Below are 114,190 nucleotides of genomic sequence, written 5' to 3'. Positions count from 1 at the left end.
GCATTTTCCGTGTGTGGTTTTTCCAGCTTAAGTAGCTCCGGACAGATAATCCTAGCACTTGGAGTTCGTGATAGCCAAATGCGTAATCAATCGTTCTTACAGGGTTTTTCCGAGATACGTGCATTATACAGATTTTATCAACGTCTTTGCACCAAGCGTTGATCTCTTCAAGTTTTCCTCGCCCTCAGCGAAAGAGGCGGCTCCGTATTTAACACAATCCACACACATCCAGTACGACAGTTCTGCTTTAAGCATGCAGGCGCTGGAGACGATGACGCGTCATTCATCCCGGATGCACTGGAACACGCTTTTGTAGTAATCGTGCTACCGAACCAAATACACTTTCGGCTTTATGAGTCACTAGTACTAACTAGTACTAACAAGGGGAGGCCGCCAATTGTGAAATTCAGATTCGATTCATACTGCGCATAATAAAAGCTCATGGCCAGAGGTGTAATGTGGCAAAGCACCAAGAAGATGCACTTCTCAGCCGTTGTCGAGAAAATCAACAGTTAAAAGAAACCGTTGCGCTGAAATACTCTCTACGATTTATAACTTCCTACAGCGTCGTGGCGCAGCGGTAAGCGCTCCGGTTCGTAATCCGAATGTCGCCGGATCAAATCTCTCGCGCAATACAATTTCTTTTTAATATTTGTTTTAGTAATTCAAATATATATATATATATATATATATATATATATATATATATATACTCCTGGAAATGGAAAAAAGAACACATTGACACCGGTGTGTCAGACCCACCATACTTCCTCCGGACACTGCGAGAGGGCTGTACAAGCAATGATCACACGCACGGCACAGCGGACACACCAGGAACCGCGGTGTTGGCCGTCGAATGGCGCTAGCTGCGCAGCATTTGTGCACCGTCGCCGTCAGTGTCAGCCAGTTTGCCGTGGCATACGGAGCTCCATCGCAGTCTTTAACACTGGTAGCATGCCGCGACAGCGTGGACGTGAACCGTATGTGCAGTTGACGGACTTTGAGCGAGGGTGTATAGTGGGCATGCGGGAGGCCGGGTGGACGTACCGCCGAATTGCTCAACACGTGGGGCGTGAGCTCTCCACAGTACATCGATGTTGTCGCCAGTGGTCGGCGGAAGGTGCACGTGCCCGTCGACCTGGGACCGGACCGCAGCGACGCACGGATGCACGCCAAGACCGTAGGATCCTACGCAGTGCCGTAGGGGACCGCACCGCCACTTCCCAGTAAATTAGGGACACTGTTGCTCCTGGGGTATCGGCGAGGACCATTCGCAACCGTCTCCATGAAGCTGGGCTACGGTCCCGCACACCGTTAGGCCGTCTTCCGCTCACGCCCCAACATCGTGCAGCCCGCCTCCAGAGTCGCTTCTGCCTTGGTGCCAATGATGTTCGTATGCGTGTTTGGCGCCGTGCAGGTGAGCGCCACAATCAGGACTGCATACGACCGAGGCACACAGGGCCAACACCCGGCATCATGGTGTGGGGAGCGATCTCTTACACTGGCCGTACACCACTGGTGATCGTCGAGGGGACACTGAATAGTGCACGGTACATCCAAACCGTCATCGAACCCATCGTTCTACCATTCCTAGACCGGCAAGGGAACTTGCTGTTCCAACAGGACAATGCACGTCCGCATGTATCCCGTGCCACCCAACGTGCTCTAGAAGGTGTAAGTCAACCACCCTGGCCAGCAAGATCTCCGGATCTGTCCCCCATTGAGCATGTTTGGGACTGGATGAAGCGTCGTCTCACGCGGTCTGCACGTCCAGCACGAACGCTGGTCCAACTGAGGCGCCAGGTGGAAATGGCATGGCAAGCCGTTCCACAGGACTACATCCAGCATCTCTACGATCGTCTCCATGGGAGAATAGCAGCCTGCATTGCTGCGAAAGGTGGATATACACTGTACTAGTGCCGACATTGTGCATGCTCTGTTGCCTGTGTCTATGTGCCTGTGGTTCTGTCAGTGTGATCATGTGATGTATCTGACCCCAGGAATGTGTCAATAAAGTTTCCCCTTCCTGGGACAATGAATTCACGGTGTTCTTATTTCAATTTCCAGGAGTGTATATATATAATTCCCGGCAATCAGTTGCAACAATTATGCATATAATAAGTTGTTGAAAGTCGTTTGTCGTGGAAAAACTGGCGACTTCGAACATGATTAGTTTTCCGCAAACAAAGTTGTATTTCACAAATGTTGTTAATTGTCTTCATAATGTTTACATGTGTAGTTAGCGGAAGACGTAGAAACGATATTCCGAAACGAATACTTATAGTGTAAGTCAAACGTTCGAATTAGAGTAGAGACCCCACGATATATATATATATATATATATATATATATATATATATATATATATATATTTTAATTACAAAAAACAAATACTAAAAAAAAAACTTCCATGGTGAGAGATTCGATCCGGCGACCTTCGAATTACGAACCCGAGCGCTTACCACTGCGCCACGGCGCTGTAGCAGACTATAAATCGTAGAGAGTATTTCACCTCAACGGTTTCTTTTAACTGTCGATTTTCTCGACAACGGCTGAGAAGTGCATCTTGGTGCTTTGCCACATTACACCTCTGGCCATGAGCTTTTATTATGCGCAGTATGAATCGAATCTGAATTTCACAATTGGCGGCCTCCCCTTGTAAGACACGAAATAACGAATGACACTAATTAATGTCTAACAGAAGAAAGATGAGAAAACTTCGGGATGTACACAGTTCTGGAGGCGTTGGCGGTCACATCTTGGTTTTGTTGCTAGCTGGCGCTCGTCTCTAGATCCTCGGCCTAATGCCCAGAGGAAGATCTTCAGTCGCCGGCGCGACAGGTACATGTAACCACCAACCGCGAACCAGGCGCCAGCCACCAGCAGAGGAGCGTGAACATTGGACAGTGACAGCCACTTGTGCTGAACAGACATCAGCTATAACACTGTACTAACATCGGCGGAAAATCCTGGAGCTGGCCATCAGGCAAATTTCATCTTCGAGATGCTCGAATCAACATAAGGCGTGCTGGTAATGAATGGACAAAAACCTGCCTCGGTCGCATGTCAGAATGAAGTGGATAGAAGTTGTGGTGGAACTGTTTCTTGAGGTCGTCGGCGTCGTAAGTGAGGTAATACAGGCTCGACCTGTGCCAGTATCTTGCGCAGCCATACTTCAAAACGAACACGAAATAGCAGTGCCTTTAGTATTAAGAAGTACAGCGATATGTTCCTTCAGACATGCATGCGTGATTGCTTCGTTCTTCTTAATAACACAGGTATTACTGTGTCGTAATTGTCTGACAATATTAGACGCTCGACTCTCGATAAATACCGGGTGATCAAAAAGTCAGTGTAAATTTGAAAACTGAATAAATCACGGAATAATGTAGATAGAGAGGTACAAATTGACACACATGCTTGGAATGACATGGGGTTTTATTAGAACCAAAAAAATAACAAACGTTCAAAAAATGTCTGACAGATGGCGCTTCATCTGATCAGAATAGCAATAATTACAATAACAAGGTAAGAAAAAGCAAAGATGACGTTCTTTACAGAAAATGCTCAATATGTCCACCATCATTCCTCAACAACAGCTGTAGTTGAGGAATAATGTTGTGAACAGTACTGTAAAGCATGTCTGGAGTTATGGTGAGGCATTGGAGTCGGATGTTGTCTTTCAGCATTCCTAGAGATGTCGGTCGATCACGATACACTTGCGACTTCGGGTAACCCCGAAGCCAATAATCGCACGGACCGAGGTCTGGGGACCTGGGTGGCCAAGCATGACGAAAGTGGCGGCTGAGCACACGATCATCACCAAACGACGCGCGCAAGAGATCTTTCACGCGTCTAGCAATACTTTTTTTTGTTCTAATAAAACCCCATGTCATTCCATGCATGTGTGTCAATTTTTACCTCTCTATCTACATTATTCCGTGGTTTATTAAGTTTTCACATTTATACTGACTTTTTGTTCAGCCGGTATATGCTCCCGTGGATGGGAATATACATAAAGTACGAGTCCAAGCTGTGACACATGGACAACGACCTATGGAAGTTGGGTCTGGCCATGATTCGTGCAGTGATAGCCGAAGCGGCTAAGCCAACCCCTCGTGTAAAGAAGGGAATCGGGTTCGAGTCCAGGTGTGGCACAGATTTTCACTGTCGTCATTTCAATATACAGTCTGTGGCGTCACCTGGAAACGTATGTAATGTACGAGGTGCATTCAAGTTCTAAGTCCTCCGATTTTTTTTCTAATTGACTACTCACCCGAAATCGATGAAACTGGCGTTACTTCTCGACGTAGTCGCGCTGCAGACGTACACATGTTTCACAACGCTGACGCCATGATTCCATGGCAGCGGCGAAGGCTTCTTTAGGAGTCTGTTTTGACCACTGGAAAATCGCTGAGGCAATAGCAGCACGGCTGGTGAATGTGCGGCCACGGAGAGTGTCTTTCATTGTTGGAAAACGCCAAAAGTCACTAGGAGCCAGGTCAGGTGAGTAGGGAGCATGAGGAATCACTTCAAAGTTGTTATCACGAAGAAAGTGTTGCGTAACGTTAGCTCGATTGGCGGGTGCGTTCCTTGATGAAATAGCACACGCGCAGCCCTTCCCGGACGTTTTTGTTGCAGTGCAGGAAGGAATTTGTTCTTCAAAACATTTTCGTAGAATGCACCTGTTACCGTAGTGCCCTTTGGAACGCAATGGGTAAGGATTACGCCCTCGCTGTCCCAGAACATGGACACCATCATTTTTTCAGCACTGGCGGTTCCCCAAAATTTTTTTGGTGGCGGTGAATCTGTGTGCTTCCATTGAGCTGACTGGCGCTTTGTTTCTGGATTGAAAAATGGCATCCACGTCTCATCCATTGTCACAACCGACGAAAAGAAAGTCCCATTCGTGCTGTCGTTGCACGTCAACATTGCTTGGCAACATGCCACACGGGCAGCCATGTGGTCGTCTGTCAGCATTCGTGGCACCCACCTGGATGACATTTTTCGCATTTTCAGGTCGTCATGCAGGATTGTGTGCACAGAACCCACAGAAATGCTAACTCTGGAGGCGATCTGTTCAACAGTCATTTGGCGATCCCCCAAAACAATTCTCTCCACTTTCTCGATCATGTCGTCAGACCGGTTTGTGCGAGCTCGAGGTTGTTTCGGTTTGTTGTCACACGATGTTCTGCCTTCATTAAACTGTCGCACCCACGAACGGACTTTCGACACATCCATAACTCCATTACTACATGTCTCCTTCAACTGTCGATGAATTTCAATTGGTTTCACACCACGCAAATTCAGAAAACGAATGATTGCACGCTGTTCAAGTAAGGAAAACGTAGCCATATTAAGTATTTAAAACAGTTCTCATTCTCGCCACTGGCGGTAAAATTCCATCTGCCGTATGGTGCTGCCATCTCTGGGACGTATTGACAAGGAACGCAGCCTCATTTTGAAACAATGCGCATGTTTCTATCTCTTTCCAGTCTGGAGAAAAAAAATCAGAGGCCTTAGAACTTGAATGCACCTCGTATGACGCTATTTATTCAACTGATACGAAAGTAATTCAAAACAAGAACCATAATGCCTGTAATATTATGAGTCATGTTGTCGAGTCTGATAATATTTTGTGACAAATAAAGAGCTATGTTGCTCGCCCCTGTCTGTTCTCTCTTTTTCGCCTGTTTGTTTTCTATCTCTCTTGTGGATCGATGTACGTGTAACTAGCTGTCTGTGTGAGCTTTAAGGTTACGATATATTGTTAACTGAAAGTATATTATTTTTCCTTTGAAAAATACCTTTCCCTCGTTGTGAAATTTATTTAAAGATAATGATAAAATTGCTGTCGATTGTCCATCCGGTTTCGACTGTTTCAGTGGCGCTGAGTTCGTCATTCTGGTAGTACAGAATATTTCAGTTTTTGCGAGCTTCACTCATAAAGGAAAATAATTCTGAGTGTTTATATGAATTTTTACAGTCAGTTTTCAATACTTAAGTTAGTTAATATTTTTGATAACGAAACATATTCAGAGATTTAATACTGCAAGGCTAGGTTAGGCTTCACCTCTGGTATAAGATATCTTCAGTTATTTCAAAGGATTAAAAGTTTGTGGGAGTCGCCAGCAGAACATCTGTAGACGCACAGTGAAGGATAGCATTTTTCTGTGGCGGCGTGCACAAGGGACAGATTGTTTATTCTTTGATTATATATAATAGTTCTGTTGTTATTGATTAAATGTTAATATGAGCTTTTCGTTGCAATAAAAAAAATATTATAGCCTAACTACTTCGTGAGTCTTTCTGAAGATTGTAATAAGTAGTACGTGGCTAAAGTGGTGGCCCCGTATAAAGAATTTCGTTGTAGACGAACAAATGCAGGCCAGTTCAATTTCGTCTACCAGGAGATCGGTGAGTCCGCGCGGCACGCAGAGTGTTACGGATCGGCGCGACGTTTTGCTAAAGAACATTGAGGAATTACGACGCTACTCAACAGAGGAAAGTCCACTGGACCTGACGGGATACCAATTCGATTCTACACAGAGTACGTGAAAGAACTTGCCCCCCTTCTAACAGCCGTGTACCGCAAGTCTCTAGAGGAGCGGAAGGTTCCAAATGATTGGAAAAGAGCACAGGTAGTCCCAGTCTTCAAGAAGGGTCGTCGAGCAGATGCGCAAAACTATAGACCTATATCTCTGACATCGATCTGTTGTAGAATTTTAGAATATGCTTTTTGCTCGAGTATCATGTCGTTTTAGGAAACCCAGAATCTGCTCTGTAGGAATCAACATGGATTCCGGAAACAGCGGTCGTGTGAGACCCAATTCGCTTTATTTGTTCATGAGACCCAGAAAATATTAGATACAGGCTCCCAGGTAGATGCTATTTTACTTGACTTCTGGAAGGCGTTCGATACAGTTCCGCACTGTCGCCTGATAAACAAAGTAAGAGCCTACGGAATATCAGACCAGCTGTGTGGCTGGATTGAAGAATTTTTATCAAACAGAACACAGTATGTTGTTATCAATGGAGAGACGTCTACAGACGTTAAAGTAACCTCTGGCGTGCCACAGGGGAGTGTTATGGGACCATTACTTTTCACAATATGTATAAATGACCTAGTAGATAGTGTCGGAAGTTCCATGCGGCTTTTCGCGGATGATTCTGTAGTATACAGAGAAGTTGCAGCCTTAGAAAATTGTAGCGAAATGCAGGAAGATCTGCAGCGGATAGGCACTTGGCGCAGGGAGTGGCAACTGACCCTTAACATAGACAAATGTAATGTATTGCGAATACATAGAAAGAAAGATCCTTTATTGTATGATTACATGATAACGGAACAAACACTGGTAGCAGTTACTTCTGTAAAATATCTGGGAGTATGCGTGCGGAACGATTTGAAGTGGAATAATCATATAAAATTAATTGTTGGTAAGGCGGGTACCAGGTTGAGATTCATTGGGAGAGTCCTTAGAAAATGTAGTCCATCAACAAAGGAGGTGGCTTACAAAACACTCGTTTGACCTGTACTTGAGTATTGCTCATCAGTGTGGGATCCGTACCAGATCGGGTTGACGGAAGAGATAGAGAAGATCCAAAGAAGAGCGGCGCGTTTCGTCACACGGTTATTTGGTAACCGTGATAGCGTTACGGAGATGTTTAGCAAACTCAAGTGGCAGACTCTGCAAGAGAGGCGCTCTGCATCGCGGTGTAGCTTGCTCGCCAGGTTTCGAGAGGGTGCGTTTCTGGATGAGGTATCGAATATATTGCTTCCCCCTACTTATACCTCCCGAGGAGATCACTAATGTAAAATTAGAGAGATTCGAGCGCGCACGGAGGCTTTCAGACAGTCGTTCTTCCCGCGAACCATACGCGACTGGAACAGAAAAGGGAGGTAATGACAGTGGCACGTAAAGTGCCCTCCGCCACACAGCGTTGGGTGGCTTGCGGAGTATAAATGTAGATGTAGATGTAGATGTAGACATTGCAGACCAAGAAAACGCTGTGTTAAATTTTTCTGCGACGTCAAGTAACGGCCTTTCGACAGAGAAAAGTAGGAAGATGAAATTACGCCCACCGCAGTTCATACCTAATAAACCTCAACTGTGGCTTGCAATGCTTGATCTGACTTTCCAGCATCATGGCACTGTAATCGAAGAGACAAAATTTATAATCGCCGTTAGTGCGCTTGACGGTAAAACAGCAACGATCAGCGCAGATATAATACTTCAGCCGCCCGCTATGCAAAAGTATACGCGTTTTAAGCAGTTACTCATTGAGCGACTACGTCGGCCGGTGGAACAACGTACCTAGCAAGCATTGCACGGTGAAAAGAGAGGAGATAAGTCACCTTCGGAATTTTGGCGGCACCTGCGAAGTTTAGTCAACGACACCGAGTTGCCAGATACGACACTGCAACATGTAAGGCGTGCGCCAACGAGTTAAAATTTCATAGAGTGGCTAAGATACTAGTTACAGCGCTCCTAGCGGCAACCAAAGCTAACTCGGCCGCCATGTTCTCCTTAGTCAAAACATTAGGAAAGCGTTACTGTTGTTTGTGTTGGAAGTGTGTCAGCTGTTGTAATATTACTGCAATATTTATCTTTTCTAGTTGACTTTTTTGTTACAAAATATAAAGTCAACATGCCTGCAGTGTGTTCAGCGTTCAACTGCACAAATCGCAGCGATAAAACAACAAATATTTCATATTATAAGTAAGTATATTAGTACCGAAATACGACACACGTTTTTTAATGTTTATTAAAGAGTCATTTGCATTGGAACTGTAATTATGCTTAAGACAAATGCAGGAAAGTAATTTATTTATCGTTGATTACAGATTTCCTTTAAAAGATAAGGGAATTACAAAAAGATGGGTTATAAATATGAAGCGAGAAAACTGGTTTCCTACTACAGCCAGTTACCTCTGTTCAGCTCATTTTGAAGAGAAATATATGTACCACACAAATGTCCAGAGGCGCCTTTTGTCAAAAGCAGTACCTACTATCTTTAACTTTCCACCACATTTACGAAAGCAAGGTAAAGTATTACGACCACAACCCAGAAAGCGATCTTTCGACAATTTGCAAGATAGTGCTGTTACAGTGACATCATTAGCACAAAGTAAGTCGATAATTTAATTTTACTCCGTGCTCTTATTACTTTGAATTACATGCTTTCTATTATAATCTTATGGTGTAACTGTTATAAACTTATGATGTAACTGCATTCTTTCAGTGCCTGTCGGGACCCACATCTGTTTCTGCTGACCCAATTACTGTCTACCAAGCCCTAAGAAGCTGAAAACACAATATAACAGAGTACAAGCAGAGAATGTGCGACTAAAGAAGCGGATAAAGCAAATGAAGCAACTTAGTGTACGACACAAAAGAAGAATAGTGCAGTTACAGACTTTAGTTGCTGAGGCTATGTAGTTCAGTTTCTGATACGTTAAACAGTGAACATGTAGTTGGTTTGTTGAAGGAGCTATTGGAACTTCAGTGCAGTGCTAAAATATGCCATTATTCTCAGCAAATAAGGAAATTTGCCCTGACCCTACACTTTTATTCTGCCAAGGCATACAGCTACTTACGAAAATTTGTGAAATTACCCCACCCAAGAACGCTTCGCCGTTGGGCAATGTAACACATATTTCAAATAAATTCTCGTTCACAGTGTACTGGTTTTTGAGGCTTTGACTGTTTACTTTGAAATAGCGAAAAAAATATCGCATTTCTGCGCCCGTTACTGTTTCTAATAGTTAACCACAGCATGTTTAGAAGTTTCACCGTAATATTCTGGTGGTACCTGCTCTAATTGCATTAATTTATGGGCAACAAGTAACGTTATAGTGGATGGACAGACTTATTTGAGTTGTCTTGTAGTGTTATCTACATCGAAAAGTTTAGCCATATTTCGACAAAAACATCCATTTCTGCTGTCAATGTACACTGAAATCACTGCTGTCTATTGCTTGTTTTAGAAAAAATAAAGCTAGTATGGGCTATTTCAAGTAAGTAAAACGCAGTTACAAGGGGGCGGGACACAGCAGACGAATACCTTGACTAAAGAAAACATGGCGGCCAGAACTTCAATTTGCTTCAAACATGGCGGACCTATAGCCACTCTATGAAATTTTAACTCGTTGGCGTGCGCAGTTGCCAGAGGCAGTTAGAACGGCTGTGGCGCTCTCAGACGCACAAGATATCTCGTCGTTGATCTCATTAGCCGCAAGGTCTACACCTCGTTAGACGCAGTGCATACGTAGACGGTGATGTTCCGACACAACAGTACAGACTCCCAGGAAACGGCGGCGGTACAACGACGCCAACAGCCGGACGTTTCTCAACAACTGGATGACCTACGAAAACAAGTTGACGGATTGAAGCAGCAGATATCGACGTTGCTCGGAGGCAAGACAGGCAGAAACAAGAAGAGCAAGGAAGATGACATTGTGTCTAAGTAGCGTATCTGCTGGTACCACCGACGACTCGGAAGCGAGGAGACGCTCTGCACGTCACCCTGCAATCACCCAAATGGCGACAGCGGCCGGCGTTGGGCGCCGCCGGTCGCGAGTTCGAGCACCAGCGCCTACTGTTACGAGGTGAGATCGACGAGGGGCAGCTACGGGTGAGTAACTTCTCTTCTTTACGTTCACCGTCCCATCGGCTGTTTGTTACAGACATTAAGTCCGGCGGTGCTTATCTAGTCGACTCAGGCTCGGACATTAGTGCATTGCCTGTTAGAAACTGTGATGTGAAGCTCCCTCCATCTCAATCGAAACTCACAGCAGCAAATCGGATGTCGATAGCGACTTATGGAAAACGTCAGATAGAGGTAGACCTCGGGTTCCATGAAACTTTACCATGGGCTTTCGTAATTACCGATGTGTCAGACGCAATATTTGGTGCAGATTACGCACTTGAGGTATCTATTAGCTCAGTGAGCATTCGACGGGGGACAGAGTGCATTAGAGGCACCATAGGACGAAGCCCTATGTCCACGTCTGATTGGAGACAAGTAGCAAATGGTTAGTGCTGAGCACTATGGGACTTAACATCTGAGGTCATCAGTCCCCTAGAACTTAGAACTACTTAAACCTAACTAACCTAAGGACATCACACAAATCCATGCCCGAGGCAGGACTCGAACCTGCGACAGTAGCAGTCGCGCGGTTCCAGACTGTAGCGCCTAGAAGCGCTAGGCCACACCGGCCGGCGACAAGTAGCAAACTGCGAATCCATGTCTGGTGGGCAGAAGATAGAGCACAATACGGTACATCACATCAGGACTACACCCGGTCAATCAGTGTCTCAACGCCCACCCCGGTTGGCTCTGGATCGTTTTGCTGCAGTGAAGGCAGAGTTCGAAGAATTATTATGCTCGGGAATCGTCCGTTGATCCGACAGTCCGTGGTCATCGCCACTTCACCTCATAAATAAGAGGTGCATTCAAGTTCTAAGGCCTCCGATTTTTTTTCTCCGGACTGGAAAGAGATAGAAACATGCGCATTGTTTTAAAATGAGGCCGCGTTAATTGTCAATACGTCCCAGAGATGGCAGCACCGTACGGTAGATGGAATTTTACCGCCAGCGGCGAGAATGACAACTGTTTTAAATACTTAAAATGGCGACGTTTTCCTTACTTGAACACCGTGCAATCATTCGTTTTCTGAATTTGCGTGGTGTGAAACCAATTGAAATTCATTGACAGTTGAAGGAGACATGTGGTGATGGAGTTATGGATGTGTCAAAAGTGCGTTCTTGGGTGCGACGGTTTAATGAAGGCAGAACATCGTGTGACAGCAAACCGAAACAACCTCGGGCTCGCCCAAGCCGGTCTGACAACATGATCGAGAAAGTGGAGAGAATTGTTTTGGGGGATCACCGAATGACTGTTGAACAGATCGCCTCCAGAGTTGGCATTTCTGTGGGTTCTGTGCACACAATCCTGCATGACGACCTGAAAATGCGAAAAGTGTCATCCAGGTGGGTGCCACGAATGCTGACGGACGACCACATGGCTGCCCGTGTGGCATGTTGCCAAGCAATGTTGACGCGCAATGACAGCATGAATGGGACTTTCTTTTCGTCGGTTGTGACAATGGATGAGACGTGGATGCCATTTTTCAATCCAGAAACAAAGCGCCAGTCAGCTCAATGGAAGCACACAGATTCACCGCCACCAAAAAAATTTCGGGTAACCGCCAGTGCTGAAAAAATTATGGTGTCCATGTTCTGGGACAGCGAGAGCGTAATCCTTACCCATTGCGTTCCAAAGGGCACTACGGTAACAGGTGCATCCTACGAAAATGTTTTGAAGAATAAATTCCTTCATGCACTGCAATAAAAACGTCCGGGAAAGGCTGCGCATGTGCTGTTTCACCAAGACAACGCACCCGCACATCGACCTAACGTTACGCAACACTTTCTTCGTGATAACAACTTTGAAGTGATTCCTCATGCTCCCTACTCACCTGACCTAGCTCCTAGTGACTTTTGGCTTTTTCCAACAATGAAAGACACTCTCTGTGGCCGCACATTCACCAGCCGTGCTGCTATTGCCTCAGCGATTTTCCAGTGGTCAAAACAGACTCGTAAAGAAGCCTTCGCCGCTGCCATGGAATCATGGCGTTCGCGTTGTGAAAAATGTGTACGTCTGCAGGGCGATTACGTCCAGAAGTAACGCCAGTTTCATCGATTTCGGGTGAGTAGTTAATTAGAAAAAAAATCGGAGGCCTTAGAACTTTAATGCACCTCGTAAGAAAGATGGGACTTGGAGACCATGCGGAGAGTACAGGGCACTATATACTCGTACCATCCACGATCGTTATCCGATACCACATATCAGGGATTCTACGCACGCATCTGCAGGCGCGACCATTTTTAGTGTCATTGATTGCAAAAAAGCGTATCACCAGATACCGGTCGCACCTGCTGATATACCGAAGACGGCTGTCACGACACCATTCGGTTTATTCGAATACCTCCGTGTGCCGTTCGGGTTAAAAAATGCGGCACAAACTTGGCAGTGTTTCATTGACGAAGTCCTCAAAGGTTTACCAGACTGCTTCGCGTACCTCGACGACATCTTGGTTTTTTCGTTGTCTGAGGAATTGCACGAACTAAATCTAAAGACTGTTTACCAACGTACTGAGGCATATGGCATTTCGGTCAATGAATCAAAGAGTTTACTTCGACGACGTCAGGCGCCATTCTTGGGCTACTCAGTGACAGCAGCCGGTATCAGCCCACTGCAAGACAAAGTCGACCTTATCGAAGAGATGACTCGCCCCATCGACTATCGCCAACTACGCCGGTTTCTTGGAGGAGTTAAGTCCTACAGACAACATCTGCCTAATGGGGCGGCCTTTCAAGCATCTTTGACGTCAGCACTAGTCGGCAAGGATGCAGTAGGCAAACGACCTTTACAGTGGACATCAGAGATGCAGATGGCATTCGACAAGATCTAAACCTGTCTACGTCAGGCAATAATGTTGGCACATCCGGTTCCTCAAGCTCGACTGGCAATTGTTGTGGATGCGAGTCAGCAGGCAATAGGTGCAGCTCTACACCAGAAGGTGGGAAACAATTGGCAGCCCCTAGGTTAATTCTCCCGCAAGCTTACATCATCACAAGTAAACTGGAGAGCCTATGATAGGGAGCTACTGTTAAATTATGAAGCCATCAGACATTTCCGACCGCAAGTAGAAGGCAAACCATTCACTGTTTTCACAGACCACAAGCCAATTACCTTCGCCTTCAGTAAGAACAAGGATGGTTCCTCACCACGACAATTTAGACAACTCGAGTTTATCGCCCAGTTTGCGACAGACCTGCAGCACATAAAAGGAGCTGAGAACGTCGTGGCAGATTTCCTGTCTAGGTTGGAAACAATCTCTCAGACTATTGACTACAAGGAAATAACTGCAGCACACGAAACAGACCAGCAACTTGCTAAATTCTCTCGTGATAGTACGTCCGGGTTACGCTTGCAACAAATACAACCTACGGGTGAACACTTCCGAGTATGGTGTGAAGTATCGCAAGAAAAACCGAGACTGTTCGTATCTGAGAGATTGCGACGACAATTATTTGATAGCATCAATGGACTGGCTCATCCGGGAATAAACGCCAGCGTCAAACTAATGACAGACAGATTCGTGTGGCCCGGTATAAATAGAGACTGCCGTAATTGGGCAAAAACGCGCCTGGAGTGTCAGAGGACCAAGGTGGGACGACACGTGCACAAAGCGGTAGGAAACTTACCACTTACCACACAACGTTTCACACATGTGCACCTGGACGTCGTGGGACCGCTTTTGCCGTCGGAAGGATGCCGTTATCTGCTCACTGCGGTTGACCGCTTCACCAGATGGGCAGAGGCGATTCCGTTATCGAATAGTTCAGCAGAAACGGTGGCACGCGTATTTCTTTCATCTTGGATCGCACGTTTCGGCTGCCCTTTACATGTCACCACAAACCAGGGGGGTCAGTTTGAATCGACGTTGTTCTCAGAATTGGCCAACCTCTGCGTGTTCCAACATCGTAGCATCACAGCGTACCACCCGGCTAGCAATGGGATGGTGGAACGCTGGAATAGAACATTAAAAGCTGCATTAATGTGCCATGTACAATCTCGGTCGTCAGCGTTACCTCTAGTTTTGTTGGGCCTACGCACAGCACTGAAAACGGATTTAGGGGCATCCACCGCAGAATTGGTTTATGGTGAACCATTACGACTGCCTGCAGAATTCTTCACCGATAAAGAAGTGGCACGACAGACCGAATTGCCGTTTGCATTGCAAATGGTACGCGAGCATATGGCCAGACTTCGCCCATCTCCTGTCTCGAGACATGGAGCGGTAAATACGTTCGTGCACTAAGCTCTACGTGCTACGGACGGACGCTGTCAAGTCACCGCTGCAGCCTCCATGTTCTGGACCTTACAGAGTGCTCTCAGAGGATGAATGCAGATAGATCTAAATGGAAAGAGTCAAGTGGTATCATTGGAACGACTCAAACTTGCGCATCTGTTATCGACTGAAGAGGACACAGAGGTCAGGCACCAAGCGCCACCTTCCACACCACTGGACCAGGATGACACCACCTCACCACCACAAGAGGAAGCGGTACGGTCACTACCACCAACAGAAGCTGAAGAAGTTCAACCAATGCCTTTAGTACACACAAGAGCTGGGCGTCGGATGAAATATAAATAACCCTACATTCCCGGAGCTCCGCTCTATCGGAGGGGTCTGTGTGGGAGTCGCCAGCAGAACATCTGTAGACGCACAGTGAAGGATAGCATTATTCTGTGGCGGTGCGCACAAGGGACAGATTGTTTATTCTTTGATTATATATAATAGTTCTGTTGTTATTGATTCAATGTTAATATGAGCTTTTCTGAAGATTGTAATAAGTAGTACGTGGCTAAAAGTTAACTCAATTCTTAAAGAGATAAGGTGAAAGAAATTCTTTGAAATTATTTCAGGTGTCTGTACAATTCTTTCTGTGTAACATTAGATTAGTTTGCTGGGAAAAAGAGATCATTTCATGCTATATATGATCGCTAGGTTAGTTCAGGTTACGTTACGTTGTCGTTCATTGAAAGAGAGCGTAACATTTCCATTAATAATAAATAACTTTTTGCCTGCGTATTGAGATTAAGTCACGTTACTTATATTTACGACGCATTTACTCACGCTCAAAATACACGAGGCGTTCCGAAAACAATATCCAGAATTTAAACTGCTACGTTAATTACCATAGCTGTAAATGAAACTTCCTGGCAGATTAAAACTGTGTGCCGGACCGAGACTCGAACTCGGGACCTTTGCCTTTCGCGGGCAAGTGCTCTACCAACTGAGCTACCCAAGCATGACTCACGCCCCATCCTCACAGCTTTACTTCTGCCAGTACTGTGAGGATATTCAAGGGCATTATTTACTGATCCTGACAATCCCATTTTATCAGTAACGGATATAAAGTACTTGTTAAACAGATTTGCCATACTGTGCCCATCGGTTACTAATGTGTCATCTACCCTTAGTGCTATTTGCTCCTGTTCCTTTCTGGTTCTACCTTTCACTATATCCCATATTGTTTTTATTTTGTTCCTTGACATTGCTATCTTCTTCTCGTACTGCATTTGTTTGTATGTCTGAATTACTTTTTTTAATATTTTACAGTATTCCTTGTGTTTAGCTAAATCATCAGCATTGGAGCTATTCTTGGTCGACAGATACATTTTCCTTTTTGTCTTACAGGAAATCTTTATTCCTTGTGTGATCCATGGTTTTATTATAGACTTCTGTTTAATTTGAGTAACATTTAGAGGAAAACAGTTTTCAAACATTGTTCTGACATTGTTCATGAATGTGTTATATTTTTCATTCATGTCATGAGCACTATAAACATCTTTCCAGTTCATATCTTTGAGCAGTTTTCTAAAACACTCAATTTTTGGTTGATTGAATACTCTCCTGTACTCAGATTTAGCAGTCTTGATAATCTGCTTAGAATTTACCTCTAAAACAAGGAGCTGCATGTCATGATCTGATAGTCTATTTATTACAGGTTTTATGATATGATTTTGTTCCTTTGATTTGTCTATAAAAATGTTATCAATGGCTGTCCTTGAGGATTTAGTGATCCTAGTTGGAAAGTTTACAGTGTGAGTTAGATTGAAAGACAACATTACTAACTGCAGTAAATGTTTACTGGAAGATTGCATTAGAAAATCTGTATTAAAGTCACCAGCAATCAAAATTTCTTTGTTTCTTCCTGTTAAATAACCCAAAAGAGCTTGTAGATGATTTATGAATAGATTATAATTTCCTGCAGGTGCTCGGTAAATAGGTACTATCATATAGGATCTGTTATGGAACTCTACTTCTGTTCCACATGCTTCTAGATGCTGCTCTAAACAGAATTTATTAATGTCAATGTTCTTGAATTTATGGCAGTTTTTAATAAATGTGGCAACTCCTCCTCCATCCATATCTACTCTGCAGAAGTAGGAAGCTAGCTTAAATCCTGAAATGTCTAATATATCTATACCAGTGGTCACTTGATGTTCAGAGAGGCAGATTATGTCAATTTGGTTAGATGAATTCATTTCATCGATACAAATGAGTAGTTCATCAACTTTATTTCTGAGTCCCGAAATGTTCTGGTGTAATAAAGATAACTGATACTGCATACTAATGGGATTATAACTGCTTTGGTGAAGATGAACTGGCAGTTTCTGATTACTTTCTGTTAAACACTGTTTAAATGGAGGCTGTATGCTAAAATCTGACTCCTGTTCATCGGTTTTCTCAAACTGAGTGTGTCTGCCAATCTCTCTTAAAACTCGTTTTCCATCCCCCTTCCCTATCCTAAAAATGGCATCCCTCTGACACCTGTGACCACTGGTATTTTACCACTTGTGACAGTGTCCCCCCTTAAGTTTTCTGCAATCAACCCAGACAGTTTTCCCTTCCCTTTCCTACTGAGGTGAAGGCCATGCCTAGTGTAGTCCCACCTATCAATAGCATCCACAGGAATCAAACCAATATGCGACCCTATCCGGTCGGAGTGGCCGTGCGGTTCTGGGCGCTACAGTCTGGAGCTGTGTGACCTCTTCGGTCGCAGGTTCGAATCCTGCCTCGGGCATGGATGTGTGTGATGTCCTTAGGTTAGTTAGGTTTAAGTAGTTCTAAGTTCTAGGGGACTGATGACCACAGCAGTTAAGTCCCATAGTGCTCAGAACCATGTTTTTGCGACCCTATATCCGTCCCAAGCTGCCACTCCAACTCCAAGTTCACCCTCCCTACAGAAGAGTTCAAATGAGGCCGATCATGGCGTCTCAACACAGACACAAATCCCACAAGCGTATGCTTAGTTGCTGATGCTATCTTCACCAGGTCACTCTCTATGGAATATTCAGAGTCTCTGTCAATGCTCCCAGACCACCCATTATAACCACGGCATCCTCCTTCGTGAAATCCTTGCATAGAGAACCTATATCCTCTGTTACGTGACCCAGATCTGCACTAGGTTTGAAAAAGTTAGTGACCTGGTACTCTGGACCTAGATTTTCCTGCAGTAGTTGGCCAACACCTCTACCATGGGAACTACCTAACAACAGAACTTTCTTCCTCTTTACAAATTTCCCTACCTTTTCCAAGCCCTTGAAAGCTTGTTGTGCCCTTTCTACAGCTTCAGCTACATGAGGCTCATCCGATTCTGACTGAGGCAACAGGTCAAATCTATTTTCAAGATTTATGACAAAGCTGTCTGATGCTCTCCTTTGCCTGTTCCCCCTATTACCTGTTGCCACTTCCCACCTCTGTTCACCCTTCTCCCTCTTTAACCTGTCCAGATCCTCCCTTGCCTTGTCTACGTCAGCTTGAAGAGCTGCAATTTTCCCTTCCTGTTCCAGCATTTTCCTCTCTCTACTGCAGATCCTACAATACCACTGATGAGTCTCATTTATGTCCCCGTTTCCCACGCCACTACATTCGCCCCAATGAAAAAAACTACGACACCCATCACACCATACCCTGGAACCAACGATCCTACGGCATGTCACACACTTCTCACTCATGGCAAAAACCGAAATCGTATAAACTGATTTAAGTACTGACTAATACGTAAACAAAGGACCCTAGAAACTATTCAGGCAGATATAAATAAATTGAAAGAGTAATGAATAAAAAAACTGGTGATTACATATAAGTTTAAGTCACTGTTTACTTACGATACGCGCGCGTGAAATTAAGCCTAAAATCTGTGCTATAGGCGCGAGAAGGAAAATAAACTTCTTACCCCGTTTAATCTTATTTAACATTTCACTAACACTTCCACTAATGTAACAACACTTATAATATATTTATTCCAACTGGAAACGTTTACCTATAAGTTTAATTCACTGTTTACTTACGATTCGCGCTTGTGAAATCGGGCATAGGATTCGTGCTACAGGTGCGAGAAGAAAAATACGCTACTTACACCGTTTAATCTTATTTTACACTTCACTAACACTTCCACTAATTTAACAACACTTATATTATATTTATAACACCTGTAGACGTTTAAAAATAGCTTAATAACAACGCTTTTTATAATTATTTAGTGCAGCAAATACTCGAAGAGTGTTTAACTGTGGGTTGCAGGTGCTTGTACTCAGTGAATCTAACCACTGGTGGAGGCATATTCATCAAGCCACAAAACAAGTTCGTGCCTTCTCTTCCTACACCCAAGCATCTCATGGCATAACACAATCTTGTATTAGCTTCATACGTTTTCCCATGGAGAGCAGAAGTCTTGAATTGAGCATCATATTTGCAGACGTCACAGAAAAGATGTATATTACTTACAATGCCAATTCATCATACAGTCTGAGGCCCTTGGACCCACAATTACCACATGGACATAAAACATTAATCATATGGGCAAGAATTTCTGAGTCAATTAACCTAAATCCACTACAAAATTCGTCTTTAGCACTGTACACTGCATCATTAATTCCTTCACTGATTTTCTTCTTCGACGAACTTGGCGATTTAATCGAAAACTGTTTTTCAGACAGGAACATTTACAATATTCTTATTTAAGCATTCTGTGCTCCTTACACGTGAAATTCGACACTTTCTCACTCTTTTGAATACACGGCCACTGTTACGAACCATTTTAAGCAAAAAAAGCTAATAAATTGCCAAACAACAAACTCTAACATGCACTATTAAAAAACAAATCATGTTAATAGCCAAAGGAACAGGCATGTATAATCTTTGTCACAGCCTTCTAAATAAGTCTGCTGTTCGTTTCGATTGTGTGACTGAAAAATAACACAAAAATATATTTAGTATCAAGAAGGAGTGGAGCACAGCACAGATAAAGGAGACGTGGCAAGCGCAGACGGTCGAAGAAACTTTTTTTAAAAAATAGTTCTAGGCAGATTTCGATTACGAAACTTTCAGATGTCATTCTTAAAACATCATCCTAATAAATTATGTATTAAAAAAATCGATTTTTATCACTATTTTGCCCTACGCCTGCCCTTATACGAAATAAAAAAATTAATTTTATACCACAACAATTACGCAGAAAGTAGGTAATGGTACAAGCCGCTGTTGGTCCATATTAGTAACTGAGAATACATTTTCGGTATACCTCAAAACACCTATCCCCCCTAAAATTACCATTAAAGTATCGGTGCAACAGACATTTATGAAACAGATAAAAAAGAACACATAAAACATCACTTGTAAAACAAATTCTAGGAAAAGCTGACGCCAGATTGGAAGATTCTTAAGAAAATCTAATTCATTCACTAAAGAAGTGGTTTACAAGGCTCTTATTCAACTGATTCGTGGGTATTTTTCACAAATCTGGGACCCTTGCCAGGTAGGGCTGAAAGAAGAGATGGTTAAGATGCAACGAAGAGCGGCACGTACCGTCCCGGCATCGTTCAGTCCGCGCGAGAGGCTTATGAAAATGCTCAACAAAGTCTAGTGGCAAACGCTACAGGAGAGTCGCTCTGCATTACGGAGAGTTTTACTGTTGAAATTTCGGGAGAATGCTTTCCGGGAAGAGTCAGGCAACATATTACTTACTCCCACATACGTCCCACGAAATGACCGCAACCAGAAAATTCGATAAATTACAAGAGGGAAGGAGGGATCAGTTTGTGGTACCACAAGTACCCTTCGACACAGGTCGTCAAGTGGTTTGCGAAATGCAGATTAAGATGTAAAAGTTTTACCACCGTCAGCGGGTCCATTTTATTTTATTAACATCGCATACTGATCTTGTGTAGCTGTCTGTTGGCTACAGTACAGCTGATATTTTGCTGCAGCTGCAGTTGCTCATCTGCAACATGTGTTGTTTCTACGTAATGAACCTGCTAATAAGTAACAACGTGGGAACAACACAACAAATATTGCAGACGACAAACTGCAGCAAAATATCAGCTGTACTGTAGACTACAGACAGCCATGTGAACATCAGCTTTAACCGTTTAGTAATTAGATCAGTCCACCTTATTTTCAACATCTATGACACCACATCTAATACGCCCTAATTTTCTTCAAGTTCTCCCAGAGCCCATGATTCACATTCATGTAATGTTTTGCTCCAGAGGTACTTTGTCAGAAATTGCTTTCCCATAAGAAAGCCGGTACCACTGGAAGAATCCTTCTGGTCAGGAATAACTCTTCCCTTGTGCTAGCCTGCTTGTTGTATCCTCCACTTCTTAGGTAGCAGATCCTTCACCTATTTCTGTTCCTGGTCACCAATTTTTCTCTTATCTCACTTCTGCGATTCCTGATTAGTTTCGTCTTCTTTGGTTTACCATCAATCAATATTATGATCTCGTTAAACTATTCATTCTATTCAACAGGTCCTGTGATTCTTTTTTACATTCAACGAGGATAGCAATATCATCAGTGAATTGTACACTGAAGGCCATTGAAATTGCTACACCACGAAGATGACGTGCTACAGACGCGAAATTTAACCGACAGGAAGAAGATGCTGTGATATGCAAATGATTAGCTTTTCAGAGCATTCACACAACGTTGGCGCCGGTGGCGACACCTACAACGTGCTGACATGAGGAAAGTTTACAACCGATTTCTCATACACAAACAGCAGTTGACCGGCGTTGCCTGTTGAAACGTTGTTGTGATGCCTCGTGTAAGGATGGAGGAGAAATGAGTACCATCACGTTTCCGACTTTGATCAAGGTCGGATTGTAGCCTATCGAGATTGCGGTTTATCGTATCGTGACATTGCTGCTCGCGTTGGTCGAGATCCAGAATATGGAATCGGTGGGTTCAGGAGGGTAATACGGAACGCCGTGCTGGATCCCAACGGCCTCGTATCACTAGCAGTCGAGATGACAGGCATCCTATCCGCATGGCTGTAACGGATCGTGCAGCCACGTCTCGAACCCTTAGTCAACAGATGGGGACGTCTGCAAGACAACAACCATCTGCACCAACAGTTCGACGACGTTTGCAGCAGCATGGACTATCAGCTCGGAGACCATGGCTGCGGTTACCCTTGACGCTGCATCACAGACAGGAGCGCCTGCGATGGTGTACTCAACGACGAACCTGGGTGCACGAATGGTAAAACGTCATTTTTTCGGATGAATCCAGGTTCTGTTTACAGCATCATGATGGTCGCATCCGTGTTTGACGACATCGCGGTGAACGCACATTGGAAGCGTTTATTCGTCATCGACATACTGGCGTATCACCCGGCGTGATGGTATGGTGTGCCATCGGTTACACTTCTCGGTCACCTCTTGTTCGCATTGACGGCACTTTGAACAGTGGACCTTACATTTCAGAAGTGTTACGACCCGTGGCTCTACGCTTCATTCGATCCCTGCGAAACCCTACATTTCAGTAGGATAATGCACGACCGCATGTTGCGTGTCCTGTACGGGCCTTTGTGGATACAGAAAATTTTTTGACTGCTGCCCTGGCCAGCACATTCTCCAGATCTCTCACCAATTGAAAACTTCTGGTCAATGGCGACCGAGCAACTGACTCGTCACAATACGCCAGTCACTACTCTTGATGAACTGAGGTATCGTGTTGAAGCGGCATGGGCAGCTGTACCTGCACACGCCATCCAAGCTCTGTTACACTCAATGCCCAGGCGTATCAAGGCCGTTATTACGGCCAGAGGTGGTTGTTCTGGGTACTGATTTCTCAGGATCTATGCACCCAAATTGCGTGAAAATGTAATCACATGTCAGTTCTAGTATAATATATTTGTCCAATGAATACCCGTTTATCATCTGCATTTACTCTTGGTGTATCAATTTTAATGGCCAGTATTTGATCCCATTCTTGAAGGTTTCTTTTATTTCCTTCATTGCTTCTTCGACGTACAGCTCTACATCTAAATCTAAACTCTGAAAGATAGTTTGCGGTGTGTGGCGGAGAGTACTTTGTGTATTACTGTCACTTTCCCACTCTCTGGTCACGAATGGTTCGCACCACGACTGCCGGTAAGCGTCCGTGTGGGCTCAGATCTCTGTAATTTTATTTTCATGTTATTTTCGTGTGATGTACGTAAGACAAAGCAAAATAGTTAATGTCTCTTCTAGGAAAGCACCGTGTCGGAACTTAGCACTAACTATACAGTGATGCAGAACGCCAGACTTTTAGCGTATGCTACTGGAGTTGGTTGATCATCTCCAGAACGCTTTCGTGCTTACTAAATGAACCTGCAACAAAACACGCTGGTCTTCTTTGGAGCTATTTCCTGTATCAATTCTACCTGGCACGCATCCCAGGCTGACGAGCAGTACTGAAATACTGGTCGAACGAGGGTTTTGTAAGCTGCCTCCTTTGTTGACGCACTGTATTTCCGGAGGATGCAACCAATAAATCTCGGTCTGGCATCTGCCTTTCCTGCGATTCGTTTTACGTCGTCGTTCCACGTAAAATCGCCCGGACGCAAAGTCTTAGATACTATATGGAAGTAACTGCTTCCAGTGATTGTTCTGCAATCGTGTAATCATACAATGACGTCTATGATAACGCAATACTTTGCACCTATTTCTGTTGAAGGTCAATCGCCACTCCCTGCACCAAGCGAAGATCATGTGCAGGTCTTCCTGCATTTCGTCACGATGTTCTAGCGTTCCTTCTCCGTGTGAAACAGCGTCATCTGCCAAAAGGCTCATGGAATTTTCGACGTAGTCTACTAAGACATTTACATATATTGTAAAAATTAATGGACCTACTATACGCTCTTGGGGTACGCTCGAGTTATTTTTACGTCTGAAGACTTCTTTCCGATGAGAATGATACTGTTTGATAGATACTCTTCAGTCCAATGGCACAGATGGTCTGAGATTCCGTATGCTCGTATTTTGTCCATTAGGCGGTAGTGCGAAAGGTAACAAATGTCTTACAGAAGTCAAAGAACACGGCGGTCTACCTGCGCGCTCGTATATTCTGCATTCAGACTCCCGTGGGCGAACAGAGTGGGACTGATTTTCCGACAACCATTGTTTACGAAATTCATGTTGAGGAAATTCTCGGTTTCCAGAAATGTAATCCGCGAGCGTAAGACATGTTGCAAAATTCTACAGTTCACATACGTCAGAGATAATGATCAATTGTTTCATGCGTCTGTTTAACGACCTTTGCAAAAATGTGTATGAACTGAGTTTCTTTCGAATGAAAAGAAACACTTCGCTCCTCCGGATGCCTACGTTAAACTACTTGCGGCTGGGCGGGTTATGTCGGTCGTCCTTTCGTCTCCTTACCCTCTCCCTCGGTCATTTTCATCGAACAGTTCACCTACCTCTATATTTCTTCCTTCCGATGTCCCTCCACCCTGTAGTAGGAGATACGTACTAGGCAGTGTAAAGCAGCGTTGATGAAACCACTACCTGATACCTACCACACAGAGGCCGCGTAACTCAAGTTGCATGCCTGTAGCGCTCTCGCACCAGCTAAGCGATTCTGTGACGATACGTGACGTTCTCCGGTGTATCTTATCTATCTCTCACGGCTGTCGAACCACGGTGCGTCTTTTCTATCCCTCACAACTTTACTCTACACACACTTTTATATATATATATCGCGTATGTTCCTGAACTTAAAGCAACAAGCGGAAATGTTGCAAGGTTGCGTGTATTTTGCCACAAAACAGAATAAACATGTGTAAGAAGGTAAAAACAATGTAAAGATTGCAGAGCGTAAACAATTGCAAAATGCATAATGGTAGACAAAAAACGTCTTCGTTTTTTTCCAACTTGTCGGATCTGCACACACATTGAGACACATGGTTAATGTACTCAATATGGGATGTGACCACATCTATCAGCAATATAGGCCTGGCAAGAACGGCGAAAAGTCGAAACTAGCTAATCACACAAATTAAATAAGGACCATTAATATGCGGGTTACAACGGAACAGTTTGCATTTGTAAAATATTAAATATTTATTGGCAAATTCCTTCTACCTATCTGAGACTGTTAATTTCACATATTCAAAGAAATTTCTAACGACAGCCTAGAGAAACTGTTACTAAATGTGTCTTTTTCTCTGGCTACAGTCTTACGTTTTTGGTCACCTGGAACCTTACCACTCCCAGCTCCTAGCTCGCTAAGGCATATGCGTAAGTTAATAAACACTAGTTTGCAGAGTAAAATACACTGGTACCATTCATTTTCTTTACACTGAATACTATGTGTATCTTCGGAATTATGGAGACGACATTTTTCGGAAATTATGATGATACGTGGCCAGTCTCATGCATTCTATACGCCAAAGAGAATAGTCGTTTTGTTGCCACTTTCCCCAATGATTTTACAGAATAGTACTGAGTAGAGAGTAAGTCGCGGAACATATATTCCGTGCGGGTGCTTGTTGTCGTATGTGCAGACATTAGATGGTAGGTGTGGAATACGAGAAAATGGCAAGAGGTGAGACAAATGAACGGCTTCAGCTGCTATGGGTGGATGGAATTTTCTCTATTCCTTCTGTCTTATTTGATCCTAAGTCGTCCAAGGTGATTTTAAATGATGATTCCTATCCCTCTCACACAGAGGCCTTCAGTGTGCACATTCCATTTATCCCCTCTTTGCTCTGGATTCATAATATTTACGCCTTTCTTTTCAGTATCACCAGAGATTTCTTTCACTTCTTTGTATGCTGTATCTGTCTTCCTGATCGCTGTTTCTTCTTAGATTTTTCACGTTTCTCCTGCAACCATTTCGCTTTCTCTTCGCTGATCTTCGTATTAATTTCATTTCTAGGTGCCATAGACCTGTATTCCTGTCATTTCCTGAATATTTTCTTCGGTTAATTGAAGTATTTCTTCTGTTACTCAAGGTTTCTTCGCAGTTACCTTCCGTGTCCCTATGGTTGTCTCTTCAACTTCCGTGATTGTCCTTTTGAGAGGAACATTTATCTTCTCCTTAACTGCCTATTACCGGCCGTGGTGGCCGAGCGGTTCTAGGCGCTTCAGTCCGGAACCACGCGGTTGCTATGGTCGCAGCTTAGAATCCTGCCTCGGGCGTGGATGTGTGTGATGTCCTTACGTTAGTTAGGTTTACGTAGTTCCACGTCTAGTGGACTGATGACCTCAGCTGTTAAGTCCCATAGTGCTTAGAGCCATTTGAATCATTTGAACTGTCTATTAAGGTATTCATTACCGCAGTATTTGCAGTCTAGGAGAACTCCTCCTGCTAATTCCTCAGTAGCTCAGCACTTCTTAATACAGTGGTTCTACCAGACGATTCCTTTAAGCTTCAGAGTACTCAGGAACACTAATAAATTGTGATCTCAATCTATATCTGCTCCTGGGCACGCCTTACAGTCCACTATCTAATTTCGCAATCTCTGTCTGACGTAATCCAGCTGCAATGTTACCGTGACTCCAAGCCTGTTCCAAGTCTACTCCGTCCTCTTGTTGTTTTCGAACAATGTATTCCCAATTACTAGTAGAAAGTCATTGCAGAACTCAACTAGTCTTTCTCCTCTCTCCTCTTTGCTAACGAGCCTATGTCCTTCTCTAACCCTTTCTTTATTTTCCCCTGTCCCATCCCCAAAAGCACGACGTTCCTGTCCCCCATGGTTATTAGGTTTTCACGTGCCTTTCCATACTGTACGTATTACCCGTTCTATGTCTGCTTATATCTTTTCTGTCTCTCCTGTGATGGGACTTCGCTTTGAGACCCAAAGGAGTTACTTCACAGTGAGACTCGAGAGCAGGTGTTTCACTTTGAGAGGGGACAATGCGGACCTCGATGATACCACGATGACACGAATGCAGGCCGCAGCTCTGAGATTCTGCAACTGGCTCCGGCACTCAGCCGCACCGGTCGGGGTTGCCGAGCGATTCTAGGCGCTACAGTCTGGAACCGCGCGACCGCTACGGTCGCAGGTTCGAATCCTGCCTCGGGCATGGATGTGTGTGATGTCCTTAGTTCTAAGTTCTAGGGGACTGAAGACCACAGATGTTAAGTCCCATAGTGCACAGAGCCATTTGAACCACTGGAACCACTCAGCCGCGCAGCCAACAGTCCAATTTTCGCCCGGTAAATGACTTGCACTCCGGCACTCCCATCAACGTCCACCTGTCACTTTCGTCTGTTTATTTACAAGCAGGATTAAAAACCCTAGCAACGACCAGAGCAGATTTTTCTGTTGATAACGGGCAAATTACATCGTTAGTGGTGACGATTTTTTAAAAGTTTTCATAGCAGTGATCTGATATACTTTCAAGTGTGACTGTGAACTACATTCATGCTGATTGCGCTCAAAATTCCTTTATTTCCTATATGTATGCTACATTCAAGTGTAAATTAAATGTATTAATTTATAAATGTCAACACAAAATTCAGTCATTGCAAGACGTTCTGTCACAACTCAAGAACGGCAACCTGCAGGTGAAACAGTCATGGGACGTACTGGTGTATTTGCAGTACAAAATTTTGTCTTCAACAGCATTCGGGTCCTCGAAGTACTCTGGATAAGACGTTTACTTTGTGTGAAGTATCTTCCTAGCGGAGCTCTATCAGAGCAAGAATGGTTTTTGTGAGTGTGGGTATTCTCCATTCCGACAACGCTGTTTTATTAGTAATATGTACAACTAACGCAATGAGTTTCGTATCTTCATTTGTTGTTGTGTTCGTGTCAAAACTCTACTCAAGGCCGTGTGTTATCGAAGTGAGTGCTGCTGATAAGGTTGGAAAGAAACTGCCAAAAAATAGTTCATTCTAAAGAGTGAATAGTATCACAAGTAGTATCTCGACTTGCACGAAGCAGAACGAAAGGTCGAAGATTGTGGCCCTTGTGCCATTCAGCCTTCAAGAAAGTCCGCCAAGATACTGATTGATAAGATAATTTAACTTTTGCAGAAAAATCTTCTGCGATTGTGGGTGTTCTCCATTTTGACAGGGCCATTTTATTAGCAATACACTGAAGCACGAAACAACCTGGTATAGGCATGCGTATTCAAATATCGAGATGCGTTAACAGGGAGAATATGGCGCTGCTGTCGCGGACGCCTACATAAGACAACAAGTCTCTGGCGCAGCTGTTAGATCCGTTACTGCTGCTACAATGGCAGGTCATCAACATTTAAGTGCTTTTAACTTGGTGTTACAGTCGGCATGGGACACTGCATCTCCGGGGTAGCGATGAAGTACGGACTCTCCCCTACGACCATCTCACGAGTATACCGTCAATTTCAGGAACCCTGCAAAACATTAGATCTCCGACATTGCCGAGGCCGGAAAAAGATACTGCAATAACGGGACCAACGACGACTGAAGAGAATCGTTCAACGTGTCAGAAGTGCAATCCTTCCACAGATTACTACAGATTTCAATGCTGGACCATAAACAAGTGTCAGCGTGCGAACCATTCAACCAAACATCATCGATATGGGCTTTCGGAGCCGAAGGCCCACTCGTATACCCTTGATGACTGCACGACACAAAGCTCTATTCCTCCCCTGGGCTTGTCAGCAGCGACATTGGACTGTTGAATACTGAAAACATGTTGCCTGGTCGGACGAGTTTCCTTTCAAATTGTATCGAGCGGATGGAAGCGTATGGGTATGGAGACAACCTCATGAATCCAAGGACCCTGCATGTCAGCTGGGGACTGTTCAAGCTGTTGGAGGCTCTGTAATGGTGTGGGGCATGTATAGTTGGAATGATATGGGACCCCTGACACTTCTAGATACGACCCTGACAGATGTCACGTATGTAAACATCTGGTTTGTTCTCCTCATCCATTCATGTCTATTGTGCATTCCGACGAACTTGGGTAGTTCCAGCAGGACAAAATAACGCGCCACACGTCCAGACTGTTACAGAATGGCTCCAGGAACACTCTTCTGAGTTTAAAAACTTCCACTGGCCACCAAACTCTCCATTATTGCGCATATCTGATACGCCTTACAGAAGAGATCTCCACCCCATCTTACGTATTACTGGACAGCTCTACAGGATTCATGGTGTCAGTTCCCTCCAACGTTACTTCAGACATTAGTCGACTCCTTGCCATGTCGTGTTGCGGCACTTCTGCGTGCTCGCGGCGTCTATCACTTTCTTTCTCTCTTCAGTGTGTGTTCAACTAAGGCAATGATTTTCGAAATCTTCCCTATTCGGGTTTCGTGTCTTGGCTTGTTATTGCGTGCGTGTAAAGGTCTACTCAAGGCCGTGTGTTTCCGAAGTGAGTACTACTAGTAAGGTAACCGCCCAAGAATAGCCCATATTAAGGGGTTTAGCAGTCATACGACAGTGAAACGTGGTAAATGACAACCGTGCCGTAGATCGGAAACCAAGTTAAGTTTTTGTCATAGGACGTATTTTGTTTTGCCAGTTGAGTGGTTGAGGAAGTATTTTGTTTTCCCAATTCAGTGTTTCCCGTAAAGAGATGATCGCTGACCGAATTACAGTGATCCACTGGTAATAATCATTTAGCATAAACTGATCAAACTTGAAAATACATCAAATGGCAGCCTCCATACCGCTAGGACTCTAGAAAATGATGAGACGTCAGGGTGAGAATCAGAGTCCCAGAAAATGTCATAAGATATGTGTCTGTCACGTAGCTCGATCTAAATCCAAAGCAACATGGTTTTCTCCATCGCAAACTCAACTGTAAACAAGATACTACCACAGACAATATGAAAAGAGTTCAGTACAAAATCATTTAAAATAATCCTACGACTAATTTCAACACTTAATTTTGTTAAATCCCTCGACCCTGTAATCGCCAGGTTTGTCTGAGACTTCGTGACATGACAGTTACGTATCACTAAACCTTTTTCTGCCACTATTTCGTGATTATTTTATTGAGAGTACTGGGCATGTTTCCTTGGGAGGGGAGATTCACGCGTTTTCGTTCCTTCCATTGTGCTCCCTAGTTCCCATTTGTCAGCAGAAGGTGGTCAGTCAGTCTAATTCGGGGGGGGGGGGAGAGGGGGCGGGACTGAGTGTCCCAAGGGAGTTGACCAGTTTCGCAGAAGTCTTCTACAGTCAGCGCCTGCCCTTGATGAGGACAGAGACCGCCTAGCCCTCACTGCCGATCTAGAGAAAAATTGAGCGCGGCGTTTTGCCTTTTCTGTGCGGATATCAAAGGACGAGTCGCTGTGCTACCCGTCGTTTGTTTTCGCGCCAAATATTTGGTGTATCCAGTCGAAAGAGTCGCTGCCCCCTCCGCCTGATCCTCCCAACGTGCTTTGGTTCAAATGGCTCTGAGCACTATGGGACTCAGCTTCTGAGGTCATTAGTCCCCTAGAACTTAGAACGAGTTAAACCTAACTAACCTAAGGACATCACACACATCCATGCCCGAGGCAGGATTCGAACCTGCGACCGTAGCGGTCTCGCGGTTCCAGACTGCAGCGCCTAGAACCACACGGCCACTTCGGCCGGCTATGTGCTTTGTATGAAGAACTTGACCAACTGGCGGGACACTGCCCCAGGCCGGTACCAACTCCCGCTCGTTAATGCGCAATTTCTTATGCGTAGAATGGAATGTTCCTACTGCGTTTCCAAGTTTTTTTGAGGTATAAGTGATATCCTGGTTTGGCACATTGGAAATAGCACTGAGTCGCCCTTCCACGTGTAGCTGTGTTTTTGAAAATTGGAAGCAAAGGGCGGAGAAGAACTTTCTGGGCTATTCTCCTCCCGGCAGCCATGTGGTCCTGATTGCCATACCCTAGCTGATTTTAAGGGGAAATGTAAGTGTCGCAGTTGCGGTAATGCAGTCCATATTCGGAGCAGCTCACAACTTACTTCTTATGCCATGCAAATTGTGTTGCCTAATCATAAAAATCTCATTTGTCTCTTTAACACTGAATTTTCAAGTTGCCCAGATAAAGATATCTTGCTTACCCGGACACTGATAGTGTCATTTTGTGGAATTGTTATTCAGATTGCTCTAAGTGCATCATAAAATGCAAATAAAAATCTTTTACACGCAGACTTGATTTGGACTGCAAGATCCCAGAACGTAGTTTTGCTCAACAGAAAGATGTAACGGAGCTGTTTCTCAGAGGGGGAGAAATGTTTTATTCCTATTCTGCATATTAGACCCACATAAAAACAAACCATTTTTGTGGAGAACAATTTTATGTACAGACATAATTAGTTATTTTGGAAAATTGTGGAGCCACAGGAATCCAAATAATTGTTCACTCTCTTTTATTTTGCAGTGTAAACAAGTGTCAGATGCCATGTTTGAGTTTAAAATGGCTCTGAGCACTATGGGACTCAACTGCTGAGGTCATTAGTCCCCTAGAACTTAGAACTAGTTAAACCTAACTAACCTAAGGACAACACACACATCCATGCCCGAGGCTGGATTCGAACCTGCGACCGTAGCGGTCTCGCGGTTCCAGACCATGTTTGAGTGATGCAATATTCGCTCACATATACTACCCATCAGGTCGTATTTACTAAATAAGTACTGCATTTGGCCAATTGAGACACAACTAGATTTCATTCTTGAAACTAATTAATTTTTGTGTCTTTCTGCATACAGATATGATAAATAGCTTTTAAATAGTAAGAACAAATTAACATACTTTTTCTAGTGTAATGGAAATTAAATACCATTTTAGAACATATTAGTTGACAGTCTCTCATTAACCATGAAGTTCACAACATGTCCTCATGAAATTTGTTACAGACAACTCTACCTTGTGTCGCATTGCAACATTATTACAGCTATCACGGTATCCCGATGTGGGAGAACATTAGCTCAACAGTTTCTTTAAGGGAAAGCAGTTCGAAGTTGAATTTCATTTGTATTTTGAGCAAAGTATCTGACCATCATGTATTTTTTTTTAAAACGAGAATATTGTGATATTCATACAGCATAAATTTGAGACTGTTGGGCACGCAAAATAGGTATTACACCCAGATTTTGTGTAATGTAACACAAATATCTGAATAATGGGGTAGATCAAAACAATGTTCCTAGCAAACCCAGTCGAAAAGATAACTTTAAGAATATTTGATATACAGAGTGAGTCTATTGCCATCTACAATAACTCAGAAAGCATGATAGTAGCTGAAAAGATGTGGGACAGATGTTGCATGGGACAACAGGGGCCATAATATGACGTTGGTTTCTTGTTGCTAGGTGGGGTCACGACAGAGGTATGAAGGTCAACTTTGTTTTTTTAAATGGGATGCTATAGTTTGGTATTTATTTTCTGATAGCGGCTGTAGAGACGAATCCAATGATATGTAACAGTAAGGTCTTTGAAGGTCAACCAAAGTCAAAAAGGTGAATGTCCATTTACAGAAGATGTTCGAAGTAATGACCATTGGTATCAATGCAAGGCTGCAATCTTCTTATCATGGATTGAGTGGTATTCCTTATCACATCGGAACTTATCGAAGCACATGCTCTGACAATTCTCTCTCGTATATCCTGCAAATAGTAAATATTCGCCGAATGCGGCGTATCCATCTAACCTGTACGGACATGTAAACACCATACGACGGGTTCGCAATCCAACACTAATAGGAACGGCAATACTAATATCGCTGAATCAAGCGTGTGTGAATAATGTATTCCCTCGAAGAACAGATCGATATGCTTATCATTTGCGGAGAATGCCAATGAATGTTAGTGAGAACTAGAGACTTATACGCTGAAAGATGTCCTCAACGTATTCACCCGACACGTCGTACATTTAAATATGTGTATGAGAAATTGAGAACAACTGTATCTTCAACGCATCGGAAACATAGCCGGTAAAGGAAAGTTACTAACGAGGAAACGGAAGTCGGTACTCATGCCACTGCGGTGTTAGTTCGCGTCAAATCGCAAGGGAATCTGGCATGAGCCAGAGTAGTATTGTTCGTCTTCTGCATCGCCATAAATATCATCCTTACCATATCAGTCTCCACCAAGAATTAACTAGTACGGATTGTGTGGTGTCACCGCCAGACACCACACTTGCTAGGTGGTAGCCTTTAAACCGGCCGCGGTCCGGCAGTATACGTCGGACCCGCGTGTCGCCACTATCAGTGATTGCAGACCGAGCGCCGCCACACGGCAGGTCTAGAGAGACTTCCTAGCACTCGCCCCAGTTGTACAACCGACTTTGCTAGCGATGGTTCACTGACAAAATACGCTCTCATTTGCCGAGACGATAGTTAGCATAGCCTTCAGCTACGTCATTTGCTACGACCTAGCAAGGCGCCATTATCAGTTGCTATTGATATTGTGAAGAATGTACAGACAAGAGCTACGTTCCACATTAATGGGTTTTCTAGTCTAACATCCTTGTCCTGTTCCAGACCTCACGCCAGCCTGCGTGAGCTAAACGCGTGCCTTTCGGCTTCCTCCAAACTCCGTGGGTTGGCTCCTGCCAATCCACAACAGATTGTATGCATCGCATTGAATTCTGCCGATGGGCTCAACTTCAGATTCACAGGGATGACACATTTATTAATTTGATTGATTTGATTTGATTTTCTGACGAGGCTACATTCACGAACCATTTGAAATGTTAATTTGCATAACATGCATTATTGTGGAACTGAAAATCCATGTTGGCTGCGGCAAGTCGCACACCAAAAACCGTGGTCGGTGAATGTATGGTATGGGATTCTGGAGGAACAGAAATATAGGACCCTATTTCACAGAGGCAAAAATCACAGAAAAAGTTACCCAAAAGATAAGCCTTATAATGGAGGATTTCACGAAGAGTGTAAAGATCATGATACAAGGAAGAAATTGCGAGTTCAAGACAAAAGATGCCAAAACCGCAGCAAATACCCAACACCGCAAAGAGAGAAACCGAAAATGCATTTCACACCAAAGAATACGAAACACCTACAACACGAGAATACCAAGCAACGGAAATGAATGGAAATGAAGAACACTGGACTGAAGTTACCCATAGAAGAAAAAGAAGACCAACTAAACAACAGGAGACGCTGACTGGCGCTGGACCACGAGACGCAAGTCTACAAGCTGCAGAAAAGACGGCCTGGCTCTATGTAGGACGGCTTAAACCTGAGACACCGGACTCAATAAAACAATTTCTCAATAAGAAAAGAATAAAAGAAAACGTGAAATGTGAAGAACCGGCAACAACAATAGTATGAAGTCTTTTAAAGTAGGCATCGCCTTTCACAACTTAGAGCTGGCGAATAAACCTGAATTCTGGCTAGCAGGAATCACCGTCAGACACTTTCGTTTTTCCCGTTTTTTTCGAGAAAACGGAGGGATGCCTCTTCCATAAGACACAAGAATGCAGCCCAAAAGAATGCAAAGAAGAAGGAGCAGTAGGAACCTTTAAGATCCTCCTGTGGAATATAGAAGGTCTAAAAAGTGCAACCAACACAGCTCCAACAGACTTTCTGCAGGGATATGACATAGCAGTCTCAACAGAAACATTCTTAACCGAAGACTGGTAACACCCAGAATTTTACTATACTCATCTTCATGCAAAACAAGGCGACAGAGAAAGACCCACTGGAGGAATAACTGTACTCATAAAACCGGAATTAACGCCAATAATTGCAACTATCAAAGAAGAACATACACTCCTGACAGAAACGAAACACATTACAATAATATCAGCATACTTCCAACCGAGCAAAACATGTATTGATATAATAGATGAAATAGGCCAGCTGATCACTCAGAGTAAACATAATAAATGTTGCTGGAGACTTAAATTGCAGAATGGATGTACAAATTTACAAAGCAAAAGTAACAGTGGAAAAGTTGCTGGAAGAAGGCTTTATCCTGTTAAACAATCCCAACATACCTTCATATATTTCCCACAACGGCAAAAGTACAATAGACATTGCGTTCATAAGGGGACCAATCAGGGGTAATGTATCACCTCTCTGGACTGCAGACCACACACCACTTCGGAAACATATCCCTCTGGCAATAAATATCCAAGGAGCATGGCGAAAAACGCATGAAAAGGAGGAAGAATCACTCTCGAGAACAATAGACGTCGGGAAAGTGGAAGCAGAATCCGATCATATAAAACAATTCGCGACTAGAGGAAGCAACAGAAGCGATAGGAGAACTCCTAAGACAAGCCGCCAACCCCAGATACAAAAGAAGAGCGAAAAAATGGTTCGACACAGAGTGTTACAGTCTAAGAAAAGATGTACTAGGAAGCCTACATCAACTAATACTCGGGAATTACGGCGCAAAACGAAGCATCTATAAGAAAACTCTAAAGGAAAAGAAGAGATCATTCTGGGCAAAAGAAGGAAAGAAACTAGTGGAAGAAGCCTCAAAAGACCCAAATATTGTGCTACGCCCCAGAAAACGAGCGGAAACACATTACATAGACATGAAAATGTGGGAGACGCACTTCGATAACGTACTGAATAAGGAAGGACCAAGAGGGAGACAGGAGGGCAGAGAGGATACAGTGCTGCAAACAACTGTGGATTGGATCCCATTGACCACGGAAGAGATCAAAGATGCCATTAACAGTACCAAGAGTAAAAAAGCTGCAGGCCCTGACAGACTTTATAGCGAATATCTGGAAGACACTGCCCAAATACTAACGCCAATGTGGACAAAACTCCACAATAAGTGTATAGAAACAGCCTCCATTCCGGAACAGTGGAGACAGTCAACAGTAAAAGTGCTTTATAAAGGAAAAGGAGACCCCCAAGGACCCTAGCAAATACAGAGGCTTAGCCCTTGAAAACTTACCTTTCAAAGTGTTCACGAAAATAATAACAGAAAGAATTAAGCAAATAATCGACAAACACCTCCCCGAAAGCCAAATGGGATTCAGAAAGGGAAGATCAACTCTGACAGCAATAGGACTCCTGCTAAAGAGCGTATGGGAAGCCCTTGAAGACAGATAAAAGTTCTATGTAGTATTCATAGATTTTACAAAAGCCTTTGACTTTATAAACAGAAAATTAATGACCAAAAAACTAGAGGAAACCCTGGGAAAAAACAACATCTGGACACGAATTATAAGCGCAATACTGCAATGGAACGAAGTAAGAATATCAGACAATCTCTCCCTATCGGGCCGCTACTCCAATCAAACGGAGTACTACAGGGAGACCCACTGAGTCCTCTGTTATTTATCCTTGCAGCAGAAGAAATTGTAAGAATACCCCAAAGGGAGGGTGTAGTCTCATATGCATATGCAGACGATATTGTAATAGGTGGAAAGAATATTGCAAAGTTACAAGAAGCGATAAACGATATTTAACATTGGTGTGTCGAACACGGCTTCGAAATAAATGTGGCGAAAACAGAAATGATGGTACTCAGAAATGGAGGAAGAACACCTGCATCAGCTAAGATCTTCATACGAGAGAGAAAACTGAAGATTGTACCGGACTACAAGTACCTAGGGGTCACAACACAAACAACTGCAAAATGTTTCACAAAACATGTAACAGAGAAAGTAATGCAAGCAATAATGGCAATACATGAAATACAATACATCAGATCCCTTAGCCTAAAGACAGCAATGGCACAATTCAGAGCCAAAATCTTCCCAATACTGACGTACGGCATAGAAATTATTAGACCACATCTTACAGTGAACAACCTAACAACACTAGAAAGAGTGAAGGCGACCTATATAAAGAATGCAATAGGAGTGTCCAAAATAACACGATCGAGACCTGTATACCTGCTGGCGAGGGAACCCTTCCTCATTGAAGACTTTCGGACAATCCTGAAGCTACCCAATAGCAGCGCCTTGGAAAGTCTACTTAAAACATTGAAGGAAAAACGGCAAGACGTACCTCCAGAATTTTACAGCACAGGTGCCATGATTGACCGAACATGGACAAAGGAAAACTTAGAAATGAGACACGTGTTCACCAGATTGGCAGTCCATGGTTTACACCACCTTATTTGCAACAACACGTCACATCATGAACCAAACGAAATGTGTGAGTGTAAACTGTGTCACCAAATTTGCAAACGTTACCATATAGAGCTCTGTGCCAAAAGGACACGAACAATAAGTGATATGCAAATCACAATATGCGAAATTTCTAATTTATCTTATTATTATCACTGTACATCGAATTTGTAAGGCTATTTGGCTGCAATAAACTTATTATTATATTTCATCGAAGGAAATTTTAATGGTAGGAAGTACAGCATGTTCGTGCCAGAAACATTAGGTCTGTTATTGGAAGAAATACCTATAGGAACAAGGAACAGAATGTGGTATCAACACGACGGGTGTAAAGCCTATTTTTCGCTGATGGCTAGAAATGAGTAGCAGGGACGATTCCCAGATCGTTGGATTCGGCGAGGAGATGTGTGGCGGCCAGCTCGTTCGCCAGACTTGACGCCTCTGGATTTTTCCTTGTGGTGATTCGTAAATTGTTTATAAAGACGTTGCAACTAAACCTGAAGATATGCAAGAGAGAATTGTCAGAGCATGTGCTTCAATAAGTGTCGATGTGATAAGGAATACCACTCAACCCATGATAAGAAGATTGCAGCACTACATTCATACCAATGGCCATCACTTCGAACACCTTCTGTAAATGGACGTTCATGCCACCTTTTTGACCTTCGTTGACCCCTACAAAGACCTTACTGTTAAACATCATCGGATTCGTCTCAATAACCGCTATCAGACAATAAGTACCAAACTATAACATCCCATTTATATATAAAAAATAGTTGACTTTCATATCTCTGACGCGACCCCACCTAGAAACAAAAGACCAACGTCACATTATGGCCCCCGATGTCCCATGTAACTTTTGTCCCACCAACGTTTCAGCTACTATCATACTTCCGGAGTTATTCTAGGTGGCAATAGTTAATGACTCACCCTGCATATCATGTTGAATGGAGACTCCTGGTGTTAATGTTTTGATATTAATAAAACATTTTAACTGTCAATATGACACCTCAAATTCATACTTTTGAACTATGTACAAGCCTGAGGGATGGTATTAATTCACCTTTGTGCCACTGTTTCGTGGTTATTTTATTGAGAGTAATGGACACATCCCCCCCATGAACCATGGACCTTGCCGTTGGTGGGGAGGCTTGCGTGCCTCAGCGATACAGATGGCCGTACCGTAGGTGCAACTAAAACGGAGGGGTTTCTGTTGAGAGGCCAGACAAACATGTGGTTCCTGAAGAGGGGCAGCAGCCTTTTCAGTAGTTGCAGGGGCAACAGTCTGGATGATTGACTGATCTGGCCCTGTAACAATAACCAAAACGGCCTTGCTGTTGTGGTACTGCGAACGGCTGAAAGCAAGGGGAAACTACAGCCGTATTTTTTCCCGAGGACATGCAGCTTTACTGTATGATTAAATGATGATGGCGTCCTCTTGGGTAAAATATTCCGGAGGTAAAATAGTCCCCCATTCGGATCTCCGGGCGGGGACTACTCAGGAGCACGTCGTTATCAGGAGACAGAAAACTGGCGTTCTACGGATCGGAGCGTGGAATGTCAGATCCCTTACTCGGGCAGGTAGGTTAGAAAATTTAAAAAGGGAAATGGATAGGTTAAAGTTAGATATAGTGGGAATTAGTGAAGTTCGGTGGCAGGAGGAACAAGACTTTTGGTCAGGTGTATACAGGGTTATAAATACAAAATCAAATAGGGGTAATGCAGGAGTAGGTTTAATAATGAATAAAAAAATAGGAGTCCGGGTTAGCTACTACAAACAGCATAGTGAACGCATTATTGTGGCCAAGATAGACACGAAGCCCACGCCCACTACAGTAGTACAAGTTTATATGCCAACTAGCTCTGCAGATGATGAAGAAATAGATGAAATGTATGACGAGATAAAAGAAATTATTCAGGTAGTGAAGGGAGACGAAAATTTAATAGTCATGGGTGACTGGAATTCGTCAGTAGGAAAAGGGAGAGAAGGAAACATAGTAGGTGAATATGGATTGGAGGGAAGAAATGAAAGAGGAAGCCGCCTTGTAGAATTTTGCACAGAGCATAACTTAATCATAACTAACACTTGGTTCAAGAATCATAAAAGAAGGTTGTATACCTGGAGAATCCTGGAGATACTAAAAGGTATCAGATAGATTATGTAATGGTAAGACAGAGATTTAGGAACCAGGTTTTAAATTGTAAGACATTTCCAGGGGCAGATGTGGATTCTGACCACAATCTATTGGTTATGAACTGCAGATTGAAACTGAAGAAACTGCAAAAAGGTGGGAATTTAAGGGGATGGGACCTGGATAAACTGAAAGTACCAGAGGTTGTAGAGAGTTTCAGGGAGAGCATAAGGGAACAATTGACAGGAATGGGGGAAAGAAATACAGTGGAAAAAGAATGGGTAGCTCTGAGGGTTGAAGTAGTGAAGGCAGCAGACGATCAAGTAGGTAAAAAGACGAGGGCTAATAGAAATCCTTGGGTAACAGAAGAAATATTGAATTTAATTGATGAAAGGAGAAAATATAAAAATGCAGTAAATGAAGCAGGCAAAAAGGAATACAAACGTCTCAAAAATGAGATCGACAGGAAGTGCAAAATGGCTAAGCAGGGATGGCTAGAGGACAAATGTAAGGATGTAGAGGCTTGTCTCACTAGGGGTAAGATAGATACTGCCTACAGGAAAATTAAAGAGACCTTTGGAGAGAGGAGAACCACTTGCATGAATATCAAGAGCTCAGATGGCAACCCAGTTCTAAGCAAGGAAGGGAAGGCAGAAAGGTGGAAGGAGTATATAGAGGGTTTATACAAGGGCAATGTACTTGAGGACAATATTATGGAAATGGAAGAGGATGTAGACGAAGACGAAATGGGAGATAAGATACTGCGTGAAGAGTTTGACAGAGCACTGAAAGACCTGAGTCGAAACAAGGCCCCGGGAGTAGACAACATTCCATTAGAACTACTGATGGCCTTGGGAGAGCCAGTCATGTCAAAACTCTACCATCTGGTGAGTAAGACGTATGAGACAGGCGAAATACCCTCAGACTTCAAGAAGAATATAATAATTCCAATCCCACAGAAAGCAGGTGTTGACAGATGTGAAAATTATCGAACTATCAGTTTAATATGTCACAGCTGCAAAATACTAACGCGAATTCTTTACAGACGAATGGAAAAACTGATAGAAGCGGACCTCGGGGAAGATCAGTTTGAATTCCGTAGAAATGTTGGAACACGTGAGGCAATACTAACCTTACGACTTATCTTAGAAGAAAGATTAAGAAAAGGCAAACCTACGTTTCTAGCATTTGTAGACTTAGAGAAAGCTTTTGACAATGTTAACTGGAATACTCTCTTTCAAATTCTGAAGGTGGCAGGGGTAAAATGTAGGGAGCGAAAGGCTATTTACAATTTGTACAGAAACCAGATGGCAGTTACAAGAGTCGAGGGACATGAAAGGGAAGCAGTGGTTGGGAAAGGAGTGAGACAGGGTTGTAGCCTCTCCCCGATGTCATTCAATCTGTATATTGAGCAAGCAGTAAAGGAAACAAAAGAAAAATTCGGACTAGGTATTAAAATTCATGGAGAAGAAGTAAAAACTTTGAGGTTCGCCAATGACATTGTAATTCTGTCAGAGACAGCAAAGGACTTGGAAGAGCTGTTGAACGGAATGGACAGTGTCTTGAAAGGAGGATATAAGATGAACATCAACAAAAGCAAAACGAGGATAATGGAATGTAGTCAAATTAAATCGGGTGATGCTGAGGGAATTAGATTAGGAAATGAGACACTTAAAGTTGTAAAGGAGTTTTGCTATTTAGGGAGTAAAATAACTGATGATGGTCGAAGTAGAGAGGATATAAAATGTAGACTGGCAATGGCAAGGAAATCGTTTCTGAAGAAGAAAAATTTGTTAACATCGAGTATAGATTTAAGTGTCAGGAAGTCGTTTCTGAAAGTATTTGTATGGAGTGTAGCCATGTATGGAAGTGAAACATGGACGATAAATAGTTTGGACAAGAAGAGAATAGAAGCTTTCGAAATGTGGTGCTACAGAAGAATGCTGAAGATAAAGTGGGTAGATCACGTAACTAATGAGGAGGTATTGAATAGGATTGGGGAGAAGAGAAGTTTGTGGCACAACTTGACTAGAAAGGGATCGGTTGGTAGGACATGTTTTGAGGCATCAAGCAATCACAAATTTAGCATTGGAGGGCAGCGTGGAGGGTAAAAATCGTAGAGGGAGACCAAGAGATGAATACACTAAGCAGATTCAGAAGGATGTAGGTTGCAGTAAGTACTGGGAGATGAAGAAGCTTGCACAGGATAGAGTAGCATGGAGAGCTGCATCAAACGAGTCTCAGGACTGAAGACCACAACAACAACAACAATGGACACATTGGAAGGAAAGATTTGCGTTTTTTCTCAGTGTTGCCCCTTGTTGCTGTTTGTCGGCAGAAGGCTGTCAGTGAGTCTTACTTGATGGGATCAGCATCTCGAGGAAGTTGAACAGTTTCATGAATGTGTTGCCACGGTCAGCTGAGTGCTTTTGTCGGATAGAACTGGTGCCTGTCCTTACTGACGGCAGAGACCACCATGCCTCAACTGCTCTCCCCAGAGAGAAACTGAGAATGGCATTTTTTGAAATTTCTAAGTGGACATCAAACGATGGGACGCCATGGCACCACCTGAGCAGCATGAGAAAGTCAGTTGCTTATCCTCCAAATTTATGGTGTATCGAGTCACATAAGTCACCTCTGGCACCATTCTTGGATCGAAGATGACGATCTGTAGGTTGTACATCAGACCACTATCAACCTCTTGTTTGTTTCACCAGGAGTGGGACGTTTATGTTGTGTTCCTCTCTTTTTTAGTGAAAAAAGAAATATTCTCTTTCGTCAATTTGGCAATAGCATTGAGTCATCCCCTACACTTGGAGATTTTTTAATTACTTTTTGAAATTGGAAGCTGAGGACGTAGAAGAAGTTTCTAGGCTATTCATCTCATGACTGCCATGTGGTGCTGACTGGCGCACCCTAACTTGCTTTTGGCGGAAATGTAAGTGCTGCAGTTGTGGTACTGCGATCCACATTCTGTGCAGATAAATCCTATGATACAATACTTGTTCCCCAATAGTGATGCTGTTTCCCGTCAGGGTACCTAATCACACAGCTCCCGTCGTTCAGGACTAATTTTGTGAGCATGAGGGTAAACTGCCGCATCTCTCCTGCCCACGACAGTCATCACATCTTCGTGCACTACTCTGGAGAGAAAGGTGTACCATCGCTATCCACTCCATCTCCGTTACCTGAAGTTACCATTGCTTTGCGGGCCCCGATAACATGTTCCATGCAGGATGGGATCGACGCGTATAAGGCGCGAATGGCGTCCCGTTGCATAGCCATCCAAGCTGCGTTCACCTGGTTACATAGCTCATCTGTGGTGGTCTGCATTGGGTCACAGCACTGCAACCGTCTTTCACCATATCCCAATGGTATGAGATTTGCTCCAAAATGCTACAGGACCTGCAATCATCCATTTCGAGACGACTGGAAGCTGTTTTGGATGCCAACGGGTTTACTGCACCGTATTGAGCATCGGAATGTGTTAAGTTTATGGTGTTACTGTTGTGGACTGGCAAGACAGCCAGTCCACTAGGAGGAAGCCGAAAGGCACGTGTTTAAGCTCGCGCAGGCTGGCGTGAAGTCTGGAACAGGACACGGAAATGAGAATAGCCAAAAACGTACGTAGCTGCTGGAATACTTAACTTTAATCCCTAATTGGTGAACATCGCTCGTGACGGTACATGTTTTACAGCTAGGTCGTAGCAAATGACGTAGCTGAAGGCTATGCTAACTATCTTCTCGGCAAATGAGAGCGTAATTTGTCAGTGAACCATCGCTAGCAAAGTCGGCTATACAACTGAGGCGAGTGCTAGGAAGTCTCTCTAGACCTGCCGTGTGGCGGCGCTCGGTCTGCAATCACTGATAGTGGCGACACGCGGGTCCGACGTATACTAACGGACCGAGGCCGATTTAAAGGCTACCACCTAGCAAGTGTGGTGTCTGGCGGTGACACCACAGTTACCATATTTTTTGTCCGCTATCTGCACATATAGCAGAACTCATGCATTGTCAACAACCAGAAGAACGTCGGAAGTGTCATTCAGAAGACGCGCTCGTCTGCTGATGTACTCTCACCTGTACACAGAAATTGATGCAGTGTGGGAAATATTAGAATACACAAATTTTTTATTGAATTTTGTAGTCTGACAACTGTAATGCAAAGTTGTAACAGAATTATTCTACATGTGTATTAACCATTTTCCTTTATTTAGAGGTTCGAAACAACGCTAAAGTGATGTATAAGTTTTCTTGAATACAGTGCAAGGTTACATAAATGCGTGATAAACTGATAGACCGCACCGACTACAGTCACCTGGAAATATCGGTGAGGTGCAGAGAACTGGCGTGGTGTCAGCAAACAATGTGTTCATACTGGACCACAGTAGGCTTCTTAATGTAAGGGATCGGAGATACGTCCAGCAAAGAGCACCGCCCTCGTCTTTTGATCCAGTATGTAGAAAAGAAAAGGATGGTCTGCCTTGAAAAAGATCGGTGGTGGAGGCGTTGTAAATACACTTGGCGCTGGGACAAAATGAACACCTGCAACAGATAAATCAACATTTCAGATTCCGTGTAACTCAATAATTTACCATACCTAATTGCATTGATGGCTTAAAACTTGTTTTTATTTTTTATTTTGTACCCAAGTACAGATCTACTTTACTGGCCATTAAAATTGACACACCACGAAGATGACGTGCAACAGACTCGAAATTTAACAGACAGGAAGAAGATGCTGTGATATGCAAATGATTATCTTTTCAGAGCATTCACACAAAGTTGGCGCCGGTGGCGACACCTACAACGTCCTGACATGAGGAAAGTTTCCAACCGATTTCTCATACACAAACAACAGTTGACCGGCGTTGCCTGGTGAAACGTTGTTGTGATGCCTCGTGTAAGGAGGAGAAATGCGTACCATCACGTTTCCGACTCTGATAAAGGTCAGATTGTAGCCTATCGCGATTGCGGTTTATCGTATCGAAACATTGCTGCTCGCGTTGGTCGAGATCCAATGACTGTTAACAGAACATGGAATCGGTGCGTTCAGGAGGGTAATACGGAACGCCGTGCTGGATCCCAACGGCCTCGTATCACTAGCAGTCGAGATGACAGGCATCTTCTCCGCATGGCTGTAACGGATCGTGCAGCCACGTCTCGATCCCTGAGTCAACAGATGGGGACGTTTGCAAGACAGCAACCATCTGCACGAACAGTTCGACGACGTTTGCAGCAGCATGGACTATCAGCTCGGAGACCATGGCTACGGTTGCCCTTGACGCTGCATCACAGACGGGAGCGCCTGCGATGGTGTACTCAACCACGAACCTGGGTGCACGAATGGCAAAACGTCATTTTTTCCGATGAATCCAGGTTCTGTTTACAGCATCATGACGGTCGCATCCGTGTTTGGCGACATCGCGGTGAACGCACATTGGATGCGTGTATTCGTCATCGACATACCGGCGTATCACCCGGCGTGATGGTATGGGGTGCCATTGGTTACACGTCTCGGTCACCTCTTGTTCGCACTGACGGCACTTTGAACAGTGGACATTACATTTCAGATGTGTTACGACCCGTGGCTCTACCCTTCATTCGATCCCTGCGAAACCCTACATTTCAGCAGGATAATGCACGACCGCATGTTGCAGGTCCTGTGCGGGCCTTTCTGGATACAGAAAATGTTCGACTGCTGCCATGGCCAGCACATTCTCCAGATCGCTCACCAATTGAAAACGTCTGGTCAATGGTGGCCGAGCAACTGGCTCGTCACAATACACCAGTCACTGCTTTTGATGAACTGTGGTATCGTGTTAAAGCTGCATGGGCAGCTGTACCTGTACACGCCATCCAAGCTCTGTTTGACCCAATGCCCAGGCGTATCAAGGCCGTTATTACGGCCAGAGGTCGTTGTTCTGGGTACTGATTTCTCAGGATCTATGCACCCAAATTGCATGATAATGTAATCACATGTCAGTTCTAGTATAATATATTTGTCCAATGAATACCCGTTTATCATCTGCATTTCTTCTTGGTGTAGCAATTTTAATGGCCTGTAGTGTATAACAGAATTGAAATTAAACTGAAAGAGAATCGTTGCACTTTATAGACCCTACAAATAGTCGTCACTGCTAATTACTTTCAGCTATCACAAGGTGATAGCTTATAATAAGGGCACCGAAGAGTTTGACCGCAACTAAAACTCGTTTACTTATTTTCCGTGTTCTTTCAAACAAGTTTCTTTTTCAAAACTTTGCCTTGATATTAACTGTAAACAGATGTTACTGGGCTCGAGCTGCGCCAAGCTGGTGGCATTTCAGTACCTGGTGCTCCTACTTCACGGCGCCACAATACCCGACACCGTCCGCTTAGCCCGTAAAGTGGCCCGATTAATTTCAGCGCGTTGGTCGCGCAGAGCAGAAATCGTTCCATCGCTGTTCAGCATCCAACATACACCATAAGGAGCGTTACAGACAATGGTAGGCACTCCTTTCAGAATGATACGCTGGCAGATATTAATCCGGAGATTCTCATGTGCATTACCTGCTTGCAGCACCTACCTTCTTTGGAGAAAGCTTTTCATGTGCCATAAGCGTACCTCTACGCATACCTGTAACTACTGATAGCCTTGGGAGAGCCAGTCCTGACAAAACTCTACCATCTAGTGAGCTAGATGTATGGGACAGGCGAAATACCCTCGGACTTCAAGAAGAATATAATAATTCCAATCCCAAAGAAAGCATGTGTTGACAGATGTGAAAATTACCGAACTATCAGTTTAATAAGTCACAGCTGCAAAATACTAACGCGCATTCTTTACAGACGAATGGAAAAACTGGTAGAAGCCGACCTCAGGGAAGATCAGTTTGGATTCCGTAGAAATGTTGGAACATGTGAGGCAATACTGACGTTACGACGTATCTTAGAAGAAAGATTAAGGAAAGGCAAACCTACGTTTCTAGCATTTGTAGACTTAGAGAAAGCTTTTGACAATGTTGACTGGAATACTCTCTTTCAAATTCTAAAGGAGGCAGCGGTAAAATACAGGGAGCGAAAGGCTATTTACAATTTGTACAGAAACCAGATGGCAGTTATAAGAGTCGAGGGACACGAAAGGGAAGCAGTGGTTGGGGAGGGAGTGAGACAGGGTTGTATCCTCTCCCCGATGGTTTTCAATCTCTATATTGAGCAAGCAGTAAAGGAAACAAAAGAAAATTTCTGATTAGGTTTTAAAATCCATGGAGAAGAAATAAAAACTTTGAGGTTCGCCGATGACATTGTAATTCTGTCAGAGACAGCAAAGGACTTGGAAGAGCAGTTGAACGGAATGGACAGTGTCTTGAATGCAGGGTATAGGATCAACATCAACAAAAGAAAGCCAGGATAATGGAATGTAGTCGAATTAAATCGGGTGATTCTGCCGGAATTAGATTAGGAAATGAGACACTTAAAGTAGTAAAGGAGTTTTGCTATTTGGGGAGCAAACTAACTGATGATGATCGAAGTAGAGAGGATATAAAATGTAGACTGGCAATGGCAAGGAAACCGTTTCTGAAGAAGAGAAATTTGTTAACATCGAGTATAGGTTTATGTGTCAGGAAGTCGTTTCTGAAAGTATTTGTATGGAGTGTAGCCATGTATGGAAGTGAAACGTGGACGATAAATAGCTTAGACGAGAAGAGAATAGAAGCTTTCGAAATGTGGTGCTACAGAAGAATGCTGAAGATCAGGTGGGTAGATCACATAACTAATGAGGAGGTATTGAATAGAACTGGGGAGAAGAGGAGTTTGTGGCACAACTTGAAAAGAAGAAGGGACTGGTTGGTAGGACATGTTCTGAGGTATCAGGGGATCACAAATTTAGCACTGGAGGGCAGCGTGGAGGGTAAAAATCGCAGAGGGAGACCAAGAGATGAATACGCTAATCAGATTCAGAAGGATGTAGGCTGCAGTAAGTACTGAGAGATGAAGAAGCTTGCACAGGATAGAGTAGCATGGAGAGCTGCATCAAACCAGTCTCAGGACTGAAGACCACAACAACAACAACAACAAGCGTACCTCAGGGGGCTGCAATGCGTTAACTATGTAATGGGAAAAGGCCTCCATCTTCATTATCTTGGTATTTGAGGAACGTCTCTGCTCACATGATAGATACAAAATACGTATGCATATTGATATTTTTCACTACAGTTGGTATCTAGTGCAGAGTCCAGTAGCTGCTAAGATAATAAGAACTAATAAACTTTTATAATGCACGAAGATTGTTAAATCTCTAGAGTGATGTTCTCACTCCGTAATGGAGTTTGTACTGACATGAAACTTCGTGGCAGAATAAAACTGTGTGTAGACCGAGACTCGAACTCGGGACCTTTACCTTCAAAGCAGGTGGTCTACAAGTTGAATTATCGAAGCACGACTTACGAACTGCCTCACAGTTTTACTTCTTACCTTCAAAACTTAACAGTTCTCCTGAAAAAACTTGCAAGACTAGCATTCCTGGGAGAATGGATATTGCGGAGATATGGCGTAACTACATGCTGGGGATAATTTCCTCATATTTTTGGACCACTGTCGTACGATAATGTTTTTAACGAGACCTCCGCCATTCGAACATGCAGACTTCTTTATTTCATATAACTGTAATGATTTTGGCTTTAGGTCGTTATCAAATACAATAATGGTGGATATAATTAGACTTTGTTAAGTGAAGTCATCGTCAAGATTTATTGAGCTGAGTGTCCCACCGTGTAGATAACAATAAAGTCACATAAATGTATGGCAGACAGGTAACAAATATGTTTTCCAACGATAAAACGATTAAGCCACAAAATCAACATCAATACAGTCGTTACACTTGCAGTGACCATGGTCTGAAAATATAGTATGGAAGTTACTGGTTTAATATCAGTAACTTCCAATTACGCTAACATAATTCGTCTACCATCTTTGTGCTATATACCATTAGTACTAAATGCAACACATTCCTCACATGACCATCCGGCTATCTGGAATCTGAAAGATAAATAATCACGTTGAGTAGTTGGTACATTTCAGTGATACATAATCCACAACTTGCCAGCTGAATTGTAAAATCAAAACTTTCGTCTTTTGCAGCTGAAATTTATTCTTGACTGCAGACATGTTCCGCCTATTCATGTTAGGCATCCTCAGTGGTCTTCAATACATATAAAATTATTTAATTATATATATTTTGATGTAACATACGTGGTGATTTTTGGAATTTGTGTAGCTCTAGCTGTTTCTATTTGCAGTTATATGTTTGTGTTTTCTACTCAGATTCATTTTTGTGATCTGTTCATCCAGTCGTCTGTAGTTTTATACGCGCTAAATGCACATGGTACAGGTTTCTTCAAGTAAATACTTCTGTGCACATAGCCTGTACTGCAGAAAACTGCACACGTTTGGACTCCTCTTGGCCATATGCTATGATTCAGGCAGAGTGAAATGTGGTGCCGGGATGGGTATGGGGGAAGGGTATGTGAAGGATCACTGTCCGTGTGTGTTTGTGTGAGTATGTGTGTGTGTGAGTGAGTGCGTAAATTTTTATTTATTACTTATTTAAGTGTTTAACAATTTTCATGTTAGACTGTGGATTAGTTTGAATATTGATATTCTGTTGTCATTCTTTTTCTCATTGAGAATATCCTCATTTTTATTTATGGCCTTCTGCATTAAATATTCTTTCAGTAGAGTGAGTACTCCCTTCTTTTTGTTGTCGTGGCCCAAGATTGGAATGTCTGTTTTTATCACAGTGTGATGGTGATTTTATTTTATTTGATTTCAGCATATGTGAAGTACATACATCCATTCTTCGGTACTCTTATGTGTTCTTTGTAGCTGATGTTAAAATTTCTTGCAGTCATCTCAAAATATTTAAAGTTGCAGCTGTTACACATTAATTCGTATATACCTGAACTGTTGTATTTAACTTTCTTTTCTGTCACAGCTTCTTTTGTATTGTGCTATTTATCTTGGAGGATATATTAATTTTATGTTTTTTGAAGATGTTACTAATTTTGTGTGTGAGCTGATTGTTGTATGTCGTGGTATGCCATTTTTCGTTGAGAGCTCTGATTTTCTGGCGTGAGTGTGCATTGTGTGTTACTGTCCGCGTATTTTGGGAAATGTTTATCTAAAGAAACAGGGATACAATCACAATAATGCTTGAATAACTAGAGGTCCCAATTTTCTAATTTTTTTTTCGTCTCTGGGGCAGAGCAAAGTGACGTAATGAAAACCACACAATGAATAATACGGGTGAGTTTTTGGTTTCTTCTTGGGCAGCAAGTTACTTACCAGTTGCTGCAGCAGCTTCTGTGCCCTCTTCGTTAACCTCGATGAAAGCTTTGTGGAATACGTCGTCCACTTTAAGTCGTTTCATGCTAATTCCAGAAAAATTGGCGTCGTCATCATCGAACATGTCAGTCATTCCCAGCTGAAATTGAAACGACGTTTAGCTTAAAACACGATTTTCTTGTACATTGTTTCTTGTTTCCTTAGATAATACATATTATCGAAAATTACAATAACAGTTCTAAATGCATTCACCAGCTGTGTTGAAAACAGTACTAAGAAATTTCTGACAGTGACAGACTGCTCACTAGAGAACATGTTGAACTTTTGGAAGGGAGACTGAATGAAATTAATACGCTGTTCACCGCTAAATATGTTCCAACTTCTTAGCAGCGCATCTACAGTCCCTCTGAACCACACCTGTTCGTAATTTTTGCACTACCAAAGAGGGCATAAATTGCTCTTAATAATGGCAATTTTTTCTCAGCAGGAGCAGCAGAAATCCTGGTGTTCAGTTTGAACTCCATTGTTCCCTAACTTGGGTAGCAGCAATATTACATACAGAACAGTGCTTCAAATTTATTGTAATTAAGAAAGAACTTATGTCTGGGTATTCGGCGGCTTCCGCGCGCCTGTGTCATTCGGACGGCAGCTAGCGGATAGATACATACATGACACATTGTTCTACCACGACAAATGTGTTCTTACGGTGCAGCAGTGCCTAATAGGTAGTTACGGCTGCGGCCGAAAGGTGTCAGCATCTTACGGACCATGAAATAATGAAGCCAAAACCAGTATTTTGGAAATGAAACTTTCCCTGCCGTGTATATTACGACTTCAGTTAATTATCGTTGATTCAATATGTTTAGTTATTAGTGTGAATGAAGTTGTGAATGCAAAGTCATATAATAAATAAATACTGTTATGCCCATTGACGGAGTATACGTTAGCATGAGAACTGTGTATATACAGTGTGTGAGCAGCATGCTCAGGGGATGGTTTGTAAAAAGCAATTAGTCAGTTTATGGAATTGGGGAACATGAAACATTTTAGGATAATTCAGTTATTATCGAGGGATCTATTATGGATTTGTAAATTTGTTCTTTTAATAAACAGCTTATCAAAATTCGTAAGTTGTGATTGGTTAAGTGTATAGGACGCGGGGTTGAACGGTGTAATAGTATCTCAGCCAATCCGAGGACAATACCTTCGCGCGTAGATTGTGGGCCAGAGAATTGTTTTGCGAAGTCCTAAGTTCAGTTCGGAGCTCAGCCTTCATTATATACAGAAGCGCCCGCAAGAACCTCTGACTAACGTGGTAATTTAGGGAATTAAGCGCTTGTCTTAACTGTGGAGAGCCGCAAAGTAACCGCGAGCGAGTGAGAAACACGAACACGCGAAATTCCGATTTTTCTATATGAACTGCCACTTTTGAATTATCCGAAAACCGCGTGGTATGTTATACAAGTTGTGATCGCAAACTGGACATTCATAGTGGTCAATTTATGTAATATTCGAACGAGCATTCAGTCACAAACCCGTTTTGTAATATTTCCGGTAAAGGTTGGGTTAAATACTATAAGCTGGCTATTATGAGTGATTGTAATAGCGTATGTGTATGTGAAGTGCGTGTGTGGGTGGGTGGGTGCGTGTGGGTATGTGTGTCGAAATTGTAACTTCAGACCAGCAAGGACTTGACGGATTCTTGTACCAAACAAGTAACAATATGTCGACGCTTTCACCCATTGACTATCTATCCGTTAATAGCTGAGTTAACCCGTAAACTAAAATATTTAATGCGACCTACAGATATAATTGGTGTGGCTGGTTCTACTACAGGTTGTCCAGTCTAGCAACACTGATTTTTTTCTATCAGGGAAGGTGTGTGGACTTGACTGAATCAGGAGATATTACCGAAAATTGAGTGGGCATTATCTGTAGGAGAAACAGTTGACTGCCCCGGTGCAGATAAGCGCAATGCATCACTCAATCACTGGTGTTGCAGAAAATATTTCCAGATGCACATCTGTTAATAGCCACTAGAAAAAAAAACAATTGTTCAGTACAGTAGCTCCGTAGCTTTACTTCAAACAATACATCACCGCTTTCTGTAGTATATGTGGTTCACGTTTTAGGTGCGGGCTCGAATTCACTTTTCTCCTCTACGAGTAGACAAGTTCATCGTGCATATGGCGGTTTCATTCAACTGACATATATTTGGCAAAATACACGAATCATTGTAACTGAGAATTCCTGTGACACCAACATTCGTCATTTAGTACTTTTGTCGTCACTGACCCGATGGATTTCTTTCTGTGACAGTTTGTGAAAAGATAATTATAAGGCACTCACCTGGCCAGTGTTAAAAATTTGCGTTTCCGGATTACGTCAGAGATACGGCTGGTCACATCACCACTTGTGAATGTGTGGCAGAATGTCGATTATCACCTAGCCGGCGCTACGCTATCAGTAGAGGTCACAACGAAATTCTGTAAGGTATTTTTGTCAGGTGAATAATCCCCAGCGAAACAGACGCAACAATTTCCAAGATATGCATCTTTGTTTTCAGTCTTTTCATTCCCGAACACCCTGCATTTCCCTGTAAGCTATGCAATACTCGTAAGGCTTTCAACAAGAGAAAAGGTGTTCACGTATGGTGACAAGGTTTAATTGCCACAGGTACCTTTCTTTACTGACTAGCAGATACATTGAATCGTATATTTCTGTGTATTATATGAGAGCCACCCAATCCGTTTTCACATATACAGGGTGAATCACCTAAAACGTGAACCACATATACTACAGAAACGTAATGCGCCATTGGTGTGCGGTTTTCACAGAATGGATTGGTAGTCAGGGGCTCGTATTGTTAGCCAATAAACAGATCTGAATAATATTTAGAAATCGTATTATTGTGTAAAATTACACCTTTTTAAGTGGAACCATCTCTATTGACACTAACAAACTAAAAGTAGGGTAAATTAGAATGTCAGTGTGTTTGTTGCATATTCTATTGAGAGTGGTTTCGAGATATCTTATTTTGCAAAGTCCCACTCCGACACTTGTACAGTACCTATGCTAGCACACACTGACGAACAACACAAGTGCATACGTTAGCTATGTTGGTTCTGACCAATAACGAGACAATTGACCAACTGACCATCACAAGTTGTGTTCAAAATGACTACCGGCAGCTGCAACACAAGCTTTCAGTCTCGTAAGGCACGACTGCTGCATATGTGCTACCATTTCAGTGGAGATGTCAGAGCAAGCTGCGGTAATACGTCATTGCATATCATCGGGTGTAGCTGGTACCTCCTTGTAGGCAGTGTCTTTCAGCTTTCCCCACAGAAAAACGTCTACAAGCGTCAAATTCAGGGGCCGGCCGGTGTGGTCGAGCGCTTCTAGGCGCTTCAGTCTAAAACCGCGCTGCTGCTACGGTCGCAGGTTCGAATCCTGCCTCTGACATGATGTGTGTGACGTCCTTAGGTTAGTTAGGTTTAAGTAGTTCTAAGTTCTAGGGGACTGATGACCTCAGATGTTGAGTCCCATAGCGCTCATAGCCATTTGAACCATTTTTTCAAATTCGGGTGATGGGACGGCCAAGGTACAGGTCCTCTGCGTCCAATCCAGCGATATGGAAACAATTCGTGAAGACGTGCTGTAGTACTTCGTGCACTATGGGCTGCACAGCCATCATGTTGGTACAACAGGTTCCTCCTAGCCGGCAGAGGAACGTCTTCTAGCATCCGTGGAAGATTGTCTGGTAGGATGCTGTGACACTTGTGCGCGTTCAGTGTTCCGTCTATGTAAAAAGGATCTATGAGCTGATGGTTCACTACCCCACACAACACGTCTACACTCCATAGATGCTGACGTTCCACCTGACGAACCCAAAGGGGATTGTCAACAGAACAATAGTGCGTGTTCAGGGGGTTAACCTGGCCATGATCGGTAAATGTGGTTTCATAACTAAACACGATACGAGATACATCTGAAGTAACCTGTAGTGGTGCCCATGTACAGAAGTTATCTCGGTTCTCATAATCGTTTCCACGCAGCTCTTGATGGAGAGCGATGTGGTAGGGTTGGAACCTATCTGGATGGAGAATACGCGTCTTTTCCTCGTGCAGTTGCGCGGGAGCTAACGTGCGGATCGACTGTAACAGCAGCAAGAACACTAATTTACCCCTCTTCTGTCATCACTTGTTTCCTTCTGTTACGTTGGCTAGGTGTTACACTACCACTTTCACGTAATTGTTTGAAGAGGTTGATAAATACACTGCTGGCCATTAAAATTACTACACCATGAAGATGTCATGCTACAGACGCGAAAATTAACCGACAGGAAGAAGATTCTGTGATTTGCAAATGATTAGCTTTTCAGAGCATTGACACAAGGTTGGCGCCAGTGGAGACACCTACAACGTGCTGACATGAGGAAAGTTTCCAACCGATTTCTCGTACACAAACAGCAGTTGACCAGCGTTGCCTGGTCAAACGTTGCTGTGATGCCTCGTAAAAGGAGGAGAAATGCGTACCATCAAATGGTTCAAATGGCTCTGAGCACTATCCGACTTAATTTCTGAGGTCATCAGTCGCCTAGAACTTAGAACTAATTAAACCTAACTAACCTAAGGACATCACACACATCCATGCCCGAGGCAGGATTCGAACCTGCGACCGGAGCGGTCGCTCGGCTCCAGACTGTAGCGCCTAGAACCGCACGGCCACTCTGGCCGGCTGTACCATCACGTTTCCGACTTTGATAAAGGTCGGATTATAGCCTATCGCGATTTCGGTTTACCGTATCGCGACATTGCTGCTCGCGTTGGCCGAGATCCAATGACTGTTAGCAGAAGATGGAATCGGTGGGTTCAGGAGCGTAATACGGAACGCCGTGCTGGATACCAACGGCCTAGTATCACTAGCAGTCGGGATGGCAGGCATCTTATCCGCATGGCTGTAACGGATCGTGCAGCCACGTCTCGAAACCTGAGTCAACAGATGGGGACGTTTGCAAGACAACAATCATCTACACGAACAGTTCGACGATGTTTGCAGCAGCATAGACTATCAGCTCGGAGACCATGGCTACGGTTATCCTTGACGCTGCATCACAGACAGGAGCGCCTGCGATGGTGTACTCAACGACGAACCTGGGTGCACGAATGGCAAAACGTCATTTTTTCAGATGAATCTAGGTTCCGTTTACAGCATCATGATGGTCGCATCCGTGTTTGGCGACATCGTGGTGAACGCACATTGGAAGCGTGTATTCGTCATTGCCATACTGGCGTATCACCCGGCGTGACGGTATGGGGTGCCATTGGTTATACGTCTCGGTCACCTCTTGTTCGCACTGACGGCACTATGAACAGTGGACCTTACATTTCACATGTGTTGCCACCCGTGGTTCTACCCTTCATCGATCTCTGCGAAACCCTACATTTCAGCAGGATAATGCACGACCGCATGTTGCAGGTCCTGTGCTGGCCTTTCTGGATACAGAAAACGTTCGACTGCTGCCCTGGCCAACACATTCTCCAGATCTCTCACCAATTGAAAACGTCTGGTCAATGGTGTCCGAGCAACTGGCTCGTCACAATACGCCAGTCACTACTCTTGATGAACTGTGGTATCGTGCTGAAGCTGCATGGGCAGCTGTACCTGTACACGCCATCCAAGCTCTGTTTGACTCAAGGCCCAGGCGTATCAAGGCCGTTATTACGGCCAGTGGTGGTTGTTCTGGGCACTGATTTCTCAGGATCTATGCACTCAAATTGCGTGAAAATGTAATCACATGTCATTTCTAGTATAATATATTTGTCCAATGAATACCCGTTTGTCATCTGCATTTCTTCTTGGTGTAGCAATTTTAATGGCCAGTAGTGTAATTGCCTAGATGGTTGGCGTGCGTTGAGATGTACTTCCGCATACACCGTACTAGAACGAACTGCATTCTTCCTACACTCCTCATATACCATGAGCAAATCGGCTATTTCTGGACTGGTGAATCCAATGGTCCTCTAACGACCTACTGCGTGGATGTCACTCACTAGCTGACTAGCAAGTCGCATTGTAAAATGTATGAATTCCTAAGGGGCCAAACTGCTGAGGGCATCGGTCCCAACACATACACACTACTTAAACTAACTTATGCTAAGAACAACACACACACACCCATACCCGAGGGAAGACTCGAACCTGCGGCGGGAAGAGCTGCGCAATTCGTGGCATGGCGCCTCGAACCGCGCGGCAACTTCGCGCGGCTCGCATTGCACTCTAAGCAAACATAACAACATCGTGCCTAGTAACTATGCAGGTTGAATGGCACTAACAAGCATCGGTGTGGAAACTTTTCCAAATACAATGCCTCGTAAATGACTCGCACTAGAATCCTGCAACAGACACCACTGACGTTCTAATTTACCCTACTCTCACGTTATTAACGGCAATAGGCCTTCTTCCATTTAAAAAAGTGTATGTTTTGCAGAAAATATACACTTCGTAAGTCGTATTACAATCTGCTTATTGGCTAACAATACGTGCGCCTACTATCGACCCATTCTGTGAAAACCGCACATCAATAGCACATTCTCTTTCTGCAATAACTGCAATGCACGTTTAAGGTGATTCACCCGGTATATGAATATTTTTTTGTGGTTTACGCTGGCAACTGCTTTAATCTGAGCCTCAATATTTGTTTGTGAATGAACATGCTTCCTCCCTGTCGTCAACTGTGAAAAATAAAGTATGACTGTGGAGCTTCTATAGTGTAACACTGTTAATAAATTTAAAATGCTGCCGGTTTCAAATTGAGGGTATGTAAAAAATAGATGTTAATCGTGTGAGTGAATTGCAGTGTACAGCCGAAAGAAGGCAGCTCTGTCACATCAACTGATTGAATGTAAGATCCCTGTAAGCATTTTAAATACATTAAAAATTATATGGCTGTCAGTGAAGAGTCCCGGTAGCCAAGGGATCGAATGTATGTAGAGGGGAATATTTTATTTGTCGTTCCTCATCAGAGAGCAATACGGGGCTCTGAACTATTGAGGCGCTGCCAGTAGGAGAATCCAGACACCGCCGTAAGCGGCGTTCCCACTGCGTCTCGTAGGCAAGACGTCTGGTCATTGGCCTGCACTAAAAGGGACCGGCTTCGCAGCTCACAGCAGGTGTGGACACCATGGTCGCCATCGATCGCGTCACCTGCTGTGCCGGTATCGACATACGTGAGCTACACACCTGAAACAACCCATCAACTTTGCTCTGTATACCCATTAATAAACACGCTTAATTTACACGTAGAATAAATCTTGATTTTTGAGATTTAATTTTTATTGACCGAATTGGGGGAATAAGGAGGAGGACGTACAAGAGCAGTTGCACGTATTGGAACGGACAGTACAAGAATATGGGATGAAATTTAGTATAAGTACGAGTGAGATGATTATCGTAACAAGAAAGAAGTAGAGAGGAACAACTGGAATAACAATTTGTGGGGAACGATTGAGGAGAGTGGAGAGTCTCAAGTACCTAGGAAGCCTGATACAGGAAGATGGAAAAAACGACAGAGAAATAAACGAGCGGGGGAGAAAAGCAGAATCATTTCGGAAGAGTGTCAGAAGCCTTATATGCAGCAAGGATGTACCCCAAATCAGTAAAAAGATTATAACCCGGTCATATTATGTCCCGATCCTGACATATGCAATCAGAAACCTGGGTTATGAAAGGAAAAGAGAAAAGCAAAGTACAAGCTAGTTAGATGAAATTCTTGAAAAACAGTATTGGGGTGACAAAGATAGACAGGTTAAGAAATGAGAGGATCAGAGAGTTAATGAAGGTGGAACCATTACAGGAGGAGACAGAGTAATCGAGGCTGAGATGGCATGGACACGTTAAGAGAATGGAGGAGAAAAGCATACCCAGGAGGATACACGAGACGAAGTTGGAAGGAAAGAGACCAAGAGGAAGACCGAGACAGATGGCTGGAAGGAGAAGAGGAATGCGTCCAGATGAAAGGAGAAGACTGGACCAAGGTGAAGACGGAGAGATGGTGGCAAGACAGAAGACGATGGAGAGGCCTATGTTCCATACAGAATCGGCCAGAGGCTGGAAACTGTCTCAACTGATGATGATGAATTTCTATTGATAGTAAATTTTCCATGCAATATATAATAAGAGCCGAGAAACTAATTTGTATGTTGGCGTGGGACTGATGACCTCAATGACACCGATGACCTCGCTGTCTGGTCTCCTCCCCCACACCAGCTCAAGCAATCCCCTCAATCAATTAATCAATCAGTCAATGTTGGCTTGTCATGACCATGAGCCATCGCCACACAGCCAAATCAGCACTGCCGATGGCCTACCACTTGTCCCCTGCAGAGGGCCAACGGCTGTAGGCGAGGGTTCGCCTAATTTCAACGGCTAGCGCCAGATGATCCCAATCGGCGCGGAGGTCACGTGATGAGGACGCGCATGCACCACTACTTTCTTTGGGGGAGAATGTCGCACTACATTTTGCTTCCGCAAACACATCGCGCCGCCAATAGGAGTCCTGTGAGCGTCCAACACCAACATATTTTGGGTCGCGATGGTGGTGTCACAAGCAGCGTCATCGCAGTCAGCTTCTTGACGCCAAACGACCAAGCAGCCACTCCTCCAGACGCTCCATCTAGCGCTCCTCAAATGATCAAATGTGTGTGAATTCCTAAGGGACCAAATTGCTGAGGTCATCGGTCCCTAGACTTACACACTACTTAAACTAACTTATGCTGAGAACAACACATACCCATGCCCGAGGGAGGACTCGAACCTCCGGCGGGAGGGGCCCCGCGATCCGTGACATGACGCCTCAAACCACGCGGCCACTCCGCGCGGCCCGTTCCTCATGAGCCCACTTTTCCAGGGCGCCATTCTGTTGGAAGTGCTGTGCCTTACCGGTATTTGATTTTGGCCGAACTGATCGGTGGACTGTCTCAATCTGTTGTACTAGTGAACTTAAGGTTTACTAAGGCACTTAACTGCGGACTTTAGTTTTTGGCAGTATTATTCAGACTTCTCCTTATACACGGAGCAAGGTTATATTCCCTTGAACAAGCCTAATGTTTCTATTGGATCATCATCATCATCATCATCATCATCATCATCATTTAAGACTGATTATGCCTTTCAGCGCTCAGTCTGGAGCATAGTCCCCCTTATAACATTCCTCCATGATCCCCTATTCAGTGCTAACATTGGTGCCTCTTCTGATGTTAAGCCTATTACTTCAAAATCATTCATAACCGAATCCAGGTATCTTCTCCATGGTCTACCCCGACTCCTCCTACCCTCTACTGCTGAACCCATGAGTCTCTTGGGTAAACTTGCTTCTCCCATGCGAGTAACATGACCCGACCATGTAAGCCTGTTCGCCCTGACTGCTACATCTATAGAGTTCATTCCCAGTTTTTCTTTGATTTCCTCATTGTGGACACCCTCCTGCCATTGTTCCCATCTACTAGTACCTGCAATCATCCTAGCTACTTCATACCCGTAACCTCAACCTTATTGATAAGGTAACCTGAATCCACCCAGCTTTCGCTCCCATATAACAAAGTTGGTCGAATGATTGAATGGTGCGCAGATAACTTAGTCTTGGTACTGACTTCCTTCTTGCAGAAGAGAGTAGATCGTAGCTGAGCGCTCACTGCGTTAGCTTTGCTACACCTCGCTTCCAGTTCTTTCACTATGTTGCCATCCTGTGAGAATATGCATCCTAAGTACTTGAAACCGTCCACCTGTTCTAAATTTGTTCCTCCTATTTGGCACTCAATCCGTTTATATCTCTTTCCCGCTGACATTACTTTCGTTTCGGAGATGCTCATCTTCATACCAAAGTCCTTACATTTATTATCTAGCTCTGAAATATTACTTTGCAAACTTTCATTCGAATCTGCCATCACAACTAAGTCATCCGCATATGCGAGACTGCTTATTTTGTGTTCACATATCTTAATCTCACCCAGCCAGTCTATTGTTTTCAACATATGATCCATAAATAATATGAACAACAGTGGAGACAGGTTCTATTGGATGTCTTTACTAATACTGGGCAGTGATTTGCATCTGAAGTAGTGATCCAAGAATTAGCTAACTGCAATAATTGGATAAGACAATTTCTTTTCATTTACAAATTTCCAGAAGAGGGACTTTTCTCTACTCCATTTTCAACTTTTTTGTTTTTGGTGCAGTGATAAACCTTTACTTACCAATTTGTGCCTCAAACATTCAGAGCTGAAACTTAGGAGTAAAATGTATTGTATCTGACGGAGACAGCCTTGCAAAGGAGGTGGAACAGCTATAACCAGTGTTCAAAGATAATGGTTATTATCCACATCAGTTCAGCACCGTTTTAAGGAAGAAGAAAAGTGACCACCCACAAGATCAGGAGGAGAAAGAGTGGTTCAAGCACAGGGCGTTCCTCCCGTACGACGGCAATACTTCATCGCAATTGGGCAGGCCAATGGCTGAAAAAAAGGAAGTCATCGTTGTTGGTATCAGTAATGCCGACTTTACTCTTATACCTCAAATTTTGCATTCAGTGTGGCTCGGTTCACTCTTTTTTCTGGCAGTGTTAACTGTACGTTAACAGTGGTGCACTACAGGATGGGCAGTTTTACTGATGAAGGGTTGGCCAATATGAATGTTGCGTGTGGATCCACTGGCTGCAAAGGAAGTGCGTCACAAAGATGCTACGCTGAGCTGTTCCCGCAACTGTGGCAACCACAAAGTACACATGTTTCGTCCGAGAGTTCTTGCACTACTCTGTGTTTTGCGTTGTATGCTTTGTTGATTGTGTATTACAGGTTGTTTCCGTGTTCGAAGTTATTTTAATAGAAACGAAGGTATTGCGAAAACAGACCGATTAAACTGTAGTCACATTACCACTCTGCACCGTGCCAATGGATACCGCAAACTAAATTAAAGAAATACAGCAGCACACCTTAAGAAAATTTTTGGTGGCGGTCGACTTTGCCCTGTATATACAGCTGCTGTTACCTTGTCACAGAGCGACTTTTCTCTGTAAAGTGCTGGCGTACCTGAACCATAACACCCTCATTGATGACGCGCAGCCACTCAATGCGTTGTTCACCACACATATACTCATGTGTTTTCCATTACTTCGATTACAGAATGTGAAGCATATGACGCCAAAAATTATTTCACGACCTTTGGTGACTAACGAGTCTGCGAATTTCATATACAATTTGTGTGCGAGTCAATGGCGACTACGAGGAGGTAAATACGTACCGATGATACCTGTACATATGTGTAGAGGTATTTTTGCATTATTTTGCGGGTCATTACCAATTTGCTTCAAAAAGCTATTAACTACTGCCAAGATAACGATTACCGTTAAAAGCAAGTCTTTCTAGCAATTTAAACGCTTACCATGCCATGTGAAGTTGGTTCAGGTGTCGCTAGTGCCTGACAACGTACCAGAGTGGTCCTCATTTAAGTGCTGCAAAATACACAGGTTTACCATAAAATGTGGTGCACTTTGATGTCTCTAGTGTATACCTTTGGAGCCTGGAGTTTACTTTACGAGGTGAGGGTCAAAATATCACATAATGAGAGCAGTGGCTCTCGCTTTATGACTGCCAGGAAGAAGTAAACACGCCATTCTGCGATGGACATAGTTAGCTTTCAGGCCACGTGGACCAGTAGTTCAGACGCCATGTTGTAGCAACGTTCATGAGTGCTGAATCCACACAAGTATGAGGATCACTGCCGGTTTTCGCCAAGCAGCCTGTTTTGCTATCTTGTTGCTCGCTCGTCGCATTTCGATTAGCAAATATTACGATAAAAGTTCGAAAATATGGCTGCAACCAAGCTATACAATCATCCATGGTGCCGTTCTTGTGACAGTAAACTTTCTACTGTTGTGGTAGCATCATTTGACAGAAATCTTTCGCTCGCCTTCATTTTCTTGTGCGTAACAATAATCCTTGTTTGTGGTTTTCAACTGTTGACTAAACAGTGACTGACGCTGTAATAACGTGAAACTTCCTGCAGGTTAAAACTGTGTGCCGGACCGAATTCGAACTCGGGACCTTTGTATTTCGCGGGCAAGTGCTCTACCATCTGAGCTACCCAAGCACTACTCACGAACCGTCCCCACAGCTTCAATTCTGCCAGTACCTCGTCTCCTACCTTTCCCCAGGCTGTGGCTAAGCCATGTCTCCGCAATATCCTTTCTTCCAGGACTGCTAGTTCTGCAAAGTTCGCGGAAGAGATTCTGTGAGGTTTGGAAGGCAGGAGACGAGGTACTGGCAGAATTGAAGCTATGGGGAGGGGTCGTGCGTCGTGCTTGGGTAGCTCATATGGAAGATCACTCGCCCGCGAAATGCAAAGGTCCCGAGTTCGAGTCTCCGACCGGCACACAGTTATAATCTGCCAAGGAAGTTTCATATCAGCGCACACTCCAAGGCAGAGTCAAAATCTCATTCTGGTGTAATGACGTGTTAAGTTAATAGTATAAGCAAGCTTTTTCACTTATTTCAGTGCTACCACATTCATTAGCTGAGCTTCTTCCCTGCGGCTATGCCCACGTAAACTCGTTACAAATTTGGGAAATGTCGTTATGACCGCCTTGAGTTGCTGGTAAAATTCTTTATTTATACAACCAGTTTCAGTCGTATGGCCGTAATCACGTTCATAAAAATATTCACAGCATCACGTTAGGCGCCGGCCGGAGTGGCCGAGCGGTTCTAGGCGCTACAGTCTGGAACCGCGCGACCGCTGCGGTCGCAGGTTCGAATCCTGCCTCGGGCATGGATGTGTGTGATGTCCTTAGGTTAGTTAGGTTTAATTAGTTCTAAGATCTAGGGAACTGATAACCTCAGAAGTTAAGTCCCATAGTGCTCAGAGCCATTTTTTGTAGCCATCACGTTAGGCGAAATATAAAATCACTATCATCAGATGATAAAACATTGAATCAGTTCACAGCGTTAACGCTGATTACAGTTGTAACACGAATGCGTATACTATCTAGCACAGTTTTTATAGATTGACGATTTAATTTATGTTACGATATGTTAAACCAAATAGGGGTAATGCAGGAGTAGGTTTAATAATGAATAGGAAAATAGGAATGCGGGTAAGCTACTACAAACAGCATAGTGAACGCATTATTGTGGCCAAGATAGATACGAAGCCCACACCTACTACAGTAGTACAAGTTTATATGCCAACTAGCTCTGCAGATGACGAAGAAATTGAAGAAATGTATGATGAAATAAAAGAAATTATTCAGATTGTGAAGGGAGACGAAAATTTAATAGTCATGGGAGACTGGAATTCGAGTGTAGGAAAAGGGAGAGAAGGAAACATAGTAGGTGAATATGGATTGGGGGACAGAAATGAAAGAGGAAGCCACCTGGTAGAATTTTGCACAGAGCACAACATAATCATAACTAACACTTGGTTTAAGAATCATGAAAGAAGGTTGTATACATGGAAGAACCCTGGAGATACTAGAAGGTATCAGATAGATTATATAATGGTAAGACAGAGATTTAGGAACCAGGTTTTAAATTGTAAGACATTTCCAGGGGCAGAAGTGGACTCTGACCACAATCTATTGGTTATGACCTGTAGATTAAAACTGAAGAAACTGCAAAAAGGTAGTAAAGGAGTTTAGCTATTTGGGGAGCAAAATAACTGATGATGGTCGAAGTAGAGAGGATATAAAATGTAGGCTGGCAATGGCAAGGAAAGCGTTTCTGAAGAAGAGAAATTTGTTAACATCCAGTATTGATTTAAGTGTCAGGAAGTCATTTCTGAAAGTATTCGTATGGAGTGTAGCCATGTATGGAAGTGAAACATGGACGATAAATAGTTTGGACAAGAAGAGAATAGAAGCTTTCGAAATGTGGTGCTACAGAAGAATGCAGAAGATTAGATGGGTAGATCACATAACTAATGAGGAAGTATTGAATAGGATTGGGGAGAAGAGAAGTTTGTGGCACAACTTGACCAGAAGAAGGGATCGGTTGGTAGGACATGTTCTGAGGCATCAAGGGATCACCAATTTAGTATTGGAGGGCAGCGTGGAGGGTAAAAATCGTAGAGGGAGACCAAGAGATGAATACACTAAGCAGATTCAGAAGGATGTAGGTTGCAGTTGGTACTGGGAGATGAAAAAGCTTGCACAGGATAGAGTAGCATGGAGAGCTGCATCAAAGCAGTCTCAGGACTGAAGACCACAACAACAACACATGTTAACTGTACAATTCATCGTTTTATCGTCTGACGGTAACGATTTTATATTTCGGCTAACGTTAAGCTGTTGATATTTTTAAAACCTGCTGATAATAAGACGACTGAAATTGCTTGCATAAATAAACTATTTTACCAGTATATTAAGACGGTAATGTGACGTTTTTCAAATATATAAGAGCTATGGTGCACCACCACCAGAAAATACTTGTTATAGACCTTCAGGGATGAGTCCAAAGTCATAAGCGAAAATCGTTCTGATATCTGTGACAGTGCAATACATGTACAGGTACTGTCGTTGCTGTATGGTAGGCAACTTTCAGAGGTGGAAGTATGGACCAAAACAAAAAAATAATGTGCAGTAAATATTGGCTCTAAAGTGCATACCTCAAGATCATCTTCGCTAGCGTGAAATGCATCTCCTCCAGTGAGCAAGTGCCCAAAGCTTTTAAGATATGCATTTTAGAGCCCATATTTATTGTACATTTTCTTTTTGTTTTGGTGTATACTACCTCACCCAATAATATGGAAACCAAAGAACTTGCAGTAAAAGAGTTATATATATTACGCATACCTTAAGTGCTCTCACATGTTTATCAGCGATACTGCGAACCACATCTCTTTTACTGCAAGTTCTTTGGTTTCCATGTTATTGGGTGAGGTAGTATACACCAAAACAAAAAGAAAATGTACAATAAATATGGGCTCTAAAATGCATATCTTAAAAGCTTTGGGCACTTGCTCACTGGAGGAGATGCATTTCACGCTAGCGAAGATGATCTTGAGGTATGCACTTTCGTTATCGCTGGATATATTTCGTAAACCACATCAAATACTGACGAACCGATTCCACAGACCGTACGTAAGGAGAGGGGCTAGTGTAATTGTTTAATACAAACCATACAAAAATGCACGGAAGTATGTTTTTTAACACAAACCTACTTTTTTTAAATGGAACCACATTAGTTTTTTTAACACATCTGAACATATAAACAAATACGTAATCAATGCCGTTTGTTGCATTGTAAAATGTTAATTACATCCGGAGGTATTGTAACCTAAAGTTGACGCTTGAGTACCACTCCTCCGCTGTTCGATCGTGTGTATTGGAGAGCATTGCAACATACATCGCGTTTCTACAGAATGCTCTGCCAACGTTGCTCGAAAATGTCCCACTGGAAACGCGTCGACGTATGTGGTATCAGCATGATGGTGCACCTGCACATTCCGCAATTAACACTAGGCTGACCCTTGACAGGATGTTCGACGGGCGTTTCATAGGACGTGGAGGCCGCATACATTGGCCAGCCCGTTCTCCTGATCTTACACCTCTGGACCTCTTTCTGCGGGGTACGTTAAAGGAGAATGTGTACCGTGATGTGCCTACAACCCCAGAGGATATGAAACAACGTATTGTGGCAGCCTGCGGCAACATTACACCAGATGTACTGCGGCGTGTACGACATTCATTACGCCATAGATTGCAATTGTGTGCAGCAAATGATGGCCACCACATTGAACATCTACTGGCCTGACATGTCGGGACACACTCTATTCCACTCCGTAATTGAAAAAGGAAACCACGTGTATACGTGTACCTCACCCCTCATGGTAATGTACATGTGCGTCAGTGAAAAAGACCAATAAAAAGGTGTTAGCATGTGGACGTAATGTGCTGTTCCAGTCTCTTCTGCACCTAAGGTCCATCACCGTTCCCTTTGGATCCCTACGTAATTCGGTGCTCTCCGATACACACGATCGAACAGCGGAGGAGTGGTATTCAAGCGTCAACTTTAGGTTACAATATCTCCGGATGTAATTAACATTTTACAATGCAACAAACGGCACTAATTACGTATTTGTTTATATGTTCAGATGTGCTAACAAAACTAACGGGGTTCCATTTAAAAAAACGTAGGTTTGTGTTAAAAAACATACTTCCGTGCATTTTTTTATGCTTTGTATTAAACAATTACACTAGCCCCTCTCCTCACGTTCGGTCTGTGGAATCGGTTCGTCAGTATTTGATGTAGTTTACGAAATATATCCAGCGGTAACGTTAGGTGGCTCACCCTATATATATATATATATATATATATATATATATATATATATATATATATATATATATATCGGGTATAAAACCCGGGGCTTCGAATGCGGACAAGTATGTCATGTACATTGAATATATATACAGTATATATGATTCCGTCGTGTTTCATATCATACAAGTCTAAAGCGGGAATTAAATTTATCTTTGGTACTCAGCCGTGTGGTCCTGAAACATATTGACAGAATAATTGGCTCACTGCAGTACTCATTCTCTCGATCAGATCAGACAAGCATGGGTAGCACGGTAACAACTTGATATTCCACGTATTCGTGTCCTTTATCGCAGACCTACCTTGAAACCTCCCAACCATGTAACAGCGTCCCACTCCCAACTATGTGACACCCACGGGTTTTGACAAGCATAGCTCCCTAGCGTCAGTGGTGGTCAACCTAAAGTTTCCGAAAAAGTACGCGCAAGTGTCTGGAAGAGTTGAAACAGATTCCACGTGGTATCTGCCTCAACTCGATGCTTCCGCACGTTTACAAAACTTAGTGCGAGTTGTTCGTGTGTTAAAATGATTAATACAGACTCCTCTGACTTCACCATATTTAGTGTCCTGAGGAACCTGATAAGTTTGTATGCTCATCTCAACAATATCAGCCACAAAATCCGAAGTTTGGCAATTTGAATTGATCGTTCGCTCAGGAATTGTTGCCGTTTATAAAGAAATTAGATGTTGGGTACTTTTCCAATTCTTTGACATTTAGGTGACGTATCTTTGTGTTCATTACTACCGTAATGGCTTTTGGTGTGTAGAACAAAGGCGGATAGTCGGCAATATAAAAAATTTTCACCAGAATTGCTGGAAAAGATCTTGGATTACGTGAAGAGTGAGAAGATCACAGCTCACCAAGCTAATAGAGGGTATAGAATACATCGAAAAGTGATTCATGAAAGGATGAAACTGAAAAAGGAAAAACGATCTTTGACCTCTCACAACCTTGGCAGTCAAGGAGGACTATCAGAGCTTGAAGAGAATATAATCTGTGGCCATGTAATCGCTCTTACCATCTGTGGTTTTCCAATTGATACATTCGAACTGCAGCTGATTGTGAAGCATTATTTAACACGAGCTGGTCGTACTGTTCCTAGGTTCAAGGATAATCTGACAGAAGAAAGTGGGATGACATGTTTTTCGGAGGACATTGGGAGCAAGGATCAATGCTGAATGTGTTTTTCGATAATCTGGAAACTGAGTAGCAGGGAGAGTATATGAAGTTATGACGATTGAGACTTAACAGACGAACTAGCTTCTACGAAAGTCACAGCAAAAAGAGGTTGCAAGCACCTGGAAATTATTAAAAATGCTACTAAACTGTCAATCTGTATAATGATGTGTGGCAGTGCGGCGAGAGAACTGGCCCCGTTTTATCTGACTTACAAGGCTGAAAACGTTTATCATGAGTTAAAGTAGGGGGGAGGTGAGAGGCACTACGAACACGCTACAGTCGGTGAAAGAGCGGGTAATTTGACATGCGGACATTAGAAGATTGGTCTGAGTCCAGTTTGTTGATTATTTTAAGGAAACAGTTTGGAAATGAAGTGATTTTCCTGGTTCAGGTCCCGTTCTTTTATGTGAATGTGTGTGTTTGTACCTGTTCTTACAAGAATCAAGATTTGTTTTTAAGATTCCTATCAGAAAGTTTATTTTTGGATGTGTTGTGGGCTAAAATTTAACTGTTTTTAGGAACTGGAATGCGTTAATTCCGATAAACGCACTACAACAATGTGACACATCCACTGTGAATGATTTTTCCCCGTGAGATGAGGGGTGTCACATAGCTGAGTGACTTGCGCTCTCAATCAAGTGACACACACACAAGAAATTCATCCATCCCCTCCTATAAGAGATATATCTTTTAAAGAGACGGAATTCAAAAGAAGAGGCGTGTAGCTATGTTGAGTAAAATCCTCAGCCTTGAGCATGAAATATTACGGGAGTTACGTACAAAATACCTAAAAAAGTGTCAATGTTGGGGGAATTCTGTGGCGTCATTGCAGCTGATGGGAGAGCTATTCCAGGACAATGGCGATATCGCCAGTGGTCGGCAAATGTCAACGACGGTAACGACGTCCTGAATACGTTTCTTTTCAATTTTATTTGGTCTTTGTTGCTGCTGCACCATACTTCGAGTCCTGTATGATACACACAATCTCTTTGGCCTCTCTCAACAGAGGGCATAGCTTGTTTTGGCGGTGTTGGGTACTTACCGTCTGCATAGCATATTTCAGCCTAGTTTTCTCTCTGTTACAGATCATTTGCGCCATTGATTGGATCATAATGCTAGGTTGTGGTTAAAGTATAGCACTTATTTCCACAAAAGAGAGAAATAGTCACCCTCTTGGTAGTTCTGTTTAAGTTTTCGTCCTAACAGTTCATAGGGGCTTCCTTTTATAGCCAGAAAAGAGTTGTGGAACTCCGTAGAATAAAAAGGGATTATACTATTCGCACGCTGAAAACAAGGGATGTCCATACCTCGTACGTTGAACAGCATTGCTGAAAGATTTTACTAATGTTACAAGCAGTATACCGACCCTCCATATTACAGAGCGTAGTGTTGCACGAAAAATGTGCTTGAGCAAAGGCGATCACATAGCATATTAACGTTCCACAGATTAAATTAAGATCAACAAAGGAGAAGAAAATATAATTCTCATACCACTGACAAAATTTATCGAGTTCACAATAATTGAAATACTGGTGTCAACTGTTATCGAAATAATTATTGACATCTGTTCATATGGATATGCCGTTCACCAAATCGAATATTTTCCTAAGGAATGTTAAGTTGTCGGTTCTTACTGCATCATAGAACCCTGCTCCTTATTATCAAATTTAAATTCATGTGGCTAACGATGCCGGCTAGTACAACAATTGAGAAATACAGCATTTTCATGGAAGTAAAAACTATAACACGTCAAAAATCGCACTCCTTCAGTATTATTTCTAGGTACCAGAATTACACTTACTTTCCTGAGTGCTCCTGTAAGTCCTACTTCGTACTCCATTTTGAATTTAGGTAAATATACATGTACCTCGGCCACGTACATTCTGGAAATTATTTCTTGAAGAGATACATTCGTAAGATTCTTCTCGACGTCTGGTAGACCATTTAATTCTCTGGGTAAAATTATCAACATGCTTATTCTGTTACCCTGATGTAAGAAATAAGATCAAAAAACACAATTAAACTGATATTACATAAACTGGGCAGCAGAGCAATCAACTAGAGACTACAATAATATGAGGGCTATCCGTTTATTCAGGTCCGACCGGTCGCGAAATATAAACCACAGTGAAAATCCGCAGAAGCATCGCACTGATAGGTTGGGCAGTGTCTGTAGAGTTCATGTCGATTGCGTCACGTTCCTCTTTTCAGTTTTAAGCCCACAGTGCGCACGTGAAGATGCCTAGAAAATAGTGTCTCTTGCCAAGTATGACTGCCTGCTGACAGATTTCGCCTGATTTCATGCACCCCACAAAATACAGGGTGATTCAAAAAGAATACCACAACTTTAGGAATTTAAAACCTCCTGATAGGTGGTGCATTAAACGTTGGTATAAACAGTTTACAGAGAATGGGTGTTTGTGCAAAGGGAAAAGTTCTGGACGGCCGAGAACGAGTGATGAAAATGTAGCACGCATCCAGCAAGCATTTGTTCGCAGCCCAGCAAAATCGACTCGCAGAGCTAGCAGAGAGCTGCAAATTCCACAATCAACTGTATGGAGAGTCCTACGAAAAAGGTTAGTTATGAAACCTTATCCCGAGGCGATGGATCGGCCGCCAGGCAGCCCGTGACAGAGCACTTCATCACTGGCCTCCAAGAAGCCCTGATCTTACCCCCTGCGATTTTTTCTTATGGGGGTATGTTAAGGATATGGTGTTTCGGCCACCTCTCCCAGCCACCATTGATGATTTGAAACGAGAAATAACAGCAGCTAGCCAAATTGTTACGCCTGATATGTTACAGAGAGTGTGGAACGAGTTGGAGTATCGGGTTGATATTACTCGAGTGTCTGGAGGGGGCCATATTGAACATCACTGAACTTTTTTTGAGTGAAAAAAAACCTTTTTAAATACTCTTTGTAAGGATGTATAACAGAAGGTTATATTATGTTTCTTTCATTAAATACACATTTTTAAAGTTGTGGTATTCTTTTTGAATCACCCTGTGTAACTGTCATTCATCTCCTTCTTCGTGATAACTCTCGGCCGCTTACCGCAAAGGCAATAAAGAGCTCACGTGAACCGCTGGCTATGAAGACAATATTTTGACGCAGAATAACGAGCTGCAGACCAGCGTAGACAATTGGTGGAAAGCACAGGAGGCTGCCTTCTATGACAAGGATGTTGGAAATTTGACTACGCTACGACAGAACGTCTAAGTCGGAAAGGCAACTGTATAAAGTAGTAGCTGGAAGGTAGAGCTAACTGTTGCAAATGGCCTCCATTTCGCAACCGATCGGACCTTAATAAATGAATGCCCTCGTACCTTGTCAAACATTGTATGGAGCTGTGTAACTAAATTCTTATTTCACTGTTTCGTGCTGTAACAAATATGTAGACAGGGAATCATTTAAAATTCAAGGGGCTTAAGAGATTATTACATTAATTATTCTCACCATAAAAACATGGATGTTAGCTCTGTATGACAATTATTATGAAATGAAGCAGTAGTATTTTTTTCAATATTACTGTGTGTATAACATGAAAAGTATTAAAATGTTGGTGGCTGGCTTAATAGCTATGCAAAATATCGTTACTTTAGACTCCATTACTTGTTAATAGTATAATACATTATATTCATACTGATTGTTAAAACAAGGATAAATTCTTATTCTCATCTAATTAGTTACGATATGGACACAATACAACGTCTTTTATTATTCGTTTTATTGCTTAAACCTACGTGAAACTGATTTACTAGAAAAATTTGCCTTGGTGTTGTTCTAAAACAAACATACAACGATGTTATTTCCAGAATGGAGATTTTCACTCTGCAGCGGAGTGTGCGCTGATATGAAACTTCCTGGCAGATTAAAACTGTGTGCGGACCGAGACTAGAGCTCGGGACCTTTGCCTTTCGCGGGCAAGTGCTCTACCACACAGTTTTAATCTGCCAGGAAGTTTCAACGATGTTATTTCTTGCAAAAAAATGCAATACAAGCTAATCAAGACATACGAATCTCATTACTGTATGTTTCCTCGATTTGCATATTAAAATAATGTAATTCATGTGTCTTCAGACGAAATACCTTGTACGGAAGCAGGATGACCTGAGAATTAAGCTCATTTATCTCTGCGTACATATATCCATTCTTGACGAACATGGTGTCCACATCTTTAGTTGGCTGTGATGGTGGATGGAAAGGCCGGGGCTCTGTGAAATATTTGCTGAACTGTACGCTCCAGTTGCCCTTGAAGTAAACCGCATTGACCAATACCATACGAGTCTGTTCACCGAGAGCACCTGAAATAATTGTTCGTTACTGACATTTGAACATCATCCACTCTGTCATTCATTCACACACGCCTTCATGGAAGTGAAACTCTTTGCATTATACATTAATAGACAGAAGTAGCCATTGCAAGCTACTTTTGTTAAGTACATTGATACAACGTTATGACTACTACTAATATACCGACCCGACGACTTATCTTAGAAGATAGACTAAGTAACGGCCAATCTAGGTTTCTAGCATTTGTAGAATTAGAGAATGGTTTTGACAATGTTGACAGGAATACTCTCTTTCAAATTCTTAAGGTGGCAGGGGTAAAATACAAGGATCGAGAGGCTATTTACAATTTTTAAAGAAAACAGACGGCAATTATAAGAGTGGAGGGGCATGAAAGGGAAGCAGTGGTTGGGAAGGGAGTGAGACGGGGTTGTAGACTATCTATGACGTTATTCAATCTGTATATTGAGCAAGCAATAAAGGAAACAAAAGAAAAATTTGGAGCAGGAATTAAAATCCATGGAGAAGAAATAAAAAGTTTGATGTTTGCTGACGACTTTGTAATTCTAACAGAGACAGCGTAGGACGTGGAAGAGAAGTTGAACGGAATGGACAGTGCCTTGAAAGGAGGGTATAAGATGAACATCAACAAAAGGAAAACGAGGATAATGGAATGTATTCGAATTAAATCAGGTGATGCTGAGAGAATTAGATTAGGAAATGAGACACTTGAAGCAGTAAATGAGTTTTGCTATTTGGGGGAGCAAAATAACTGATAATGGTCGATGTAGAGAGGATATAAAATATAGATTGGCTATGGCAAGGTAACCGTTTATGAAGAAGGGGAATTTGTTAACATCTAGTATAGATTTGTCAGGGAGTCTTTTCTGAAACTGGTTGTCTGGAGTGTAGCCATGTATGGATGTGAAACATGGACGATAAATAGTCTAGACAAGAAGAGAATAGAAGCTTTCGAAATGAATGCTGAAGATTAGATCGTTAGATCACGTAACTAATGAGGAGTAGATGAATTTGTGGCACAACTTGACTAAAAGAAAGGATCGCTTGGTAGGACACGTTCTGAGGCATCAAGGGATCACCAGTTTAGTGTTGGAGGGAAGCGTGGAGCGTAAAAATCATAGAGGGAGACCAAGAGATGAATACAGTTAACAGTTTCAGAAGGATGTAGGTTGCAGTAGGTACTGGGAGATGAAGAAGCTTGCACAGGACAGAGTAGCATGGAGAGCTGCATCAAACCAGTCTTTGAACTGAAGACCACAACAACAACAGCTGATATACTCATAGTGATAGTTATGTTAATTGTACAACATTACCCGCCTCCTTAGAAGAGGTCGCCTGTGCACAGGCACTCGACTGGAAGGTAAGGCGGTTCGAATACTTGTGGTGGAAAATTTTGACTGCCTTGATCTGGCCGACAGGGGAAGGAACTCTTTGCGCCGATGTCCTAGATTAAATTTCAAAGCTCTCTACGGTGTCTTATGAGGTGAGGGAATGTGACACTGTTGATGGCGAGCCGTTCGTCGCATGTGGACTTTAAGGTCGGTGGACCCCTTGGTACCATTCAAGACAAGTAGGCTGCGTGCCGGCACCGAATTTCACCGTCTCTCCCAGTGATCCATACCAACACACAATCAACTGTACAACCATTCAACACAGTGATCCACACGGCACACACACACACACACACACACACACACACACACTTCACACTTCATAGCAGGTCGGAGGAAGGCAACAGCAAGCCACCTCCACTGGGACCTAGCAGTGTAGGGCGATACTGGATTCCTGCATCTGCTCCCCCTACACTAATTCTCTGACTGGGGGGATACTCTGGCATTTGCCGATTATTTACATGTGATTAAGCCGTATTAGAAGGTAGAAACCTGATTTGAAAAAAAGTCGCTGATCACTCAGCCTCTATTTCTATCTAATACTTCAAAGTATTTATGCAACTTTGCATAAACACAGATAATCTGTTATACATTTTTTAACGAAAATACAGTGAAGTGGCAAAAGTCTTCCGAAACCTCTTAATATCGTGTCGGAACGTCTTCTGCCCAGTTCAGTGCAGAAACTCGACGTGGCATGGGCTCACCAAAGTCGTTGAAAGAGCCCTGCAGAAATATTGAACCATGCTGCCCGTATAGCAGCCCACAATTGCGGAAGTTTTGTCGGTGCAAGATTTGAACTCTCGATTACGTCCCATAAATGTTGGATGGGATTCATGTCGCTCGAACTGTCCAGAACGTTGTCGTGGACAATTTTGGACCGGTGACATGCCGCATTGTCATCCACAAAAATCCCATCTTTGTTTGGGTTTGTGAATTTAATGAATGGCTGCAAATGGTCTCCAAGTAGTCGAACATAGCTATTTCCAGCCAATAATTGGTTCAGTTGGAAGAGAGGGCCCAATCTATTCCATGTAAAAACAGCTGACACCATTATGGAGCCAACACCAGCTTGCACAGTGCCACTTTGACAACGTGAGTTCATGGCATCGCGGGGCATGAGCCACACCCCAACCCTACCATCAGTTCTTACCAACTGAAATCGGGTCCCATCTGATTGGCCACGGTTTTCCAGTCGTCTAGAGTCCTAGCAATATGGCCACGAGCGCAGGAGAGGAGTTGCAGGCGATGTCATGCTGTCAGCTGAGCATTTGTAAATGGGCGATTAAAAGAGGATTATACGTGTGTGGAGAAGACGTCCATACCAGTACTCATGCAGATGAATCACGATCAAGCAAGTGTGAAATTGCTCTTTGACGAAGCTAGAGGCGCTGTCAGCATCTTCCTACATCTGGAAGGCTATGATAACATGCTGAGGACCTATTATTATTCCTCATTTAGGCCATACTCGAGTTTGTAAATTCATCACTCACTGACGTCACACACAATATAATTGACAATACAGTGATTTGAATGAACTTTAGTTGCATTTTTGGCTGTGTGCTGTCTCGAGCTAAAATCTTCTCCTCTTTCCTGAGTTAAAATTATAATCATCAGCCACTGTTATTTCAGTATTCCTACAAAGAAAACATATTTTTTTCTGCATTGTGATTTCATTCCCCTGCCCCATATGGGCAGGGAGGGGCTGGCAACGGCATAATCCGCCATTCTTCTGCTGAGTGACATGACAGCTAATAAAAGAAAAAAATTATAGATATAAAGGCGATGAAAAGGTGGACTTAAAAACAGAGTAAGGGGAGACAATGGAGGGAAAATACACACTGACACGAAGACATTCATTGGGGGACAATTAAAAAAAGTCTACATGAAGTTAGAAAATAGATTTGGCGATTCATAGAGCACAAAAAAGACACTGAAGTCACATGCACTGGTTAAAAGATGGCCACTCCAGAACAAAGACACCTTAAAACCCCCATTAAGATGAAGCACACACGACAAACAATAAAAACTGCCAGGAGGGACCTGCCGAGGGAGAGGCCTGAGAGGAAAGAAAAAGAGGGGACAGCAAGGTGCAGTGGGAGAGGGGGCAGGATGAAACGAATAGGGGGTCATAGGTTGTACCAAGAGGCAGCAGACAGATAGGGTGGGAGATGAAGAGGTGAGACAAGGCAGGAGGGAGTGCAGAGAGGCTGAAGGGGAGCATAGGAGAGGGGGAGGATGTATCAGGGGGTAAGCCATTCAGGAGAAGTGAACGAGAGGAGAGGGAGCCCTTAGAAGGAGGCAGGAGGGAGGTGGGGTTAGAGTTGGTAGGAGGGGTAGATGTCAGGGCGAAGTTCATCATACAGGAGGAGTAGGGTCTGGAAGTTGTGTTGGAAAAGTAAGTGGAGGGTGTGGAGATGGAGAAAGGGTGGGACACAACGGTAAAGGTGCAGCAACGGGCTGGGGGTGGAGAGGAAGGGGGACACCAGGGGGTGGGGGGAGCGATCGAGTCGGCGGACAATATAGAGGGTGCAGATGTGTTCAAGGGAAAGGAGAAGGTGGGGGAAGGGATGAGGTCATAGTGGATGCATGTGAGGGATGGAAGGAGGATACAGAAGATGAGGCAGAGTGCATGCCGCTTGAAGATTTGGAGGGTTTCATAGAACCTAGGAGGGGCACAAATCCAAGCAATGCTGGCATAACAAAGGATGGGGCAGATCAAGGATTTATAGGTGTGAAGAAAAGATAAGTTAAAATCCATTTACATAATTACCAGTTCAAAACTCTATAAGCAGTTACGTTGCATTGTACCTGGCCACTTTCATTTTTCTGCCACAACATTGCAGTTCAGTAGATGGCATTGTTTCTAATTATTCACGATCAGTGTGATATCCGCTAGCACATGGATTAAGTGTAATCGTGCCAATTTCGGTTGAAAAAATTCGGGATTGGTTGTGGGACATCGTGGAATATTTTCGCTGCAGCCACTGTAGTTTCGTGAAGCTCCGATAGGTGGCGGAGAAATACGTAGCCTTCAAAATGGTGTCAGTAAGAGGCGTGCGTTCCAAGCAGAGAGCTGCCACTGAGTTTCCTTTGGCGGAAACCAGAGCATCGCAGATATTCTTGGGCCCTAACGGAATGTCTCCGAAGACCTGGCAGCGAACAAAAGCACAATGAGTCGTCGGGTGAAGTGTCTGTCATCATCGGAACAAGTCTGTGCAAACCTGTCCCATATCCATCGTGCCGGCCAGCCGCACGCAGCTGTGACTTCAAATGTTGGAACGTGCGGACACTCTCATTCGAGGTTATCGACGGATCACAGTCAAACACCTCGCTGCACAACTGGACGTCTCTCTTGGTAGTAAATTTGTAAATTCGTGGTAAGATCTTACGGGACCAAAATGCTTAGGTCATCGGTCCCTAAGCTTACACACTACTTAATCTAACTTAAACTAACTTACGCTACGGACAACACACACACCCATGCCCGAGGGAGGACTCGAACCTCCGATGGGGAAAGCCACACGGACAGTGACAAGACACCTCAGACCGCGCGGCTCTCTTGGTAGTGTTGACACACTTGTTCACCTGTTGGGATACTCAAAGGTGTATGTCCGTTGTGTTCCTCGCAACCATATAGACTATAAATACCATAAAGAGTGATGAAGGAACATATGTGCGGCATTGATTGTGCGTTACGACGCTCATCGTTACCATTTTTGTCGAACATCATCCCAGGCGACGAAACATGTGTTCATCACTTCGAACCGGAAACAAAACGGCGCGACACCACAACTCCTACGAAGAAAAGTTCGAAACCGCACCCGCAGCCGGTATAATCACGGCAACAGTCTTATGGGACTCTGAAGAGATTATTCTGTTTGGTGCCCTCTCTCACAGCGTGACGATCAACTCTGAAGTGTATTGTACTACCCTCAGGATACTGAAGAAACTGAAGAAACAACGCAAGGCTTCACACAAGTATGTGCAACCGAGAGGAACTCACAAAACGTCGTTGCACTGTTCTTCCGCATGCACCCTACAGCCCTGATCTCGTACCTTCCAACCTCCACCTGTTTGGCCCGATGAAGGATGCACTCCAAGGGAAGCAGCACGTGGATGATGATGAGGTTATTGATGCAGCAAAGTGTGGCTCCGAGGTCGACCAGTAGAGTGGTAACATGTCGGCATACAGGCCTCCCAGGAAGGCCGTTGCATTGAACAGATTTCGAAAAATAGGGTTTTGTAGCCAAAAGAGTGGGGAATAATATGGTGTATTGAAATCCTAGGTGACGATCAGTTTGGCTTTAGGAAAAGTAAAGGGACGAGAGAGGCAATTCTGACGTTACGGTTAATAATGGAAGCAAGGCTAAAGAAAAATCAAGGCACTTTCATAGGATTTGTCGACCTGGAAAAAGCGTTCGACAATATAAAATGGTGCAAGCTGTTCGAGATTCTGAAAAAAGTAGGGGTAAGCTGTAGGGAGAGACGGGTCATATACAATATGTACAACAACCAAGAGGGAATAATAAGAGTGGACGATGAAGAACGAAGTGCTCGTATTAAGAAGGGTGTAAGACAAGGCTGTAGCCTTTCGCCTCTACTCTTCAATCTGTACACCGAGGAAGCAATGACGGAAATAAAAGAAAGGTTCAGGAATGGAATTAAAATACAAGGTGAAAGGATATCAATGATACGATTCGCTGATGACATTGCTATCCTGAGTGAAAGTGAAGAAGAATTAAATGATCTGCAGAACGGAATGAACAGTCTAATGAGTACACAGTATGGTTTGAGAGTAAATCGGAGAAAGACGAAGGTAATGAAAAGTAGTAGAAATGAGAACAGCGAGAAACTTAACATCAGGATAGATGGTCACGAAGTCAATGAAGTTAAGGAATTCTGCTACCTAGGCAGTAAAATAACCAATGACGGACGGAGCAAGGAGGACATCAAAAGCAGACTCGCTATTGCAAAAAAGGCATTTCTGGTCAAGGGAATTCTACTAATACCAAATACCGGCCTTAATTTGAGGAAGAAATTTCTGAGGATGTACGTCTGGAGTACAGCATTGTATGGTAGTGAAACATGGACTGTGGGAAAACCGGAACAGAAGAGAATCGAAGCATTTGAGATGTGGTGCTATAGACGAATGTTGAAAATTAGGTGGACTGATAAGGTAAGGAATGAGGAGGTTCTACGCAGAATCGGATAGGAAAGGAATATGTGGAAAACACTGATAAGCAGAAGGGACAGGATGATAGGACATCTGCTAAGACATGAGGGAATGACTTGCATGGTACTAGAGGGAGCTGTAGAGGGCAAAAACTGTAGAGGAAGACAGAGATTGGAATACGTCAAGCAAATAATTGAGGACGTAGGTTGCAAGTGCTACTCTGAGATGAAGAGGTTAGCACAGGAAAGGAATTCGTGGCGGGCCGCATCAAACCAGTCAGTAGACTGATGACCAAAAAAAAATTGAAATCCTGAATAAAATCAACCTGCTTTCAAAGAAAAAAATGTGTTGCATTACTTATTGAAACCCCCTCACAAAAGTGAAAGCGTTTTTGTTCTTTTCGTCTTACTGCTATATTTCTGTTGCTCCGTTGTGAGGAAATCGTCGTTGCTCACTTAAATTACATTCTTGTGAAAAGTGTTTGGCAAAATTTGTTTGATTTGTTTCTATACGTTTCCAAGATTTTTGAGGAGATAATATTATATATCTTTTGCGTCTTGTCTTATTGCATTCTGGTGAAAGGCTGGGCCACAAGCAGGGCCACTTTAAGGCACAAGTGGCTGCTTGGGGCACCAAGTGTAAAATTTGCACACAGGGTGTAATATAATTAATAGGGGATACTGACACGGGTGAAAGTGTAGGGTAACAGAAGCAAAAACATTCCAGTAAACACGGGTGCCCGAAAGAGCCGTTTGCGAACGTGAGCCACCACTGACTTCAGTATCGAGTACTGTCCTAGTTAGTATAAATGTATTTTAAATGTAACCGCTTAGAAGAAGTTCCCATCTAAGTGGACACAAATTTTTGCCAGGCCTAACCTAAAAAGAAGTACAATATTGCTTCCGCACGCTGTGTGTTACAAATAACTGTCCAGTCTTACCAGTTTAAGAAGAACTGACTTAGTGCACCATTAATAAATGTTATGTCTTTTATGTAGTGTTGTTAATGGTATCATTGAATGGATATAGAACGTTGGTGACTCTAGCATAGGGAAGCTGTTTCTTTGGCACATTTGGTACTGTTTCACGTTTGATTATACAGGGTTATTACAAATGATTGGAGCGATTTCACAGCTCTACAATGATTTTATTATTTGAGATATTTTCACAATGCTTTGCACACACATACAAAAACTCAAAAAGTTTTTTTAGGCATTCACAAATGTTCGCTATGTGCCCCTTTAGTGATTCGGCAGACATCAAGCCGATAATCAAGTTCCTCCCACACTCGGCGCAGCATGTCCCCATCAATGAGTTCGAAAGCATCGTTGATGCGAGCTCGCAGTTCTGGCACGTTTCTTGGTAGAGGAGGTTTAAACACTGAATCTTTCACATAACCCCACAGAAAGAAATCGCATGGGGTTAAGTCGGGAGAGCGTGGGCGCCATGACATGAATTGCTGATCATGATCTCCACCACGACCGATCCATCGGTTTTCCAATCTCCTGTTTAAGAAATGCCGAACATCATGATGGAAGTGCGGTGGAGCACCATCCTGTTGAAAGATGAAGTCGGCGCTGTCGGTCTCCAGTTGTGGCATGAGCCAATTTTCCAGCATGTCCAGATACACGTGTCCTGTAACGTTTTTTTCGCAGAAGAAAAAGGGGCCGTAAACTTTAAACCGTGAGATTGTACAAAACACGTTAACTTTTGGTGAATTGCGAATTTGCTGCACGAATGCGTGAGGATTCTCTACCGCCCAGATTCGCACATTGTGTCTGTTCACTTCACCATTAAGAACTTTTGGTGAATTGCGAATTTGTTGCACGAATGCGTGAGGATTCTCTACCGCCCAGATTCGCACATTGTGTCTGTTCACTTCACCATTAAGAATAAATGTTGCTTCATCACTGAAAACAAGTTTCGCACTGAACGCATCCTCTTCCATGAGCTGTTGCAACCGCGCCGAAAATTCAAAGCGTTTGACTTTGTCATCGGGTGTCAGGGCTTGTAGCAATTGTAAACGGTAAGGCTTCTGCTTTAGCGTTTTCCGTAAGATTTTCCAAACCGTCGGCTGTGGTACGTTTAGCTCCCTGCTTGCTTTATTCGTCGACTTCCGCGGGCTACGCGTGAAACTTGCCCGCACGCGTTCAACCGTTTCTTCGCTCACTGCAGGCCGACCCGTTGATTTCCCCTTACAGAGGCATCCAGAAGCTTTAAACTGCGCATACCATCGCCGAATGGAGTTAGCAGTTGGTGGATCTTTGTTGAACTTCGTCCTGAAGTGTCGTTGCACTGTTATGACTGACTGATGTGAGTGCATTTCAAGCACGGCATACGCTTTCTCGGCTCCTGTCGCTATTTTGTCTCACTGCGCTCTCGAGCGCTCTGGCGGCAGAAACCTGAAGTGCAGCTTCAGCCGAACAAAACTTTATGAGTTTTTCTACGTATCTGTAGTGTGTCGTGACCATATGTCAATGAATGGAGCTACAGTGAATTTATGAAATCGCTTCAATCATTTGTAGTAGCCCTGTAAGGCAGTCGCCAAGTCATTTCAGGGAGGACATTGTGCAGATTTTGATACAGCCACCTGGTGGTCTTTCATGAAATACTAGTTTATCTTTTGTGGTGTCACCGCCAGACACCACACTTGCTAGGTGGTAGCTTAAATCGGCCGCGGTCCATTTAGTACATGTCGGACCCGCGTGTCGCCACTGTGTGATCGCAGACCTAGCGCCACCACAAGGCAGGTCTCGAGATACGATAGAGCACTCGCCCCAGTTGTACGGACGACATTGCTAGCGACAATACGGACGAAGCCTTCCTCTCATTTGCCGAGAGTCAGTTAGAATAGCCTTCTGCTAAGTCCATGGCTACGACTTAGCAAGGCGCCAATTGTAACAGTGCATGTATCTTACGAGTCTCATTTGTATAGCCAAGAGAGGTGTATCACAAGGAATAAATAAAGTTAAGTATATTCCAAAGCTACGTATTTTTCTTGATAGCAGTCATAACGTATCTTGTTCCAGACTTGACGCCAGTCGGCGTGTGTGTACGCGTGCCTTTCTTTCGGCTACTTCAGTGTGGCGTAACAGTCTTGTTACGTCACAACATCTTTCATACTTGGAATTAACAGGTACCTGTTATACATATCATACTGACATTTAGAAGTACTATTGTATTCGGCTTTGTAGTAAGCTGCAAGTTGTTTCTGCATCTGTGGATGCATGGGATATTTTGAAGAATCAGGTATCTAATGCGTAAAACCTCTCACCTGCACCCGTTTGGGAAGCCGAATTGGCTTCGTCTTACACATAGTGTCTTTCCGAGAGCAATTGTTATTATCAAGTGCGTTTTCATTTCTTTATGGCAGCGCTTATAGTGTGTAGGCTGCCACATCTTACATACGGCAAGCATAAATAATGATTCCCTTACGAAACGGGTGACGTGGAGCATGAATAAAGCAGAAATCATATAGGTAGCGCAAGCTATTGGATGTTAAAAACGATTTAAAGACATACTGACATTATTATAAAGTCACGACAAAATTTGTAAATGATAAGATAAAACCTGAAGTCACTTACCTTTTCCAATTACTTCTTTTATTCTTCCATTCGTTATGCCTGCTACCCAAGAATTTATTGCTCCGGCCGCTCCTAGATCCTTAAAATCCATTTCTTCTGCTCCAGCCATGAATTTTTTCGCGGACTGCTTGAACCGCTCTTTAATGGTAAAATTCTGCTTCACAAATATCCTGTTCGCTACTCTAAGGATAACATCGTCGGATTCCTGAAGCAAAGTACGTAAACATTAGTTACTGCTCTCAGCGAACCACATCTCCTTAAAAACAACAAAAGGGGAAATGCTGTTTCCTGGAGTTTTAGATGACTAGAGGAAAGCGGCATTAGGAGAACACGAAACAAAATTTTCGTTGATGATTGCGGAACGGATCTTCTGCTCGCAGAGGACAGCTGAAAAGATAGTGGCGCCTGAACTATGTTCCGACCAGCACCGTAAAGTAATTTGCAAAGTATTTAAAAATTTAAAAAAAAATATTGCTCGGCACAAGTTAGGTCAGTGGACCTGGTGGGAACTTCAATTTCTTTGTAGGAGTCAACTTTGTGACACCAGCTTGCTCCGTTCGTGAGATCAAGAAGAGAGCTAAGGTTGTGATCCTGTTCCTCGATTTCGTAAATCCTTCACTACAGTTCCACACCGGCACCTACTAAAACAAAAGCATACACGAAGTATCTGACCACATATGAGATTGGATTTAAGATTTTCTAGTAAACAGAACTCGATTCAGCAGCGAAACCTAAGGCAGAGTGCCACTTCTCAGACTTTATGAAGATGATGCATCACATAATACGACGAGCTCTCTTAGGCTGTTTCAATACAGGACGAGTCAGCTGCCCCTAGCGATGGGTTTCTTGCAAGCAACCCACAATGCCTTTTAAAAAATTTAAAAAACCATGATATTTTATATTCTCTCGCTCGCTATGTGCAAACTATTAGTCCTACAGAAAAAAATTAGAAGTACTTTTTGTAGAAAAATTAATGGAGTTGAATTATTTCTGTGATACGTTATCGCTGGAGGCCACTTTTGTGCGTTTTTCTTGAATAATACGAAGACTAGCCGGCTGCGGTGGCCGGGCGGTTCTAGGCGCTTCAGTCCGGAACCACGCGGCTTCTACGGTCGCAAGTTCGAATCCTGCCTCGGGCATGGATGTGTGTCATGTCCTTAGGTTAGTTAGGTTTAAGTAGTTCTACGTCTAGGGGACTGATGACCTCAGATGTTAAGTCCCATACTTTTCAGAGCCATTTGAACCAATACGAAGACTACGGTCTGTAGCGAAAACGTGTCCCACCTCAAAATTTAACTACAATAAATTTCTAACAAAGAGTTTTTTCTTTTCTTTTTTTTTTAAAGGGAGAGTGAGAGAGAGAGAGACTAATGGGTTGGTTGTAGCAAGCGTGAGAATCTGAAAATAAAATTTTGCGCGTACTATTTGAAGACGTTGACGGTTGCATAAAACCCATCGGCAGGGGCAGCTGGATCACCATGTATATGGCAGTAGAGTGCATGAGGATTACATTATTAGAAAGGTGTTCTTTAATTCAGAGATATTTCCAGATTACTACCGACTGACGCGAAAACTGGGAGTAAGAATGGATATTGTTGAATGTCCACTGGACGACGAGATCGGATTAGACAAGGAGAGGAAGGAAATAGGTAGTGTTGGAGGAACCATCCTGGCACTCTCATAAATCGATTTGAGACTTGTGAAAACCCAAATCTGAGCGAGCGGACAGGATTTGAACCCCGCTCTTGCGTAATTCAAGTGGGCTGTCTACTATTGCGCCATACCAATTAGTGCAAAATGGTTCAAATGGCTCTGAGCACTATGCGGCTTAACTTCTGAGTTCATCAGTCGCCTAGAACTTAGAACTAATTAAACCTAACTAACCCAAGGACATCACACACATCCATGCCCGAGGCAGGATTGGAACCTGCGACCGTACCGGTCGCTCGGCTCCAGACTGTTGCGCCCAGAACCGGACGGCCACTCCGGGCGGCCAATTAGTGCAAAAGACTGCCAGAACCAATTAGTGCAAAAGACTGCCAGAAGATATCGTTTTTTTCTTTCTTTTGGCGTTTCTCTACAGGACCAGCATTGTTATGTGTTGGTTTTGGTAATGTCAGTAATATTTTCTGGCAGGGTGCACCTTCCTGACACCACCATTCTCACCCTGAGAAGGTGTACCCCGGCTGCCTATGCATAGTGTAGATTCTCGTTCAAGTGTGATAATGTTTTATAAGTGTTTGCAAAGTGTGTATCTAAGGTGAGACATGGGTATCACCCCGTTATTTACCTGTCTGGAAGTGAGAATCCGCCTAAAAGTCACATACAAGTGCGTGGCAATGTGAGTAAAGAGACGAAAAGATCCGACGTCGGTTTATTACGCTGTCGATGATCAGCCGCTAGACTCAGTCACAGCCGTTAAGTATCTAGAATTTTCTGTCCGGGTAATTCAGGCGGAACGACCACACACATCTAGCAGCGAAGAAAGCAGATAAAAGGCTCAGATTTAATGGAGGAACATAAGAAAGTGTAAGCCATACACAAAAGAGGTCATTTGTAATTTCGTTCGACATTTTCTTGAACACTGGAACTTCCTAACAGATTGAAATTGCATGTCGGACCGACATGAGCGACTGAACTATTTTATTTTGCTTTTTTCTTTACTTTTTCAATTGTTTTCTTTTTCCTTCTCTCTTTTCTTCTTTAATATTAATTCTGGAAATTAAAATTCTTTGTACTTAATCCCTTCTTCGGGATTCGGATATGCTTCCTGCTCCAGAAAAGAAAAGCGTTTCTGAAGAAGACAAATTCGTAAAGATCCGATGTAAATTTATGTGGTGGAAAGTGTGTTCTGTAGACATTTGTCTGGAGTGCAGCCTTGTACGGAAGTGCAATGTGGATGATAAACAGATCAGACAAAAATACTGCGCTACAGAAGAATGCTGGAGGTTAGATGAGTAGATCGCGTAATTAATGGGGAGGTACTGAATAAAACTGGGGAGAAAAGAAATTTGTGGAATAACTTGAGTAAACTGAGAGACTGGTTGATAGGACGCGGCATGAGACATTCAAAGTATTGTCAGTTTGGTTCTGGAGGGAAATGTAGGGAGTAAAAATTGCAGAAGGAGGCCAAAAGACGAGTACAATAAACAGGTTCAAACAGAAGTGGATTGCACTAATTATTCGGAGATGCAGAGATCTTCGCAGGATAAAGTGGCGTGCAGAGCTACATTAAACCAGTTTTCGGACTGAATACCACAAAAACAACAACGAAAACAAAGACAATGAACTCTCCGAGAGCGTAGTAGGTCCTCGTTGATTTACAGCTTGCGTTTCTCGTAAAGGCAAACCGGGATACGATGACTAAAAACTTTTGAAACTTTTCACTGTACTTTCTGCCACACCTTTGTCGCTTATAGACTACCACTGTAGCTGCTGTGGATAAGATTGTAAGTCCAGTACATCCGGGGTGGCTATGGTTACTTAGTGGTACAGTGCAATGGGCCACATACCAAGTATACAACCAGTGTTTGTTTCCTGAGCACTTGTGCCAATCCAGCTGGAAAAAATGACGCATAGATTTGGTGGTAGGGCTCGTTCTGCTAATTAAAGCCATTTCGTTTTTTGCCCTTGGCGAAACTGCATTTGGATCTAAACAAATGTGTATATGTGCAACGCTGTCCGGTAACATTCTCTACACAAAGGGTATGATATTAGATTGATGTTGGACTTCTTGTCTCTAGTTTGAGCCTCCTCAGAGATTACGTCCAACTCTTATAAGACACGGAATATACTGTACGTAAACGTTCATAAATTAATAAAGTACGTTACCCAAGAGATAAACTTATAGTTACAGTAGAGTGCACAACTGGAAAGCAGAATTGTTGATGAACATGCCATTGAGGATACAAATAAGAATGAAGGAAACTTTAAAATTGCTTGAACAATCAAGAAAATAAAAACTCAGCTGCAGCATGCGTAGATGGTGTTTAAAACTTGGATGCTCGACCCTGAAGTATCACAGCCCAGTACTGACAATCAAAAATATTAATTTCTTAAAAATAAAGTAAAATCGATACTATTCTTGAAATAATATAGCGAATTTGAAATTTTCAGCGGCAAGTGCTTACACAAAAGCACTTAAGTGAGAAGGAAGACGTCCGGCATAATTTCAACACAAGCAAAAAAAAAAGGTGCAACAAATGTCTTAGTTCTATTTTACAGAAGAGTGTAAGGAATTCAGACACTAAACATGAGTACAGATTGCTTATAAATTAAATCAAAAGAAGATATACAAAACCACAAGAAAGAAATATAAAAATAATGAAAACAGAGAAAAGTTTCATAAAGAATTGATACTGTGGATATGATGCGTTAAAAGAGTTGAAAAACTGTTAAGTTGCTTGCTGAAAGAGGAGAACGAAAAGTAACACGAAATGGAAGAATTAGCGTGAAGAAGCAAAACTTGTTAGTTGCAGAGGTATATCTATCATCTGGAATGGTGTTTAGTGTAGTGTCTGGAATCGTGTAAACAGTGAAAATAGTATCAGATTTCTATAAAAGTTTCAAACTAACGAAAGTTGACGAATAAGTGCAAGAGAGCACTTGTAGGACCAACACGCACAACATCAAAATAAGACCTCTGAAATTTTGTTGACAGTTGTCACTGCGATTGGATATAGGAAGAAATGCTTTCTATTGTTTAAAATGTCAAATAAATTCAGGATCCCACTGATATTAAAAGAAACCTTACAAAGGTACGAAGTTTATAATATAATCATTTTCACCTTCAGCTGCTTCAGTATTTCACTGAAACCTTCTTCAGTGGCATTTTTGTCTTCAGGTAGACGCAAACCTCTCGCCATCTGCTCGGCTGTCCTTCCGCCAGATCCGAGAAACGCAAGCGCCAGAATTACTTGTATGCTCCAAGGTGAGAAGAACAAGTTACCTTGCCCACCGGCCAACTCCTAGAAATAAAAACATAAATTGTTGACAAGCTATCTTCAGCAGATAGAAATATTTCTTATACAGCAAAAATGTTGATTTAAAAGAACGCACCAGAAAAGCAGCTTAAGTGTGACCCAGAATTTGATACAACTACCTTGTGGGCGTACGTATTAATATCGTCTTCTTCTGCCTACTAAATCTCTACACAGCGCGTCACCTGCTTCTCGTGCTCAGTCTGTTCCTCGTTTTCCGATATTCTACAGTCATTCAACTTCGACGCCTCACCGCACATCCCAGCACCATCAGTATACAACAGAAAGTTGATGTCCACCTGGTCAGCGAAATCATGCATGTACGAGGTGCATTCAAGTTCTAAGGCCTCCGATTTTATTTCTCCGGACTGGAAAGAGATAGAAACATGCGCATTGTTTTAAAATGAGGCCGCGTTCATTGTCAATACGTCCCAGAGATGGCAGCACCGTACGGCAGATGGAATTTTACCGCCAGCGGCGAGAATGACAACTGTTTTAAATACTTAAAATGGCGACGTTTTCCTTGCTTGAACAGCGTGGAATCATTCGTTTTCTGAATTTGCGTGGTGTGAAACCAATTGAAATTCATCGACAGTTGAAGGAGACATGTGGTGATGGAGTTATGGATGTGTCGAAAATGCGTTCGTGGGTGCGACAGTTTAATGAAGGCAGAACATCGTGTGACAACAAACCGAAACAACCTCGGGCTCGCACAAGCCGGTCTGACGACATGATCGAGACAGTGGAGAGAACTGTTTTGGGGGATCGCCGAATGACTGTTGAACAGATCACCTCCAGAGTTGGCATTTCTGTGGGTTCTGTGCACACAATCCGGCTTGACGACCTGAAAATGCAAAAAGCGTCATCCAGGTGGGTGCCACGAATGCTGACGGACGACCAGGCGGCTGCCCGTGTGGCATGTTGCCAAGCAATATTGACGCGCAACGACAGCATGAATGGGACTTTCTTTTCGTCGGTTGTGACAATGGATGAGACTTGGATGCCATTTTTCCATCCAGAAACAAAGCGCCAGTCAGCTCAATGGAAGCACACAGATTCACCGCCACCAAAAAAATTTCGGGTAACCGCCAGTGCTGAAAAAATGATGATGTCCATGTTCTGGGACAGCGAGGGCGTAATCCTTACCCATTGCATTCCAAAGGGCACTACGGTAACAGGTGCATCCTACGAAAATGTTTTGAAGAACAAATTTCTTCCTGCACTGCAACAAAAACGTCCGGGAAGGGCTGCACTTGTGCTGTTTCACCAAGACAACGCACCCGCACATCGAGCTAACTTTACGCAACAGTTTCTTCGTGATAACAACTTTGAAATGATTCCTCATGCTCACTACTCACCTGACCTGGCTCCTAGTGACTTTTGGCTTTTTCCAACAATGAAAGACACTCTCCGTGGCCGCACATTCACCATCCGTGCTGCTATTGCCTCGCCGGCCGAAGTGGCCGTGCGGTTAAAGGCGCTGCAGTCTGGAACCGCAAGACCGCTACGGTCGCAGGTTCGAATCCTGCCTCGGGCATGGATGTTTGTGATGTCCTCAGGTTAGTTAGGTTTAACTAGTTCTAAGTTCTAGGGGACTAATGACCTGAGCAGTTGCGTCCCATAGTGCTCAGAGCCATTTGAACCATTTTGCTATTGCCTCAGCGATTTTCCAGTGGTCAAAACAGACTCATAAAGAAGCCTTCGCCGCTGCTATGGAATCATGGCGTCAGCGTTGTGAAAAATGTGTACGTCTGCAAGGTGATTACGTCGAGAAGCAACGCCTATGGAATCATGGCGTCAGCGTTGTGAAAAATGTGTACGTCTGCAGGGCGATTACGTCGAGAAGCAACGCCAGTTTCATCGATTTCGGGTGAGTAGTTAATTAGAAAAAAAATCGGAGGCCTTAGAACTTGAATGTACCTCGTACATAGAGAATAAAAACGCTCCTATCACGTTCCGTGGAGCATTGCTGACGATACCCTTGTCTCTGATGAACATTGGCCGTCGAGCCCAACATATTGGGTTCCGTTGCTTAAAAAACTCTTCAAGCCACTCACATATCTGTGAGCCTGTTCTATATGCTCGTCTCTTTAACAGCTATCTGCCTAAGGGGCTCCATTGTGCACCTAACGTTGGAGCTCTGATAACTAGTAAATCCCTCCCTCCCCCCCCCCCCCCCCCCCCGTGTGCCTGCACCGAACCTGCTGAAGGAGCGGCCACTTGTCCCTCGTACAGGGTGACTGGGCGTGGCTAGGAGACCAGTGTCCACAATGACCCTCCGCCTCGAGCTACGCAAGCGTATTGCCACCCGTCACTTTGAGGGCGGATCCACTAGTGACTAGGAGGTCCCTCGGCAACAGAGCCTTTGAGCAAAACAAGCGATACCTGAGATGTCTCCGTTGCGACGCGCTAGACTCTCCACCACGGCTACAGTCCCAAGGCAGCAGAATGAAAGTGACCGACTGGCGCTAAAAGCGCATTCAGTTGTTCCCGAAGTGCGGACCGAGCGAGGTGGCGCAGTGGTTAGCACACTGAAGGGCACAGGTTCAAACACGTGTCTAGCCCCCCTGATTTTCATGATTTCCCCAAAATTCCATCAGGCAAATGCCAGGATGGTTCCTTTGAAAACGCACAGCCGATTTCCATCCCCATCCTTCCCTAATTCGATGGGACTGGCGACCTTGCTGTTTGGTCCCTCCCCCAACTCAACCAACCAACCGACAAACTGCGACCAGCTCCTCCTGTGTCCAAACACAACATAAACACATCCTACCCATCCTAACAAGACCGATGGATAAAGTAAACTATAAAAGCATGCAGACTCCTATATAAGCAACTTGCTACCCTCCTAACGTGTTATAAAGGGATGCTGATGCCTCAGTGAGCTATGTAGCTTGCTGTTCAAAAGAAATGAAAACTGCACTACAAACTACACGAATTTACACTTGAAAATGCGACCTTACACCTCTTAAGTAGGCATGTTTCTTACCAGTTAGACTATGTTTTTCATCAGCCCAGTACCGGAGCTCCCTTTTTAAAAAGCTTTTCTTTCTTGTGCCAAGTGCTTCTGTTGCTGCTTTAATTAGTACTTCCTTTATATTATTCTGTTGGGGTACGAAGTGTAGACAACCTCCTAGATGGTGTACCCCGGGCAACGCTGTAACATGGCACAGCGGCAAAAAGTCTACACATCCACGGCGGCCGGACGCGAAAATGCCTCCCGGCCCACACAGAGACAAATAGAGCAGAGTCTTAGCATGAAGAAGCAGAACGTATGCCAGTTCAACATAGAAGGCTACACGAGGACCAAGGGAGAAATCCTCGAAAAGATCTTAACGAGAGAACGAGTAAGTGTCGTACTCCTACAAGAGACCCACCTCACATATGAAACCATCAATCGACTCAAAATACCAGGATTTACAGCTGTGAGCTACACTGGACACGACAAACATGGCATAGCCACCCTAGTGAAGAACGAACTCCTAAGGAATTTGGACACCAAAGTGGTACCAGCAGAGCATGCGATAGGCATAAAACTGGGAGAGATGACACTGTATAATGTCTACAAACCTCCATCACAGAAATGGCCCACAGGTATCCTACCCGAGGCTAACCACCCAGCAGTTTACGCTGGCGTTATTAACTCTCAGCACACCAGATGGGGATACCCGAGATCCACAGCTGAAGGGACTGGACTAAGTGACTGGGCAGACAACCGGGACCTACACCTCCTTTTCGACCCCAAGGACACAGCGACCTTCAAATCAAAGGCGTGGGGCACAACGTCAACACCTGATCTGACCTTCGTCACACGTGGAGCAACAGGTTCACCCGTGCGAGCTATGAGAAGGGTCCTCGAGGCGTTCCCCCGAAGCCAGCACAATCCAGTAATAGTGGAGATCGGACTATCAATCCCAGTCATAAAAAGCCCCCCAATCCCCCGGTGGAACCTGAGGAAAGCTGACTGGAATAAATACCGATCCTATGTTGAGAAAACGATAAATCGGATACCACCAAAACCTGAGAACTACAAAAGATTCGTAAACTTAGTACAAAAAGCGGCCCTAAATGCAATTCCACGAGGATCGAGAAAGGAATACACCCCCTGCTGGACGAAAGAGTGTGAAACACTACTGGAGGAATATGGGAAGACTGGGGACGAGGAGACTGCAGACCATCTGATCAACGCCATGAATGAGGAACGTAGGAGCAGATGGAAGGAGGCGATGGAGAATCTAGATTTTACCCACTCCAGCAGGAAGAGCTGGGGCCTGCTGAGGAAATTAGGCGGTGCCACAGCGCCTAACTGGCCGACTCTTGGAACCAGCGCATCTGAGATTGCAGCTGTCCTGAAACAGACCTCCAAAATCCAGCTAAAAACAGCCGAAAAGAGAGAAATTTCCCAAGAGGTAAGCAGTTTATTGCTTAATAACCCAACCAACATGGGCATTGTAAAAGAAGTGGAGACAGAAGAGATATCCCAGGCCTTGAAGCTAATGAAGACAGGAAAAGCAGCCGGACCTGACAACATCCTACCACAATTCTTAAAGGAATTGGGAACTTTAGGAAGAAGGTGGCTGGCCAAACTTTGTACGGAATGCATAAGCACAGGGGTTGTGCCTAAGGAATGGAAAGAAGCAAAAGTCATCGCAGTGCTGAAACCCGGAAAGACTGGAGATAATCCTAGGAATTACAGACCAATATCCCTGCTATGTACCTCCTATAAATTATTCGAGAGAATATTGCTGACTAGATTAACTCCATACATCGAAGCCAACCTCCCAACATACCAAGCAGGTTTCCGAGCAGGTAGAAACTGCTGCGATCAAGTGCTGTCCCTCACAACCTATACTGAGAAAGGCTTCCAGAACGAGATAAAAACTGGCCTGGTCCTCAAAGACCTCACATCAGCTTACGACACAGTATGGATTGAAGGGTTACTGCTTAAGCTAACTAGAATCATAAATTGCAAGCAGACTTACAAACTACTCAAGAACATACTAACGAACAGGAAAATCAAGGTCTCACTCCATGGCACGAACAGTAAGAGCATGGTTCTGAATAATGGTCTGCCACAGGGTTCGGCACTAGCACCCGCTCTCTTCAATCTATATATAGCTGACTTGCCAGAAACTAAATCACGTAAATTTCCATATGCAGATGACCTGGCCATCGCATATCAGAGTAAAAACTACAACGATCTCGACGAAACACTGAATGCAGACCTTGAAGTCCTGAACACCTATTACTCCAAGTGGCACCTACTTCCCAACCCCAACAAAACAACCAGCACTATAATGCACCTCAACAACAGAGAGACACACAGAATTCTTTTCGAATGGCCAAAGCATAAGACATGAGGATAAGCCTAAATATTTGGGAGTGAAACTAGACCGGACCCTAACGTACAGCTCACACCTCGAAGACACAAAGCAAAAACTAAAATCCCGCAATGCTATCCTCTCGAAACTGACTGGAACAACATGGGGATGTGGAGCGAGCACTTTGAGAACTTCAGCACTAGGCCTTGTCTACAGTGTAGCTGAATACTGTTCACCAGTCTGGAGGAGAAGTGCACACGTATCTAAAGTGGATGTCAAGCTGAGGGAGACAATGCGAATAATCTCGGGAACACTCAGGGCCACCCCCTGTGCATGGCTTCCTGTACTAGCGAACATAGAGCCTCCAGAAATCAGGCGATCACAGCTAGCCCTAAAAACCTACAGGAAAATTATAGACAACCCGGATCTCCCTATCCACCAAGATCTGACACCGACAAACAGGCTTAAATCCAGATCACCCTTTTGGAAAATCGGTGAAGAACAACAAGCCTTTGAGCCGAGAACGGCCTGGAACGAAGTATGGTCGGCAAGTGAATTTAAGAACAAAAATTTAGTACACTATCCGAACAAGAAGATTGATGGCTTCAACCTACCAAGAAGAGTGTGGACAGCTCTAAACCGGGTCAGAACGAGTGTTGGGAGATGTAAACACCTGATGAACAAGTGGGGCCTGGCAGACAGCGCTGTATGTGAGGGCGGTGAAATGCAGACAATGGACCATCTACTCGTGTGCAAAGTGTATGGCTATGGTGGTGAACTCATGGACATACATAGTGACTCAGCCATAGAGTGGCTCAAAAACATATCTAATATAGTGTAGAATTATATTGTTTTCTTTTTTAGTATATAGTGATAAGAATATTGTAAATTATGCCTCTGTGATGCCGAACGAGTAAATAAAAATAAATTATTCCGTTCCTGGTTGATGTCATCGGCCTTTATACACTGCTGGCCACCGTAAATGCAACACCAAGAAAGACAAGAGGTAGCACAGCAAAATTTATTTTGTAGATAACATGTTGACCAAGTATCAAATGATTACGTTTACAGACGTCTGTGACATGTGGTTCCTGCCAGAATCAGTAGCCAGAGTAGCCGCCATTGTTGGAGATCACCGCTGCCACACGTCTCGGCATTGAGTCAAAGAGACGTTGGATGTGTTCCTGGGGTACAGCAGCCCAAGCAGCTTCCACACGTTGCCAAAGATCATCTGGTGTGGCAGCTGGGGATGTAATCTGGGTCACTCGCTGAGCAACCATGGATCACATGATTTCTATCGGCGAAAGATCCGGAGAACGAGCCGGCCAGGGAAGCACTTCAATCTGGTTATTGACGAAGAACCTTTGGACAATGCGTGCCACGTGTGGTCGCGCATTATCCTGTTGAAACATGGCTGTGGCCGAGCCCTGAAGGTAAGGAAGGACAACTGGCTCCAGCACCTCGGATATGTAGCGCCGGGTATTTAAAGTACCGGCAATGCGTACTAGAGGTGTGCGAGAGTAATATCCAATACCGCCCCATACCATAATACCCGGTGCAAGACCAGTGTGGCGGTGCATAATGCAGCTGTCCAGCATCCTCTCTCCATGGTGTCTCCACACTCGAATCCGACCATCGTGGTGCTGCAGACAGAAGCGTGCCTCGTCAGTAAAGACAACGTCATTCCATTCTGCCGTCCACATCCGTCTGTCATCACACCATTGGCGACGGAGACGTCTGTGGTTCTGCGTCAGTGGTAGACGAAGCAATGGACGTCTTGCGGACAGACCACTCTGCTGTAAACGGCGTCGAATGGTACGCGCAGACACTGGATGATGCGTTACAGACGCAATGTGCTGTGCTATGGTTCGGGATGTCACTGAGCGATCCGTCACTGCCATGCGCACAATTTGCCTATCAGCACGTGCAGTGGTGCACCGAGGTGAATGCGATCGACCACGTCGGTCCGTCGTACCCTCCTGCATCCAACGGTCACATATCCGCATTACAGTTGTTTGGTTTCGTCCAACACGACTAGCGATTTCTCTGTATGACAATCCACAATCTCGGTAAGAGACTATCCTTCCTCTGTCGAACTCGGATACTTGATCAAACGATGTTCGCTGTTGTCTACGAGGCATAACTGATCGTCTTGTGAAACAACCACAAGGTAAACACACGTGCCGAACGTACACTCGTCGAAATCGCCAAGCCTTAAATGGCGCTATGAGGTGGCGCCACAGGCGTGCGTGATGTGCGTCTGCGCTGAAATTCTAGTCAGTTGCATATCTCATCGCTGCAAACCCATGGTGTAAATTTCACTTGATTCGGATGCTTCCTTCAGGGTGTTGCATTTACGGTGGCCAGCAGTGTATTTAAGCGTATGTATTCTTAAAGTCTTTTCTGGTATAGCAACCGGATATTGTCGTTTTGAAGTAAAAGTACTTCAAATATTGCATCATCATTATTTAACTTCTGTTTGGAAGATATCTTCCATCTTTTAATTAGTCATGAGAGGTAATGCCTGAAATCTGGTATTCTAGGCACACCATTGATCTCGTAATATTGAATTCCCTAACGGTTTCCGAAACGGCATGTCCAACTACCATTCCGCGTCAGAATTCTGTTAATTGTCAACGTACGGCCATAATTACAACGGAAACCATTTCACATGGATCACCTGAGTACAATGACAGCTTCGGCAATGCAGTGCCCTTTCATACCTTGTGTAGCCGATACTACCGCTGCCCTTTTATACAGGGTGGTCTATTGATCGTGACCAGGCCAAATATCTCACGAAATAAGCATCAAACGAAAAAACTACAATGAATGAAACTCGTCTAGCTTGAAGGGGGAAACTAGATGGCGCCATGGCTGGCCCGCTAGAAGGCGCTGCCATAGGTCAAACGGATATCAACTGCGTTTTATTTAAATAGGTACCCACATTTTTTATTACATATTCGTGTGAATGTTTTAATTGGACCACTATTTTCGCTTTGTGATAGATGGCGCTGTAATAGTCACAAACGTATAAGTACGTGGTATCACGTAACATTCCGTCAGTGCGAACGGTATTTACTTCGTGATTCATTACCCGTGTTAAAATGGACCGTTTACCAATTGCAGAAAAGGTCGATATCGTGTTGATGTATGGCTATTGTGATCAAGATGCCCAACGGGCGTGTGTTATGTATGCTACTCGGTATCCTGGACGACATCATCCAAGTGTCCCGACCGTTCGCTGGATAGTTCGTTATTTAAGGAAACAGGAAGTGTTCAGCCACGTGTGAAACGTCAACCACGACCTGCAACAAATGAGGATGCCCAAGTAGGTGTTTTAGCTGCTGTCGCGGCTAATTCGCACATCAGTAGCAGACAAATTGCGCGAAAATCCGGAATCTTAGAAACGTCGGTGCTGAGAATGCTACATCAACATCGATTGCACCCGTACCATATTTCTATGCACCAGGAATTGCATGGAGTCGACTTTAAACGTCGTGTACAGTTCTGTCACTGGGCGCAAGAGAAATTATGGGACGATGACAGATTTTTTGCACCCGTTCTATTTAGCGTCATTCACCAACAGCGGTAACGTAAACCGGCATAACATGCACTACTGGGCAACAGAAAATCCACGATGATTGCGACAAGTGGAACATCAGCGACCTTGGCGGGTTAATGTATGGTGCGACATTATGGGAGGAAGGAGAATTGGCCCCCATTTCATCGATGGCAATCTAAATGGTCCAATGTATGCTGATGTTCTACCGATGTTACTACAAGATGTTTGACTGCATGACAGAATGGCGATGTACGTCCAACATCATGGATGTCCGGCACATAGCTCGCGTGCGGTTGAAGCGGTATTGAATAGCATATTTCATGACAGGCGGATTCGGCGTCGAAGCACCATACCATGGCCCGCATGTTCACCGGATTTGACGTACCCACATTTCTTTCTGTGTGGAAAGTTGAAGCATATTTGCTATCGTGATCCACCGACAACGCCTGCGTCAGCGCATTGTCAATGCATGTGCGAACATTACGGAAGGCGAACTACTTGCTGTTGAGAGGAATGTCGTTACACGTATTGCCAAATGCATTGAGGTTGACGGACATCATTTTGAGCATTTATTGCATTAATGTGTTATTTACAGGTAATCACGCTGTAACAGCATGCGTTCTCAGAAATGATAAGTTCACAAAGGTACATCTATCACATTGGAACAACCGAAATAAAATGTTCAAACATACCTACGTTCTTTATTTTAATTTAAAAAACCTACCATTTACCATCTGTTCGTCTAAAATTGTGAGCCATATGTTTGTGACTATTGCAGCGCCATCTATCACAAAGCGGAAAAAAGTGGTCCAAGTAAAACATTCATATTTCTTTACGTACTACACGAATATATAATAAAAATGGGGGTTCCTATTTCTAAAAAAACGCAGTTGATATCCGTTTGACCTATGGTAGCGCCTTCTAGCGGGCCAGCCATAGCGCCATCTGGTTTCCTCCTTCAAGCTAGACAAGTTTCGTTCTTTGTAGTTTTTTCGTTTGATGCTTATTTCGTAAGATATTTGGTCCGGTCACGATCAATGGACCACCCTGTATATGCACACCGCTATCCCACGGCTTCTGTCACCTCAGTGTAAGTAGGGAATCCCTAGGAAAGGCAGGGAAATAACATATCAGGCAACAGACTGAAGTGGAAATTTGAAAGTGGTTGTTATTACAATGGAATGGAGATTGGCGGCGCGCAGAGCACAGCATCCGACTGGCGAAGCCCAGCGAGTCGCCCTCGTTCGTCACGACTCGCTGTACACTCCGGTTTAACATGGGCCGGTGCGCGAGTGCGGGGTAACATCCGCACAAGAATACACAGGGGATAGCACATCACAACGAAGCGCGCGATGTAGCGCTCAGTGAAGGAACAGCATCCTGCCTGCTCTCTCTGCAGCTCCACAGCCTAACAACCTATGTGGAAGAACACACGTCCCACTGAGATCCGTAAGGTCACAGCCGCCCCCTAAAGTGGCTGTGTCATCGGGCCAGGTAGTGTGAGGTGATCTTCAGCAACTTCCCCCCAAATTATGTGAAATTTGTTCTTCTTTATCTCGAGCACCACAGCCGCACCAGACCACGTGGATCAGCCGCGCGCCTGCACGGCTTGATAAACATATGTGAAATTGCTTCGATCGATTTCAAAAAGAGATTTCCATATACAGTTTTCCGTAGCTTTATAAACGTTACTGAAGTATCTTGTGGTCTACAGAAATTAATTTTACGCCGATGAAAGATATTCTGCTCGTATCTTCTGTATTTTTTTATGTGGCACTATTAACCGAGTTATCTAGATACATCTACTATCTACATCTGCATCTACATCTACATGGTTACTCTGCAATTCACACTTAAGTGCCTGGTAGAGGATTCATCGAACCATTTTCATACTACTTCCCTACCATTCCACTCTCTAATGGCGCGTAGGAAAAAGGAACACCTAAATCTTTCCGTTCGAGCTCTGATTTCTCTTATTTTATTGCGATGATCATTTCTCCCTATGTAGGTGGGTGTCAACAAAATATTTTCGCATTCGGAAGAGAAAGTTGGTGATTGAAATTTCGTAAATAGATCTCGCCGCAAAGAAAACCGCCTTTGTTTTAGTGACTGCCACCCTAACTCGCGTGTCATATCAGTGGCACTGTCACCCCTATTGCGCGGTAACGCGAAACGAACTGCCCTTCTTTGCACTTTTCCGATGTCCTCCGTCAATCCTACCTGGTAAGGATCCCACAACGAGCAGCAATATTTCAGCAGAGGACGGACAAGTGTAATGTAGGCTGTCTCTTTAGTGGGTTTGTCGCATCTTTTAAGTGTTCTGCCAACAAAGTTCAGTCTTTGTTTCACCTTCCCCATGATATTATCTATGTGGTCTTTCCAGTTTAAGTTGCTCGTCATTGTAATTCTTAGGTATTTAATCGAATTGACAGAACTTAGAGCCGGCCGGTGTGGCCGTGCGGTTCTAGGCGCTTCAGTCTGGAACCTCGGGACCGTTACGGTCGCAGGTTCGAATCCTACCTCGGGCATGGATGTGTGTGACGTCCTTAGGTTAGTTACGTTTAAGTAGTTCTAAGTTCTAGGGGATTTATGACCACAGATGTTAAGTCCCATAGTGCTCAGAGTCAGAACAGCACTTAAATTTGTGCGATGTATAGTATATCCAAAATTTATCGGATTTCCTTTATGGATGTGGATGACCTCGCACTTTTCTTTGTTTAGTGCCAATTGCCACTTTTCGCACCATACAGAAATTCTCTCTAGATCATTTTGTAATTGGAATTGATCGTCTGATGATTTTACTAGACGGTAAATTACTGCGTCATCCGCAAACAATGTAATGGGGCTGCTCAGATTATCACCTATACATTTTATGTTAATCAGAAACAGCAGAGGGACTATGACACTACCTTGCGGAACGCCAGATATCACTTCTGTTCTACTCGATGATTTACCGTCTATCACGACGAAGTGTGACCTCTCTGAGAGGAAATCACGAATGCAGTCACACAATTACGCTAAAACTGTAATTAAGCGACTATGTAAAAAATATCCTCAATCGCAATGCTTTGTCATAGCTACACTTAACTGAATGCATGACCCAGTAGCTAAATACTAAGCTATTTCGATCCCTTCACATGAAGACGCAAGTAGCTTCCCCCTCCCCCCCCCCCCCCCCCCCCCGCCCACCACTAACCCTAACCCACACAAAGATTCATTACACCTCTCCCTTTCTTCTGATATTTGCTGAGTGCGTTTGAGTTCTCTCAGAGATCTGTTCTGATATCCATCATTGCTGTTGCACACACGTCAGCGGGTCAAATTCCCTCAACATTTGTTATGTTGGAGGTGGAGTTACATGCTTGTCAAGACTCTTCTCTACAATCTCATTTCAGTTCCCACTTCCTGTTTTACGCTTCCTCGCACAACCAGAATACGTCATCTCTCGATCTTAGCTACAGGCACAGTCAGTATGTCTCCTAGCGTACTAATAACAAGAACACAGCGGAGGGGGCAGCCTTTCGGTGTAGTGAAGAATGTGAGACATTGCGTGGAGCCTTACCCTGTACATGTCAGATGTGAAGAGGTCATTCCCTCGAGACACCGTCTGCACAGCATCACTGAAATCTCCGTCAACCATTTTGTCGAGAACCTGGAAGGACAAAGGACAGCAATTTTAAGATGATGCATCATAAGTTCAAAATTACGTGCTTATTTCATATTATAAACAACACAAATAGGTGGGCACACTAAAATCAAAGAAATAGAGAAACAAGAAACGAAAATTCTCTGGAAAACTTTTGGCCCGATACAAGAGCAAGGAATCTGGAAGAAGAGATCAACATCAGAATTATACAAATACACAGACAAGATTACGGATACAATAAGGAAAAGAAGAATGCAGTTCTACGGACATATCCACAGGATGAATGAAAACAGAATTTCAAAGCGAATTGTTAAAGTCATTAACTTAGGCAGGGGAAAAACAAAATGGATAAAAGAAGTTGAAGAGGACCTCAGACAAGCACACATAACAGTAAACGATGCAGAAAATAGAACTGAATTCAGGAACATCATCAAAAAACATAAATTTGACACCACAACACAGAAGAGACCAGGATGCAAATGGACAGCGGAGCGAAAGAAACAACACAGTGAACACATGGAGAAATAAAAATCAAAAGAATTGAGATTTCGTGTCATGATTTAAACAGGTACGTGAGTCGCATCATGCACAAACCACATGGTTATTGTTACTGAGTTCAGACAGTGACGTTAATATGATGTTTCTGTCTAACCTGAACTGAGCAGTGAGAGTTTGTGCTAGTCCAGAAATTTTTGTTCTGCAAATTTGTAATAACTGTTTCTAATGAGAAGACAAACAAAAGATAGGCAGTTAGAGAAACATAACATTTGCAAAAATTCTCCCATTGTCTGCGATCGGAAGACGAAAGACACTTCAGATTTGTAAGATGAAAACTTGGAGATCTGAACCCTGTCCTTCTTAATGCAAGTCAAGGGGCTTAATATCCGCATCACAAAAAGCGAGCGCAGCGCGCGAAACAATCCCCATTATTTATGTTGTAACGCCGGAAATGCATATCCTCCTAATTCCATCTATTGTACTATAAATTCTTTTCCTTTATTTTTTACATGAAGATATGACATTTCTGTGTCTTTATATATTGTAATTATTTACTATTTGTGTATGCATTCATCTCGATGTATAATTGGTTTGTTTTGTAAATATTATTTGAATTTTTACGCTGGGTCTGGCCTAGGGAAAACTATGCTATCGAATGACTACATCGATAGGTCGTGTGGAGAACCAAAGTGTTTAGGATCTTTGGTAGTAAGAGTCTGGCGGGAGTAGGGCAGTGGAGCTGGTGTGTTGTGTGACGCTCCCGCGAGTTGCCGCGTTTTCGGGGTTTGGCAGCATGTAATTGCACTCGAGTTGCTATGATAGTTTCTGACATGGTGTCGCGGATGGGAAGCATTAGTTTGGCGCACATCAAGGGCCCGTTTCGTCTGGTGACCGTGTTGAGAAGAAGGCGCGCCAACATCCAGCTTCTGCAACAGCGACGGCCGACAATGAGTGATTGTCGCCACCTCCTCGATCGACGACTTCAAACCTTCAATCAACCAACAAGGAAGACTGGAAGCACGTAAAGTTTTAGAACTGTATGGCAGACCTCTGCTTTTCAAACTGTTTCAAAATTACAGCAACGTAGCATGAACCTTTGTTGCTCATTGTCCCAATTGCATTACCAATCAAGGTCCCTTCCTTTTCCGGAATGAACCCGAGTGTTGTTGAAATTCAAACGCCAGCATCATTCCATTTCACTGTTTTAATTTCAAAATTCAGCTTAAGTATTCATAGCTGGCTACAATATTTAGATTACACAAGCACAAATTAAGAGTGCGAGTTTTGTTACCATATTTTAGCTTACCTGTGACTGCAGCTCAGCTTGGTACGTACTAAATTTTACTATTGTTAATTGTTCAGAATCATTTAATTCAAGTTTAAAGTTAAATCTCTTATTTCTAAATTGCGTAGCTTCAAGTAGCTTTTGAAATGATTGTTGAGGTAGCCCAAGACCTACCTTATTTTACTGAATTTCGTAGTGCTTCGGAAACAAAGCTCACTATTAATTTCAGTCACTAAATTTACTTTCAATTTTCCGGTTTTATTAATTCTTTTGCTAAATTAAGTCAGAGTGTAGCGAAATTTATTACTTCTGACAAACATTCAGTTTTCACACAACACCTGTCAACCTTCAGTTGCCACGCTTTTAGTGCTAATTATATGTGCAATAACCTTTCTTTTTCGGTTATTATAGTAGTTGTCCATAGGACTGGCGACCGTAATTTTTTCCAAATCTCAAATGTCTAATTAACGCCAATTAATTGTTAACGTAATAACCGCACATTTACTTTCTTTTTTTATTTTACCCTTTTCTCAAAATCAATTTTCACCAGTTTCATTTGCATTTTTCCTTTCATTTAGATGTAACCCTTTCCTCCCTCTTTACCGACAAATTAACTTCGGTGACGATTGCTTTTCCCAAATTTCCATTAGGTACACGGGGTTTAATTTTTCACTGTCATTGAGGTGGATAAATGAGGGGGAGGTTACAATGTCACGTATGTACATGCACATCTGACACGTGGCGAGGCGCTGGCGCCAGTCGCTTTCTCCGTTCGATTCACCCGGATCCATTGTTTCCCTATGGCGTTGCTTATCTTTGCCTCGTTGGCCGGTGGTGGTGCTGGTGGGCTGGCAGGGAGACTGGGTTTTAGCTTCGGAACGGCCGGTACGTGTCGCTGCTCAGAGAGTGAAACTTGTGTTTGCGTGGGGTTAGCTGAATTTGACCGGTGTATGTGGCCCGGAGTGCGAAAGCGGGCCCGTTATTGCAAGTTCTTGAGGCGTGACTGGGCCATGGTCTTCTACACAGGACGCTGAGCAATGTGTTATTCATTTTGGCTAGTGGAGTTGAACTACGTGCCACGCAGCTGTCTATTGAAGAAGTAGACATTCAAGCTTTCTAGTTTTGCACTCGGGCCGACCCGTGTTATCACTAGCTTCTACCTTTTCTTATGAGTGCCAATATTGTATTGGAACTGCGACGCACTGGTGTAATAATAATATGCTTCGTCTTATCGTTGCCCTTCTAAACCTAGTCTGTTTGTGCTGGGGCAATTTTACATATTCTGAAATTTGAGGTCTACAGTTAATTCTTTTAACCATTTTTAATTTGCCTTTGTCTTGATGTGATCTATCTTTGCAGAATTTTATCTTACTATATTCTGGGGCTGTTAACATTGTTTCTTTTGGCGACGCCTTGGCCGGCCAGTACCAGAGGGAACGGGAGGTTCTTTTGGCCGCGGGGAAAATGGCAACCGATACGGCGGCCACTGAGTTCTTCGGGTTGCAGTGAGTGGGGATCTTGCATTAAGTTAAGTTTCCTCTGCATTGGGACGCCAAGGCATCTGTTCCGTTTGCTATACTGCTGATATACATGGTGTTACAAAAAGGTACGGCCAAACTCTCAGGAAACATTCCTCACACACAAAGAAAGAAAATATGTTATGGACATGTGTCCGGAAACGCTTACTTTCCATGTTAGAGCTCATTTCATTACTTTTCTTCAAATCACGTTAATCATGGAATGGAAACAAACAGCAACAGAACGTACCAGCGTAACTTCAAACACTTTGTTACAGGAAATGTTCAAAATGTCCTCCGTTAGCGAGGATACATGCATCCACCCTCTGTCGCATGGAATCCCTGATGCGCTGATACAGCCCTGGAGAATGGCGTGTTGTATCACAGCCGTCCACAATACGAGCACGAAGAGTCTCTACATTTGGTACCGCGGTTGCGTACACAAGAGCTTTCAAATGCCCCCATAAATGAAAGTCAAGAGGTTTGAGGTCAGGAGTGCGTGGAGGCCATGGAATTGGTCCGCCTCCACCAATCCATCGGTCACGGAATCTGTTGTTGAGAAGCGTACGAACACTTCGACTGAAATGTGCAGGAGCTCCATCATGCATGAACCACATGTTGTGTCGTACTTGTAAAGGCACATGTTCTAGCAGCACAGGTAGAGTATCCCGTATGAAATCATGATAACGTGCTCCATTGAGCGTAGGTGGAAGAAACTAAAACGAGTTCTAGCATGGAAATTGAGCGTTTCCGGACACATGTCCACATAACATCTTTTCTTTGTTTGTGTGTGAGGAATGTGTCCTGAAAGTTTGGCCGTACCTTTTTGTAACACCCTGTATTTACCTTCAAAATCATAAAGGAAAGAGATTAGTGTTCTTAATTATACCTTACGTGCACCGGAAGTTGAACTTATGTACATGTTAAAGAGAATACTTGATGGGTAGCGGAAAATTGGAAAATATGTGAATTGTATTATTGCGCTTGCCCAGGTGACCTATTTAAAAGAAACTTATTTCACCCTTATCATTCAAGTGCCCTTTGTTAAATGAAACTGATTTTACCTTTTATTGTTGCAGTGCTTACAGTTAGTATAGAAGTTATAAGAAGTTCTTGTTTGCGCCTAATTCAATTAGAAAGGTATTGTGGAATGTATTTATGGTGTCACCGCCAGACACCACACTTGCTAGGTGGTAGCCTTTAAATCGGCCGCGGTCCGTTAGTATACGTCGGACCCTCGTGTCGCCACTATCAGTGATTGCAGACCGAGCGCCGCCACACGGCAGGTCTAGAGAGACTTCCTAGCACTCGCTCCAGTTGTACAACCGACTTTGCAAGCAATGGTTCACTGACAAAATACGCTCTCATTTGCCGAGACGATAGTTTAGCATAGCCTTCAGCTACGTCATTTGCTACGACCTAGCAAGGCGCCATTATCAGTTACTATTGATATTGATTCATGTACCGTCAAGACCGACGTTCCTCATTAACGGATTAAAATTAAGTATTCCACCAGCTACGTCCGTTTTTCTAAATTCTAATTTCCTTGTCCTGTTCCAGACCTCACGCCAGCCTGCGTGAGCTAAAACGCGTGCCTTTCGGCCTCCTTCTAGTAACACGGTGATGGCTCTCCTGCCAACCAAAACAGTATTTTTCTGACTTGTGAATAAGCGACACTTGTAGAAATGTTTGGTAAATACTGTGACCTTTGGGTTAAACTGTTGATCAGTAATAAATTAGTTGTATCTTGCAAGTCCTCTGTACTTGTTATTATTTCACTTGTCCCCGGTTTGCACGTAAACTCCACGTTGCAACATTTATACACTGTTAAGCTACCTAACAATGTATGACAGATGGCACCACAGGTACCAGAAAAGTTTTCACTATTTCCTGCTACAATCTGGAATTGCTTCCGGGAAGATACCGTAATTTAATAAGAGTAGTTGTGTTGGTGTGATTCACAGTGAAGACTTCGAACCCAGTCAAGCAGCAAGGAGCCAGTCGCCTGCGACATTCTGCTGCTGAGATCAAGAATACTACTGACGTAGCATTCTGCGATACAGCTATCTACTGTAGTGATGCCGAATTTCCAGATGCTGTGACACAACGCTGCACTGCATCAGAGGAGGTAGGCTCCTACGTAGCTGGACAGAACGGCTATAAATATGATTACTCTGCAATTCACACTTCAGAGCTTGCCAGAGAGTTCATCGAACCACGTTCAGACTATTTCTCTATCGTTGTACTCTCGATCAGAGCGCAGGGAAGGACACTTAAATCTTTGTGTGCGAACTCCGATGACCATATCTCCCTATGCAGGTAGGTGACACCAAAATACTTTCACAATCTGGAGTGAAAGTTCGTGATTGAAATTTCGTGAAAATATCTCGACGCAGCGAAAAACGCTCTTGTTTAATGATTGCCACTCCCGCTTGCACATCGTAGCCGTGACAATCTCTCCTCTCATTTGCGATAGTACAAAAGGAGCTGACTTTTGATCTTTCTTGATGCCCTCGGTCTTATCTGTTAAAAACGCCTTGCGCGTAGTGCGTGGTAGTATTCTAGAAAAGAACGTACAAACGTTGTGCAGGCAGTCTCTTTAGTAGACCTGTTGCATCTCCTAAGTGTTCTCCCAATGAAACGCAGTCTTCGGTACTGCTTCCCACAACAATTCCTACGTGATTATTCCAATTAAAGCTATTCGTAATTGTAATTCATAAGTATTTAGATATATTGACAGTTCACACTTTTCATTGTATAGAGTCAAATGGTTCAAATGGCTCTGAGCACTATGGGACTTAACTTCTAAGGTCATCAGTCCCCTAGAACTTAGAACTACTTAAACCTAACTAACCTAAGGACATCACACACATCCATGCCCGAGGCAGGATTCGAACCTGCGACCGTAGCAGTCACGCGGTTCCGGACTGAGCGCCTAGAACCGCTAGACCACCGCGGCCGGCAATGGCTCGTTTCTCGCCCTTATCAGTTTCATACTATCCCAGTGACACTTACAAGAACACTACCATTCAATAGGCATTTTTAAATGCATCATGAATACGGCAGGTCGGGAAAGAAAATCTATATAACCATACTTCGCAATCCTCCATATTCCCTCCTCCCACACCCCTTCTTTACTTTTAAGTTCTTAAACTGCACAGGGAAAGAACGTCTTCAGGAAGTCTTTGTACGAGTTCTTTGAAAAATTCCCACGTCAAATTTCGGGACACCTAACGTTACTGCACTGAATAAAAAGCTGCTCTGAACTCTAGCAGACTCTTTGAATTGCAGTTATCCGTGAGACAGTTTTGTATTGATATCAAACACGAGCACAGCTTTAAATAATCCGAGGTTTTTTTATAACTAGTAGGCCTCTAGTATCAATAATCCACGTACTTACTCAGTAGGAGTCGGGAAGCCACACAGTCTGTGGTGTGACGCCAGCAAACTGAAGAGCCTGTTGAGGCCGAGATGCTATTTCAAGGTCCTGGAGGATCTTTCTTTTTCGTCTTTCACGAAAGACGTAATCCGCAACAAATTGCCCGTGCAGGTTCCTGCACGTGGAGAGGAAGGAACCTGACCGGTTTTTATATCGCATACCCATCCCGGTCACGACAGGTATTCCGCAGTATTACTCCCTCCGCCCAGCGAAGTCGCTCCCCCCCCCCCCCCTCTCTCCCCCTCTCCTTCTCCTCTCCCTCTCCCTCTCTTTGACGACCCCTCCCCCTCACACACACAAACGAAACTGAACAAGAGGGGAAAAAAAGTTGCTTAAGTAGCACTGGCCGTTACTGTGAAAAAAGTTAATGACCCTAAGCTGTCGGACATTAAGCGAAGAGGAATAATAATTATACGAGGTGCATTCAAGTTCTAAGGCCTCCGATTTTTTTTTCTAACTAACTACTCACCCGAAATCGATGAAACTGGCGTTACTTCTCGACGTAATCGCCCTGCAGACGTACACATTTTTCACAACGCTGACGCCATGATTCCATGGCTGCGGCGAAGGCTTCTTTAGGAGTCTGTTTTGACCACTGGAAAATCGCTGTGGCAATAGCAGCACGGCTGGTGAAAATGCGGCCACGGAGAGTGTCTTTCATTGTTGGAAAAAGCCAAAAGTCACTAGGAGCCAGGTCAGGTGAGTAGTGAGCATGAGGAATCATTTCAAAGTTGTTATCAAGAAGAAACTGTTGCGTAACGTTAGCTCGATGTGCGGGTGCGTTGTCTTGGTGAAACAGCACACGCGCAGCCCTTCCCGGACGTTTTTGTTGCAGTGCAGGGAGGAATTTGCTCTTTAAAACATTTTCGTAGGATGCACCTGTTACTGTAGTGCCCTTTGGAACGCAATGGGTAAGGATTACGCCCTCGCTGTCCCAGAACATGGACACCATCATTTTTTCAGCACTGGCGGTTACCCGAAATTTTTTTGGTGGCGGTGAATCTCTGTGCTTCCATTGATCTGATTGGCGCTTTGTTTCTGGATTGAAAAATGGCATCCGCATCTCAACCATAGTCACAACCGACGAAAAGAAAGTCCCATTCATGCTGTCGTTGCGCGTCAACATCGCTTGGCAACATGCCACACGGGCAGCCGTCTGGTCGTCCGTCAGCATTCGTGGCACCCACCTGGATGACGCTTTTTGCATTTTCAGGTCGTCAAGCAGGATTGTGTGCACAGAACCCACAGAAATGCCAACTCTGGAGGCGATCTGTTCAACAGTCATTCGGCGATCCCCCAAAACAATTCTCTCCACTTTCTCGATCATGTCGTCAGACCGGCTTGTGCGAGCCCGAGGTTGTTTCGGTTTGTTGTCGCGCGATGTTCTGCCTTCATTAAACTGTCGCACCCACGAACGCACTTTCGACACATCCATAACTCCATCACCGCATGTCTCCTTCAACTGTCGATGAATTTCAATTGGTTTCACACCACGCAAATTCAGAAAACGAATGATTGCACGCTGTTCAAGTAAGGAAAACGTCGCCATTTTAAGTATTTAAAACAGTTCTCATTCTCGCCGCTGGTGGTAAAACTCCATCTGCCATACGGTGCTGCCATCTCTGGGGCGTATTGACAATGAACGCGGCCTCATTTTAAAACAATGCGCATGTTTCTATCTCTTTCCAGGCCGGAGAAAAAAAATCGGAGGCCTTAGAACTTGAATGCACCTCGTATTTCCCTGCGTCTGTTTTTCAGTTCATCTGTTGTTATCCTAATATTCAAATGTACCTGAACGCCTCTGATGCATATGTGTGATACGTACACCGCATGATGACACACATGAGTATATTTACATCATATTCCATAATTTACCGCATGGTGTGTTGCGAAGGACAATGCCGTACTAAAATAACTTCCCCCCCTTTCTGTTCTAACCGCAGCTGATCTGAGAAATGCCGGCTGGTGTGGCCGAGCGGTTCTAGGCGCTACAGTCTGGAACCGCGCAACCGCTACGGTCGCAGGTTCGTATCCTGCCTCGGGCATGGATGTGTGTGATGTCCTTAGGTTAGTTAAGTTTAAGTAGTTCTAAGTTCTAGGGGACTGATGACCTCAGATGTTAAGTCCCATAGTGCTCAGAGCCATTGCATGGGGGCTTAATTATTATTTTAATGCAAATATTTTTTTTAAATTTTTGTCACTGTATATCCAATTACGTAGTCTCGTAAACGGTTGGCCCTGACTAGTTTTAGTACGCAATCTGACTGCATAGAACAACAACAAAGATTGAAAGAAAATTTCCGTTAACACAATTAATTAATTAAGTCCCCAGCAACTACAAAACTTACGAAACCAAAACACAAGTGTAATTGTTCTGTGTGTGGGAGTGTGATTCAACATACACATCTGGCACGGTTCTCCTTCAACAAGACAAGAAATTTTAAATACCATTTATACTGAAGTAATTTAAAAAAATAGAACTACTATAATTGCGCAAGAAAACCAGAATTACACTCTAATACAAGAACTCAAGCCAGATGCTTTGTTGACTGAACCTGTAATGACGCATTATTCAGGACATTGAAATAATGAGAAAAAAAAGAAAAGGAGTTTGTTACCTCATTTATATTGATGAAAATCACTCTAATCCTTACAATATCTCCACACCGACTCGCTACTACCACATCTCAACAAGAACTCCCTACTGCCACATCTCGACAAGCACTCTTCACTACGACGTCTCAGCACAGACTACCACGAGTTCTCAACAAGCACTGCCCTCCGCTACTTCTCAATAATCACTGCCAGTGGAGGCGGCGAAACAAAACTCTCTGGCGCTGTGGCTCAGTGTAGCCACCTTTCACCATTTGATCTGAGAAAAGAAGGACTGGCGATTCTAATATGTCTACAGTGTAATTTCTTTAATTCCACCCTCGTGCTCAGTACGTGAGATACAAATTGAAGGGAGTAAAATGTTTCCTAGCTCGTAACGGAATGCCGTCTTTCAGAATACGTTCACCGCTATGCACAGTCACCATTTTTGTAAAGACTTCCACTGAGCTTAGCTACTTTCCTGGCGCCCTTGCACTGCCTAAACACGCCCATTATCTTTGCCTCTTCCATGTGCGATTGCAATTATTGGTAATAATGATAAAAAGTTTAACTATTATGATAGACTCCGGAGGAGCGATTGATAATCTCTAATGCCCCACATTTTTCGCAGTATTTATACACCTGAAGGTATCTAAAACTTTGTACAACTTCTTCACATTATCACGATACATTAGTGAGATACAAATTTCCTCATACCACAAATAAAAGAAGATGATAAAATGATGCCGTAAGGGATCTTTGTATGGTCTCATCTTACTGGCATGTGCTGATAGATTCACTACTGCAAATCACAGTGCGTACAATGGTCACTTCTACAAGTGCATCAACAATTCCCATATTCGTTATTAGAAATGCTAGACGTCTTTTCACCAACCTCTGATCTCTTAAAATCTTCCTGCACTTCACCGAAAGAGATGGTACCGTCGTTAACACAACTGCATTCGCGTTCAAGAGGACGACCGTTCTGTTTTAAGCGTGCATTTGCTTGAGACGGCAAAGCAGCATTGCTTCAGTCATCTCGGATGCACTAGAACATTTATTTCTGAGAACAATTCTACCATGTCATATGCACATTTGCCTTCAAGAGTCACCAATGCTAACCAATACTGACGCATAAAATAACGAGTGGCGCTCATTACTGCCTATCTAACACAAGGAAGGTAAGAGGTCTTCGGGATGTGCACAGTTGTTGAAGCTTCGGCGGCCACTTCTTGATTTTGTTGCTAGTTGGCACTCGTTTCGAGATCCTCGGCCCAATGACCACAGAGAGTTCTTCAGATGTTGGCGCGACAGGAACATGTAGTCTCCGACCATGGACTCGACTCCAGTGAGCCACCAGTAACGGAGGATGAATCTTGGACAATGCTAGCCTGTTGTACTGAAGAGACGTCAGAAGAAACATTAAACTACCAATGTTGGAATATCTTGTGATGAGCGCCATCATGCAGATGTCATCTCCGGGATGCATGAATCAACGTGACGCCTGTTGACAATGAGTGGACTGAACCGTACCCCGGCAGCATTATGACACGTTTCACAACAAAACTGGTTTACACAGACTGAAATAACAAAAACCGATGCCTCAGATATGAAATTCCGCACCTATAGCGGTTAAAGATGTTATAGCATTGGTGCCCTGGCCAGGGTTACACGTGAAGAAGGTCAACGGTTTTGAAAGTGGCAGAGGATACAAAGCGTCAAAACGAAAGAACTGTCCTCGTACCTCATTACCTGTAGCGCCTGCATTCCAGAGGAGCGGCTAGAAAAGGCGTCTGTTCTCTGTGTTAGATTGGCCTAAACCTATGCTGGCAGTAGCTCTAAAGGGACTTCAGGAGCGCCACTTCATTGTAATAATAGCCTATACATGGAACTGTGTTACAAAACCAGCCTTGGAATACGTCATGGTGTACCCTCCAGGCGACGCAGACGCACATTGCTTCGGGTGTTAGGGAACCGAAGGTGGGCAGCATTAATATGATGATCCTGACTGGGAAGGTAGAAGAGCTAATAGACTTCATGGAGAAGGAGACTGCATGCTGGGGCTTAGCGAAGTCAAGTGGAATGGAAGAGCAAGGAAGGAAATGAGGAAAGGGTACACACTTTTTTGGAGTGATGGACTAGAGAAGAAAAAACTGAAGTGGGCGTAATAGTAAAATTACTCCCAGACGAATATGAGGAAGCAGTAGAACACACAAGTGACAGGATGACGAAGATTCAGCTGAGGACAAGTAATAGAGTCGACTCCACCCAAGTATATGCACCACGAACTGGAAATAAAGAGGAGAACATTAAGGAATTCCTAGAGAAATTAAAGAATGAAATTAGAGTTGTGGAAGCGATAGTGATGGGTGATATAAATGCACAAGTGGAAAATGAAAGACTAGAGAAGGAAGTGATAATTGGTCCGTATGTATATGGAGAAAACGAGGAAAACTGGCTGATTTTTGTAAAAGAAATGGTTTGACTATGGGCAACAAAGGATCAAGAAGAAAAATAGCCAAAAGATAACGAGATATGGTTTTGGAGAGAGAAGCACGAAGATACATTCTTGTGGGAGACCAAAATCGTACACGGTTAATGGATGTAACAGCGCCCCCAGAAGAAGCTTTCGATGGGGACCATCATGTAGTGTTGGGACAGATTGTAAGGGGTATAACAGAAGAAAAATAGGTAGAAAACTAGAAGAAAATAAAAGAGTGGAAATTAAAAGACAGAAAGTTACAAGAAAAGCTTACAATCTCACGCACTGAATGTGGAAATGTGGAACAGGACTGCTGTATGCCCTGCAGGGAAACCTGTGGCAGAATTTCTTGAAGGGTAAATGGTTCAAAATGGTTCAAATGGCTCTGAGCACTATGGGGCTTAACATCTGTGGTCATCAGTCCCCTAGAACTTAGAACTACTTAAACCTAACTAACCTAAGGACATCACACACATCCATGCCCGAGGCAGGATTCGAACCTGCGACCGTAGCGGTCACGCGATTCCAGACTGAAGCGCCTAGAACCGCACGGCCACACCTGCCGGCTGGAAGGGTAAAGAGACTCCATGATGGAATGAACAAGTAAAGGAAGCATTATCAGGAAAGAAGAAATGGCAAGAATGGAACAGAGACAAAAGGAAAATGGAATAGCAAGAAAACAAAGAAAAATTAAGTAAGTGCTAGCAGAAGTAGAGAGGAAAAGTTGGGTGGAATTCACACAAGACCAGAAATAATATAATATTTGGGATAAAATGACGCTTTACGTAGGAGTGAAGAAATACGACGAAGTAAAGCACTTACACAAAGCTGGTGAAAGGGGAAACTGAAGAGCTAAAACGCAACCATAGGAGATAAGGAAAATATGGAAAGAGCACTGCGTCACACTACTAAACATGAAAAATGAAAAGGGAATAGAGGTACGGCAGGTAGGACATACACCTAGAAGAAGAGAAGGATATTACATTGAAGCGCCAAAGAAAATGGTATAGGCATGCATATTTAAATACAGAGATATGTAAACAGGCAGAATACGGCGCTGCAGCCGGCCGCGGTGGCTGTGCGGTTCTAGGCGCTTCAGTCCGGAACCGCGTGACTGCTACGGTCGCAGGTTCGAATCCTGCCTCGGGCATGGGTGTGTGTGATGTCAAAAAAAAATGGCTCTGAGCACTATGGGACTTAACATCTATGGTCATCAGTCCCCTAGAACTTAGAACTAATTAAACCTAACTAACCTAAGGACAGCACACAACACCCAGCCATCACGAGGCAGAGAAAATCCCTGACCCCGCCGGGAATCGAACCCGGGAACCCGGGCGTGGGAAGCGAGAACGCTACCGCACGACCACGAGATGCGGGCTGTGTGTGATGTCCCTAGGTTAGTTAGGTTTAAGTAGTTCTAAGTTCTAGGGGACTGATGACCTCAGATGTTAAGTCCCATAGTGCTCAGAGCCATTTGAAACAAATATGGCGCTGTCGTCAGCCACGCCTGTATAAGATAACAAGTGTCTGGTGCAGTTGTTAGAGCAGTGACTCCCGCTATAATAACAGGCTATAAAGATTTAAGTGAGTTTGAACGCGGTGTTATACTCGGTTCACGAGCGATGGGACACAGCATCTTCGAGGTAGCGATGAACTGGGAATTTTCGGGTACGATCATTTCACGAGTGTACCGTGAATATCAGGAATACGGTAAAGCATCAAATCTCCAACATCGCTGCGGCCGGAAAAGATCCTGCAAGAACAGGACCAACGACGACTCAATAGAATCGTTCAACGTGACAGAAATGGAACCCTTCCTCAGATTTAATTGCTGGGCATCAACAAGTGTCAGCATGCGAACCATTCAACGGAACATAATCGATTTCGGCTTTCGAAGCCGAAAGCCCTCTCGTTTAGTATTTATGACTGCACGACACAAAGCTTTACGCCTCGCCTGGACCTGTCAGCAGCGACATTGGACTGTTAATGACCGGAAACATGCTACCTGAGTAACGCCGGAAATGCATATCCTCCTGTTTCCATCTATTGTACTATAATTTTTTTCCTTATTTTGTCACCTGAAGATATAACATTTCTGTGTCTTTGTATATTGTAATTGTTTTACTATTTGTATATACAGGGTGTTTCAAAAATGACCGGTATATTTGAAACGGCAATAAAAACTAAATGAGCAGCGATAGAAATACACCGTTTGTTGCAATATGCTTGGGACAACAGTACATTTTCAGGCGGACAAACTTTCGAAATTACAGTAGTTATAATTTTCAACAACAGATGGCGCTGCAAGTGATGTGAAAGATATAGAAGACAACGCAGTCTGTGGGTGCGCCATTCTGTACGTCGTCTTTCTGCTGTAAGCGTGTGCTGTTCACAACGTGCAAGTGTGCTGTAGACAACATGGTTTATTCCTTAGAACAGAGGATTTTTCTGGTGTTGAAATTCCACCGCCTAGAACACAGTGTTGTTGCAACAAGACGAAGTTTTCAACGGAGGTTTAATGCAACCAAAGGACCGAAAAGCGATACAATTAAGGATCTCTTTGAAAAATTTCAACGGACTGGGAACGTGACGGATGAACGTGCTGGAAAGGTAGGGCGACCGCGTACGGCAACCACAGAGGGCAACGCGCAGCTACTGCAGCAGGTGATCCAACAGCGGCCTCGGGTTTCCGTTCGCCGTGTTGCAGCTGCGGTCCAAATGACGCCAACGTCCACGTATCGTCTCATGCGCCAGAGTTTGCACCTCTATCCATACAAAATTCAAACGCGGCAACCCCTCAGCGCCGCTACCGTTGCTGCACAAGAGACATTCGCTAACGATATAGTGCACAGGATTGATGACGGCGATATGCATGTGGGCAGCATTTCGTTTACTGACGAAGCTTATTTTTACCTGGATGGCTTCGTCAATAAACAGAACTGGCGCATATGGGGAACCGAAAAGCCCCATGTTGCAGTCCCATCGTCCCTGCATCCTCAAAAAGTACTGGTCTGGGCCGCCATGTCTTCCAAAGGAATCATTGGCCCATTTTTCAGATCCGAAACGATTACTGCATCACGCTATCTGGACATTCTTCGTGAATTTGTGGCGGTACAAACTGCCTTAGACGACACTGCGAACACCTCGTGGTTTATGCAAGATGGTGCCCGGCCACATCGCACGGCCGACGTCTTTAATTTCCTGAATGAATATTTCGATGATCGTGTGATTGCTTTGGGCTATCCGAAACATACAGGAGGCGGCGTGGATTGGCCTCCCTATTCGCCAGACATGAACCCCTGTGACTTCTTTCTGTGGGGACACTTGAAAGACCAGGTGTACCGCCAGAATACAGAAACAATTGAACAGCTGAAGCAGTACATCTCATCTGCATGTGAAGCCATTCCGCCAGACACGTTGACAAAGGTTTCTGGTAATTTAATTCAGAGACTACGCCATATTATTGCTACACATGGTGGATATGTGGAAAATATCGTACTATAGAGTTTCCCAGAC

At 43.6% G+C, this 114,190-nt stretch overlaps 1 protein-coding gene across 2 annotated transcripts; it reads right to left on the bottom strand.

Moving 5' to 3' along the window:
* Positions 1 to 43,213: 43,213 nt before the first annotated feature.
* On the bottom strand, positions 43,214 to 105,630 carry LOC124595102 (serpin B6-like). 2 transcript variants are annotated; one of them, XM_047133695.1, is made up of 8 exons: positions 105,562 to 105,630; positions 98,778 to 98,867; positions 86,141 to 86,320; positions 81,354 to 81,558; positions 70,985 to 71,199; positions 68,698 to 68,883; positions 49,347 to 49,485; positions 43,214 to 43,565 (listed from the first exon to the last, which is right to left on the bottom strand). In XM_047133695.1, exons 2-8 carry the CDS (start codon positions 98,853 to 98,855, stop codon positions 43,417 to 43,419), a joined length of 1,152 nt encoding a protein of 383 aa, XP_046989651.1. In that variant the 5' UTR covers positions 98,856 to 98,867; positions 105,562 to 105,630; the 3' UTR covers positions 43,214 to 43,416. The 2 variants fall into 2 exon arrangements, with proteins under 2 accessions (XP_046989651.1, XP_046989654.1); XM_047133698.1 differs by having other exon boundaries at positions 105,558 to 105,617.
* Between the last annotated feature and the right edge of the window lie 8,560 nt (positions 105,631 to 114,190).

The sequence above is a fragment of the Schistocerca americana genome, chromosome 2 (assembly GCF_021461395.2).
Source record: "Schistocerca americana isolate TAMUIC-IGC-003095 chromosome 2, iqSchAmer2.1, whole genome shotgun sequence".
Classification (NCBI taxonomy): domain Eukaryota; kingdom Metazoa; phylum Arthropoda; class Insecta; order Orthoptera; family Acrididae; genus Schistocerca; species Schistocerca americana.
Note: the sequence above shows the minus strand (reverse complement) of the source record. Positions and strands in the feature narration are given on the sequence as shown.

Coding starts and splice junctions, on each gene's coding strand:
- LOC124595102 (XM_047133695.1), bottom strand. CDS start 98,855: ATGGTTGACGGAGATTTCAGTGATGCTGTGCAGACGGTGTCTCGAGGG. Junction 71,200..81,353: donor AAAAGAAGTAATTGGAAAAG/GTAAGTGACTTC, acceptor CAATTATTTCAG/GTGCTCTCGGTGAACAGACT. Junction 68,884..70,984: donor TCATCCTGCTTCCGTACAAG/GTATTTCGTCTG, acceptor TTCTTACATCAG/GGTAACAGAATAAGCATGTT.